We start from the raw sequence: 102,344 nt of genomic DNA on the forward strand, positions 1-102,344 counted from the left end.
GGTGAGTACCACAGGTTTTTATTATATTATTCTTTATTTTATTTATGAAAAATGTAATAAAATTTTACAATATATTTTTGTAGCAGAAAGAAGAGAAAGAAATGTCCCCACATCATTTCAAATGATTTTAGGGCAAACTTATATTTAATGTGAAATGTGGAGGCATTTTAATATGCTGTACATAATGTAAGGCAGGGCTAGCAAAAGTGCAAGGCCCTGCCTCTACCAATGGTCCTCCAGGCCCCAGACCTCTTACCTGGGAATCAGGTGCTCACTGTGGACCCTGAAGAACCCAGCAGGGATTCAGTTTCTTTATTAAGCATATATCTGTCTATGAAGTACAGATAAGTATATTTCTCCCTATGTACTAATTAGGGAGGTCAGATACATGGAGTTGTGAGAAAGCCAGAGAGTTGCAGAAAAGTAGGAATCACGTGTAGGACTGGAGGTCTGAGCAGGCCTGGTGGTCCCCCCTACAAGCAGGTCTAAAGTGGATCCATCTGTGTGTGACAAGGTGCTGGCTCAGCCAAATGGCCTGAGAGGACAGCCTCCTTCCCTTCTAGGGAGAGGGAGTGTCTGCCTGACCCCTGACAGTTATAGAGAGATGCTGATAGGCATGTAGGGTAAAGAGCAAACTGTGAGACTTCGAGGCCAGGCCTTGATGGACAGGGAGTCAGAGAGGGGAGGAATGCAGAGTGGGGAAGGGACTCAGTGTTGAAAGAGGGAGAGAAGGGGGTTGTTTATTATCTGCGGTGTAAGCTGGACTCCACAGAGGGTCACCAGGCCCCACCCGGAACCCCGCTTGTTGGAGCTCCCAGGAAAAGGAAAAGATCTTAAATAAGAATCTGGGAAAGATGCCAACTGTCCTCTGGGTCATTCCTCTGGGATGGATTTAATTTGGGGCCTTGTTTGCCTTGAGATTAGGAGCCAGGGTCCAAGGAAGAGGTTAGCCAGCACCTGATCCACTTTGGTTATCCTGGATGTGAAAAAGCAAGGTACATTGGTCTCTGTTCCAGCTCCTGACACAGGGCAACCTGAGTGTAAAACAAACAAACAAACAAAAAACACCCTTGTAAAAAAGTGATAAGAGCATTAGGAGCACCTTTTGTTCTAATATTTGGTCCTTGACCTGGTCCCTGACACAGGGCTCCTAAATCCCTTGGAATTTTCTAGGTGATAGGAATGTCTTTTGTTCTAGTGAGGTGACTCTGGGTGGGCTCTTGATGGGGGCTGGTCACCAGAGAGATCAAGCCATGATTAGAAGCTTGGAATTTTCAGCCATGCTCCGCATTCTCTAGAGAGGGGAGAGGGGCTGGAAAGGGAGTCAATAATTAATCATGCCCATGTGAGGAAGCGTCCATAGAATCCCAGTAGTGTGGGGTTTAGGGAGCTTGCAGGTTGGTAAACACATCCATGTACTGGGAGGCTGACATTCTCCAGCTCCACAGGGAGGGAAAATCCTGTGCTCCAGAGAACTCTACTTAATGCTCTGTAGTGACCTAAATGGGAAGGAAATCCAAAAAAGAGTGGATATATGTATACATATAGGTGATTCACTTTGCTATACAGCAGAAATTAACACAACATTGTAAAGCAACTATACTCCAATAAAAATTAAAACAACAACAACAACACAAAAAACCCAAAGAAAATCCTGTGCTCAGGACCCTTCCAGGCCTCGCCCTGTGTATCTCTTCATCTGGCTGTTTATCTGCATCCTTCATCATAGCCTTTAATAAACTGGGAAACGTAAGTGTTTCCCTGAGTTCTGTGAGCTGCTCTAGCAAGTAATCAGATCCAAGGGGGAGGAGGTTGTGGGAACTTTTGATTTGTAGCCAAGTTGGACAGAAGTTGTGCATAACTTGGGGACCTACTATGTGCCATTGGCATCTGAAGTGGGGGGCCAGTCTCATGGGACTGAGCCCTTAACCTATGGGATCTGACACTCTCTCCAGGTAGATAGTGTCAGAACTGAGTTAAATTGTAGGACACCCAGCTGGTGTCACAGAGAATTGCTTATTGGGGGAAAAAACCCACACAACTGGTGTCAGAAGTATTCTGAGTGTGGTAGTGGTGTGAAAGGAAAGGAGGAACACAGGAGGTGGACTGAGGTTTTCTCTATTTAAAAGGTTTCCCACGAAACTCTTGTAATCAACCAGCAATGGGAAAGAGGGCTAGTGGTGCAGGCTCAAGGCTGGACTCTGGTGCAGGCTGAAGGCTGGACTCCAGTGCAGCCTCAAATGGGGCAGGAAGCCCAGAGCCTTGGCTAATGACAGGCCACCAGTAAATTAAACCCTGTGGGAATTGTCTTGATTCATGGCACATACAGTCCCTGTCGTCAAGGGTCTAAAGGCCACTGGAGAGAGAAGGTCAGCAAATAGACAACAAAGAATGTAAATACACCGATTACCTTAATTTACTGAAAAGCTATAGGAAACATCATTCTTAGTGGGGAAAATAGGAAGCATCCTTTTTAAAATCCAGATGAGGACAAGGCCCTCTATCATCCTTTCTATTTAGCATTATTCCAGAGGTCACAGTCAGGTCATAAAACGAATGGAAGGATAAGGATTGGAGAGGAGGAAATAAAACTATCCTTGCAAGTTATGCAATTGTCTGCATGGAAAGCCAAAAGATGAATCTACAAACAAGTTGTTAGAAATAATAAGAGAATTTAGCAAGATGGCTGACTACAAGATCAATAATAAATACATTGTACATTATAATAATAATGGCTAACTTTTATTGAATTAACTATTTCCGGGTGCCACATGCTTTATATTTACTCTGTGCCAAGTGCTTTCTATGGACTGGCTTGAGTCCTTAGAACAACCCTCACTTTAAGAATGAAGAAACTGAGGGTCAGAGAGGTCAAGTGAATTTATCATAGCAACACAGCTGTTGTGGGGTGGAGGCTGGACTGACTCTTGAACTCTCCCTTAACCACGACCACTATCCTACATACTCAAGTGTGCAAATCTCTGACGTCCAGGGTGGGACTCAAGATCTAGGGCCCTTCTCCCATTCTCCATACATCATGAAAGTTTTCATGTGTGAACAGAGAGAAAGAGAGAGAGGAGGAATGCCCCAGTAAGAACTGAAATTGAATTCCCCTCCAGCCTATTGGAGTCAGACTTAAGCTGATTTAAAGAAAATAAGGAAGTGTGGTGTTTCTTGCACACCTGTGTTGTAGCTCAAAGTCTCGCATGCAATTCACCTCTTACCTTATTTAATTCTCAAAAGATCTGTGCCTCCATTTTACCAATGAGGAAAGTGAAGCTTCTAGAAATTCAGAGACTTGTTCAAATTCACAGAGCTGGGAAGTGGCACAGCCAGCATTCAATCCTGAGCATGCCCTCCTAACCTCACAGCTCTCTAGACTTTTCCAAGGAACTAGAGGGAAAGGCAGGCAGGTGCACAGCATCCCTAAAGCATGTGAGACATGAGTGTGGGGAAGACAGGCTGGGAAGGGAGCAGTTAGTTAAGGAGGGGCAGAGACAGCTTCCTGGAAAAGGTGGCCTTCAAGCTGAGTTTTCAGCAAGGAGCAGGAATGAGTCAGGGAAAAAGGATGGGGAAGAAAGGTACAAAGTCCCAGAGATGAGAGTAAAACGGCAGATTCTGTCAACAGCTAAGAGTTCAGACAAGAGAAGAACTGACTGAGGATGAGCCTTTTATAGTCACCAGTAACCACTGACACAAATGACCAGTAAGACCCCTTGGAGGGACTTCCCTGGTGGTCTAGTGGTTAAGACTCCATGCTCCCAATGCTGGGGGCATGAGTTCGATCCCTGGGCAGCAAGATCCTGCATGCTGCATGGCAAGGCCAAAAAAAAAGACCCCTTGGAGAGCAGCAGCACAGTGCGGACCTTGCCCGGCATTGCCCCTCTAGGCGGTGCAAGTGGATGGCGGGAGCTTGGCCTGGTGTCAGCTCTCAGCAGTCCCAATTCTTCAGGTTCCCCTCCCTTCCCTTCAATTCTCAGGGCTGCCTGGCCCTGGCTCTCTCCTGAAAAGAAAAAGTTTGCTAACCCCTGATTTAAACCATTTACTGTTGAAAAAATTTGTTTTGAATTATGGAAAATTTCAAACATTAAATATAAAGGAAAGAATTGTATAATAACCACCTATATTCTTGTGACCTAAATTCAATCATTTTAACATCTTGTCATACTTGTTTCATTTATATGTGTTTGTTGAACTATCTTAAAATAAATAACAGACATCATGATACTTCAATATTAAATACTTCAGCATGTATCTCTTTTTTAAAAAAGCATTCTCCTAAATAACTCAATATCATTATCACACCCACGAAAAATAACAATAATCCCTTAATCCTGGCTAATACCGAGTGCATTAAAATTTCTCCAATTGACTCTAAAATACTTTTTTTTTTTTTTTTTTTGCGGTACGCGGGCCTCTCACTGTTGTGGCCTCTCCCGTTGCGGAGCACAGGCTCCGGACGCGCAGGCCCAGCGGGCATGGCCCACGGGCCCAGCCGCTCCGCGGCATGTGGGAGCCTCCCGGACCGGGTCACGAACCCATGTCCCCTGCATCGGCAGGGGGACTCCCAACCACTGTGCCACCAGGGAAGCCCTAAAATACTTTTTATAGCTACATTTTCAAACCAGGATCCAGTCAAGGAACACACAATACATTTGGTTATTTTATCTCTTACCTTTAATCTAGGATTGTTCCTCCCCTCCCTCACCTCGCTTCTTTTTTTTTTACATTGATTTTTGATGAAACCAAAGAATGATCTTGTAGTATGTTCCACATTCTGGATTTGTCTATTTCTTCATGGTCATCCACTGAATATTTTATTTCAATTATTATACATTGATTTGGTTCTTTTTCAAATCTGCTTCATCAGTCTTTATAGTGATCTCTACGGTGGTGGAAATCCTATATAATAGTATTGTGATGTTCAGTGATGTCACACTGGTAGCCTGAAATCAGCCATGGTGGGAGTATTTACACCTGAAAATAAGCAAATGCTACAAATGAAGGCTTGGTTTAATGTTTTATTGTCTAAACTTAAGAAACTGATGGAAAATGTTAATAATTTAAACTTAAAAGTGTGTTGTGTCTGTAGCCATTACATTGAGAATAGCACAGAAAAACTGAGGAAATATTCTTCCACTATTCAAAATTATTATCTGGTTTAGCAAAGAAGTAGCTTACATTACTGACTAACAAAGGAAGTGCCAATGTATGTCTTTGTTGTTTCATTTTATCTTCCTCCTTAACATAAATAAAAGTGTTAGCCAACATTCACTTTAGAACTGCAGTGAATTGCAACCATAGGTTGGCTGTGGATACAAGAGTTTGGCAAAAATCATCAAGTGTTTTGTGTGAATCAGTTTTCTATATAGAATTTACAATAAGGAGTATTGTATATTTTATTATTATTTGTAAATTGGTTCCATACATCCTTTATGTCAGTAAAATTTATGTACATATATCTGCATGCATTTTTCCCATATCACTGGATGGAACCTGAGATTTGTCTTTGATCTCTCACCTGGGGCAGCCATCAAAGTACAAGCTCACAGTATCCAGTGTCCAGCAGAAAGCCTCAGAGTAGCAGCTGGCCTTGGGGCTCCTTTACCCCCAGTTTTGAGATCTGTGCATTACTCATTTTTGTATCAGTTCAGTGATACATTTTAAAAGATATTTTGGGGACTTCCCTGGTGGTCCAGTGGTTAAGATTCCACACTTCCACTGCAGGGGGCATGGGTTTGATGCCTGGTTGGGGAACTAAGATCCTGCATGCTGCATGGCACAGCCAAAAAATTAAAAAATAATAAATAAAAGATATTTTGTTTAATATTTTATTCAGTATTCAGTTTTTTCATTTTCTCATTGGGAGAATCATTCAGGTATCTAACCTACCACACTCATGGTTTCCAATGACTTGCAGGCACAGGGGGCTTGGCTAAACTGTAAGAGCCAGGGCTTTGTTTATTCATTTTACCTGTCCACTCTACAAGGCTGCAGACTCAGCCATCTCAGTATGTGCAGAAAATTAGTGGGTAATACCTGATTGCTGTGCCATTTCCGGTCTTCTCAAGGAAAATGTTTGGATTTAGGTTGTGATGTTTGGGGTGGTTCTATTGTTCTGAGCTTGTTTTTATGTGTTTTCATTTGTGAATGTTACAGGTGGCTTTGGCTTGGGTGTGAATTATCATCATCGTCATCATCATCATCATTATCATCATCATTTTGGTTCTACCCCAGTCCTGCTCTTTTTGGGCAGAGCAACATTCCATAGAAGGGGAGCTGTTCATTTTAATTGGCATCCTTGGCTGATCTGCGGCAGCTGGGCCCCTGTCCTAGTCTGCTTGGGCCATAACAAAATACCACAGACTGGGTGGCTTAAACAACAGAAATTTATTTCTCACAGTTCTGGAGCCTGGGAAGACCAAGATCAAGGTGCCAGCCAATTCAGTTCCTGGTGCAGGCTCTTTTCCTGATTTGCAGATGGCCACCTTCTCACTGTGCCCTCACATGGCAGAGAAAGAGAACAAGCTCTCTGATGTTTCCTCTTATGAGGACACTAATCCTATTGGATCAGGGTGCCACCCTTATGACCTCATTTAAGCTTAATTACTTCCTTACTCTAAATATAGCCACCTGGGAGTTAGGGCTTCAACATATGAATTTGGAGGGGATACACAGTTCAGTCCATAGCAGTCTTGCTGACCAGGAGGCCCAGTATGAGCTATAAAGTCAGACAGACTCAAGTTCAGAGCTCAGTTCTGCTACTTACTAACTTTGTAAAATATTTCATCTTTCTGGGAATTCACTGGTGGTGCAGTGGTTAGGACTCAGCACTCTCACTGCTGTGGCCTGGGTTCGGTCCCTGGTCAGGGAATTAAAGATCCTGCAAGCGAGGTGGTGGGGCCAAAAAAAAAAAAAAAAATCATTTTCTGACCCTCAGTTCGCTATTCTGGAAAGTAAAAACAGTAAGTTCCATTTCAGAGGAGTAAGTTCCAATTCCAATGTTGTAATTATTACATTAGAAAATGTATAGAAAGTAGCTAGCACAGTGGTGCCTGACATGGGGCTCAATGTGAAGTTTCCTAGCTGATGCCACTCAAAGTGTGGTCCTTGGACCAGCAGCACCTGAGATCATGACAGACATGCAGAATGTCAGGCCCCATCCCAGACCTGCCAGATCAGGGTCTGCACCTTAACACCATCCCCAGTGATTTGAATGCACATTGAAGTTTGAGAAGTACTGAAGTAAATGGTATGACTTGGCCCAGCTTGGCCATGAGGCATATTGGGAATGCAGTGTCATAATTCAGTGTGCACGCACACACACACACAGAGCAAAAGTGAGGGCAAGAGAGTCTAAAAAGCAGCTGGAGAGAAAGCACAGATCACCCACAAAGAAATAGCAATTAGACTACGGCCAATTTCTCGATGGCAACAAAGGGAACCAAAAGCAGGTGGAATAATAGCTTTAATTTGCTAACAGAAAATAACTGTTGACCTACAATAATTCGATACCTAGTGAAACGCTCTTTCAAGAAGAAAGGTGAGGGCTTCCCTGGTGGCGCAGTGGTTGAGAATCTGCCTGCCAATGCAGGGGACACGGGTTCGAGCCCTGGTCTGGGAAGATCCCATGTACCGCGGAGCAACTAGGCCCGTGAGCCACAACTACTGAGCCTGCGCATCTGGAGCTTGTGCTCCGCAACAAGAGAGGCCGCGACAGTAAGAGGCCCGCGCACCGCAATGAAGAGTGGCCACCGCTCGCCACAACTAGAGAAAGCCCTCGCACAGAAACGAAGACCCAACACAGCCAAAAATAAATAAATAAATATTTTTTAAAAAGGCAGATGCTTGCTTTAAAAATAAATAAATAAATGACCAAAGAGAAAAAAATTTAAAAGAAGAAAGGTGAAATAAAACCATTTCAAACAAATAAAAACAGAGTGTGCTGACAAAAAAATTCACTAAAGAAAACTTAAAGAATGTACTTCAGATATCCTGGATAGAAGAACTGAAATAAAATTTAAAAAAGGAATGGTGAGCAAAGATGTTAACAAATATGTGTATAAAAATATTAACTACTGTGAGATTTGTGTGTGTGTGACAAGGGAAACAGGCTACTGTGCTGGATGAGAATACCAAATAAATTAAGAGAGTGTGATTGGAATGAAAGAATTCTAAGATCCTTATGTACTTGGAAAGAATGCACAGATACTGATTGAACTTTAGACTTCACTATGTTAGGTATACATGTTAAAGAAAACGCCACAGGGACTTCCCTGGTGGCGCAGTGGATAAGACTCTGTGCTCCTAATGCGGAGGGCCTGGATGCGATCCCTGGTCAGGGAACTACATCCCACATGCATGCCGCAACTAAGAGTTTGCATGCCACAACTAAGGAGCCTGTGTGCTGCAACTAAGTAGCCAGCAAGCCGCAACTAAGGAGTCCTGGAGCCACAACAAAGGAGACTACTTGCTGCAACTAAGACATGGTGCAACAAAATAAATAAATATTAAAAAAAGAAAAGAAAATGCTACAAGCAGAAAATAGAATAGTGGTTTCCAGGGGCTGGGAGAGAGGAAAATGGAGATAATAATGTATCCATTATTATTTAATGGGTACAGAGTTTCACTTTGGGAAGATGAAGTCCTGAAGATAGATGGTGGTAATGGTTGCACAGCAGCTTGAGTGCACTTAACACCACTGAATTGTACACTTAAAAATGGTTAAAATGTTAAATGTAAATTTAACGTTATGTATATTTCACCACAGTGAAAAGAAGAAGGAAGAAGCTAGGGTAATCACCAAAAGAACAGACATAAAACACGTAAGTTGCAAACAAGTAGGAGGGTGGGAACAATGGAATGAAAAAATCTTTAAAAATCAGAAGAAAACAAAGAAAGGAGGTAAAGCTCAGAGGCAGGCACAACTCAATACTGTATTGTTTAAGAAACATGTATAAGTGGTTCAAATATACAGAACATCAGGGGAATGGATAAACCAGAATCAGGATAATGAGGAGGAGGAGGTGTGGAATCAAGGAGGGACACACAGTGGCTTCTAAGGCATTGGTCATATGTTATTTTTTAGCTGGGTGATGAGTATATAGATATTCATTCTATTATTTTTCTTTAAAATAGTTCAATTTTAATAATATTTTGTATGTATAAAATATTTTATCATTATAATTACAATCATAACTTTTTTCAAGAAAGAAGGAAAAGGTAGTTGTAAAGGCAGATTAAAAATGGGACTCTGCAAAGGACCGGGGGTGAGCCATACTGGGCGCCCTGCTTCAGCATCAAGTTCTGCAACTGGAGGACAATTTAAATGCAGCCTAGTTTGCTGTCCTGTCCCCTTTGGTTCTCCATAGATGGGGACAGTGTCTTCTCTACTCTCTGACCCTACAGTTCCTTCCCTGTAGTTTAGGTGGGGTCATTGCACACCCCCCCGCCACTAGTTTGTTTTGTCTCCCTCTCCCATTTTTCATTTGTCTTTTATGATTCCCAACAGCAGGCCAACATCCTGCTAGTGTTTGTTCAAGGTCAGTTCTGTCTGGTGACCTCTGCCTTCCCTTGGTCTTTAGTGGTTTCCCAGTCTCTTGTGGGATTAGGAAAGAGTTAGGCAGCTCAGACTCTCTCCATCTGTCCTGTATTCTTTGCGTGCAGTGTAACTCTGGTGTGTGGATATGGACAATAGGGAAGAAAATATATCTAATAATTACAATGAACATTCATTTAATCTGTATAAGCACTCTGCATGCATTATCTCATTTAACCCTCATAGCAACTCCATGAGCTGAGTAGTAGTATTATTCCTAATATACAGATAAGGACACTAAGACTCAAAGAGGTTATGTGAGGCTGCACATGTGGTCAGAGGAGAGCTAAGCAGTCTTACCAATACGTCAGGCTCCTCTGGCTCCTCATGTGTGCTTGTCCAGGGAACTGAACACACAGAGAGCCACTGAAAACCCTTGAGGATCATAAGAAGAGAACCCTCATGTTCACAGAAAGCCTAGAGAAATGGCCTCATCCTCCAGACATTCTCAGAGTAAAAAGCCCTCCCAGAAATTAGGGTACAATTCTACAAATGCAATTCCCACTCTGCTTCTTACCCTTATGAGTAAATAGTAGAGAGTATGTGAAGGAGGTGATATGACTTTGGGCAAGTCACTTAACCTCTCTGTGCCTCGTTTATTTATTTATTTTAATATTTAAAAAATTTATTTATTTTTATTTATTACTATTATTTTTTTTGGCTGTGCTGGGTCTTCGTTGCTGCGTGTGGGCTTTCTCTAGTTGAGGTGAGCAGGGGCTACCCTTCATTGTGGTGCACAGGCTTCTCATTGCAGTGGCTTCTCTTGTTGCGGAGCATGGGCTCTAGGCATGTGCGCTTCAGTAGTTGTGGCATGCAGGCTCAGTAGTTGTGGCACATGGGCTTAGTTGCTCAGCGGCATGTGAGGTCTTCCCAGACCAGCGCTTGAACCCATGTTCCCCGCATTGTCAGGCGGATTCTTAACCACTGCACCACCAGGGAAGCCCCTATTTATTTCTTTTAATATTTATTTATTTATTTAGACCGTGCTGGGTCTTAGTTGCGGCACGCGGGATCTTCGTTGTGGCATGCGGGATCTTTAGTTGCAGCAGGCGGGATCTTTTAGTTGTGGCATGCAGACTTCTTAGTTGCATCATGTGAACTCTTAGTTGTGGCATGCATGCGGGATCTAGTTCCCTGACCAGGGAACGGACCCAGGTCGCCTGCATTGGGAGCGCAGAGTCTTACCCACTGGACACCAGGGAAGTCCCTGTGCCTCATTTAAATGGAGATTATAATGGTGCTTACCTCACAGAGTTATGAAAATGAAATGTTAATATATATGTGGTTCTTAGGACAGTGCTTGGCACAGAGTAAGCACTAACTGTTGGCTATTATTACATTATTATTATCTGCAGCCCAAGTCATCCAGTGACTCCTCCTGAGTTTCGGTATGGCTGGGTGGTAGATTGTCTCCACGTGTGTCTTGGAGTTAAGTTCCCGCTTCCAGTCCCAGAGTAAGGCAGGAAGGTGGGCAGACCCAGGTGGTTACCGAAGAGGTTGGTCTGGGTGAGCTGAAAATGCAGTGATGTCAGCAGGTGGTGAAAATCTCCCCCTTTCACTCATTGTGTGCTATGAGGGCACGCGTGGGTGGATGGCTGGGGCCCAGGATGTGTGTGGGTTTCATTCCCACAGTGGTTTCAGGAGAGTTGAGTCAGAGAGCATTTTTTAAATATGGCTGCTATAAATGATTTGACTAATTGATCTGGATAATTCTACATACTCTTTCTCAATATTCTGAATTTATGGCTGTGGTTTTCTTTTCTTTTTCTTCTCTCTCTCTTTTCCCCCATATCCACTGAACTTGGCCTCTGGGGATTATGGGGGTCGCAGGATCATAGTGTGATCAAGGGATCAAGGTGATACTAACCATTGAGCTCTGGGATCATCCGAAAGAAGTATTCATCCTAGGAGATCCTTAAATGTCAAACTGGCCCAAGGGAAAATCTGCTAGGCTGGCTTGACAAGTTTAGTTCTCATTTCTCTGATCTGATTAGTGAGACTAACTCTTTCAAGGCAAGAAACATGAAGTTAATTGCCAAGGTAGACAGGACAATGCTCTTTTTGGAGACTTCAACAACACACAGTGACTCCCTCACTCAGCACCTCTCTTGCTGATGCCTCCCCAGCACCCTGGGGCTTCACATCTCATTGGGGGGATGACTCCCAAAATGACCCAGGGTTTGGGGAAGTGGAGGGCTTGGGTGAAAAGGGCTCTGACTTCATCCCAGGCAACGTTATCTCCTTCCGTCTTCAGTCACAGGCCTGAAAGAGAGAAAGTGGCAAATCACTCTGGATTCTTGGTTGCAAACGATAGAACCCAATCTGGCGAGCTTAAGCAGAAAAGGCTTAAGGTACTTCTAAGAGTCTCTATGAGGGCATGAAGCCAGGCTTGGCAGCTGTGACAAGGCAGAGCTGCTGTAAAGAGACACAACTGCTGCCCTGACTGAGTGTGGACCAGGTGCGACCCCTGGCAAGACTGATGCTGGGCTCACACTCCGCTACTGCTACCTCTGGCAGCTGGGCACTTCCGCCCGCCTCCACCCTCGCCAAACTGGGTGGGGCTCAATTCCCAAATCCAGGCTCTGAGGTTGCATCTGACTGGTGGACATCAGGTCACATGTCTGGGCCCTAACTGCAAAGGAAGCTGGGAAAGTGCATTTCGGGTTTCTGCTTTACCAGATGCGCAGAGTAAAACGGTTGAGGACATCCTAAAGGAGATTGGTTGGGGGCGCCAAGAGGAATGACCGATGTTAACATATAATCAACAACTTAAAAATCACATGACTAAGACCCCCTCAGAACCAACCATACTACCTTGACAGAGACCTTTGGGCCGTGACCTGCTGCGTGGGTGTAAACCCACCCTACACGCCCTCAAGTTCTTACTCTGCCCCTGGGAGTCTACAGCATAAGTGTGGACCCTCCTCCTCATCAGGGGCCTTCATTCCCTATGTATCCCAGAAGCATTGGTTTAATTGTTGCTTTTGTTTGGGCCTTTTTAGGCAAACTCAAATGACTTCAAGTGCCAGGCAGGTAAATAAGTGGGTGAAGTGAGCAGAGGGGAGGGCATACTTGGGACAGGAGAGGAACCTAAAGAACAGCCACTGCTCAGGGCCAGATGTTTCCATCTGGAAATATGGACCCTGTGGCCCAGATACTGTGAAGTTTCCAGAGAAGCCAGAAATTTGGATTTCTTTACATGAAATCTCCAGATTTTTTAAATGTTTGATTAAATACTCTTGATTATTAAAATTTTTTTATTGTGAAAAACTTCAAATATACAGAAAGAGTGATGGTATAATAATCATCCACATCCAAATTCACTCATCACTCAGATTTAATGCTTTTGACGTTTTGTCATATTTGTTTCATCTATTGTTTTTCTGCTTAAGTATTTTAAAGTAACAAAATCAAAAAAGCTAATAAAATATTTTCATCCTTAAATACTTCAATAGGTTTCTGTTTAAAACATATTTTCCTGAATAGCTGCACTAATACTTAAGAAAATGAACAAATACCTTGTCGTTACTCAAATTTCTTTTACTCCCCCAAAATGACTTCTTTAGATGGGTTGTTCAAACCAGAATCCAATAGAGGACCAAGAATTGGATTTGGTTGTTACATGTCTTAAGTATCTTTAATCTAGAAGAAACACTGGTCTGTTCTGTTATTTTTGTGTGTTTCTACTGACAGTGATATGAAGAAGCCACACCAGCGTCTTGTTGACTGTCCTGTCTAGATATGTGTTGTTTCCTTGTGATGTCACTTCAATTGTTCCTTTATTCCCTGCATTTTCTGAAAACTGGAAGTTAAAGGTTTGATTAAATTTGGCAAGAATATATCCAGGTGTTGCTGACTCTGCCTAATTCATCACGCCAGAAAGCATGGGATGATGTCCTACTAGTGGTGATGCTAGATGAAGAACTAGGTTAAGATGATCCCTCCCATTGTAACTTTATATTTTCTTCTTTAGACTGATCATTTCCCCCAAGAAAGCGTTTACCTAAGGATTTTAGCATCCATTGACGTTCCTTGCCTGAATCAATTTTTTCATTAGGGATTGCAAAAGAGTGTTTTTCTGATGCTATAATTTCTTTGACATTTATTAGCTGGCATTCTTCTGTAAATAAAAACTTTTGTAATTAGCTGGGACTATTCGCTTATCCTGAAATGGGAACTATTGGTTCCTACCGGAAGACATTGTCAGGAACCACATCACAGGCTTCCAAGAGGTTATCTCTGGGTGATTATTTCAGTTTATTCAATTTGTTTATCTAAATTTTCTATGATAAGTGAGTATCACTTTTTTTTTTAAGTTTAATTTTTTTAATTTATTTATTTATTTATTTATTTTGGGCTACATTGGGTCTTCGTTGCTGCGCGTAGGCTTTCTCTAGTTGCGGCGAGCGGGGGCTACTCTTCGTTGTGGTGCTCAGACTTCTCATTGAGGTAGCTTCTCTTGTTGCAGAGCACGGGCTCTAGGCGCATGCGCTTCAGTAGTTGTGACATGCTGGCTCAGTAGTTGTGGCTTGCAGGCTCTAGAGCACATGGCCTTAGTTGCTCCGAGGCATGTGGGATCTTCCCTGATCAGAACTCGAACCCATGTGCTCTGCATTGGCAGGCAGATTCTTAACCACTGTTCCACCAGGGAAGTCCCGAGCATCACATTTTTTTAAAATTAATTAATTAATTATATTTATTTATTTATTTTTGTCCGTGTTGAGTCTTCGTTGCTGCGTGCAGGCTTTCTCTAGTTGCGGTGAGCAGGGGCTACTCTTTGTTGCGGTGCACAGGCTTCTCATTGTGGTGGCTTCTCTTGTTGCGAAGCATGGGCTCTTGGTGCGTGGGCTTCAGTAGTTGTGGCATGCGGTCTCAGTAGTTGTGGCTCATGGACTCTAGGGCGGAGGCTCAGTAATTGTGGCGCACGGGCTTAGTTGCTCCACGGCACATGCGATCTTCCCAGACCAGAGCTTGAACCCGCGTCCCCTGCATTGGCAGGCAGATTCTTAACCACTGCGCCACCAGGGAAGTCCCTGAGTATCACTTTTTAATAAGAAATAATATTTAAGAAATGAAATCAGGATAAACACACAAGCATACTCAAAGAGTAGCCATACTAGGTAAGCAAACAAGAACTGGGCTGACCCAGGACCATGCCTTTAAGGTCAGAGATGCTTAGACAAGAGAACACCAGCCTTGTAGGTGCCTGCAGGGATGTTACACATCTACTCATCAACTCTGACTCTCACAGTATTCACTGTCATCCTCACCACTCACAGTTACCACACTAATCACAGGGTGGGGAGGGGCAGGATGGGGCGACCAGGACAGGATGCCACAGGCCCTTAGCTGAAAGAGTCAAGTCATCTTTGTCTTTGTCTTTGAGAGCACTTTGATTGTCTGGCCCTTCCCAGCCAGCCATATCCCAGTCCAACCCTGCCAATTCTGGCAAAAACAACACAGGCTGGTGCCCTTGCTGTCAGGTCAACTGAGCAGTCACCCAACCTGGTAGTCAAAGCCAGCAGGCCACGGGGCAGGATGGTGCCCCAGTGACATGTGGTTTTCAGCATGTAAGTCTGGCACATCTTTTGTTAAATTTATCCTTAAGTATTTTCTGTTTTTGTTGTTGTTTTGCTGTAAATTGGTTTGCTTTTCCAATTTCACTTTTCAGTTATCGACTGCTAAAAAAATATGAAATGCTTCACAAATTTGCACGTCATCCTTGTACAAGGACCAGGTTAATCTTTTGTGTCATTCCAGTGATGTTATATGTGTTTTAAGTAAAAATGTAATAAGATCCACTCTTGTGAATTTTTAAGTAAAAATACACTCCAGGCAGGTAAATCCCTTCTCTCCCGAGGCCTCCTGTGCTCCTAGACACTGCCACAGACCCCTACCGGGGGCGTATGGGACCTCTGCCCGGAGAGTATACCTTCTGCTGCATCGTTAGCTGGCTCTTTCAGCCTGGATGCAGTCTGCGTTCTCCACTGCAAACTTCACACACTCATAACAGCTAAGATTCTGTAAAATGGTTCAGCAGTCCTAAAGCAGGGTGCAAAAATGCCAGGGGCTGGCTTACTGGCTCGGTCCTCACATGCACCCCCAAATTTTACTGGAGAGGAGAGAGATAATCCCATCTCATGGACCTAAGGACAGCCAGAAAGGGTGAGAAGGGAGGCACATCTGACAGGCTTTTAAGAACTCATTTCTAACCCCCTCGGTGGATCATTTTGAGCCTTAAGGGGAAGACTATGCCTTCCCCAGAAGCCTGCAGGTGCTTCTGGAAGCCTCTTTTCAGCCTCAGATGAGACTGTCTGATGATGCGCTTTCTGGTCTGGTGTGCTTTCTAAGCTAACCACCATTAAATATCCTTTTTTCTTTTTTTAAACTGTAGTAAGATACACATAACATAAAATTTACCATTTTAGGACTTCCCTGGTGGTCCAGTGGTTAAGAATCTGCCTGCTAGCGCAAGGGACACAGGTTCAATCCCTGGTCCGGGAAGATCCCACATGCTGCGAAGCAACTAAGCCCATGTGCCACAACTAATGAGCCTGCACTCTAGAGCACTCGTGCCACAACTACTGAAGCCTGCGTGCCTAGAGCCCGTGCTCTGCAACAAGAGAAGCCACCGCAGTGAGAAATCTGTGCACTGCAACGAAGAGTAGCCCCCGCTCACCGCAACTAGAGAAAGCCCGCAGGCAGCAATGAAGACCCAAAGCAGCCAAAAATAAATAAGTAAATAAATAAATTTGTTAAGAAAAAAAAAAAGAATGAATTAGGGAATTCCCTGGTGGTCCAGTGGTTAAGACTTTGTGCTTCCAATGCAGGGGGCATGGGTTCCATCCCTGGTCAGGGAAGTAAGATCCCACATGCCGTGTGGGCAAAAAAAAAAAAAAAAAAGAAAAAGGAAAAGAATGAATTAAAAGCAGGTTCCCCAGTCCTCCACACCCAAACCACTTGGCTGCCCCAAGATGAATGATGTGATAGAAATCTTTCTTTCCTTGTGGCTTCTATTAGCTGGTCCAGGCCTCACTGGCTTAGCCCAGCTTGGGGCTGTGAAACTGCAGGTCTACTCGCCTAAGTGGAAGTGTGGGTAGATTCCTATGGGGAGGGGCCCTCCAGATCAGCTCCAGCCCTCCCCTCTGCTCTGGCCATGGCTCCATTAGAGAGGCTGCAGTCCTGCCCACCCCCTAAATTGTCTGGGGTCTGCATTACTTCCCAACATTCCACCCCAGACCCCATGGCTTCCCTGAGCCAGGGAAGGATGGGCAGGATGCCATCCAAGGCCCTCCAAGAGTAGGGAGGGGAATTATGAGCTCCTTCCTCAAAAGTGAAACTATCCCGCCTTGGGCAGAGCCTGAGGCTGACGGTCGGTCATCAGGGTGAGAATTGCCCCAGTCCGTGTGCAGACTCAGGATCTTTGCAGCGTAACTGGCTTCAAAGAAGGAGTTTAGTCTTAGAAGGAGTTTCAGCCTTGCTCAGTGGCTCCAGAGCCCCCCATCTGCTTTAGTCCCATCTCTTGACAGGCTTCCGTGAGGAGCCTGGGCTGCCTCCCCAGGGGACCTTCCTTTTGTCCTTGGGTTCTCACAAAAGTGAATGGACCCAGTGTTCCAGACCATTTCCATAGGACCCAAGGTGAGCTGTTCTGGGCTCTGTGCGGTCCTGATAAGGCAGGCCTGGGACATGCCTCATTGGCTTCATCCACGGCTTGGCTCTCTTTGCCAGAAAAGGGAGGGCCAGTCCCACAGGGTTCTGAGATTGTACTGGCCCTCAGTCATGGTTTGCCCAGGGACTACTGCTGGGTGGGAGTGGAGGTGGGGTTGGAGCAAGACGGTAGGGGTCCCAGGCCTCAAGCTAGCAGGGGTCAAGAGAGATGACGGGGCAGAGGTGAGGCAAGCACCACCCAGCCTTATACCTACACTTCTGCACCCCACTCCACCCTCCACCATGCTGAACCGCAACACTGCCCCTACAGTAAGTACAGGGACCACTCAATCAGCTGTGTGATGTCCAGCAACATCCTTAAGCTTTCTGAGCTGTAAAAATGGGGATTCTAGAAAATACCCAGAAGGGTTTTTGGAAGGTTAAATATGAATGTTCCTTGTGTAATGCCAGACACTCAGAAAGTGTGCAATACACATCATTTTCCTCTCTGCTTTCTTCTCTTTAACAGTTTTATGCACATTGCTTTGGTTTTATCAGGGAAGCTAGGCAGGCTGGCAGATCCCAGAAGAGGTGGGGAAGCCACCGTCTTCTCTTTGTACCCAGAAATACTGCCACCAATGGATGGCTTCCTCCAGAGGCCACCAGCTAACCCTGGAGTACTGACACCCTGGGCGGAACCGACGGCTGGGTAAATGGCTGCTGTGGAGGAGAAACAATGTCCTCAAAGACCCACCCTTTACCCAGACCCACCAAGGACACCTATTCTTCATGTCACTGCCAGTAAAAATTCCCATCTTGAGACTCAATCCAGTTCAGTTAGAATCTGTGGAGGTGGGACCAGCTTTGGGTATTGTTTAAAAGTCCCCAGGTGCTTCTAATGTGTAACCAGGGTTAAGAACTACTGGTCTAGTCCAACCTCCCCATTGTAGAGATAAAAACACACAGGGGGAAATAAAAACAATCTCAGAAAGGTTAAAAGAAATAAATATTTAAAGTGACAGGGAGAATTTAGTGCAAAATAGGTGCCCCAAAGAGGGAAGCTATTATTATTTCATTATTTCTATTATTGCTCTAGACAGGGCTGGCTTCAGGGACAGGCGACTTGCACAGCCACACAGGCCCTCAGGCTTGGTTTAATGCTCTGCTGTTGCTGTTTTGAAATTTTTAATTTTTTTTAACAAGGGGGTCCCACATTTTTCACTTTGCACTGGCCCTGGCCCAATATCGTACAGCTCTTGAAAGCAGAATGGATCATCACCCCTCTAAAGAAAGATGAGGAACACACTCAGAGCTCAGAGGCTTGCTGGGTGTGGGGCTGACCTGGGTTCATTGCCCAAGGAGGTTCCTTCTCCTGTTCATTCCATCACAGGGAGAAGGCTGCCCTTGCATCTCTTGGAAGAAGCAGTGTAAGAGCTTCAGAGCTCCCTCTCACTATCTGTGAGAGGCCCTCTGAGCCTCAGTTTCTTCATCTGTAAAATGGAGGAAATAATGCCTGTGAATTATTGTGAGGAGTGTCCAGATGCATGACTGTCCCTCTAGATGCTGGAAATATGTGACTTCCCATCCCTTTATTGGGAAGAGGGGGATCCTTGTGCTCCCAGTACAGCCTTGTCAAGTCCTTTTTTTCCCCCCTGGGAGGCCCATCATTAAGTTCCCAGACTTCAGCTTTTCTCATACAAACTAAGAGGAAGTAGTTCTGGGGAAAGGTTTCGTTCTGGAGCAGGGTGTGTATGCTTCAGAGCCCTTAGTGAAGTGTTGCTGCTACTGCCCTCTGGTGGTAATATATCTGTATCTGCCCAAATTCCTAACATCCTTCCGGGAAATATAAAAATGCTTGATAACACACTACAATTCAATTAAAAAAATAATTTATTGCTACTCTGCTAGACACTAGGGATGCAAAGATGAATAAAACACAGTTCTTGCCCTCATTGTTTAGAATGTGAAACAAACTCCTAAAGAGGTAGCTTGAATTATAGTGCAGTGTGATATTTTAATAAAAACAATGACTCCCGACTTCTGGTTCCAAACAAAATGGAGTAGACATATTTATTCCTAGCCTTCCCACTAGTAAAAGCTAAATATCCCCTGGACATTCCACATAAACAAACAGAAGAAGACTCTGAGAGGTTGAGAGAAGAGGCAGACTGGCTAGGGCTCTCTTGAGACCCAAGAAATGATATGGCAGTGAGTACCCTGGGTTTCCTTTTTGCCTTTTATATCTAACTGGATACTGGAGAAGCTGGCAACCTAATACGTCAATGGAGGCAGGCAAAAAACAACAAAATAACAACAAAGCCTGCTCTCTCTAGTCAAAAGACGAGGAAAGAGGGCTTCCCTGGTGGCGCAGTGGTTAAGAATCAGCCTGCCGATGCAGGAGATACGGGTTCGAGCCCTGGTCTGGGAAGATCCCATGTGCCATGGAGCAGCTAAGCACCACAACTACTGAGCCTGCGCTCTAGAGCCCGCGAGCCACAACTACTGAGCCCTTGAGCCACAACTACTGAGCCCTTGAGCCACAACTACTGAAGCCCGCGTGACTAGAGCCCGTGCTCCGCAACAAGAGAAGCCACCGCAATGAGAAGCCCGCGCACCGCAACAAAGAGTAGCCCCCACTCACCGCAACTAGAGAAAGCCTGCGTGCAGCAGTGAAGACCCAATGCAGCCAAAAATAAATAAATAAATAAATACATTAAAAAATAATAATAAAAAAATAAAATGAACTGCTTAAAAAAAAGAATGAAACAGAGGCTATCACTACAAACATTGCAGACATCATAAAAATAATAAGAGGATACCGCAAGCAACTCTACCCACATAAATTCGATAAGTTAGACAAAATGGACCAATTTCTTGGAAAACACAAACTACTATAAATCACCCAACATAAAATATATCATTTGAATAGCCCAGTAACTAATAGAGAAGTAGAATTTGTAATTAATAAACTTCCCAAACTCATTTTGTAATATTTAGTTGTGATAAAAATACAAAATATAAAATTTATCCTCCTAATCCTTTTTAAATGTACAGTTCAGTAGTGTTAACTTTATTCACATTGTTGTATAACAACTGCCCAACTCATTTTATGAAGCCAGTGTTCCATGATACCAAAACCAGACAAAGTTAATGTAAGAAAATAAAGCTATAGACCAGAATTCTTTGTGAATATAGATGCAAAAACCTTCACAAAATATTAACAAGGAGAATTCATCCATACATAAAGATAATTATATACTATGACCAAGTGGGATTTATTCCTGATACCCAAGGCTGGTTCGATATTAAAAAATCAGTCAAGGGACTTCCCTGGTGATCCAGTGGTTAAGGCTCTGCGCTCCCAACGCAGGGGACAGGGATTTGATCCCTGGTCAGGGAACTAGGATCTTGCATGCCGCATGGCATGGCCAAATAAAATTTAAAAAAAGAAAAATCATTCAATGTAATCTACCATGTATACATACAAAAGTCTCATGATCATATCAATAGAAGCAGCAGAAGAATTCGACAAAATTTAACACCCATTTCTGATAAAAACTCCCATAAAACTAAAAATAAAGGGGAAATTTCTCAACTTGGCAGAGAACATCTACAAAACAGCTAACAACATACTTAATGGTAAAAGGTTGAATGCTTTCCTCCTAAGATCAAAAACAAAGCCAGGGGCTTCCCTGGTGGCGCAGTGGTTGAGAGTCCGCCTGCCGAGGCAGGGGACACGGGTTCGTGCCGCAGTCCGGGAAGATCCCACATGCCGCGGAGCGGTTAGGCCTGTGAGCCATGGCCGCTGAGACTGCGCGTCCGGAGCCTGTGCTCCTCAACGGGAGAGGCCGCAACAGTGAGAGGCCCGTGTACCGAAAAAGAAAGCCAGTATGTCTGCTTTCATCACTTTTACTAAGCCAGCTCAATTAGGCTAGAAAAGGAAATAAAAGGCATATAGCTTGGAAAGGAAGTTGTAAAACTGCCCCTATTTGCAGATGGCTTTATGGGTTACCTAGAAAATCCCAAGGAATCTACAAGAAAAACAAAAAACCCCCAAAACTCTCATAGAACTAACACATGAATTTAGTGAGGTTGCAGGATACAAGATCAACATGAAAAAATGGATTGTTTTTCTATATGCTAGCAATGAATACTTGGAAACTGAAGTTAAAAATACAATACCATGTGCAATTGCTCAAAAAAAAAAAAAAGACTTTAGGTATAAACCTAGCAAAACACATATAGGACTTGTATGTTGAAAACTACAAAACAAGTTTTCTTTTTAACCAAAAAAATCAAAGATCTAAATAAATGAAGAGACATTACCATGTTCACATATGTATTGGAAGACTCATAGTAAAGATGTCAATTTTCCCCAAATTGATCTATAAGTTTAAAGCAATTCCAGCAAGATTATTTCTAGATATAGGTAGGCTTTTTCTAAAATTTATATGGAAAGGCAAAAGGAACTAGGAGAGCTAAAACACTAGGAGAGCTGCCACATTATCTTACTATAGACAGAGGTTGTCTCCTCCCACTTTAGGCCGATACTCAATGCCTGCATTAAATTCTTCATGCTTTAGGGACTTCCCTGGTGGTCCAGTGGTTAAGAATCCACCTTCTAATGTAGGGGACGCGGTTCGATCCCTGGTCGGGGAACTAATACCCCCCATGCCGAGAGGCAACTATGCCTGTGCCCTGCAACTACTGAGCCCACACGCTCTAGAGCCCGTGCGCCACAGCTAGAGAGAAGCCCGAGTGCTGCAACGGAAGATTCCCACGTGCCGCAACTAAGACGCGACACAGCCAAAAATAAATAAATAAATAAATGTTTAAAGAATAAAATAAAGTCTTCCTGCTTTAAATACCTAGAATGGTTTCTGAGTCCTGCACTGAACCCTCAGCCCTTTTTTTCCAGGCAGTTCTCATCATCTTGATTTTAACCACTTACAGCTCTGTATATCCCCTAAGCTGACCCCATCTCCCACCCTTCCTTGATCTCCCTACAGTGTCTTCTGGAATGGTAGTGTACCAGGAACAAACTCCCCTATGTCCTCAGCCCTTCACCTTCCTGCTCTACTGGAAACCTGGCTAATGCCTGCAGATATTACTTCCAGTATAGTTTCCCCAAGTAAGGGCTGTTTTCCCTTTCACACCCCTTATTCCACCTGGCCTGCAGGTGGCAGTAGCTATCCTCCTTTCCCCTTCTCCATAAAACCCCAGCCTCTGACATTAGACTATACCCTGCCTCCTTGTCACAGTCATCTGTAGATCTCTTCCTCTTCACTGAACATTTTGGCCACTGGCTCACTGTCTCTCTCCACCACTGCTCCTGTCATCATTCTTTTGTTTGTTTTGTTTTTGTTGTTGTTGTTTTCTTTTATTTTTTGCAGTGCGCGGGCCTCTCACTGTTGTGGCCTCTCCCACTGCGGAGCACAAGCTCTGGTCGCGCAGGCTCCTGGGCCCAGCCGCTCTGCGGCATGTGGGACCTTCCCAGCGGGGGCACGAACCCGTGTCCCCTGCATCGGCAGGCGGACTCTCAACCACTGTGCCACCAGGGAAGCCCTGTCATCATTCTTGGTAACTTCAGCATCTGTGAAAATGATCCATCCAACACTAGACCTCTCGGTCAATCATAACAATCTCCCCAAATTCCCCAGCCTCCCTTGCAGCTAGAGGTAGTGCTATGTGACCCATTGAGACTTAAGTCTAAATCTGACGGTGGGGTGGTTTCTGTGAAAGCTTTGCTTTCCTGCCGTGAGATCTGCTCTTTTCTTCCTAACTTGAATATGAATGGGGTGTATGCAGCCTTCTTGTGATTATGAGCATGTGGAAAAGGCAGGAGGATGGCACACTTGTTGGTCCTGACATCATTCAACCAAGGAACTCACACCAGAAGCCACTTACCTCCAATCTTCTTGTTATGTAAAGGGAAAAAAGCTGTTTTTTAAGCCATTGTGGTCAAATTTTCTGCCCTCGCAGCTGAAATAATTTATAATCAGTAAACATCTCCCTGGCGCACATCCTCAAATCCCTCACCTTCCTCTTTCACCTATTGTTCTTGTCCAGCATCACCAAATCCTGGGGTGTCTAAGGCGGCAAGTCATTCCCCAATATCCGTTCTCCCCTTTTCCCTTTAGTAATAGAACCGCAAAGTTGTCACAGAGCCCATGGTCACCCAGAAAAAGGGAGGAGCCCATCCTTCTCACCCACCCAGACATCAGGCTACTGCACTACTGCAATCCTCTCCCTCCTCAACCCTTTTCTGTATCATCAGATTTTCAGTCTTTCTTTTTTTGGCCATGCTGCGCTGCTTGCAGAATATTCCCTGACCAGGGATTGAACCCACGCCCTCAGCAGTGAAAGTGCCAAGTCCTAGCCACTGGACCACCAGGGAATTCCCCTTCACTCACTTTTTTTTTTTTTTTTTTTGCGGTACGCGGGCCTCTCACTGTTGTGGCCTCTCCCGTTGCGGAGCACAGGCTCCGGACACGCAGGCTCAGCAGCCATGGCTCATGGGCCCAGCCGCTCCGCGGCATGTGGGATCCTCCCGGACCCGGGCACGAACCCGCGTCCCCTGCATCGGCAGTCGGACTCTCAACCACTGCGCCACCAGGGAAGGGGAGGGGAGCCCCCACTCACTTCCTGATCATTCCCAACCACATACATTGTAATGTCTCCTACCTTAAAAATACACACACACACACACACACATACACACACACACACACACACACACACACACACACACACACACACACACACACACACAAGCTTTCCCTGGCTACCACCTCATTTCTCTGCTCTCCTTTATGAAAAATCTGTTGGCCGGTGAGAGCAGTGAGGTAGGTGTCATGGTCAGTGGGTGTGTGACAGAACTTGCAGAATGGGAGAGAATGGTTTGAAAGTAACTACCAGAGGCAGTAGTGGAGCATTCTTTTGAGAAATACTGCATTGCCAACACTCCTGATGGCAGACAGGATGGATGATAGTTTATGAAAAGAGATGGACCCTGGAGAATGAATTGAAAAATGATTGACTGGGATTCTGAAGAAGTTTTAGGAATACTTTAACCAATTAATTTTGCTTATATTCTTGTTTTCTTTCTTTCATATGTACAAGAGTGATAAATGATTTTTTAAAAATTATGTCTACATAAATCTAAAGGAGTTCTTTCATATATAAACCCCTCAAATTTGAAGTGATTAGAAAACATTGGGTTATTATAATTGGCTAAATTTTTCTTTTAGTGTGACATAAAATAATAAAATCTCACTACCTATATTATCCTACAGTTGATAAACAATAAAAACTCAGATAAATGTTTACCTGCTCTATGAAGCCTCTGCGAAATACTGTCTAGTACACAGTGAACACTCAATAAACTAGCTCTCACTATGACGATCTTCCAGTGGGGGTGGGAGTGTAGTTTTCTAGTGTCTAACTGGACAGACCAGTGCCTTAACCTTTTCTCTGGTAAGATTTTAAAAAAATTAAGGACATGTATATCTCTATTTTTCGTCATGATTTTGCATTTGGCTCCAATTTTGGAGCACTTTAGTCCAAATATTCCACCACTGTCCCCAGTGATGTGGAACATTTCCTCTGCTGTTTATTTCACAGTATAGATATAAGCATTTAGCAAGTTGCTGTTTTGATTGATATGTGACCTCTTTAAAATAGGAATCATTTTACTTTTGTCACTACAAGAAAGACGCTCAGCTGCTGAGTTTTCACTTAAATTAGTTAAGCAGTATGGCAAGGACGTTTTTTACTTTTATTTTAAATAAAATGTCTTTTAATTAAAGAGACTTTGAATGTGTTTGGGCCACAAGCTCACCCCCCTCTATTTCCCATTTATCACTAATGCCCACCATGTCTCATTTCCTTTACCTGTCTGGTGCCTAAAGGCAACCAAATTTTCCAGCAATGATAAAATGCTTCTCTCACACTCTCATCCTTCCCAGCCTGGTGTGAGGGTGGCATATCTGGAAACCCCAGCTCACTGTGATGGTTTCTTTTTGGATGGTTTCTTCTTTTGGAAATACTAAACATTCAGTTTAGCATTGAACTGTCTCTTAAGCATTCTGTGTATTTTTGTTTTTAATTCCTCCTAGGGAAAAATATTATTCTTCCTTTACATCCATTCCTCACTTCCACTAACAGTAGGCAGATAGGCAATAACTTTTCGTTAACTAAATAAAAGGGTAGAAGACAGGGAGCGAAAGAAAAACAAATATTAAATAAACAAACAATCTTTAAGGGAGATTGTTGAATGGAGAGGGAAGAAGAAATGTGGATTAAATAGCCAGATCCTGTCACTGTTTTCAGTGAAGACCTAACCAATCAACCTTACTCTTAAAAGTATACTAAGTCCCTCCTTATGAAGCTGGTTTTTCAATCTAGGTTGCAAGCATTGCACCCTGGGAACCTGCTTTTGGGAATCTGAATTTGATTCCATTTGTGGTTCTGCTGTGTATAAAATCATGGCAGAGATTCTTCAATTGCTCTGAGGTTCAGTTTCCTCTATTTATAAAAGCATGAGTTTAATAACTCTTTAGAAGTTTACTTTGGCGAATAGGGAGCAAAATCCTGTCCCAGGGCCTTTGCATTTGCTGTTCCCTCTTCCTGAAACCCTCTTCTCCCAAATGTCCACGGTGCCTCTCTCCCTATCCTGCATACTCCTACCTACTTCATATTCTTTTTTCCACTTAATTCTTCTCCAAAGATTTTATCACCACCTAACATATTATATCTTTTACTTATTTGTTTGGCTCCCCTTATTGGAATGTAAGCTTCCCAGAGGAAGTATAGTTAGCTCTTTTGTTCCCTGTAATGACTATTTGTTGAATGATGAACAACACAATGGGTGTGTACAGTTTTAGTAAGCACCTGACACATTAAGACTAAAAAATGTTTGTGACTCTAAAATGACAGTCGGTGGATCAGGAAAAGTCCATGAATAAAATAAATTGACAATCTACTAAGTATCATTGGTGGTCTTTCTTGAAACAACTGGTTCAGAGAATCTCAGGATTGGAAGGATATTTAAAGGTAGGCCAGTCCTAGCTAGAGAGAGTTTAAATTCTCCTCTGCTGTTAGAACCAATAATAGGGATTTCTCCCATCTAGAGTCACAACCTTCTCTACAATTGAGGATTCTTCTATTTGCAACAAAAAGATCCTTTTCATTAAGAATATTCCCCGCCTCCTCGAATGTAAAAGTAAAATAAAAATATAGAACTTTAGAAAATTAAAAGAAAAAAAAACTTTTAAAAATCACCATCTCGTTACCCAGATACAATTAAAAACAACTTTCAGTACACAGTATTATCTTAACAGTTTAAAAATATACACATAGGCAGATAGAAAATTTGGGGATCTCATTGCATGTGCGGTTTTGCAGTTTTTTCCATCTAACATTACATATAAAAACATTACTTTAAAAAGCTGCACGATGTTCCCCTTGGGGGTGCACCATGCCTTATTTAATCATTCCCAAGCTGTTTCCTTTTTTTCTCAAATTAAACTTTTATCCTGATCTTCGATTACCTTCTTCAAGAGAAACGCTTAGAAATTACTAGGGCAAAGGAAGTGAACTTTTAATTTTTAATATTTTTTTCTTAAATTACAGAAAATTTAAGTCTTCCCCATCAGATCCCGCTCCATAGAAAGTCTAGGGTGGCTTTAAACCAGTTCGATTCAAACCATCCCAAATTCTCTTCCCCTACTATTTTCAGATCTTAGTAAACCTCTCCCCGTACCATCGCACGGCCCCAGTCCTCCTTCGTAAAAGAGAAACTTAAAGCCACAGGCCCCCAGCACCGCCTCTTTAAATTTTAAAACGAAGGCCCAGGCCAATGAACGTTAAGTTTCTCTCGGAACACAGCGTCCCGCCCGCCGTCCCGCAGTCCACCAATCAAGCAGGGCTCTTCTCCATCACCCTTCCAATCAGAGCCAAGGATGAAAGTTGCTCACGTCCCTTACGTAAGGCAAGCGACCAATGGGAGCTGACCTTGGGGGTTAGCTCCGCCAATGCCAGCAGCCCTTGGAGAGCGCGGGAGGCTTTCGACCAGGGTTCCTGAGAGAAGCAGAGAATGGCGCTGGTTCTTTGAAGTGAGGGTCTAGGAGAGAGCGGCGCCGGCCCCGGCTCTAACCCTGAGGCGGCTGCGCGGCCGACATGGCCTGCTGTCACAACGTAATGCTGCTGCTGGACACCGCGGGAGGCGCCGCTGTTGAGAGCCCAGTCCGGCGGGTCGCCCTGCGCCTCCTCACCTACCTGAGTTGCAGGTTCGGCCTGGCCAGGGTCCGCTGGGCCTTCAGGTTCTTTGACTCTCAGGGTGCGCGGAGCCGGCCTTCCCGCGTGTCTGACTTCCGCGAGCTGGGGGTCCGCTCCTGGGAGGACTTTGAGGAGGAGCTGGAGGCCAGGCTCGGGGATGGCGCCCACGGCGCCCACCTGCCGGGCCCGGCGCCCAGGGCCACCCACACGCACAGTGCCCTTATGGAGACGCTGCTAGACTATCAGTGGGACCGGCCCGAGATCACATCGCCCACGAAGCCGATTCTGCGTAGCAGCGGGAGGAGACTGCTGGACGTGGAGGGCGAGGCCAAGGAGGCCCAGTCTGCGCTCGGCGGCTTTGTGAACGCCGTCTTCCTCCTAGCCCCCTGTCCGCATTCGCAGAGGGAGCTGCTGCAGTTCGTGTCCGGGTGCGAGGCCCAGGCCCAGCGCCTGCCGCCTACTCCTAAGCAGGTGATGGACAAGTTGCTGCCCAAGAGAGTCCAGGAAGTCATGATAACCCGAAAAATCACCTTGTACTGGGTGGATACCACCGAGTGGCCTAAGGTAAGATTACACAGCGAACTCAGATTTTAGTACGTGGTGCTGGTGCTGATGAACCAGAACTTGACAGCATCTGCAGAGCAGCCCGTGGACCCAGAATGAGACTAACATGACCAACAGGTGTCCCTTCAGAAGGAAAGTTCTGGGGTCACAAAGAGGGACATTCATCACAACGGGATAGGTAGGTCCTCGGTACCTGAGTAAACGCGTTTGAGGTCCTTCACAATTTGGGCCCTATCTGTCTTCCCAGACTTAATCTTTCCTACACACGACCCTTATTCCATACTGTTGAAACAGTTTACTTGGCCAACAGGCCTTGACGGCTTGTTTTGTCTTAGCAGTGAAACGCCACTGCTCTCTCTTCTGTGCCAGTTTAAATCACACTCATTCTTTAGGGCCTTTGCCCACATGGCAACTACTCAATCTCAACTTCTGAATTTCCAAACACTTTTGTGGCACTTACCCTTTCTCCATTATATGTTCCAGTCGTGCAGTCCCTCACCTTCCATCTAGCCTAGAAATAACCTAAGAGGCAGGCACACACATCTCTGTATCTCCTGCAGATGTGTTGTTGCTTGTTATAGGTGTTCAGAAAATATTTGTTGACCAAATGAACAAATTCTTATGTACTTACAGTCCTAAATGGCTAATTTGGACTTTCGTTGAGGCAGTGGAGCTCCTGCTCCAGTGATAAGTATAAATTTCTACCTCTATCATTTTCTTTCTGTCACTTCACTTTGTCAATAAATAACTTCATTTGAGGAGCCACTACATTGAGTACCGACTACATTGTTTTAGCTGCTGGGGATGCGGTGGTCAGCAAAGTGGAGTTTACCTTCTGGGGGAAGATATATTAGACAGGTATGGTTAACAGATTAAACAGATAAACAAGTGATAGGATTTCAAATAATGCTCTCAAGAAAATAAAGCTGAGTAAGGGGCTGACGGTGGGGCAGAGGAAGTAGAAGCAGGAGACAGTTGTAAATAGGGTCGTAGTCAGGGAAGGCCTTTTTGAACAGAGAACTGAATGGTGAAGGAGGAGGATAGTGAAGGTTGGGCAAGAACTTTCCAGGCAAAGAGAAGAGCCAGTGTAAAGATTTGAGCTGGAAATGAGCCTAGTTTGTTTCAGAAACAAAAAGGCAAGGAATGCTGAAAACTAGTAGGCAAGGACAAGCACAGTAGGAGAGGAAGTTAGAAGGTAGCAGAGGCATATCTGTAGGGCCAAGGTAATAAATTCGGATTTTGTTCTAATAGTTGGGAAAGTGGCTTAACCAGGTGAAAGATGTGATTGCATCTGTTGGAAACATATGTCACTAAAGTAGGAGTGGGTTAAATTGCAAGGTTGCAAATGGGAAATGAGCAGATACTTAACACAAGTAGTGATATAGTGGGTTAAAATTTCCAAATTGCTTTCACATGCAAAGCCCAAGGAAGACTTAGCAAATGCAATGTAAGGCAGCAGTGGCTGGTCAAAAGAAAAGGAAAAGGCAAAAGTGTTTAAGGGAATGGTAAACATTGACGGAGAAAATGGAATCCTAAAACTTAGTTTGTTTAAGGCAGCAAATCAGGTGTTGGACACAACACATAAGGGCTCGATTTGGGATAGTTGATATTAAATCACATCAAAGACTTAATGCTGGAATTGTATTTTATCAGATATTGGCTAGAAATAAGTCTTAGCAGATTGGGCTTGGAGATTCTTTTTTTCTTTTCTGAATGGCATTAAAATAAGTAGGTTGACAGGATCTTTTTAAAGATTCTTCCAGTTCACACATCCCATCATCTGTGGAGATGGGTCTTCTCTGAGGCTTCTTACATCTATTATGTTGTTTCCCATAAGAAAAAGCCCATCAGATAATCTTAAGCTTTTCTGGAATTTTTTTTCTGGTGTAGATCTGTCTTTTCCTGTTCAAAAGCCTCTGCCTAGCCGCACTGTGGAGGCAAAAGGGAGACTTAGGTTCTGTCCTTGGGGAGCTCTCACTATGAGGTAGAGAGAAGAGAAGAGAAATTCCAGGGTCTGCCATGTGGAGCTTACAGTCTGGGAAGTAAAACTGGGAGAAACAGACTCAGGGAGGAGGGAATCCAAGCACACATAACTCTTGCAAAGATATAGGATAGAAGGGAGCATAAGAGACCTCTCTCACATTTTCCACTTTATGCTAACCCTGATTTACTCAACAGATACCTGTTGTTGAACAAACTGCGAGGTATGCTGAGTACTGGGTGCACCATTAGTGAGCCAGATGGATGTGGTCCCTGCTGTCTTGGAGCTTATAGTCTTGTGGACGTTTATAAATCCCTAAATTTGAAACTACCACTAGGACTTGTCTGTTACTTAGCCCATAATGTACATAAAAAAGAAAAATGTAGCCATAATCTATATACTGGTTGTGGGTTTTTTTTTTTATCATGTTCATATATTTTTAATCAAAGCTTATGTCCTTTTCAACTCCTTTTAAAGTTTTACTTTTCATTTGCCAAGCAGTTTTTTTTTCCTGGCTGGTCCTCTGACTGAAATAATTTCAACAATTTTTTTGTTTCCCTTTGGCAGAAAATCCTAATCAGGATCTATGATAGTTGAACTGACTTAACCATTCTCCCCCTTGGCAGTGAGCACAGGTGTGGATATATGGGTGGTAACATCAAATACTAATTGATTAATCTATCACAGCATTTTCCAAACTGATAGGCATAACCAAAACAAAAGTTTGGCAGTACATTACTTATCTTCACTACATGTGATAGTTTCTGTTGTGCTCTGATATTTTCTTTCCTGGTTTTTTTCTTTAACACTGATCTTAAACGATTCAGTTGATTCATCATAGGGTCCATCCAAGTTCATCAGGATCACCATCCTCATTTTAAAAGCACTACCCAAGAGAGTCGTGGGTTCTTAGACTGGACTATCATTGCCTTGCTGTGAACTTGGGCACCCTTTGAACTTCAATATAATAGAAAGTTTGGAGAGGACCTAGAAGACCCTTCTAGTTCTAATTTTTCACATTCACATAGCAATTTGTGGTTCACAGTTGTCAACTCACCTGTGGAGTAGGCAAAGCAGCACGATCAATGTATTCTAGGGTAGGTGCGCCTTTATGTTCCCATAGTACCTGCATATTGTCATGGTACATTGTGATTCTGAGCCAAATATTTCGTGCTATTGCTTTTTTACTCACCCCACCCTTGACTTTAAGATCATAGAAGACAGGGACTATGTCTTGCTAGTTCATGGTATTATCATCCTGAGTCCTTGGACTCTTTAATCAATAGAAATTGATAAGAGGCCAGATGAGAAATTCAGGCAAGGCTTTACTGGGACTCGTGCTGCACAAGGGAGTAAGAACAAGAAACAGGGGCCCTTCCTACTCCCCAGAGAAGGGCAGGGGCCTGATTCCTTAAATGGGGGTGTAGTAGGAGCAGATTGGTGGGCTGGGCAGGAGGCGTAGCTTAGGTGATCTGTGCACCCCCTTGGTGCTGTGTGCAGGGATCATGCTCAGTACCCTGCTTTTGCTCTCAGCACCTCAGAAATGGCAGTTGATTTGTGGCCTTTTTGTATCCTATTGTTCATAATTGCCCTGACTGCATGCAGTTATTTTTAGTCCCTTATAGTTTCTTTGTATTCGTTTGTTCAGGTGCAAGCACTCCAATAAAGGGTCCCATGTCCCAGCCTATCTCAATGGCACATAAAGGTTGCTCAATAAAAGTTTGCTGAAAGAAGGTTGGATGAAGAGTCAGCTATGTGTGAAGGAGTGAGGAATGGCTTTTACAGAGACAGCAGGGTTTGAGCTAGGTAATGAAGTATAATAAGCATCCAGTTGGTGAAGATGGAAAGGGAATACACAGCAAACAGAACTAGCAAAAACATGGAAGCATTGTAAAATGTGGCATGTTCAGGAAACAGCAAATGGTTCGGTGTGCCTGGAAGGTAGGGGTGGGTGAGGGAAGGATAATGTGTTTGGAAATATTGTTTAGAGCTGGGTTGTAAAGGGCTTTATGGCTATACTGTAGGGCAGTGGGAAGCCCTTCAGAGTTTTTACAGAAGTAGCATGATTGGATATGTAGTTTCGAAGAATACTTCTTAAAACAAAGGAAAGATTGGAGGCAGAGCACAGACTGTAAGCTTCAGTAAGAGTCCAGGGTTTAGTGAAAACACTGAAGATAGAACTGAGAAGACCTGTTTGGTCTCCACACAGACCCGTGGGTGTGGGCAGGGTGGGTGAGTCTCTGGTGATCACCTTCTAAGGGAGGTGCTCCTGCCTCTCTCCTGTGACACTTGGCCGCTGTTGTGTTGTGGAGGACGATTTTTTTTTATTAATGTGTAATGACTTTGCATTCCTTCTAACGTTTTATGATTTATCCCTCGTGAGTTGCATCACTTCTGTTCCTTGACAGAATATAGAATTGAAGTGCTATTTTCACTAAATAGGTGCTTTCTTGAAGGCATATTATATAGCAGTTATTCAAGGCATATTATATAGCAGTTATGCAAGTAATGGGATGCTGGCCATTATTTGTGTTTGGTTCAACAAATACATTAATTGTGTAATTTGATCCTTTAATGTACATATCAACTTTACTTTCTCCTGATTTCCCTTAGCTTTATGAATGCCTAACTTACAATAACCCAAGATTCTTTGTAATTTTTATTTTAGTTGTGGGAATCTCCGGACCACCTTGGGTACTGGACAGTATGTGAACTGCTCCACCATGTAGGAGGCACTGTCTTGCCATTTGAAACTTTCAGCCAGGATTTTACTAAAGCTGGGGAAACACTGCTTGGTAGTGAAAGAAAGCTATCAAGGGAACCTCACCTCTCTTCATGGATTTCAACTCTGCCAACTGATTCCACTTTAAACTGTTTGCTCTATAATTCTCCTGAGTATGAAGCCTCATTTCCACAGGTGGAAGGAACATTATTTTTCCCTGTTGAAGGTAAGCAAATAATACTTGGGGCCGGGGGCGGGGGAGGAGTGGTGATGGGGTGGTTGGTCTGGGTTTCATTCATTTCTGCAAGTCAGGCCCATGAATTCTTTAGAATTTAGAATTTCCAGCAGCCTAAGCATTCCATTAACGCTTGTCATTGAAAGATATCTAAGCAAAATCAGAGATACCACAGGAAAGGACTAAAGTTTGGTACAACTGTAAGCCCATGTAAAAAGGACAAGTGAATGTTTTTAAAGAGTTTCCCAACTTTTTGCAAAGAAGGATAATATTGTTCAGGTGCCCAAGCAAATGGGTAGTAAGGTTTCACTGCTTCATAAAAGAGATTGATAAATTGAAGATCATAGAAAATCAGTGATTGACTCAGAGAAGAAATAACAAATTAGTCAATTGAAGCAGAAAATGGTGCCTGGTACCAGGAAGAGCCAGCATGTCGGAATCTTCATAAATTTGCTTTATCATATGATTTGCTATATAGTGAATCTAATTTCTGAATCATTATGTAGTCACATAAATAATACCATATAGAGATATGTACATAAAACTATATTATACACTATGGACAATTTAAGGAAATTTCAAGAGTAGTTTTGAAACTTTCAGCCAGGATTTTACTAAAGCTGGGGAAACACTGCTTGGTAGTGAAAGAAAGATGTTAAGGGAACCTCATCTCTCTTCATGGAAAGCAGTTTTGTCTTACATGGTCTTTAGAATTTAAACTCGTAAGATAGGATGCACTGTATTTTATGGATTTAAGAAGCAGTGGGTTTTGTGTGTGTTTGTACTGCTTGAATACTTATTTCTAAGTCATAATTGAGAAGTTCTGATATCAAGTCACACCATTGTAATTCCAGTCAAATACAGCTTTTCCTATAAAACTGAATGAACTTAACTATGATAGCAGTAGAATGAGGGTTGAAGGGTGAACTAAGTGACAATACTAGTACCTCGGCTGGCAATCTAATTTTTTTTTCTTACTATTAAATCTCTTATTAGGAGCTACTTCTTATATTAGAATTTCAATATTCTTTATTTCTAACAGGCAAAGAGATTCAAGATCAAGAAACATGGACAGTTACTCTAGAGCCCTTGGCCATACATCAGAGACATTTTCAGAAACCAGTCAGAATTTTTCTAAAAGGCACAGTGACCCAGTGGTCCCTCCCAACAAGCTGCACTTTGGGCACTGATAGCTGGATGCTACAAAGTCCAGAGGATAACAAATCAACTCAAAGGATGTTATTTCAGCAGCTGGTAAACAGGCTGACTGCTGAAGAATTACATCTGGTAGGTATCTTCCACGTGGCAAGTTATTCTGGTCTAATAACACACTGGTAAAGTGAAATAAGTGCATTTATGAAATGCCAAGGAGTGCCCTACATAATACAGTCTCAGTGAAACAGATGATATTTTTGCAAGTCTTATAGCATCGTGACAATGCTCATTAGTGAAGAAACAGCTTATAAAAATTGCATGTACCTTGAATCCAATTAAACCAAATTATATTCACATAGGGAAGAGGCAGTGAGCCAAATGGAATGATTATATTAGGGCAGTGAAGTGATGGGTGGTTTCTCATTTTTTAAATGTTGCATTGTGTATTTATTACTTTTACGTAATAAATATATTTCATTTTTAAAAAAAACTCTACATTGTAAAATTAGATATACTAGTGTCCAGTAGTTATACAAATTTAGTAATGTCTTCTGAAAAGGAATACATACATACCCAGATTTGATATAAATTTAGTAATGTCTTCTGAAAAGGAATACATACATACCCAGATTTGATATAAAGGTGATGCTAATTTTTTAACTACCAGTAATTCCTTACCTTACTTTGCCTTTTGCTTTTGTAAGCTCAGAAAGCTTTTATCTTCTGGATTCCACTGTAAAACATTCCAGAGAAAAACTGGGTAGTCATTTGGACAGTTGTTATTCTAAGAGTTTTGTGCTCTGACAGAGCACTGGAGTCAGGGCGTCAGGTGACCTGGATTAGATCACAGCTCTGCTGCCCACCATGTGATCTGAATAAATCCCCTTAAGTGGTAGAATTGATTCTTGGTTAAGAGCATGGGTTTCAAATTCATACACTCTTGGCTTCTGCCTCTTATTAACTGGGTGACAAACAGGTTGCTTATTCCTCAACCTCAATTCCTCCTCTATAAAATGGGGATAATAATCTTTTTTTTTTTGCTGTGCCTCATGGCATGCAGGATCTTAGTTCCTCAACTAGGGATCGAACCCGTGCTCCCTGCAGTGGAAGCACAGAGTCTTAACCACTGAACCGTCAGGGAAGTTCTGATAATAATCATTTTTACTTCAGAGTGGTTATGAGAATCCATTGAGTTATAATAAGTACATAATAAGTGCTTAGTAAATATTCCTAATAACCTTAGGCTTTTCTTATCTGTAAATTGAGGGATTAGGATTAGATGATCAGTAAATTCAATGCTAGCACTAATATCCGTGAAGTCTGTCTTTTCCAGTTTTCTCTTTTATATTAATCATTGGGTGAAACTATCATTCTGTTTTTTACTAAACTACATGCCTTTTTAGACATATGTCAACAATATTCCCAACTAATTAGATCTTTTTATGTAGGTTACCAGTGTGGACCCTGGTGAAGGCTGGCCCCCCATCACTGGAGTTATTTCCCCCTTCTCTGCCAGTGCTACAATTCTCACTGTGTTCCACACCAAGGAGACTGAATTTCAAAGACATTTTCTCCAAACAGTTGTGGCAGAGAGCCCCCAGGATTCAGCTTCCCTTTTTTCTGAGGTTGTGGATGGTGTATTGAATCAGATTCACAATTCACTTGAAGATCCTGCTACCTCAGGTAAGCTTCTGAAGCAATAACTACCATACTCTAGGTTAGTGGTTTACCATCTTTTCTAGCAACATAACTTTTTTTCAATGTGCTCTTAGTAGAGCCCAATATCTGTTATAAAACAGATAAAAGTAGGCTACAATATTTCTGGCACTTTAAATCATTATTTATAGAAATCCTGAAGCAATTCTGAGGAGGCCAAAGGCTCTGTGAAACCATTTTGAAATCGAAGGTATTTTTTAATATGTTTAATAAAGACTACATGTAAAACTGTTATGATTCTGTCTTCCACTTTTTGCACTGTTACTGATATGATACAAACCTTATTTATGCTAGATAGATATAATCAATTTGATAGTTCTTCCATTCACATTTACTCAATAGATTTATTGAGTGCCTGCTGTATGTCAGGCTCTGTTCCAGGGGCTGGGAGTACATTAGAGAAGAAAATAGACAAAGGTCTCTGTTGTTAAGAAACTTATCTAGTCAGGGGAGACAAGAAAATAAATTAAATAAGGAAATTATATAGTATGTTTGAAAGAGTTAAGTGCTATAGTTATAAAGCAGAGAAAAAAGAATAGGAGGGTTGTAATTTTAAACAGGCCTTGTTAAAAAAGTGATATCTGAGCAAAGGCTTTGAAGGAAGTGATAGGGAGAGAACATTGTAGAAGCAACAGTAAGTGCCAAGGTTTGTGTGTCTGGTGTGTTTGAGGAACATTCAGGAAGCCTGTGTTTGCGCATTTTTCATAGACAACATAGGCCTGTTGGGATTGGGGGTGCAGCTGAAGGAACATTGTTAATGATGTCCTTTAGAAGAATGCAGTCAGTCCAAGGGAGGAGCAAGTGCTTGGAATTCTCTGCTTTGCTTCTAATGCCTCTTTTCCTCTTCCATCTCTGCTTCTTTGTTTCTGTAGCTCCGCCTACTCCAGAATGGGCCCAGCAGGAGCTTGGCCGCACAGCTCCCTGGAATTCCTCTGTTGTGGAGAAGTGGTTTCCTTGCTCTAACTTTAGTGGTGCCAGTTCAAATTTGATGGAGTCATTTTGGTAAAACTTATTTTTTTCTCTGGGTATTGATTATTGAAGTCAGCTCTCAGTTATCTGCATGTGAGTTTGTTGTTGTTTTTAACAGACCACCCTTTCTGAGTACAGTCCAATAATATTAAAAACTACAAATGGAGAATATTGTTTAATGGGTATAGAGTTTCAGGGTTTTTTTTTTTTTTTTATTTTTGCGGTACGCGGACCTCTCACTGTTGGGGCCTCTCCTGTCGCGAGCACAGGCTCCAGATGCGCAGGCTCAGTGGCCATGGCTCATGGGCCTAGCCACTCCGTGGCATGTGGGATCTTCCTGGACCGGGGCACGAACCCGTGTCCCCTGCATTGGCAGGCGGACTCTCAACCACTGTGCCACCAGGGAGGCCCCTAGAGTTTCAGTTTTACAAGATGAATCCTGGAGATGGATGGAGATGATGGTATTATGAATATACTTAATATCACTGAACTATGTACTTAAGAGTGATTAAGATGATAAATTTATGTTGTGTATTTTATCAGAACTAAAAATTTAGAAAAAGTTAATTACGAAAACAAAATACACTCATAGATGTCAGAAAATATTTAGTATTAAATCTCAATAAAAAAGGAAAATAGCAAACTTGAATAATGCAGTTAAATTTATACTTAAAGGAAAATTTAAAGTATCTTTTGAAGAGAAAAATTAAAAACCAATTAGCTGAGACTGACACACTTAATACAAGAGAGTAAACCCAAAAATTAAAAAAAGAAGGCAATATTAAAAATAATAAATAGAAGTCAAGAGAAACAAAAGATGATTCTTTGAGAAGCCAAATAAAATAATCTATAGCAAGATTGAGCTACTTATATGAGCAGTCATAAATAATATTGGAAATGTAAAAGATATGGCAGAAATTCAAAATATTAAGAAGTTGAGGTTTATTTTTTCCATAAAGATACCCAGTTGTTCCAACTCCATTTGTTAAGACAATCTTTTTCTCAATCACTGTGGCACCTTTGTCAAAATCAGTTGACCACCAACGTGCAGGTCTATTTCTGGAAAGAGTCTAGTCCAGAAATTATGTTAATAACACATTATCTTGAGTACTGAAATCAGGTAGTCTGTGTCCTCTCAACTTTGTTCTTTTTTTTTCTCAGAATTGCTTTGGCTATTTTGGACCCTTTGCATTTCCATGTAAATTTTAGAATCAGCCTGTTTCCACACACCCAAAAAAAGCCCGCTAGGATTTTTGATTGAGTGTGTATTGAGCTTATAGGTCCATTTGGGAAGAATTGACATCTTATAATAATGAGTCTTCTGATTCATGGACATGGTACAGCTCCAAAGGACTAAGAGCATAACAGGTACACCTTCCCATATGAGATAGCAAAATTTACCATAAAGCTGTAGTAAATAACATAGTGTGGTATCGGTGCAAGGATCAACAGATAGACCAGTGGAGTAGAAGCAGCAGGGAAAGAATAGACTATTCAGTAAATGGTGGTGTTGATGATTGGCTATCCAGAACAAAAAAGATAAAAAATTAGATTTCTACTTCACAGCATACATAATGATAAATTCCAAATAAACTGAAAAACCAAACATGAAAAGTAAACACTTTAAAATTGTAAGAAGGAGAAACACTAGAGAAGAAGATTAGGCTAAGGGTGGATTTCTCAAATAAGACCTAAAAAATTCAAAGCATGAAGGAACATATATGACTATAATGAATTTTAAAATGTTTATATGATGAAGACTAGTCATAGACTCGGGTAGCTGTAATCCATATAACCAGCAAAGCATTAGTATCCAAATTAGTACAGATCTCCTAAATATAAGAAATATAATAGAAACTTGGGCAAAGAATGTGAACAAGCAGGGTTTCCCTGGTGGCACAGTGGTTAAGAATCCACCTGCCAATGCAGGGGACACGGGTTCGATCCCTACATGCTGCAGAGCACCTAAGCCCATGTGCCATAACTGCTGAGCCTGCGCTCTAGAGCCCACAAGCCACAACTACTGAGCCCACACGCCACAACTACTGAAGCCCGTGCACGTAGAGCCCATGCTCTGCAACAAGAGAAGCCACCGCAATGAGAAGCCTGCACACCGCAATGAAGAGTAGCCCCCGCTTGCCGCAACTAGAGGAAGTCCATGCTCAGCAACAAAGACTCAATGCAGCCAAAAATAAATAAATAAAATAAATTTAAAAAAAATTGTGAACAAGCAATTCATATGAAGAAATCCAACAGAGCAGTAATTTGGAAAGATACTCAGCATAGGCAAATGGAAATTAAAACCACAACATGGAAAAACCCACCAGATTCTATTTTATAACTATTAGATTGTGAAAAATTAGCATGTGGGGAAATGAGCACATTTTAGATGGTAGAAGTGTAAAATGGTTACAACCATTTTAGAGAACAATGTTCCTAGTAAAACAGAAACTTCACATACTCTGACACTCAGCAATTCTACTTCTAGGTGTCTGCACTGAAGAAATTTTTGCACAAACACAAGGAGAGCTGTGCTAGAATATTCATTTCCAGTGGAAAGGACTAGCAGACTCTCAGCAGGGAAATGGATAAATAAATTACAGTATAGTTATACAATAGAATATTATACGTAGATTAGTAAAACTGAATAAACCAGAGCAACACGTGAAAAATAGGTTGAGTGCAAACAAAATTGCCAAAGGATGGTGTTGTATGATACCATTTTCATAAGATTTACAACATGTGAAACAGCAGTTTGTTCGTTTTGTTACATATATATGTCTCTGTAAATAAGGTACACAGGAATCTAGGAATACCTCTGGGAGGAAGGGATGGGAAGAAATTGGTTGAGGCTTTCTCTGTGTCCATGAATGCTTAATTTTATTTAAAAAAAAATCTGAAGCAGATACAGTAAATTAACGGGGGGGAAAAAGCAACCCTCACTGCTCAAGGAAATACCAGCACACTTAGGAGAATTAGGCTGCTTCAGACCTGCTGCTGGTATGAACTAATTCAACTAATGGCACCATAACTTTCTCCTACTTTTAAGTCAGATGATATCAGATAATGGAAGATAATGAAATAGAAATAATACATTTTGAAAGTTGTGCTATTTTCATTATTTCCTTAGTGACTGATATTTAGCTGTAGGCGGGAAAGCAGTTAATAACTAATCATCTCCCCTGCCCTATTTCTTTCCCTGCTCATCAATCCCAAATTAGTTTACTAGAGTGTGAAATAATTATTCAAAAGTTATTCTGATACTCACTACACTGTATTACATCATCTTGTACTTTAATATATGGAAACTGGGTAAAAATTGTGGAAGCCCAGAAGTGAGTGAAATAGTTAGCATAATTAGACATGTACCCTAGGACATGAAGAATCTTATTAATAAAAGTCAATACTGTATGTAATAATACATTAATGGTTTTGTGAACAGGTAGCTTCTGCCCATGAATTTGTACAAATCATAAATGAGAAGAGGGACATTTTCCCTCCTGAGAAAAAATACTTGTGAAGGCATCTTGTGGAAACATCTTTTGATTAGCTTTTAAAAGGATAATGAATATTGTTGTTGCTGTTTTTAAAGCATTTTGGAAAATCAGAATTTCAACTTTGTACTAGACATCTTGACTTATTCACAGGTTACTACAGGCTGCGTCATCTAATAAGGAAGAGCCTTCCAAAACTGAAAGTGAATTGACACGTTGCCTCTCTGAGCTCTACCAGAGAAAGTCTCGTGAAGAATATACTGTGTCCAATCAAGAAGACAGCAAAAAGAAGCGTAAGCACATAGAAAGGCTGTTTCTTACAGACTTTTTTGATAGTGTGTTTTAAAAGATTGATATTCCTTAAAATGAAGTTGAAATGGTAACTGAATAAAGAAGGACACGTTCTTATATTTCATATTTTAAAGTAATTATATTAGTACAGTAGTGATTTTAAAAATCTCCCACAATCCTACCTTCTTTTTTTTCTACCTTCTTAATGAGTTAAACCATTTTTGTTTTTAGTTGTAACAGAAATTTAAATACAACTTTGTGTGCTGCTTATAATTACTTGTTTATCTACTACTTTGCTTTTTTAGTTACCTCATTGCTTAACAAAATTTGCAAATTTCTTATGTTGTTGAACATGTAGATTGTTTTCAGTTTTTACCATTATAAATAATACTATAGTGTACATCATGCATATGATTTACCTTTGAGTGATTTCCTTAGTATAAGTTTCCATGAACAAGTTATTCATGGAAAAGGGAGCTCTGGATGCAGACTGCTTAATTGCCTTTCAAAAGAGTTTCATCACAACTCTGTGACTACTGGGTAACACCAAAATGAGTCAGTTCGGCATTTGTCTGTTGTCTGTTTGGCATTAGATGTAAAAATCATCTAACCACCTTGAGATATTTAGTTCCTAAACTTCAGTTTAAAAAAGAGCTCTTTTCTACCCCGTGTTGTAGGTAGAAAGAGATGCAAGAACTACCTAATTCAGATCATTCTGAATGGATATACTTCATTTCAATACTCCTTCACAGAATATTTCATCTGAATTAAAGTAGTTCTTGATTCCACAGACGTAAAAGTTATTTTACTTTCCTTCCCACGATGTCGTTTTGGTAGGAGGTGTCCCTCGTACTCCAGTGAGGCAGAAGATGAATACCATGTGCCGTTCCTTAAAGATGCTGAATGTTGCAAGACTGAATGTAAAGGCTCAGAAGTTACATCCAGATGGCAGTCCAGACACAGCTGGGGAGAAAGGGATCCAAAAGATAGCCAATGGAAGAACAGCAGATAACTTGGGAAACAAAGGAAGAACACTAAGAAGTTCTAAACCTAAAGGTATTCCTCAGTTCCATTGCATTTTGGTATCTAAATTCATGTTTACTCTTCGGTACTCTCATATTTTTAAGTTTTAATCATATCCCTCGCTTAATGAACATTTATTGGCTATCTACTGTATGTCCACAAGTGTGTTATGGGGAGTACAGTAAATAAGATAGCCTTAGATTTATGATCCAGCTACAAAGAATAATAATGAACATATATATATATATACACATACATATACACAACGAATTGGTAAAATGAATACGTAAGAGAGCCAAGAGACTGTAACAGAAAATACTTGTTCATTTTGGAAGTAAAGACATACTAGGAGTCAAGAAAGGGAAAGTCCAGTCTTGAGCAGAACAGGCTGAGAAGGCTTTTACGGAGCCAGTGGAGCCCAGGTTAGACTTTGAAGAATGAGCAGAGTTTAGAAGGCAGAAAGGTAAAAGAAGTGTGTGCTAGATGGAAGATTAGCATAAGCAAAGTCACAAAGAAGGGCTGTGTCTTGGCCCTTTAAGTGGTTAAAGAAGTTTTATACATTTGTGAATGAAGAGAAGGGAAAAGGTTCGTGAATAATCTAGGGTTAGATTATTGAGGTCTTTCAAAGTCAGGCAGAAGAATTTAGTCCAGTAGCTTTTATTTTCCTATTTGTTCTTTTTTCTTATTTAAAAATGGATTGAACTACAGTATGTTTCTCATTCTCAGGGTACATTCTTAGCTCACACTGACAGTGCCAGTACTGTGGGGTGATTGTGACAATAGCTTATGAACTTTGGGCGATAATTACCTGATGTCACCTTTGAGTCCTTTTGAAAATTCTGGAATGAAAGTTTTCTGCTTCTTTAAACATTTTTTTTTTCTTGTGGAATACTGGATCATAGATGATAATCAGTTTGAGTGAGATAGCACATCTTCGATGAGCTAGTATGGTATACCAGAATGCAGATGGGAGAGCAAAATTAACAGTAATGCAAGACAGTGTGGCATTAGCATAATTTCTGGACTAGATCCTTTCCAGAAATAGACCTGCACAACAGTGGTAAATTGATATTTGACAGTAGTGCCCCCAACAATTCAACAGGACAAGGATAATCTTCAACAGATGGTGCAGGAATAACTGGATATGTTTATGGAAAAATTGAACTTAAACCTTATCTCTTAATAGTATTTTGAATTTGTTTTATTTTCTTGAATCATCTTTGTTTTTGTTGCTCTCTCATTTCTTTTTTTCCTACTTAATTCATTTCTGTTTTTATCTTTATTGTTGCCTTCTTTATTATTTGGATTTACTCTTTTGTGTTATTTCTTGTGTTGGACCCTTAGCTAATTCGGTTTTTGAATTTTTCTTTAAAAAGATAATTTGTCTATAAATTTTCCTTTAGGTATAAATTTAGCTGCATTATATAAGTTCGCTATATTCTGTTTTCATTGATACATCTAAATATTTTCTGACATCTGTAATAGAAAGGAGTGTTTTATTTTTGTAATTAGCTTTTAATTTTTTTGGACTGTGCACAATGTGTTCTGTAAGATATTGAATCTTTAATATTTGTGGAAACTCTATGGCCTAATATGTGATTGTTTTGTTAATATTCCATGTGTACTTGAAAATAATGTGTATTCTCTAATTTTGGGGTACTTGGTTCCATACATATTCATCTTAATATTTGAATATTCAAAATCCTTATTAATTTTTTTCTACTTAAAAGAATCTATAACTGAGATGATTGTATTATAGTCTTCCACCATGTAGATGTCTAAATTTCCTTGCAGTTCTGCCAATTTTTGCATCATATATTTTGAGGCTTTCTTTTTAGGTCCATACAAAATCATTTATGTTTTCCTTGTGATTATACCTCTATTCCTTTATTTCCAATGTTTCTTTGTCATGTGTTTTGGGTATGTCTTTTGTAAATAGCATAATTTTTTTTTTAAACCCAACCTGACAGTTTCTATCTTTTATTTAACCAGCAAGTGTATTCGTAAAATAAATATTTATAATTATTATGATTACTGATAAGCTAGGGTGTATTTTAGTGTCTTATTTTGTGCTTTCAATTGTTTTTTTCCTTTCTAGCAGGCTATGGGATTAATCAAGTTTTCTTTATGCATCTTTTTCCTTTCTGCTAGGTTTGTATAGTTTATTTCTTCTCCATTACTGGTTATCCTTAAATTTATAACATGTACACGTGATTTGCAAACCCTTAAAATTAATCACTATCTCTGAACTTTTCAACCTCAGCATTTTTGACATTTTGGACCAGGTAATCCTCTGTGAACTATAAGATGTTTAGCAGCATCCCTGGCCTCCACCCCATTAGATGCCAGTAGTACCCTCCCTCTCCCCACCAGTCACTGCCACCCAGACATAGCCAGATGTCCCCCTGGGCAGCAAAACTTCCCAGTTTATAACCACTGGCTTAAGCAGTACAGTGACTTCAGCTGGGTCTGATGATCAATGTGACTTTTTTTCCCCACAGATTTTAAAACTGAGGAGGAGCTACTATCTTACATACATGAAAATTACCAAAAGACTGTGGCCACAGGAGAAATCGTGTTGTGTTCATGTGCTCGGAACATGATCTCAAACATTAAAGCATTCCTAAAGTCCAAAGGCACCAAGGAATTAGAAGTAAGGGAATCCGGATATTGTTGTTTGTCATAACAATGTTAGTTGCTTGTTGGTGGGTCTGGCTCATATGTCTTGGAAAATATCTGTTATGCAGTGCACATTTCAAAAATGATGAGTGAGGGGGTGAGCACAATTCTAGGTCTTGGAAGATGGACGTAGTCCACTGAGAAGGCAGAAATCAAGGAAATGGGCCAAGTGGGAGTAATTACATGTACTTCCCTTCCAGTGAAAGCTCTATCCTCATCTGAGTTGCATGTTAGCTGCATGAATTAAGCCAGTGGTTCTTAACCCTGGCTGCACTTTAGAGTCACCTGGAACATTTCTTTAAAATGTTGATTCATTTTGCTTAGACTTCTCAATCACTACTTTATGGAATCTTCCTTTTATGAAAGTTCAAATCGGCAGGCTTGCTGTATCCATGCCCACTTGCTCTCAAATACTTTTCTACATGTTCTTTTAAAAAATATAAAAGAATATTACACTATTTTTCATTCAAATGAAAGAAAGAGGATGTACTTCCCTTCTTAGGGCATTAGTCAGCTGTGAAGAAATTAGAAATAATGATAAGCATTAATATTAATATTCTCCTATGTAATTTTGTATTTTCAGATGAACTGCCTACATCAAGTAAGAAACAACCTCTTGAAAACTAGCAAAAGTCTTCGACAGAATGTAGGAAAACTGGATAAAGACGATAAAGTCAGAGAGTAATTAACTACCTTTTTAATTTTTCTTAAAGATTTATTTATTATGATTTTTAAAATTTTTGGCTGCATCGGGTCTTAGTTGCAGCATGCGGACTCTTCCTTGCGGTGTGTGGGCTTCCTTCTAGTTGTGGCACACGGATTCCAGAGTACGTGGGCTCTCTAGTTGAGGTGCACGAGCTCAGTAGCTGTGGCGTGTGAGCTTAGTTGCCCTGCGGCATGTGGGATCTTAGTTTCCTGACCAGGGATTGAACCCACGTCTCTTGCATTGTAAGGCGGATTCTTTTCCACTGGACCAACAGGGAAGTCCCCCTTTTTTTTTTTTAAACCATTACTCCAAAACAGAACTTCCAAGATTTACTTGTATCAATTTAATTTTTCATTTTTAAAAAATTCTTTTCCATTATGGTTTATTATAGGATCTTGAATATAATTCCCTGTGCTGCACACTAGGACCTTATTTATCTTTTTTAAAAAATTTTTGAGTATAGTTGCTTTACAATGTCGTTGTTTATCTATTTTATATATAATATAGTTTGTATCTGCTAGTCCCAAACTGCTAATTTATCCCTCCCCCACGCCCTTTGCCCTTTGCCCTTTGGTAACCATAAGTTTGTTTTCTGTGTCTGAGTCTGTTTCTGTTTCATAGGTAGTTCATTTGTGTCATATTTCAGATTCCACACATATAAGTGATGTATGTTTTTCTTTCTGACGTACTTCACTTAGTATGATAATCTCTAGGTCCATTCCTATTGCTGCAGATTGAATTATTTCATTTTTCTTTTCAATGGCTGAGTATATATCAGTTTAAAATAGATTGCCAGTTGCTTGAAGAGGCTTTTGTAGCTGATTCTCTATAACGTTCTAATGTTCAGTTTGCAACACCTGTTTACCTAATAACCATATTGCTATTTAGAAAGCAATGGCTCTTCTTTTTGGTTGTTGTTTCTTATGTAAACAGATCTCTGCATAAGGAAGGAACTTTCATTTCAGTTAAGTGACACTCAAAGCAGATATAACCAAGCTTTTTTTTTTTCTCTCAAGGTGCCAGCTCCAGGTATTTCTTCATTTGGAGATGTGTCGGCAGTGCCCTTCAGTATATGAACATATAGGTGAAATGGAGCAAGTAGTGGAGGAGGCAAGTATGCTGCTTAGTGCCACTGGGGATGTGCTGTAGATGCATTCAGCTTCCTGCAGAGGCCATGTGGTAATTTTCTAAAATCTTCAGGTGACAGATTTGCTGCGCATGGTGTGTTTAACTGAAGATTCGGCATACCTAGCAAAGTTTCTGGAAGAAATTTTGGAATTGTAAGTTTGATGACTACTAATTTAAATTTAAAATAATTTTACCAAGAACTTATATAGGTATTGTCTCAGAATTGTAGCATTGTAAGGACTATTTCTCATGCTGGGTGAGGAAGGGAGTAGAGAGGGTGGAATGGTGACTGACTGTTCCATATTTAATCAATCTATTCCACAGGTATATTGATTCAATCCCAAAGATACTTGGACATCTTTACCACAGCCTAGGATTTGTGATTCCTCAGAAGCTGGCTGGTGTCCTTCCTACAGATTTTATCAGTGATGACTCCATGACACAGGAGAGCAAATCACCCCTTTCTGTGCCTCTTACGTCAAATGCTCATAGGTCAGTGTCGGGTGGCACTGAATCTGACCAACTGGAGGACCTTCGTTCCAGATCAGCTAAGAAGAGAAGGTAGGAGCTCAAGGAATTAAAGGAATTACTTGCACTGTTACAGTTCTGGTATAGGGTATGTTTAAGCCATAGTCCAGTTGTCTTTGTCTATAATTTATTGAATTAGTAGTTGCCCTTATGTCTGAATCACAGAAGCCAATTATTAGAGTTCTTAACAAGGAGCATCTGACACTCTTTATGTTATCTGGGGAATATATAGTCTTGTATTGTGTAGTCACAGTCCCCTCTTGACTCTCCACATGGGGTCTCCAAGAACTAGGAGCCTTCCATGAGATAAGCTTAGGGTTTCAGCTTACTTTGTATATTTTCCATGATGCTCTACATTGTTCATAACTAGTTAAATTTATAGTTGTTACTTTTAGAAATTCTGGGATTGACTTGTTTTACTGTAAGTTCAGGGCAACCTCAAGATAACCGACTTTTATTTAAGTGTTTTATTTTAAACTCTAGTTCCATTCTGATATAACTAGCTGTAACCTGTATTCAGTGTATATTGACTGTTTCTTTCTATTTTTAAAAGGAAAAATGCAATAAGACATAAAAGCATTGCAGAGGTTTCACAAAATCTGCGACAAATTGAAATTTCCAAAGTATCCAAGAGAGCTACGAAAAATGTAAGTCATTTCCAGGAGATAGAAAGTGGTATCACTTTGGGCCTGAGTTCATACAATAAATAAGAATGAAACACAGTGTCTTTACTTTTAAGAAATGAGCATTGGAGGATACAGAAATAAAATTAGGTATTTTTATGAATGTGTCTACAAACTGTAATCTAAGGAATAAAGAAATATAAATTTAAATATTAATCATTTTTCCCAAAAGTGTGACAGAGGTAATATTAAGGGGAAAAAAATAGTAAAAGTTAGGAATGAATAAGTTAATTCAAAATCTTTAATGTAGTTAAGAAAACTCATGAAATAATAACATAAGCAAAAGAAGCCATTGAAAAATAATGTACAATCATAATAGGACTTTGTGTATCAGAAAGTACTTTTCAGTAAGTATGTTTTACGTCAATAACAAGTTACAAAAGCAAACAAAAAAAGTCGTGGGGCTTCCCTGGTGGCGCAGTGGTTGAGAGTCCGCCTGCCGATGCGGGGGACGCGGGTTCGTGCCCCGGTCCGGGAGGATCCCACGTGCCGCGGAGCGGCTGGGCCCGTGGGCCATGGCCGCTGAGCCTGCGCGTCCGGAGCCTGCGCGTCCGGAGCCTGTGCTCCGCGGCGGGAGAGGCCACAGCATTGAGAGGCCCGCGTACCGCCAAAAAAAAAAAAAAAAAAAAGTCGTGAAGCCAGGTGGTAATTATTTTTCTGTGGCAGTAGATGTTAGGACTTGTTAGTTGCAAAAACAGAAATCCAGCTGGAGTCTATTTACTAAGTAGAATTAATGTCTTACTAAGAGAAGGAGAGAGACAAAAAAATGCATTGAAACTTTTAAACTGCATGAATTATGAGAAGAGTTAAAATTCTAGGAGAACTAGCTTTAGAAGCATTAATCATTACAATAGTGGTTTGTTTCTAGAGATTTATAGCTGTGCTTTAGTACTGGAGGTGGGGTTTCTTTGGAAGAGTTAGTGGTGTTCACTTTCTTATATGAGTGAATAAGATGCAAATCTTAGATATCTTGGAGATTTTGTTCAGAGAGTATGAAGTCCAAAAGGTATCAGACCACCTCTCTCACTAGATTTTACACGATTAGCAGTCCTTTCTAGCACTCCTTTTGGAAAACTTTTGTTTCAGATTGGCCTAGAAAGTTAACTTCTTTAAGACCAGATTTACTGAGATCAGGATTTGATTTCGGTTAAAAAAGAATATCATTTGTTAAGTTTCTGCTCCTGTTTGGCTGTTTATTCTTTAATGATTGCAGTGGCATAATTGAAAAAAACAGCAACAAAATCTTTAAAAACAATTCTCTGTTTAGATGCCATTTGAGTTTAGGCACTTGAATCCTCTACTATAATAGCAAATAAATAGCAGGTGGGTATTTCTTTTTCTGCCCGCCACACGGCATGTGGGATCTTAGTTCCCCAACCAGGGATCGAACCAGCACTCCCTGCAGTGGAAGCACGGAGTCTTAACCACTGGACCACCAGGGAAGTCCCCAAATAGCAGTTTTATACAGAGACGTTCCTAAGAGTATATAGCCATCCTCTAATATTATGGGGTTTCCCTGATGTTTTAGTTATAAAAGGTGTACAGAAACATCGTTTAAAAGTTGAAATTATATAAAGTTAAATGTTAGTGCCTCTTCACCATCCATTCTTCAGAAGTAATCGCTGATGACAGTTTGTTGTGTATATTTCCAGGCCCTGTTTTTGTGCATTTTACAACTATTTCTGTTACAGATTCCTACAAGTGGAATTGCAAGGATCAAAGGGTTTCTTGTGGAATTTTTATTCTTTTAAATGAATTCCTATTTAAATTTTCTTATTGGATTTTCTCATCTTTCAGGAGAATTCTCACCCTACTCTTCAGCAGCCTCCACCCCCAGTGAAAGAAACGGTACAAGGTATACTTTGTTTCCTTGTTGTACTCAGTGACAGTTTTATTTTGATTACATATATTTAAGCAGTTGCATATAGTTAAAAATTATAGTTTTTTATAATTGTTGGTTTATGAAATATGTCCATATACTGTGTGCTAGAGGAGTAGGATGTTCACATGGTCTCAAAATACTGCATTTTGTAAAATAACTGGTCTCAAGTTTTTTAATTAATTTATTTTTTGTTTATTTTTGGCTGCATTGGGTCTTCATTGCTGTGTGTGGGCTTTCTCTAGTTGTGGCAAGCGGGGGGCTACTCTTCGTTGCAATGCGCGGGCTTCTCGTGGTGGCTTCTCCTGTGGAGCATGGGCTCTAGGCACGTGGGCTGGGTAGTTGTGGCGCACGGGCTTAGTTACTCCGTGGCATGTGAGATCTTCCCGGACCAGGGCTCGAACTCGTGTCCCCTGCATTGGCAGGTGGATTCTTAACCACTGTGCCACCAGGGAAGCCCTAAAATATTTTTTTAATGCCATTAACATGAAAGCTGAAAAAGAAAAGAGGCAGTGGAGCTGGTTTAGATAAAAGGAATTTAACTGTGACATAAGTGCACTACATGATCCCTGCTTGGGTCTTAAATATAGGGTAAAAAGCTATAACGGATATTACTGAGACGATGAGAGGAAATTCGAAGATGGTTTAGATATACGCCCTTGTTCTTTGGAGATACATGCTGAAATACAGGAAACTGAAGAGTTGTGATGTCTGCAACTCACTCTCCAGCGTTCTGGGGTGGGCAGTTGTACAAACGTAGAGAGAGATGGAGGGAGAAAACAAATGTTGACAGTTGGTGAATTTTAGTGACAATTCTATGTGTGTTTTTTTGGTTTTGGTTTTTTTTAATATTTATTTATTTGGTTGTGCTGGGTCTTAGTTGCAGCTCGCCAGCTCCTTAGTTGCGGCACACAGGCTCCTTAGTTGTGGCATGCAAACTCTTAGTCGCAACATGCATGTGGGATCTAGTTCCCTGACTAGAGATCAAACCCGGGCCCCCTGCATTGGGAGCGTGGAGTCTTATCCACTGAGCCACCACCAAAGTCACCATGATTCTACGTTGAAATTTTCTATAGATATTAAACTTCTCCAAAATTTGGGAAAAATGGAAAACAGATCAAATTTGGCTGTCAGGCTGTAAATCAGTTTCATAGACAGCCTAAGGCAGGTAACAGAGGCTTTTATAATGGAGATAGAGAAACATTTTTTTGAAACTTTGGTGTGCATTGTTGGCGTCCTTAATGTTTATGTCATTGATGGGTAAAAAAGGCTCCTCCCAGTTTGTGGATCCTGGTTTATTTGGTTTTTATTTAAGTGACTTGCAATTAGAATTTTTTTACTCTTGGTGAATTTTTGAGTAGCCTCCACCAGGCCATCTTGCTTAAGATTAAGATTAAAATGCTAGCCTGCTGGCTTTGTCAAGTATTTCCTGACTCTTCAGCTATTTTTCCTAACTTTGAGTCTAGATGGTTACAACTCTCATGCTCTGAAGTTAGGAAGAGGATTTAAAATATAGTAGTTCCCCCCTTATCCACAGGGGTTACGTTCCAATACCCTCAGATACCTGAAACTTCAGATAGTACTAAACCCTATACTATGTTTTTTCCTATACATACATACCTATGATAAAGTTTAATTTATAAATTAGGCACGGTAAGAATTAACAATACCATAATAAAATAGAACAATTATAACAATATGCTATAATAAAAGTTACATGAATGTGGTCTTTCTCAAAATATCTTGTACAAATTTAATGCCTTTTCCATCTTAACTAAGCACTTTCGTGCGTTTTAGCCATAATTTTTGCAGTTTGAGTTGTGACAGCAAAACTAGCGTGAATTTTTCCTTCACAGTTTCACAGATAGACAATTCACTCTTACCATAGATCGTAGCAACCTTAACATACAATTTTTTTTTCCCTTAAGTTGAGAAACTTTTTATTTATAGGAAGCACTTTATGACTTCTTTTCAGCATATCCAAGTTGCCAGCATCACTACTTTTGTGCTTTGGGACACAAGAAGTATTTAAGTAAAATAAGGGTTACTTGAATATAGCACTGCTATACTGCTACAGTTGATCTGATAACCCAGCTGGCTACTAAGTGCCTAACGGGTGGGATGTGCTGGACAAAGGAATGATTCATGTTTTGGGTGGGACAGAGCAGGATGGCATGAGATTTTATCACACTACTCAGAAAGACACACAACTTTAAAACTTATGACTTATGTATTTCTGGGATTTTTCATTTGATATTTTCAGACTGCAGTTGACTGCGGGTAACTGAAAATGTGGAAAGTGAAACTTTCCACAGATAGGGAGGGACTACTGTATCCCAGCAAATTAGTACTATACTCAAAAGAAGAAAAATGAAATCTCTGGGATTGAAAAGAACAGTTTCTCTGCTTGACGCTGAAATACAAAGCAGCAAAAAGTTCCAATGTGAGAAAAATATCGTAACACTGGGATATATTAAAAGGACTATGATTTACATTATCCAACCTCTCACTTAAGGATTATGTCCATTTTACAGTGAATAAAACTTCTAATTTAAGTGATGTGGGCCTTCCTTGTATTCCTGAAAGGTTGGGTTTAAATTAAATTTACAAATGTAAGTAGTTTCTAAAAACTTTTTTTTAAGTTTTTTTTTTAATATTTATTTATTTATTTGGTTGCACCAGGTCTTATTTGCAGCACGTGGGCTCCTTTAGTTGTGGCAGGCAGGCTCCTTAGTTGCGGCATGCACGTGGGATCTAGTTCCCTGGCCGGGGATCGAACCCAGGCCCCCCGCGTTGCGAGCGTGAAGTCTTAAGCACTGCGCCATCAGGGAAGTAAATAGTTTTGATATACCATGTGAGTGTACTATTTAAGGAAATCCTATTAGTAAATGTGAATATAGCAGTCAGCCTGTAAAATAGCTTCCTCAAGCAGATTCTCTGTTTTGGATATCTTTCTTTTCCCACATGTGGCTTTTATTAATGATAATATTTGACTTTCTTTTTTTCTTAATGCTTTCAGAAGTGACCAAAGTTCGAAGAAATCTCTTCAACCAGGAAATGATTTCTCCTTCAAAGAGATCTGTAAAGCGGGGGTTGCCTAGAAGCCATTCTGTGTCAGCTGTGGAAGGTCTAGAGTATAAACTTGACAACTTCAAGAGGACCAAAGGTACTACATTTTAGGGTAACCACGAGAAGGGGATTCTTGGACCCAAACCGGTCTCCAGACTCTTGTTGCAGAAGCTCATTAATCTCATGTTTTCCTCTCCTCTTTGGTTACCATCAGTTAATTTTCCACTTGGGGTCTCTCCCTCCAAGTTTAGATGAAGAATTAATCCTGGTCTTTCTCATTCCTCCCTTTCTGGTTACCCCTACAGACAACAGACAAACATCTATTTTATAAAACCAATTAAACCAAAATGAAAGATAGTGACTAGCAATTTTCTAGTCTTTCGGTGTGTTGGGGTTTTTTTTGCTTTTTTATAATTGAGACCATTCATGTATCATAAAATCAACTTTTAGTGGTTTTCAGTATATTCACAAAGTTGTGCAACCATCATGACACATTCCAGAACATTTTCATCATTCCAGAAAGAAGCCCTGTACCTACCCATTAGTATCACTCTCCATTTCTCCCAGTCTTCCCAGCTGTAGGCAACCACCAGTCTACTTTCTGTTTTTATAGATTTCTTATGGATATTTCTTTTAAGAGGAATCATATTATGTGGTCTTTGTAACTGGCTTTTTTTACTTTACCATAATGTTTTCAAGGTTTATACGTGGTGTAGTACGTCTCAGTACTTCATTTCTTTTTATTGACAAAAATATACCATTGTATGGATAAACTACATTTTACTTATCCATTCATCAATTGGTGGACATTTAAGTTGTTTCTACTTTTGGCTATTGTGAGTGATGCTGCTGTAAACATTCATATATAAGATTGTGTGTAGACACATTTTTAATTCTCAGGCATATGCCTAGAAATGAAATTGCTGGATCATATGGTAACTCTATGTTTAACTTTTTAAGCAATTACCAGACTGTTTTCCAAAGTGGCTATACCATTTTATATTCCCACTAACAGTGTATGAGGGTTCTAATTTCTCCACATCCTTGCCTCCACCTTCCATTGTCCCTCTTTGATTCTGCTCATCCTAGTGGGTGTAAAGTGGTGTGTCATTGTGGTTATGAGTTGCATTTCCTTGATAACTAATGTTGCTGAGTTGCTTTTCATGTGCTCGCTGGCCATTTGTATATCTTCTTTGGAGAACTCTTTGCCCATTTTTATATTAGGTTGTTTGTCTTTTCACTGTTGAGCTGTAAGAGTTCTTTATATAGTCTAGATACCAGCCCCTTATCAGATACACAATTTGCAAATATTTTTTCCCCAATCTGTTGGGTTTTCTTTTCACTTTCTTGATAGTGTTCTTTGATACATAAAATACTTTTAATTTTGATGATATCCATTTTTTAAAATTTATTTTTGGCTGCATTGGGTCTTCATTGTGGTACGTGGGATCTTTAGTTGTGGCATGCAGACACTTAGTTGCAGCATCTGGGATCTAGTTCCCTGACCAGGGTTCATACCCGGGCCCCCTGCATTGGGAGCATGGAGTCTTAGCCACTGGACCACCAGCAAAGTCCCAATTTTTTTTTTTTTAAATAAATTTATTTATTTATTTATTTATGGCTGCATTGGGTCTTCATTGCTACACACAGGCTTTCTCTAGTTGTGGCGAACGGGGGCCACTCTTCATTGCGGTGCATGGGCTTCTCATTGTGGTGGCTTCTCTTGTTGTGGAACATGGGCTCTAGGCACACAGGTTTCAGTAGTTGTGGCATGTGGGCTCAGTAGTTGTGGCTTGCAGGCTCTAGAGCGCAGGCTCAGCAGTTGTGGGACACGGGCTTAGTTGCACCGCAGCATGTGGGATCTTCCCAGACCAGGGCTTGAACCTGTGTCCCCTGCACTGGCAGGCAGATTCTTAACCACTGCAACACCAGGGAAGTCCCCCTAATTCTTTTTATATTTTATTTTTTTTTAACATCTTTATTGGGGTATAATTGCTTTACAATGGTGTGTTAGTTTCTGCTTTATAACAAAGTGAATCAGTTATACATATACATATGTTCCCATATCTCTTCCCTCTTGCGTCTCCCTCCCTCCCACCCTCCCTATCCCACCCCTCCAGGCGGTCACAAAGCACCGGGCCGATATCCCTGTGCCATGCGGCTGCTTCCCACTAGCTATCTACCTTACGTTTGTTAGTGTATATATGTCCATGCCTCTCTCTCGCCCTGTCACAGCTCACCCTTCCCCCTCCCCATATCCTCAAGTCCATTCTCCAGTAGGTCTGTGTCTTTATTCCTGTCTTACCCCTAGGTTCTTCATGACATTTTTTTTTTCTTAAATTCCATATATATGTGTTAGCATACGGTATTTGACTTTCTCTTTCTGACTTACTTCACTCTGTATGACAGACTCTAGGTCTATCCACCTCATTACAAATAGCTCAATTTCATTTCTTTTTATGGCTGAGTAATATTCCATTGTATATATGTGCCACATCTTCTTTATCCATTCATCCGATGATGGGCACTTCGGTTGTTTCCATCTCTGGGCTATTGTAAATAGAGCTGCAATGAACGTTTTGGTACATGACTCTTTGAATTTTGTTTTTCTCAGGGTATATGCCCAGTAGTGGGATTGCTGGGTCATATGGTAGTTCTATTTGTAGTTTTTTAAGGAACCTCCATACTGTTCTCCATAGTGGCTGAACCAGTTTCACATTCCCACCAGCAGTGCAAGAGTGTTCCCTTTTCTCCACACCCTCTCCAGCATTTATTGTTTCTAGATTTTTTGATGATGGACATTCTGACTGGTGTGAGATGATATCTCATTGTAGTTTTGATTTGCATTTCTCTAATGATTAATGATGTTGAGCGTTCTTTCATGTGTTTGTTGGCAGTCTATATATCTTCTTTGGAGAAATGTCTGTTTAGGTCTTCTGCCCATTTTTGGATTGGGTTGTTTGTTTTTTGTTATTGAGCTGCATGAGCTGCTTGTAAATTTTGGAAATTAATCCTTTGTCAGTTGCTTCATTTACAAATATTTTCTCCCATTCTGAGGGTTGTCTTTTGGTCTTGTTTATGGTTTCCTTTGCTGTCCAAAAGCTTTAAAGTTTCATTAGGTCCCATTTGTTTATTTTTGTTTTTATTTCCATTTCTCTAGGAGGTGGGTCAAAAAGGATCTTGCTGTGATTTATGTCATAGAGTGTTCTGCCTATGTTTTCCTCTAATAGTTTGATAGTTTCTGGCCTTACATTTAGGTCTTTAATCCATTTTGAGCTTATTTTTGTGTATGGTGTTAGGGAGTGATCTAATCTCATACTTTTACATGTAGCTGTCCAGTTTTCCCAGCACCACTTATTGAAGAGGCTGTCATTTCTCCACTGTACATTCTAGCCTCCTTTATCAAAGATAAGGTGACCATATGTGCGTGGGTTTATCTCTGGGCTTTCTATCCTGTTCCATTGATCTATCTTTCTGTTTTTGTGCCAGTACCATACTGCCTTGATTACTGTAGCTTTGTAGTATAGTCTGAAGTCAGGGAGCCTGATTCCTCCAGCTCCGTTTTTCTTTCTCAAGATTGCTTTGGCTATTCGGGGTCTTTTGTGTTTCCATACAAATTGTGAAATTTTTTGTTCTAGTTCTCTGAAAAATGCCATCGGTAGTTTGATAGGGATTGCATTGAATCTATAGATTGCTTTGGGTAGTAGAGTCATTTTCACAATGTTGATTCTTCCAGTCCAAGAACATGGTATATTTCTCCATCTATTTGTATCATCTTTAATTTCTTTCATTAGTGTCTTATAATTTTCTGCATACAGGTCTTTTGTCTCCTTAGGTAGGTTTATACCTAGATATTTTATTCTTTTTGTTGCAATGGTAAATGGGAGTGTTTTCTTGATTTCACTTTCAGATTTTTCATCCTTAGTGTATAGGAATGCCAGAGATTTCTGTGCATTAATTTTGTACCCTGCAACCTTACTGAATTCATTGATTAGCTCTAGTCGTTTTCTGGTAGCACCTTTAGGATACTCTATGTATAGTATCATGTCATCTGCAAACAGTGACAGCTTTACTTCTTTTCTGATTTGGATTCCTTTTATTTCCTTTTCTTCTCTGATTGCTGTGGCTAAAACTTCCAAAGCTATGTTGAGTAAGAGTGGTGAGAGTGGGCAACCTTGTCTTGTTCCTGATCTTAGTGGAAATGCTTTCAGTTTTTCACCATTGAGGATGATGTTGGCTGTGGGTTTGTCATATATGGCCTTTATTATGTTGAGGAAAGTTCCCTCTATGCCTACTTTCTGCAGGGTTTTTATCATAAATGGGTGCTGAATTTTGTCAGAAGCTTTCTCTGCATCTATTGAGATGATCATATGGTTTTTCTCCTTCAAATTGTTAATATGGTTTATCACATTGATTGATTTGCGTATATTGAAGAATCCTTCCATTCCTGGAATAAACCCCACTTGATCAACGTGTATGATCCTTTTAATGTGCTGTTGGATTCTGTTTGCTAGTATTTTGTTGAGGATTTTTGAATCTATGTTCATCAGTGATATTGGCCTGTAGTTTTCTTTCTTTGTGACATCCTTGTCTGGTTTTGGTATCAAGGTGATGGTGGCCTCGTAGAATGAATTTGGGAGTGTTCCTCTCTCTGCTATGTTTTGGAAGAGTTTGAGAAGGATAGGTGTTAGCTCTTCTCTAAATGTTTGATAGAATTCGCCTGTGAAGACATCTGGTCCTGGACTTTTGTTTGTTGGAAGATTTTTAATCACAGTTTCAATTTCAGTGCTTGTGATTGGTCTGTTTATATTTTCTATTTCTTCCTGATTCAGTCTTGGCAGGTTGTGCATTTCTAAGAATTTGTCCATTTCTTCCAGGTTGTCCATTATATTGGCATAGAGTTGCTTGTAGTAATCCCTCATGATCTTTTGTATTTCTGCAGTGTCAGTTGTTACTTCTCCTTTTTCATTTCTAATTCTATTGATTTGAGTCTTCTCCCTTTTTTTCTTGATGAGTCTGGCTAATGGTTTATCTATTTTGTTTATCTTCTCAAAGAACCAGCTTTTAGTTTTATTGATCTTTGCTATCGTTTCCTTCATTTCTTTTTCATTTATTTCTGATCTGATTTTTATGATTTCTTTCCTTCTGGTAACTTTGGGGTTTTTTTGTTCTTCTTTCTCTAATTGCTTTAGGTGCAAGATAGGTTGTTTATTCAAGATGTTTTCTGTTTCTTAAGGTGGGCTTGTATTGCTATAAACTTCCCTCTTAGAACTGCTTTTGCTGCATCCCATAGGTTTTGGGTCGTCGTGTCTCCATTGTCATTTGTTTCTAGGTATTTTTTGATTTCATCTTTGATTTCTTCAGTGATCACTTCGTTATTAAGTAGTGTATTGTTTAGCCTCCATGTGTTTGTAGTTTTTACAGATCTTTTCCTGTAATTGATATCTAACCTCATAGCATTGTGGTTGGAAAAGATACTTGATACAATTTCAATTTTCTTAAATTTACCAAGGCTTGATTTGTGACCCAAGATATGATCTATCCTGGAGAATGTTCCATGAGCACTTGAGAAAAATGTGTATTCTGTTGTTTTTGGATGGAATGTCCTATAAATATCAATTAAGTCCATCTTGTTTAATGTATCATTTAAAGCTTGTGTTTCCTTATTTACTTTCGTTTTGGATGATCTGTCCATTGGTGAAATTGGGGTGTTAAAGTTCCCTACTATGAATGTGCTACTGTCGATTTCCCCTTTTGTGGCTGTTAGTATTTGCCTTATGTATTGAGGTGCTCCTATGTTGGGTGCATAAATATTTACAATTGTTATATCTTCTTTTTGGATCAATCCCTTGATCATTATGTAGTGCCCTTTGTCTCTTCTAATAGTCTTTATTTTAGAGTCTGTTTTGTCTGATATGAGAATTGCTCTTCCAGTTTTCTTTTGGTTTCCATTTGCATGGAATATCTTTTTCCATCTCCTTACTTTCAGTCTGTATGTGTCTCTAGGTTTGAAGTGGGTCTCTTGTAGATAGCATATATATGGGTCTTGTTTTTGTATCCATTCAGCCAATCTGTGTCTTTTGGTGGGAGCATTTAGTCCATTTACATTTAAGGTAATTATCGATATGTATGTTCCTATTCCCATTTTCTAAATTGTTTTGGGTTCATTATTGTAGGTCTTTTCCTTCTCTTGTGTTTCTTGCCTAGAGAAGTTCCTTTAGCATTTGTTGTAGAGCTGGTTTGGTGGTGCTGAACTCTCTCAGCTTTTGCTTGTCTGTAAAGGTTTTAATTTCTCCGTCAAATCTGAATGAGATCCTTGCTAGGTAGAGTAATCTTGGTTGCAGGTTTTTCTCCTTCATCACTTTAAATATGTCCTGCCACTCTCTTCTGGCTTGTAGAGTTTCTGCTGAAAGATCAGCTGTTAACCTTATGGGGATTCCCTGTGTGTTATTTGTTGTTTTCCCTTGCTGCTTTTAATATGCTTTCCTTGTATTTAATTTTTGACAGTTTGATTAATATGTGTCTTGGCGTATTTCTCCTTGGATTTATCCTGTATGGGACTCTCTGTGCTTCCTGGACTTGATTAACTATTTCCTTTCCCATATTAGGGAAGTTTTTAACTATTATCTCTTCAAATATTTCCTCATTCCCTTTCTTTTTCTCTTCTTCTGGAACCCCTATAATTCGAATGTTGGTGCGTTTAATGTTGTCCCAGAGGTCTCTGAAACTGTCCTCAGTTCTTTTCATTCTTTTTTCTTTATTCTGCTCTGCAGTAGTAATTTCCACTATTTTATCTTTCAGGTCACTTATCCGTTCTTCTGCCTCAGTTATTCTGCTACTGATCCCATCTAGAGTATCTTTAATTTCATTTATTGTGTTGTTCATCGTTGTTTGTTTCATCTTTAGTACTTCTAGGTCCTTGTTAAATGTTTTCTTGCATTTTGTCTATTCTATTTCCAAGATTTTGGATCATCTTTACTATCATTATTCTGAATTCTTTTTCAGGTAGACTGCCTGTTTCCTCTTCATTTGTTAGGTCTGGTGGGTTTTTATCTTGCTCCTTCATCTGCAGTGTGTTTTTCTGTCTTCTCATTTTGCTTATCTTACTGTGTTTGGGGTCTCCTTTTTGCAGGCTGCAGGTTCGTAGTTCCCGTTGTTTTTGGTGTCTGTCCCCAGTGGCTAAGGTTGGTTCAGTGGGTTATGTAGGCTTCCTGGTGGAGGGGACTAGTGCCTGTGTTCTGGTGGAAGAGGCTGGATCTTTTCTCTCTGGTGGGCAGGTCCACGTCTGGTGGTGTGTTTTGTGGTGTCTGTGGACTTATTATGATTTTAGGCAGCCTCTCTGCTAATGGGTGGGGTTGTGTTACTGTTTTGCTAGTTGATTGGCATAGGGTGCCCAGCACTGTAGCTTGCTGGTCGTTGAGTGAAGCTGGGTGCTGGCATTGAGATGGAGATCTCTGGGAGATTTTTGCCGTTTGATATTATGTGGAGCTGGGAGGTCTCTTGTTGACCAGTGTCCTGAAGTTGGCTCTCCCACCTCAGAGGCACAGCACTGACTCCTGCCTGCAGCACCAAGAGCCTTTCATCCACACGGTTCAGAATAAGAGGGAGAAAAAGTAGAGAGAAAGAATTAGTAGAAGGAGGAAGAAAGGAAGGAAGAAGGAAAGAAAGAAAGGAGAGAGGGAGGGAGGGACGGACGGACGGACGGTGGGAGGAAGGAGGGAAGGAAGGAAAAAAGAAAGAAAGAAGATAAAATAAAGTAAAATATAATAAAGTTATTAAATTAAAAATAATAATTAAGAAAAAAATTTAAAAAAAAACCGGATGGATAGAACCTTAGGACAAATGGTGGAAGCAAAGCTATACAGACAAAATCTCATACAGAAGCATACACATACACACTCACAAAAAGAGGAAAAGGGGAAAAAAATAATAAATCTTGCTCTCAAAGTCCACCTCCTCAATTTGGGATGATTCATTGTCTAAAGGAGGGAAGGAAGGAAAGAAAAAAAGAAGATATAGTAATATAAAATAAAGCTATTAAAATTAAAATTATTAAGAAAAAAATTTAAGAAAAGAAAAAAAAAACGGACGGATAGAATCCTAGGACAAATGGTGGAAGCAAAGCTATACAGACAAAATCGCACACAGAAGCATACACATACACACTCACAAAAAGAGGACAAGGGGAAAAAAATCATAAATCTTGCTCTCAAAGTCCACCTCCTCAATTTGGGATGATTCGTTGTCTATTCATGTATACCACAGATGCAGGGTACATCAAGTTGATTGTGGAGCTTCAATCCGCTGCTTCTGAGGCTGCTGGGAGAGATTTCCCTTTCTCTTCTTTGTTCTCACAGCTCCCAGGGGCTCAGCTTTGGATTTGGCCCCGCCTCTGTATGTAGGTTGCCGGAGGGCGTCTGTTTTTCCGCTCAGACAGGACGGGGTTAAAGGAGCCGCTGATTCGGGGGCTCTGGCTCACTTAGGCTGGGGGGGAGGGAGGGGCACGGAGTGCGGGGCGGGCCTGCGGCGGCAGAGGCCAACGTGATGTTGCACCAGCCTGAGGCTCGCCGTGCGTTCTTCCGGGGAAGTTGTCCCTGGATCCCAGGAACCTGGCAGTGGCGGGCTGCACAGGCTCCCCGGAAGAGGGGTGTGGATAGTGACCTGTGCTCGCACACAGCCTTCAACAAAAGCCTTAGCGTCTAATGCCCGTCTCTGGGGACCGCGTTGATAGCCGCGGCTCGTGCCTGTCTCTGGAGCTCCTTTAAGCAGCGCTCTTAATCCCCTCTCCTTGCGCACCAGGAAACAAAGAGGGAAGAAAAAGTCTCTTGCCTCTTCGGCAGCTCCAGACCTTTTCCCGGACTCCGTCCCGGCTAGCCGTGGCGCACTAACCCCTTCAGGCTGTGTTCACACCGCTAACCCCAGTCCTCTCCCTGCACTCCGACAGAAGCCCGAGCCTCAGCTCGCAGCCCCGGCGGGTGAGCAGACAATCCTCTGGGGCTGGTGAGTGCCGGTCGGCACCGATCCTCTGTGTGGGAATCTCCCTGCTTTGCCCTCCACACCCCTGTTGCTGCGCTCTCCTCAGCGGCTCCGAAGCTCCCCCCCTCCGCCACCCGCAGTCTCCGCCCGTGAAGGGGCTTCCTAGTGTGTGGAAACCTTTCCTCCTTCACAGCTCCCTCCCACTGGTGCAGGTCCCACCCCTATTCTTTTGTCTCTGTTTTTTCTTTTGCCCTAACCGGGTACGTGGGGAGTTTCTTGCCTTTTGGGATGTCTGAGGTCTTCTGCCAGCGTTCAGTAGGTGTTCTGTAGGAGTTGTTCCACGTGTAGATGTATTTCTGGTGTATCTGGCTCCTAACTGCTGGTGGTTTATGCTATCCTTGAAGTTCCTTGTCTTATAGATGTATCACTTCAATCTTCACTTCTGTCTTCACATGACTTTCCACTTTGTGTCTGTGTGTTTCAAATATCTCTCTTCTTTCTCTTACTAGGATCCCCCCAGTTCTTTTTAAATGTTAGGTAGAATTCAGCAGTGAAGCCATCTAGTCCTGGGTATTTTTTGGAAGTTTTTTGATAACAGTTTCATTTTTTTTTTACTTGTTATAGGTTTATTCAGATTTTCTATTGTTTAGTCTGTTTTCAGTTGTTTGTCTTTCTAGGAATTTGTCCATTTCATCTAGGTTTTCTAATTTGCTGCTATGCAATTGTTTGTAGTATTACCTCATAGTCCTTTTTTATTTCTGTAAGTTTGGTAGTTTTATTCTCTCTTTCATAGTTGTTTGAGTGTTCTGTATTTTTTCTTTGTCAATCTAGCTAAAGGTTTGTTAACTTAAAGATCTTTTCAAAGAGCCAACTGTTGGTTTCATTGATGTTTCTATTATTTTTCTACTCTTGATTTCGTTTACTTCCTGTGTAATCTTTATTTTTTCCTTCCCTCTACTTGCTTTGATGTTAGTTTGATCTTTTTCAGTTTTTTTAAGATTAAGGTTTTGTTATTGATTTTTTAAAATACATGCTTTTTTTTTATTTACATCACTCATTGAACAGTTTATCACCACTGTCCTTTTTTTTAAAATTTTTATTTTATATTGGAGTATAGTTGATTTACAATGTTGTGTTAGTTTCAGGTGTACAGCAAAGTGATTTAGTTACACATTATCATATATCCATTCTTTTTCAGACTCTTTTTCCCATATAGGTTATTACAGAATATGGAATAGAGTTCTTTGTGCTCTACAGTAGAAGCTTGTTGATTATCTGTTTTATATATTAGTAGTGTATATATGTTAATTCCCAATTCCTAATTACCCCCACCTTTCCCCTTTGGTAACCAAAAGTTTGTTTTCAAAGTCTGAGTCTGTTTTGTAAATGAGTTCATTTGATCATTTTTTTAGATTCCACATATAAGTTACATCATATTTGTCTTTCTCTGACTTACTTCACTTAGTATGATAATCTCTAGGTCCATCCATGTTGCTGCAAATTGCATTATTTCATTCTTTTTTATGGCTAATATTCCATTGTATATATGTACCATGTCTTCTTTATCCTTTCCTCTGCCGATGAACATTTAGGTTGCTTCCATGTCTTGGCTGTTGTAAATAGTGCTGCAGTGAACATTGGGGTGCATGTATATTTTCGAATTATGGCTTCTTCCAGATATATATGCCCAGGAGTGGGATTGCTGGATCATATGGTAGTTCTATTTTTAGTTTTTAAAAGAACCTCCATACTGTTCCCCATAGTGGTTTAGGTACCAATGTAAAGGTACCAGTTTACTTTCCCAACAACAGTGTAGGAGGGTTCCAGGCTTCTTTTTTGTTTTTGTTTTTGACCACGCTGCATGGCTTGTGGGATCTTAGTTTCCTGACTAGGGATTGAACCCGTGGCCCCTGCAATGGAAGCGCAGAGTCCTTACCACTGGACTGCCAGGGAATTCCCCAGACTTCTTTTTTAATACAGCTTTTTACAGGTACAAATTCCCCTCTAAGCGCTGCTTTAGCTTCATCCTGTAACTTTTGGTATGTTGTGTTTTCAATTTCATCATCTCAAAATATTTTCTAATTTCCCTTGTGATTTTTTTTCTTTGGTCCTTTGGCTATTTAGGAGGGTGTAAATTTTCACATATTTGTTAATTTCACAAATTTCTGTTATTAGTTTCTAATTTCATACCATTGTAGTTGAAGAAAATACTTTGTATGATTTTGGTCTTTTTAAATTTTTTGAGACTTGTTTTATGGCCTAACATTTGGCCTGTTCTGGTTAATGTTCTATGTGTACTTGAGAAGAATGTGTGTTCTGCACTTGGGTAGAATGCCTATAGATGTCTGTTATGCCTAGTCGGTTTATGGTGTTCAAGTCTTCTGTTTTCTTTTTGATCTTCTGTATAGACGTTCTATCATTGAAATCAGGGTATTAAAGTCTCCAAGTATTATTGTTGACTTATCTATTTTTTTCTTCCTTCAATTCTGTCAGTTTCATGCTTCATAGAGTTTGGGGCCCTGTTGTTAGTTGCGTGTGTATGTTTATAATTGTATCACTTAATGGATTGAATTTTTTAAATCAACATGATGAACTTTGTCTTTTGAACCTTTTTTGACTTAAAATCTATTTTGACAATAATATAGCCATACGAGCTCTCTTTTGCATACAATATCTTTTTCTGTCCTTTTACTTTCAACCTCTTTGTATCTAAAGTGAGCTTATAGACAGAATATAGTTGGATCATATTTTTAAAAATCCATTCTGCCAATTTCTGCCTTTTTTTTTTTAACATTTATTTATTTTTTTTATTTGGTTGTGCTGGGTCTTAGTTGCAGCTCAGCAGCTCCTTAGTTGTGGCACATGGGCTCCTTAGTTATGGCATGCATGTGGGATCTAGTTCCCTGACTAAGGATCAAACCTGGGCTCCCTGCATTGGGAGCACAGTCTTAACCACTGTACCACCAGGGAAGTCCCCAATTTCTGCCTTTTAATTGAAACACTTAATCCATTTACATTTAATGTAGTTACTGATAAGGAAGGACTTCTGCCATTTTCTACTTATTTTTTTATATATCTTATACCTCTTTTGTTCTTTCATTTTTCTGTTACTGCCATTTTTGTAGCTGATTTGTTTTGTTTTTTTGTAGTATACTGTTTCAATTCCCTTCATCTTTTTTTCTGTATATTTTCTAATTATTTTCTTAGTGTTTACCTTGGAGATTACAATTAACACCTTAAATTTAAACCTGTTGAATAATATGACTTAGTTTCAATAGTATACACTCTGTTGCTATATATTTCCATCATATTTAGCAAATTTACAACCATTATTTCTCCCGACTTTTTTCTGCCTTTTTCTCTCTTCTCCTTTTTCTTCTAGGACTCCCAGTGTCTGTATATTGTTATGCTTGATGGTGTCTCACAGGTCCCTTAAGCAGGCTTTGTTCATTTTTCTTTATCCTCTTTTCTTTCTGCTCAGATTGGATAGTTTTGATTGTCTTATCTTCAAGTTTATTGATTTTTCTGCCTGCTCAAATCTGAGGTTGAACCCCTCTAGTGAACTTTTCATTTCAGTTATTGTACTTTTCAGCTCAAAAATTTCTGTTTGGTTCCTTTATATAATTTCTGTCCCTTTATTGGTATTCTCATTTTATTTATCATTTTCCTTATTTCTTTTAATTCTTTGTTCTTTTTTTTCCTTGAGCTTGTTGAGCATGTTTAGAATATTTGATTTAACATATTTGACCAGTGATTCCAATGTCTGGGATTTCTCAAGGGTGGTTTCTGTCAAATTCCTTTTTCCTGGACACACTTTCCTGTTTCTTTGTATGCTTTGTAATTCTTTTTTGAGAATTAGATATTCTGAATATTACAGTTGGTTAACTCTGGAGATCAAATTCTCCCACTTCTGAGGAATTGCTGATCTTTGCTTATTGAGGGTCTGTCCATTTGTGCGTTTTCCAAACTGTTTTTTACAAAGCGTGTATTCCTTCTTGTGTGGTCACTGAAGTTTCTGTTCTGTTATCTCTGTGGTTAGCCAGTGGCCTGACAAAGATTTCCTTAAGTGTCTGGCTCCAAAAAGGTGTTCCTGTCCCTCTAAATCTTCTGTTAGATGCAGTGGGGGAAAGCTGCTGCAGCCTGAGAGAGCAGAAATCAAGGCAAATGTCTGCACCAGCCCCACAGGACTCCACTCTCCAAAGCACACTGACTGAACCGTATAACCCCAAATTTGGAAGACAGGGTCCCCACTGTCTGCCCTACCACCAGCCAGCTGCTCCTAGAATGTGGGCCACTGTCCCCACAGCTACAGCAGGGCTGAGCAAAGGAGGCTGGTAGCTGGTTCGTGCACGTCATTTACTTACTAAATATCAGCCTCTCCCTTCATCAGGCACTTCCCTGGTTGTCATAAGTGCCAGTCAGGTTCCAGAGTTCCAAAAGAGTTTACTCTGATAATTTTTTTCCCTAGTTTACTAGTTGTTTGGGGGGAGGGACCAAACCCTAGAGCTTCCTACTTCCCTGTTTCATGTGATGTCACTTTTTCTGGGGGTTACAATTAAGTATCTTAATTTATCTAGTTGAGGTTAATACCAACTTAACTTCAGGAGTATACAAAAACTTTGCTTCTGTATAACTCTGTTTTCTATCCCCTTCGTTGGGCTATATTGTCATACAGATTACATGTTTATGCATTGTATGCCCATCAGTACATTTGTAATCATTGCTTTATCTTTTAACTCAAAGGAGAAAAGAATTACAAACAAAAATACTTTTTTTTTTTTTTTTTGCGGTACGCGGGCTTCTCACTGTTGTGGCCTCTCCCGTTGTGGAGCACAGTCTCCCGACGCACAGGCTCAGCGGCCATGGCTCACGGGCCCAGCCGCTCCGCGGCATGTGGGATCTTCCCGGACCGGGGCACAAACCCGTGTCCCCTGCATCGGCAGGCGGACTCTCAACCACTGCGTCACCAGGGAAGCCCCAAAAATACTTCTATTCTGTTCTTTGCATTTACTTGTATAGTTGCCTTTACCAGTGCTCTTTAATTCTTCACGTGGACTCATGTTACTCTATAGTGCCCTTTCCTTTCATCCTGTAGAACTGATATTACTTTTAGGGCTGGTCTGCTAGTGTCAGATTCTCTCAGTGTTGTTTTTTGGGTGTTTCTTTGGAGGTGGAGAGGATGTGCTGATTTCTCCTTCATGTTTGAGTAACAGTTTTAGAGGATATAGAATCCTTGAGTCTTTTTCTTTCAGCACTTTGCCTTTCATCTCAGTGCCTTTTTGTTATCCTATGTTTCTGATGAGAAATCAGCTGTTAGTCTTATTGAGGGTTCCTGGTACATGATGGATCACTGCTTTCTTGTTTCTTTCAAGATTCTCTCTTCCCCTTTGGCTTCTAACAGTTTGATTATGATTTGTCTGGTGTGGATCTCTTTGACTTTATCATACTTAGGTTTGTTGAGCTTCTTGGCTACGTAATGTCTGTCATCAAACATCGGAAGTTTTCAGCCAGTATTTCTTCAAATATTTTTTCTGCCTCTTTCTCTCCTCTTCCTCCAGGACTCCCACTGTGCCTATGTTATTATGCTTGATTGTGTCGTATGGGTGTCTGAGACTGTTCATTTTTCTTCTTTTTTCTTTTTGTCCCTCAGACTGGATAATCTCAATTACTTGTCTTCAATTTGTTGATTCTTTCTTCTGCCACCTCATATCAACTGCTGGGCCCCTCTAATGAGTTTTTCATTTTAGATAGTGTACTTTTCAACTTCAGAATTTCTATTTGGTTCTGTTTTTTAATGATATTTCTCTTTATTGACATTCTCTGTTTGGCAAGTCATCAGGCTCATTCATACATTCCTTTAGTTCTTTAGATATGATTTTTTTTTCCTTTGGACATATTTCAGATAGCTAATTTAAGGTCTTGGGCTAATAAATTCAGTGTCTGGACTTCCTCAGGGATGCTTTCTGTTGAATGATTTTTTTTTCCCACTGTGTGTGGGCCATTCTTTCTTGTTTCTTGTCTCATATTTTTTGTTGACAACTGGACATTTTAAATAATGAGTCAACTCTGATGATCAGATTGCCACTGCTCCAGGGCAGGGTTTGTTGTTACCATTACTGCTTTTGTTTGTTTACTTTCCTGAACTAAGTCTTTTAAGTCTGTATTCTGTCATGTGTAGCCACTGAAGTCTCTGCTTGGTTAGCTTAGTGGTCAGCTAAGGGTTGGACAGAGATTTTCTTACATGCCCAGAACCAGTAAGTTTCCCAGCCTTTGCTGAGGGGCCCTATGTGTGCATTGGCTCATGTCTTCAATACTCAGCCAGATATTTTACAACTCTTTCTGTTTTCCAGAGCCTCAAGGTCAGCCAGAGGTGACAGCTAAGGGCCTTCTTGGGTCCATCCTGGGCATGCACACAGCCCTACCACACATGTACTTTTAGGGTCCCAGGAGTGTGTCAGAAGTCAGCAGAGTCCCTTAGGGACATCTCACTCCCCAGTTTTCCCATCTAAACTTTTGGTCAGCTTGTGGTTTGCCCCAAGTGTTATCACCACCTCAGGCAGCTGTGATGTTTACAGTTGCTGCTGATTGTTTTCAGTAAATGCTCCCTGGAAAAAAGTTGTTTGCATTGGATGAGTTCTGAGTCAGGTCAAATAAAGACAGGCCTTGTGAGTGGGATTTTCCAGGGAACCGCCAGACAGGCCAAATTGTTATCTGGAAATGGGGCTTTGGAGGAGCTTGGATCCCATTCTGTTCCATCCAGAGGCTCCTGGGCTGTTGGTTTTCACTGTAATTATGGGCTTTTGGTTCTCAAGGTTACCACAGGCCTAGGGAGAGGAGGTTGGGATTGGGGCAAGTTAAAGTTCCACAAAGCTTGCTATTCTTAATGAGATGCAGCTGCTTTTGTTGAATAAATACTCCCTGGATTGTTCCAAACTGGTTAATTGCCAGAGTTCTGGAAAAATTGATTTTGAACTTTTGCCAGTGTTCTCGTTCCTTTAATGGAGGAGAGTTTTTTTAAGAGGTCCTTACTCCACATTCCTGCTGACATCACTCTTCTTTCTAGTCATTTTTATCTCCCTTAAAACCAGTCCTCCCATGAGTAGCTTGCATACCTACTCTATTGAGAAAACTTATGCCAGAGCATAAGTTAGATTTATCGTTATATTAAATATCTTATTGTATGACACATCAGCATTTTCACATGCTTTATTTCATTTAATCATAAATACAAGAACCACCAAGTAGGTGCACAGATGTGTTAGCCCAAATAAATGAGAACTTTTCACTTTTTCAGGAATATTATCTGAAAATTTTATAATATTTTACATTGGCTTATTTATTATTAAACTCCAATAGTGTTGATAAATTGTTATATCATGTTAAATTGAGTCTTATGGTTAGACCTTGGTCCAAAAGACCATTAAGAGCCACTCCGGCTAAACATTAGACCATATTTAAGTTCAAACTGTTCCCTTTGCCTTGCTCTTCCTTCTTGATAAGATTATGTGAAATTTATCCTTTTTACATTTTAGGTTATCGCAAGCTGCTAACCAAGAGTGTGGCCGAGACTCCAGTACATAAGCAAATCTCCAGAAGGCTGCTTCATAGACAGATCAAGGGCAGGTAAATGACATCCTTGTCTATCTTCTTCATACACCTGCACAGCCCTCCTAATCTTATGGGCCATGTTTACCTTCTCATGACCTTTGTGATTCTAGTCTCAACTGTGTTGCTTATAACCAAAGAGCATTCTGTAGATTTTATGGGGGCTGGAGATCCATACAGAATGCACTCTTTGTGTCTCGCCTCTTTCACTTGGCATAATTATTGAGATTTATCCATGTTGCATATATCAGTAGTTCCATTTTATTGCTGAGTAGTATTCCATTTGAATGCATACTGCCTGATTTAAAAATCTATTCATGTGTTGACCTGGGGAAGGAGGGAGTCTCACTGCCAGGCAAGGCTGGAAGTCTGGGATCCCAACTTGGCCTGTGGTGGGACCACAGCTTGCCATGGCACTTGGAGTAGGGCAGTTCTGGTCTGAAAGTTTCTGTCTTGCTTGGCTGCCTCTTTCCTGGTTCTTTGGCTAGGAGAGCTAGCTATCCTTAGGGCAGTTTTCATCTGCACCTCTTGGTGTATCGGGGTTGTCAGGTTGTCGGGCGCCCAATCCAGGAGCTCCGGGGGCTCGCTGCCCTGTCTCTTCTCAGGTCCTAAAGTCCCAAGCCTCTTCTCTCCACCTTTGAGAGTCTTATGCTTCCTTTATATGTAATATCCAGGGTTCTTAGCTGTACATAACAGGGAGAATGGGGAGAAGTGCATCTACTCCTCCTTGTCAAGGCTCCATTTGGACATTATTTGTGTGTGGATTTTACACACTTGTGCATGTTTATCTACAGGGTAAATTGTAAGAAGTGAAATTTGTGGGTCAGAAGGTATACATATTTTTAACTTTATGTTGTCAAACTGCTTTCCAAAAAAAAATATTCTTACCATTTCATTCTTGACAGTAATGTGTGAGAGTGCTTGCCAAAGACCACTTGTGGTCTTTGTTACCTTGTGAGGTGTGAACCTGTAGCTCTTTGACATGCGTCATTTATGAGTGGTGTTGAATAATCCTTGTACTTGCTGTTCCTCAAGGTCCTCTGATCCTGGTCCTGAAATTGACGTTGTTGAAGAGTCCCCGGAAAAAGGAGATGATGGTATTACCTCCTTTTGTTTTTTTTTTAGGGTTCTCAGTTTTTGTGTTTCCTCTACTTTCTGTGAAAGCTATTCTATACTGGTATTATCGCTCGGCATAGCCTAAGATACTTTACAGACATTATGACAGCTCTGGGCCCACAACGTATATCAGTACATATTTACTGGTGAATGGTCTTTTACATAGAATGTACTGAGAGTTTCTGGAGAAGAAATATTGTTACACAAGAGAAATGGGATTCAGGGTGAAAGCTAAACTACTACGTTAATATAAAGTGCTGTGGCTTTTTTAAAATATATATATATATATTTATTTGTTTGTTTATTTTGGCTGCACTGGGTCTTAGTTGCAGCATGCAGGATCTTTTACTTGTGGCATGCGGACCCTTAGTTGCAGCATGCGTGCGGGGTCTAGTTCCCCGACCAGGGATTGAACTTGAGTCCCCCTGCATTAGGAGCGTGGAGTCTTACCTACTGGACTACCAGGGAAGTCCCCTGTGGCTTATTTTTAAAGTATACATGATGATGGGGCTTCCCTGGTGGTGCAGTGGTTGAGAGTCCGCCTGCCGATGCAGGGAACACGGGTTCGTGCCCCGGTCTGGGAAGATCCCATGTGCCACAGAGCGGCTAGGCCTGTGAGCCATGGTCGCTGAGCCTGTGCGTCCAGAGCCTGTGCTCGCAACGGGAGAGGCCACAACAGTGAGAGGCCTGCGTACCACAAAAAAAAAAAGTATACATGATGAAGGAGGGGTTTCCAAAAACTAAGTTCTTTAAATCAAGTAGTTTATGTTTATTGTAGAAAAATTAGAAAACACAGAGAAGCCAAGAATTTAGTTATCACTTGGTAATCCCACAAATTAGAAATAAGTCTGTTGAGGGAGGAGATATGGGGATATATGTACACATATAGCTGATTCACTTTGTTATACAGCAGAAACTAACACAGCATAGTAAAGCAATTATACTCCAATAAATATGTTTTAAAAAAGAGAAAGAAAAGAAATAACTATTAACATTTAGCTTTAATAATACTCTTACAGGTGTTGTTTCTATACAAATATGTGTAACATAAATATGAAAACTCATTTTTAAACTTTTTAACAACTCACACTATACAAACCTTTTTTCACTCTACATCATTCTTAAAGGTGGCAGGTTATGAAATTTCTGCAGATTATAGTGGGGGGGGTCAGGGTTTTTTTGGTTTTTGGTTTTTGTGGGGGTTTTTTGGGTTTTTTTGGTACTTTGTTGGGGCCACGTATCATATCCCTCTTAGCTTTGTCTCACTTCAGAGATCTCAAAGTCAACAGCTTGTCAATTTTCCATCTTGTACGTGGTGTTACATAAATCTTACCCATTTAATATGTGGGGAAGCGTCAAGCTTGCATTTCTTCTTGTCAGAACTAACTGTGATTAGTTCTTGTAGAAGTAAGTTTGAGACGAAGTCCTCGAATCAAGCAGTTGGCATTCAGCAGGAAAAATTCTGGTTCCTTCTACTCTGTGTCTCAACCAAAGTCTCGAAGTATACAACGAGTTCACTCATTCCAGCAAGTCAAGTCAGGTAACAGTGCTTGCCTACCTGTCTTCAGAGGTCCATGCAGATTTGGTGGGAAGTGTTGTTGGGAAAAGAATGAAGTTTGACGTTGGAGAAATAGAATAGGTATAAATATTTGAGGTTCAGAGTGATGACCAGATGAACAATCCATGGCCACCGTTATCAGAGTCATCCGTTTAGATTCCTATGGCTGGCTGTCCACATTATCCTCGTGGGTAATTCATTCATTCAAGAGGAAATTACCTGTAATTTCTACCATATGTTCAGATCCTACAGAAAGGCATCTCCAGGTGGCAGGTGCTGTTTGTCCTTCATTCTTTTATCATTATTAGCTTGGATTATCAGATATGTCTTTTTATATTTGTCTTTGCAAATTAAATTATTTCAGTTGCCTACATCTCCTAACACAGGGACTGGGCTTGATATGCAGTGTTAAAATTCAAAAAGGCAGCAATTATTGGACTGCTGTCATAATTAGGTGGGATCTGCCCCTATTTGCTCTAAAAGAATTATCATCTTTCTCGTATGGACTGGCTGTTTTATGGGTATTTGGTGCGGGAGGCGGGTGGGGGGTGCAGGAGTTGAGAAAGGATGAAATATTGTAACTGTTTTTGACTTGCAGACCAAAGAGAAAATTCTCCAATCCAAAGTATTCGGTCTCCCAAGAGGCTTCTTTTCGGGGCAGTGTCTGAGATGATCAGTCCCTCTGAGAAGGGTTCAGCTCGAATTAAAAGGCCTTCAGGAAACACATTGGATTCTGAAATACCTATAGCTTATCAGGTATAAAATTACGATGATGTTTCAGATAGTATAGTTTGGGGAGCATGTAGTCGTGGACAAGGAAAACCACTGAGTCCAGTAGGGAAGAGAAGATAATAACAGAGATTTGAGGTGGTTGGGGTTGACTTGAATGAACGATTATTGGGTGTATGGGGACTTAGGTAGCAGTTGGGCTGAGGCCAAGGTGGCAGGGAGGAGATAGAAAGATCTCGCCCTACTCTCTTGGCTTCATCTTCCATTTATATTGGACACTACGTATATATCCTTCTGAAATGTGCAGTAGCATTCATCTGTTTCTGTTAGATTGCCCACTCGATCCAGTCACCCATGTTAGAAACCTGGAAGTCATCCTGGACTTCCCCCTCTCCTCAGGCCTGGCTACTCAATTAGTCCTGCCCATTTTACTGACAAACTATCTCATACTCATTCCCTCTTCTCCATCCCTGCAGTTCCTGCCCTAGTTCAGTTCTGCCTGGAACACTTCAGTAGCCTCTTCTCTCTCAAATTCATCCTGTCCCCAGAGGTCAGAGGGACCTTTGTGACCCCAGTGGACGCTCCTCTGACCACATCACTTTGCTTGAAGCTCTATAGACTCTTCATCTGTTAAAGCAGGGTTTTCTAAGTTTTCCTAAAATGGAACCCTGTGTTCAAAGATAATAATCTTTGTTTGGAAACCCAAAAACTGCTTAGGATGGAGGAGGATATGGAGGGAACTATGGGGAAGGGTTTGAAAACCACAGATCTATAGGACCATGTTCATTCTCCTCCGTGGACAGGCAAGGACCTCCATGATCTGATCCCTGCTCAGCCATCTCTGCTTCACACTCCACCTTTCCAGCAGCCTCAGATGCACACAACTGCTGTTTTTTGCTTTTGTGCCTTTGCTTACACTGTTTTCTATGCCTGAAGTTCCCTCTCCCCCACTTTCCCACCTTTTGTCTTCACTTGCTCACACCCATTCTTTTAAGACCTGACTCGCTATTCCTGTTCCCTCTTTCTCCCCTTTGCTGGGTTAGATAGCCAACCGTCCCGGTGCTCCCACATTGTTCCATGCGTGCCCCTGTCATTGCATTGGCCATACTATATATCTGTCTGTATCCCACATGAAATGCCAACTAGACCAGGACTCCCTTGAGATGATCAGGTAAGATTAAACAATAGGTGTTGGACCTCCTTACCTGTTGGAGTATTTAACTGCATTTTTGCAAGAAAGAAGGGAAGTTTTTTGCTGGAGAGTTTCCTTTCTGAGATGTTATCTTTGAGGCTGTGCCTTATATATCCATATATTCCATGTTCCACCTCATCCCCCCGGGCCTCCTCCCGCACACACATTGCCTAGCACATAGCAGGTACTTAAAAGCACATGTTGAATGCAGATCAACAGCAGGTGATGTGGCTCCGAAAGGTTACTTTAGGCAAAGATCAGAAATAGTTGTCTCATTGAAGAAGATAGCTGTGAGTAGTGGAGTGACAGAGTTAGAGTTAGAGGCAAAGCATGTTTTGGCTGTAGTATGCAAATTATTAAAACTATTTGTCTTAGGAGAAGAAACTAAGATTGGATACAGCGCTTGGTGCTAGAAAAAGTGGACATGTAAAATCTGGGTCATGTTTTGGAAGTGGAAACGTGTCACTATACGAAATCCAACTTAAGATCATTCCTTTGGCTGACTATATAAATCTTCCAAATTTGACTTTTTAATCATCTTAGACATTATTAAAACACTCTTCAGAGAATATGGGTTATGATGTTCAAGCACTGAAATAAGCATTTTTCTTTACAGACTCCTGAGAAGAATTGCTGGAAATCTCCAGTCTTTTCTAAAGCTACACCAAGAAAGTTCCCTCATACACCACGAACTCCGTTGCGCACTCCTGAAAGGCTGCAAAAATCCCCTGCAGAAATGACCCCTGCCAAACAGGTCATTTTTAAGGAGTTCTTAAAAGACTCCTCACACGGCTGGCATTCGCCATCTCGACGAAAAGCCACTCCTCAGAAAGGACACTCCCTGGCAGAAGGTCACTCTCCTCTTGAAAAAATACTGAGAACTCCCCAAAGACAAGGTGGCCAGCCACCTAGATTTTTGCAGAATTCTGCTTGGCCAAGTTTGGTGAATTCCAGTCCAGAAAGCACCTCCTGTCCGGCAGCCCTGGTTTCGTCAACTGCCCAGACCAGAAGTGAGTGTCTGACTCCCAGCAAGTACTCTCCTCGAATCTCTCTGAGGGCAGCAGCCTCGGGGGTCCGAAGACGAGCTGCCTTCGTGGGCACACCTCCAAGTCAGAAACGCCAACTCCTCCGTGGCTCCGGAGCATCTCAGGCAGAGAAGCTGGTGCAGCCATGGAATGATGCTGTCGGAACCCCAGAGAAACCAGGGAACACAGCTCTGACTTCTCCAAAGAAACCTGTTCCCTCTCCTTCATGTGGTATTTCCGAGAAGACTCCATTTGGGAATTTTTCTATAGAATCTCCTCCCTCTGGAGAACTGGATTGGCAGGAGGCCCAGAAATCACCCAGTGTAGCCACATCTCCCTCCTGTCCTGCTCCCTCGACTTCCCACAAAGCCTCACAGATAGCTAGATCTGACCTCCTACCGCCTCCACCCCCTTCTAAAATTGGGAAAAGGCATAAAAAGACTTCTAAAACAGAAAGAAACTTCCAGGAGGGCCAGCCTAACAGCTCTGCTGTTCTGAGAGTTGCCACAACTGATAACCCAGCTGCCATCACAGATGCTAGAAAGAACCAGAAGGAAGAGACCCTCTCTCCTCCATCTCCTCCTGAAAGACATAGTTACCCTGGGACTAGCTTTGGGAGTCACTGGCATACATCCTCTCCTTTGCTTATTGCAAGAGACTCGGAGTATCTCACTCTCCTGGATGAAGCTGCTGAGCACCATAGCAGTGATAACTTAAAAAGCAACGTTTCACCAGTGGAAGAAGGTGAGGGGTCAAGGATGGGTACTTATGAGAAGCCGTCTCTGTGTAACCCCGGGATTCCTCCCTCTTCTCCTTCCTCTGGGCCCAGCTCTCCCCTGACACCCTGCTACGACCTGCGCTGCACCGCAGACAGGAAGCAGCGCCAGGCTGCCGCCCAACTAGAGAATCTGCAGGCATCAGCCTGGCCCTCCAGAGCCTCTGCCAGCCCACAGACCTATGAGGTTGAGCTGGAGATGCAAGCTTCTGGCCTTCCCAAGCTTCGAATTAAAAAGATAGACCCCAGCTGTCTGTCAGAAGCCGAGCCCCTGCGAAGGGAGGAGAGCTCTCTGGGAGAGGAGAGCTGCCTCCCTGGTCTCAGCGTGCCCAGGGCCAGCAAGTCCTCAGGCAAACCCGAAGCCCCCTACCTGTCGCCCCCCTGCCTTCGCCCCTCGCACGGCACCCCCGGCAAGAGCGGGGGACAGACCTATATCTGCCAGTCCTGTACCCCCACCCGCTGCCCCTCTAGTACCCCCTCTCCCTTTCAGACAGAAATCGGGGTTCCTTGGACACCATCCCCCAAGCACAGCGGGAAGACAACTCCTGACACAATTAAAGACTGGCCCCGCCGGAAGAGGGCAGTGGACTGCAGCCTCAGCTCCTCTGCTGGGAGGAGCGAGGTCGGTACAGACCTTCCTGGGGGCGTGTCGCTGCTGGAGCCGGAGGGGAAGGAGCGAGGGCTTGAACTCAGCATCACCAAGACCCCCATCTTGGGGGATTTTGAGCTCGAGGGGGTGTGTCAGCTGCCAGACCAGTCACCTCCCAGGGACAGTGAGCCTAAGGCTGAGGAAGCCTTCTCCTGGGGACAGTTTGGGTTGGGATCTCGGAAGAGACTCCTTTCTGCCAAGGAGGAGGCTGAGTGTCAAACCAAAAGAGTCTGTGACAAGCAGAGAGGAGACTCCCAAGTCAGTAAGAGTGAAGACAGGTCTCCAGGCACGGGTGTGCGACAGCTCCCCTCCATGGCAGGCGACGAGGTGTTTGTTTCAGGTGAGTTGGCTGCCGTGCAGCTCTGTCGGGTGTGTTGGCCAGGAGGCACTGTAGAGACGCCTACTGGGATGGCTGGGGCCTCCTTGTGAGGGCTGCGGGCTGTGCTGACCGTGCCGTTGCTGCAGGTGCCACCCCGCCTCCTGGCTGTGCCGTGCGGAGCTGCCTCTCTGCCAGCGGTCTGCAGGCGCTGACCCACTCTCCGCTGCTGTTCCACGGGAAGGCACCCTCCTCTCAGTGTAAAGACACCAGAGGTAATTTGTTGAAGGTCCTAAAGATGTTACCAGGATCAATCGTCTATCCTTTGGTTAGCTCTATCCCAAGCTAGCTTGGGGTTTTCAGGCACTTGCATCTTGCAGGAGTCGTAGGGACTGCCACAGTTTGGGATGGTTTTATCCCTGCAGTGTCATGTGCCCTTCCCAGAGAAATACCACTTTAGAACTTATGTGTATTTGAACCAAAAAACCCCTCAACATCCTACCAAATTACTTCAGCTTCTTGAAGACAGTGACAGAAGCTGGCACACAATCACGTCCTGCTCGTCTGTGGTCGCTGGGATCTGAGGGGAAAGCAGCACGAGTGGTAGGTGGTGTGTGCAGAGCCAGTCATTTCCCCTCGGGGGTTACCCGTGTTTCCATACATTCAGTCTGAGAACGGACTGGCTATTATAATCAGCCTTCAGACCCTAGGATTCCCCTCGACCCCACCTGGAAAGAACGGGATTCACCCTGTTAGCTGCACTGGTTAGAGAGGTTTCCTCCTTCTGCTAGAACTGCAGCGGGGTGCAGGAGGTGGGGCTCTTCAGTGGCTCTCTTTCCTCAAGACCATGATAGAAATCATGCAAAACCGCCACAGATCTGAGACAAAAAGAACTGCCTGGTATCAAACTGAAGTGCCACAGGTATTCTGCGTTTTCACAATTACTTGTTGCTGTCAGCTCCGTGCTGACGGTAAGGGCAGAGGGCCTTGAAATAGTATAGGTAGCGTGTCTGTGGGATGAGAGAACCTACAAGCAATGCTGGCTTTAAGTCCATCTTAACGTGTAACCCTCTGCAGTTGAAGCCCATTTTCTTTTGTTCTGTTCTCAGTTACTTCCTGTATGCTAAGTCTTTCTGCCTTTTTCTAGATGAGGATGTGGATGTATTCTCCCCCACGGCAGAAGACTCTCCTTTCAGCCGAGCATTCTCCAGGAGACGTCCCATCAGCAGAACTTACACACGGAAGAAGCTGATTAGCTAGTCAGGATGGAACTGGTTGGGGGACTTATAACTACAAACACTACTGAGCCTGCCCAGAGCTACCGCACTTCTTAACAGAAGTGCTCTGACAGCAGTTTTCTCTGGACGTACAAGGAATTCCAGACATGTATTTTAAAAGAATTCTTAGTAATGTACCCAGAAACTCGGTTCATTTGAGCCAGGGCCCTACTGGTCTGCTCATCATATGTAACCCTCAGTTTGCTGCACAGAAACAGGAATAACCAAGGCTTAATGGAACTTACTTAGGAAATTTAAAACATGAAGGTGAGGTCAGCCAGGTCCCCATGGGCATAAAGAAACTGGGGCCTGGTCCCAAGCCTCCTTTACCATGATCAGCTTTCAGATTCCCACGTGAATGCCTTCAACTTTTCAAATCCCCCTTGTGGAGTCTGTCCACCTCCAAGCCCAGCCCTAACCCACAATGCCTGCCCTACCTTAGTAAGGTGGTATAGCTGGTGGTGTAACTCAGAGGCAGCCTGGGAGTCAGGAACCAGACAAGGAACTGTTAAGATCAGGATCCCATTCCACCCCACCCCAGCTGTGACCATGGCAAGTTCAGACCACTCTGCTTCACTTACGAAATGGGAGAAGGACCCCTACACATCAGTCCCTCACAGCTGCTATAGGCCAGGAGCCCAAGACAGAGGCAGTGCCTGGAGGTGGAAGCAGCATCCACCAAATGGAAGACTGGCATGGGGGCAGAATAAATCTTTTGCATTCCCTGTGTAACAATAAAATCATCTCTAGCTACTTGGCATGCAGTGCATTTCTGTATAACATTCCAGCCTGAGGTTAAATGTGACCAGGGTCCAGCTCTAGTGGTTTCTGGAGCAGCCACATCTCAAGGTCTGCCCCGAGAGTCAGCTAGTCCCTGGCACAGTTCCCACCATTCACAGGGAGACTCACCTGAGTCGTGGATATGCCCAGAGCACCCCGTGGACCAGTTTGCTGTCAAGTCTTGGCCAGGAGCTTCGCTAACAGAGCTGATTCAACAGTCTCATGGTCTCTGAAAAACTTTCAAGCCTGTTGTGTTCCCAAACCTGAGTCTTACTATGATCTTGTAAATCAAACTCTAAGTGAAAACTCCCATTTCTCCCTCCAGAGGTTACTGTCATTTATTTTAAAATGGTTTTCGAAACTTGATACTACTAAGCTTTTCAGTCCCCTCCCCCCTGCAATATACATAAGACCATTTAAACCACAACCCTGTTGCCATTGACTGTTCTGTGACAAGCCTTGGCTGAACTTCAGAACCAACAGCACACACATGAGCGTGAGACCAGAATCATCCTTCTGAAACTCAAGCCAAAAGGTGGCAGAAGGAGAGAGACAAGATGGCCGAGTAGGACTTGAGCTCACCTCCTCTCACGAAAACACCAAAATCACAACTGACTGCTGAACAACCATCAACAAAAAAGACTTGAACCTACCAAACAAGATATTCTACACCCAAAGACCAAGAAGAAGCCACAACAAGACAGGAGGAGGGGCACATTAGTGATATAATCAAATCCCATACCTGTGGAGTTTCTCCCACATGAGTGAAAGTTCTGAGCCCCACGTCAGGCTCCCCAGCCTGGGGTTCTGGCATTGGGAGGAGGAGCCCCCAGAGCATTTGGCTTTGATGGCCAGCTAGACTTGAGTACAGGAGCTCCACAGGACTGGGGGAAACAGGGACTCCATTCTTAGCACACAAAATGTTCACAAGCACTGGGGCCCAGGACAAAGCAGTAACTCCATTACAGCTTGGACCAGACCTACCTGTGGATCTTAGAGGATCTCCTGGGGAGGTGGGGGTCAGCTGTGGCCCATTGTGGGGACAACGACACTAGTGGTGGATGCCCCAGGCAACACTCATTGGTGTGAGCTCTCCCAGAGGTTGCCATTTGGCCATCAAGACCTGGCCCTGCCCTGCCCAACAGCTTGCAGGCTCCAGTGCTGGGATGCCTCAGGCCAAACAACCAATAGGGTGGGAACACAGCCCCACTCATCAGCAAACAGGCTGCCTAAAGTCATCCAGAGCCAATAGCCTATAAACACCCTTTGACATGGCTCTGCCCACCTGAGGGACAAGACCCAGCTCCACTCACCAGTGGGCAGGCACCAGTCCCTCCCACCAGGAAGCCTGCACAAGACTCTTAGACCAACCTCACCCACCAGCAGGTAGGTACCAGTACCAAGTATTAAAATCCTGCAGCCTGAGAAATGGAGACCACAGACAAAGTTAGACAAAATGAGACGGCACAGAAATATGTTCCAGACAAAGGAACAAGATGAAACCACAGAAGAACAACTAAGTGAAGTGGAGATAGGCAATCACCCTGAAAAAGAATTCCAAGTAATGATAGTAAAGGTAACAAGATCTCAGGAAAAGAATGGAGGCACAATAGTGAAAGGATACAAGAAATGTTTAATAAAGAGCTAGAAACTTTAAAAAACAGAGATGAACAATAACTGAAACGAAAAATACACTAGAAGGAATCAATAACAGAATGAGACAGAAGAACGAATAAGTGAGCTGGAAGACAGATTAGTGGAAATTACTGCTGTGAAAGAGAATAAAGAAAGAAGAATGAAAAGAAATGAGGACAGTCTCAGAGCCTGGGACAACATTAAATGCACCAACATTTGCATTATAGTGGTCCCAGAAGAAGAGAAAAGGGGTCTGAGAAAATATTTGCAGAGATAATAGCCGAAAACTTCCCTAACTTGGGAAAGGAAACACTCAAGTCCAGGAAGCACAGACAGTCCCATACAGGATAAACCCAAGCAGGAACACGCTGAGACACATATTAATCAAACTGACATAAATGAAAAACAGAAAATATTAAAAGCAACAAGAGAAAAGCAACAAATAACATGCAAGGGAGTTTCAGCTGATTTTTCAGCAGAAACTCTGCAGGCCACAAGGAAGTGGCATAATTTATTTAAAGTGATGAAAGGGAAAAACCTACAACCAAGAATACTCTAACTCTACCCAGCAAGGCTCTCGTTCAGATTTGACGGAGAAATGAAAAGCTTTACAGACAAGCAAAAGCTAACAGAATTCAGCACCACCAAACCAGCTTTACAACAAATGCTAAAGGAACTTACTGAGGCAGAAAAGAAGGCCACAACTAGAAACAAGAAAATTACAAATGGGAAAGCTCACCAGTAAAGACAAATATACTGAAAAGGTAGAAAATCATCCACACACAAATATGATATCAAAACCATCATTGTGAGGAGAATATAAATGCAGGATATTGGAAAAGCATTTGAAATTAAGAGACCAGCAACTAAAAACAATCTTGTATATATATAGACCGCTATATCAAAACCTCACAGTAACCGCAAACCAAAAATCTACAATAGATACACAGACAAAAAGAAAAAGCAATCCAAACACAACACTAAAGATAGTCATCAAATCACAAGAGAACAAAAGAGGAAGGGAAGAAAAAAGACCTACAAAAACAAATCCAAAACATGATGGCAATAAGAACATACATATTGATAATTTCCTTAAATGTAAATGGATTAAATGAGCCAACCAAAAGGCATAGACTGGCTGAATGGATACAAAAACAAGACCCATATATATGCTGTCTACAAGAGACCCACTTCAGATCTAGGGACAGATAAAGACTGAAAGTGAGGGGATGGAAAAAGGTATTCCATACAAATGGAAATCAAAAGAAAACTGGAGTAGCAATACTCAGACAAAATAGACTTTAAAATAAATACTGTTACAAGAGACAAAGAAGGACACTACATAATGATCAAGGGATCAATCCAAGAAGATATAACAATTATAAATATATATGCCTACAAAATAGAAGCACCTCAACATATAAGGCAAATGCTAACAGCCATAAAAGGAGGAATTGACATTAACTCAACAGTAGTGGGGGACTTTAACACACCATTTACATCAATGGACATTATCACCCAAACAGAAAATTAGTAAGGAAACAGGCCTTAAAGGACACGTTAGACCTGATGGGCTTAATTGATATTTACAGAACATTCCATCTGGAAGCAGCAGAATACACATTCTTCTCAAGTATGCATGGAACATTCTCCAGGATAGATCATATGCTGGGCCACAAAGCAAGCCTCCATAAATTTAAGAAAATTGAAATCGTATCAAGCATCTTCTCCAACCACAACACTGAGATTAGAAATCAATTACAGGAAAAAAAAAAACCTGTAAAAAAGTGCAAACATATGGAGCTAAACAATATGTTACTAAACGACCAATGGATCACTGAAGAAATCAAAGAGGAAATCAAAAAATACTTAGAGACAAATGACAACAAAAACACGATGATCAAAAACCTATGGGACACAGCAAAAACAGTTCTAAGAGAGAAGTTTATAGCAATGCTATCTTACCTCAGGAAACAAAAAATTCTCAAACAACCCAACCTTATACCTAAAGCAACTAGAGAAAGAAGAACAAGTAAAACCCAAAGTTAGTAAAAGGAAAGAAATCATAACAATCAGAGCAGAAATAAATGAAATAGAAACAAAGAAAACAATAGAAAAGATCAATAAAACTAAAAGTTCATTCTTTGAAAAGACAGGCAAAATTGATAAAACTTTAGCCAGACTCATCAGAAAAAAAAGGGAGAGGGTTCAAATCAATAAAATTAGAAACGAAAAAGAAGTTACAACTGACACCAATGAAATACAAAGGACCATAAGAGACTACTACAAGCAACTATATGCCAATTAAATGGACACTCTAGAAGAAATGGACAACTTCTTAGAAAGGTACAACCTTCTAAGACTGAACCAGGAATAAACAGAAAATATAAACAGACCAGTCACAAGTACTGAAATTGAAACTGTGATTTAAAAACTTCCAACAAACAAAAGTCCAGGACCAGATGGTTTCACAGGTGAATTCTATCAAACATTTAAAGAAGAGTTAACACCTATCCTTCTGAAACTATTCCAAAAAACTGCAGAGGAAGGAACACTCCCAAACTCATTCTATATGGCCACCATCACCCTGATACCAAAACCAGACAAAGATACCACAAAAAAAGAAAATTACAGGCCAATATCACTGATGATAAAAAAAAAATCCTCAACAAAATACTAGCAAACAGAATCCAACAATACATTAAAAGGATGATACACCATTATCAAGTAAGATATATCCCAGGGATGCAAGGACTTTTCCATATCTGCAAATCACTCAGTGTGATACACCACATGAACAAACTGAAGAATAAAACCCATATGATCATCTCAGTAGACGTAGAAAAAGCTTTTGACAAAATTCAACACCCATTTATGATAAAAAAAACTCTCCAGAAAGTGGGCCTAGAGGGAACTTATCCCAACATAATAAAGAATTAAAATATGACATATGACAGACACACAGCTAACATCATTCTCAATGGTGAAAAGCTGAAAGCATTTCCACTAAGATCAGGAACAAGACAAGGATGTCCACTCTTGCCACTTTTATTCAACATAGCTTTGGAAGTCCTAGCCTCAGCAATCAGAGAAAAAAAAGAAATAAAAGGAACCCAAATTGGAAAAGAACTAAAACTGTCACTGTTTGCAGATGACATGATACTATACATAGAAAATCCTAAAGATACTGCCAGAAAACTACTAGAGCTCATCAATGAATTCAGTAAGGTTGCAGGATACAAAACTAATGCACAGAAATCTCTTGCATTCCTATATATTAACAATGAAAGATCAGAAAGAGAAATTAAGGAAACAATTCCATTCACCATTGCAACAAAAAGAATAAAATACCCAGGAATAAACCTACCTAAGGAGGCAAAAGACCTGTACTCTGAAAACTATAAGATGCTGATGAAAGAAATTGAAGATGACACAAACAGTTGGAAAGATATACCATGTTCTTGGATTGGAAGAATCAACACTGTCAAAATGACTATACTACCCAAGGCAATCTACAGATTCAGTGCAATCCCTATCAAATTACCTAGGGCATTTTTCAAAGAACTAGAACAAAAATTTTTTTAATTTGTATGGAAACACAAAAGACCCCAAATAGCCATAGCAATCCTGAAAAACAGAGATGGAGGAATCAGGCACTTTGACTTCAGACTATACTACAAAGCTACAGTAATCAAAACAGTATGGTCCTAGCACAAAAACAGACACATACATCAATGGAACAGGATAGAAAACCCCAAAATAAACCCATGCACCTATGGTCAATTAATCTACAACAAATGAGGAAAGGACATACAATGTAGAAAAGACAGTCTCTTCAATAAGTGGTGCTGGGAAAACTGGACAGATACACACATTAATAAAAGAATGAAACTAGAACATTCTCTAACACCATACACAAAAATAAACTCAAAATGGATTAAAGACCTAAATGTAAGATTGGATACTATAAAACTCTTAGAGGAAAACATAGGCAGAACACTTTGACATAAGTCACAGCAATATCTTTTTGGATCCACCTCCCAGAGTAATGAAAATAAAAATAAACAAATGGGACCTAATTAAACTTAAAAGCTTTTGCACAGCAAAGGAAACCATAAACAAAATGAAAAGACAGCCCACAGAATGGGAGAAAATATTTGCAAACAAAGTGACCACCAACGGATTAATCTCTAAAATATACTAACAGCTCATGCAGCTCTATATAAAAAAAAAAAAAATCCAATCAAAGAATGGGCAGAACAGCTAAATAGACATTTCTTCAAAGAAGACATACAGATGGCCAAAACGCACATGAAAAGATGTTCAGAGAAATAAAAATCAAAACTACAATGAGGTATCACCTCACACCAGTCAGAATGGCCATCATCAAAAAGTCTACAAACAATAAATGCTGGAGAGGGTGTGGAGAAAAGGGAACCCTCCTACAGTGTTGGTGAGAATATAAATTGACACAACCATTATGGAGGTTCCTTAAACAACTAAAAATAGAGCTACCATATGATCCAGCAATCCCACTCCTAGGCATATATCCGGAGAAAACCATAATTTGAAAAGATACATGCACCACAATGTTCATTGCAGCACTGTTTACAATAGCCAAGACATGGAAGCAACCTAAATGTCCATCGATAGAGGAATGGATAAAGACATGGTACATATATATGATGGAATATTACTCAGCCATAAAAAAATGAAATAATGCCACTTGCGGCAACATGGATGGGCCTAGAGATTATCATACTAAGTGAAGTAAGTCAGACAAAGACAAATATCATATGATATCACTTATATGTGGAATCTAAAAAAATGATACAAATGAACTTATTTACAAAACAGAAACAGACTCACAGACTTTGAAAACAAATTTACAGTTACCAAAGGGAAAAGGTAAGGGGAGGGATAAATTAGGAGTTTGGGATTAACATATACACACTACTATATATAACACAGATAATCAACAAGGACCTACTATATAGCACAGGAAACTCTACTCAATAATCGGTAATAACCTATATGGGAAAAGAATCTGAAGAAGAATGGATATATGTATATGTATAACTGAATCACTTTGCTGGACACCTGAAATTAACACAACACTGTAAATCACCTATACTCTAATATGAAATAAAAATTTTTTAAAAAGCCAGAAGGTAGCAATTGGGTATTGCAGCTTAAAGGAAATGAATGGTAGGAATCTGCATCTTTTTTAAACAGTTCTGGGCTGTGGCCCAAATTTGTTGACTCCAATTAGAAAAATCAGGACCTGATTTAGAGTTTGAGGTAAAGACTCCTTCACAGAAGGGAGCATTGACATCATAACTTTCAGCAGGCTCCAAATCTCCCTCCAAGCCCAGCTCTGCCCCAAGAGCCTACAGGGGGTTTTTTCTGACATCAATCATCCCTGGGCTGGTCCTTCGCAGTTCCCGCCGGGGCTTGGGCAAGGGCCCGAGGTTCCGGGGCAGACCCATCTCACCCACAGGTAGCATCCGCCCCACCAAGGGTTCAGCGGCCTCCCGCTGCCGTAGCTCCTCAGGGGAACCCTGCTCCTCGCTGCACAGGCTCGAGCGTTTCCATGTCAATGGTAACGGGGCATGTACCAAGTCCCGCATCTCCTCACGGGGGCGGGGCACACCCTCAGTGACGGGGGGCTGCCACAGAGGCTCAGGTGCCGGGTGGGGCTCATCTTCACTTCCAGGGGCTTGTCTGTTCTCCGGGCACAGGGTCCTCTTCTCCCCACCTGTCACTGGGAATAACAACATCCTTGTCAGAAATGGAGTAGCAGCACCTTCCTGAAGTCCTAGCTTTCCAATGCCCCAGTGCAATAAGCAACATGTGAAATGACCCAAGAGCTGAAGTTAGAGTGGTTTCTAAGCTTTCTCCAAAACAAAGAAAACCTGACGTCAGGGCAAGGCATTGGCCAGCTTGGTGACAGCACATAACAATTACCCCTGCTCTGGCCCGCAGCATTCAGACTACTGAGCTTCTGTTTCAGTTCCTGGTTGATCCACATGTGGCGGCCCAGCTCCTTTTCCAGAGCCTGAATTCTGGTCTCATACTGCCTCTTGCTGTCTGCTAACCCTTCACCAAGGTGGTCTGGAGGGAAAAGGCAGAAACAGGTGGCAAGGGGCTATGGGCAGGCGGCAGTCACCACGGCCTTTGGGGCAGGCCTGGGCCTCACCTCGACTCTGCTGGAGGAGGAGCTGGATGTTCTGCTCATGCTCCTTCTGCTGCAGGGTCAGCTGGCGGTCCATCTCCAGGCGCTGCCGCTCTAGAGCCACCTCCAGCCAATAGACCAGCCTCTGCTGCTCCTCCAGCTGCATCTCCAGCTCCGAGAAGGCAATCTGCTGCTGGTGCTGCTCCTCTCGGAGCGTCACCACCTGTCCCAAGGCCCAGCCAGGCTCAGCCCCAGTGCCGGCTCCCTTCACCCAGGGGATCCTCAACCAGGGGCAGCAGGTATTTGGCCAACTGCCACCAACATCATCAACCTTCTCCCACTGAGTTCCAGGAGGAGGAGTCAGGGGCTCGTGGGCCAGTGACCCACCTTGTCAAAGTACTTGCAGAGTAGGGCTCTGGTCTCCGAGGATGAGAGGTAGCTGAGCTTGGCCATGAGGTTCATCTCACACTGGGACAGCAAGGAGGCCGAGGCCCGCAGCACCCGCTGGCGGCACGTGATGGCCTCGTTCTTGTACTCGATGGCAGCGTCTAGGGCCTCGATGGCCTCGTCCAGCTGGAACAGCGTCCGCTCCTCCTGCGGGGACATGGGACGTGTGGAGGTGGAGCGCTGGCTTCCTGCTCCACGGAACGCCCGCTCCCTGAACAGGTCCCGGGCAGGCTTGCAACAGTCACACGCAGCCATGACTCAGCCCGTACATGTCCCCTCGTCCTAGCGCAGAGTCAGCACATGGAGAGAGGGGCCCCTGGCCACTACGGCAGGAACAGGGACACTTCCATCTCAGCCTCAGCCCGGGGGGGTACAGGAGGCTGGGGCTCGCCAAGAGGCTGCCCTCTGGAGCACATGGCCTCTGGCGTGACCTGCACTCGGGAGACCCTGCACTGAAGGGAAGGCGTGCTGGGACCACAGAGGCACCCAGGATCTGCTGAAGTCCACTGCTCTTAACATGGGCTTTCTCTGCTGTCAGGAGGGCAAACCTGTGTGGCTGAGGTGTGCTGACATGGTCCCAACTCTCATCCCACGTTAGGGAGTTGAGAGGTGTGAGCTCGTGATACATACACGAGGTCAACGTGCCGCAGGACGCGGAACGAGTCCAGAGTCCAGCTGGGCGGGACCGAGGGCAGCCAGGCCCCAGCCGTGTGTCCCAGACATGGGGGCTGGAGCGGTGGGGGGGAGGGCCAGTTCTGTGCGTTCTTGGTGGGCTAACACCCGGGAGGAACGCGTGCGTGTCCAAAAGCAGCAAGGCCCGCAACCCAGCGTGGAGCAGGCAGCCAGGGCCAGCCCGCAGGGCGCACCTCAGGCGACAGCAGGCTGCCCTGCCTCAGCTTGCCGTCAATCTCCAGCCGCTGCTTCAGCAGCGCGTCCTTCTCCTGGCGCAGGGCGTCGATCTCCCCACGGATCTGCTGCTGGCTCTGGGCGCTGCCCTGCCGCAGCTGCCCGCTCTTCTCGGAGAGCTCCTTCTCCAGGTGCTCCAGCCGGCTGGACACACGCACAATGTCCTCGTTGAGGGCCTGTGGGCGGCACAGCTAGTGATTAGGGAAGAAGCAGGTCCCATCCTCCCCAGGGCGACAGGGATGGCCCAGCCCCACCACAGGATGCTGAGGAGTGCTGCTCCGCGGGAGGCCTGACTCTCAGCTCTGCATAAGCCGGGGAGTGGGCACCTATGGGACCCGAGCCTCTGAAGAGGGGCCCCCAGAGACGGCCTGGAAGGAGGATACAGACAAGCTGAGGAAAGGGCAGTCCTGACAAGGAGGGAACAACCCGGGCAGAAACAGAGCGGGATGGTGGTGGCCTGTTACGGCGATGATGTGACTCCAGCTTGCGATGGGAATTATGGGAAATCAGTGGCCAAATCCCAAAGGCCCTTCTGGGAACCTGATGTGGGAGGAAGTAAGGGCTCTAGTGGCCGAGGGAAGTTCCAGATAATCCAGCTGAATCCTCTTGGACTCCATGAGGGCAGAAGTGAGTCTGGAACCCTGTGGGCATCTAGCCTGAGCACCCGCTCCTGGAACAGGCTCTGGGCTTTGTGTGTGACATACGCCTTCTCTGATCCTCATGACCACACTGTGATTCCATCTGACAGAGGAGGAAGGTATGGCTCAGAAGCTTCCTGCTCAAGAGGAGGCAATGAAGCCTAGCAGAGCTGGGTGGGGCCAGGTTCATCTGCCTCCAGTGCCAGTGAAGGCTCTTCCACTCTGGCCATACCACCTCTCCATACCTGTGGTTCCCTGTTCTGCCTGCACAGTCCAGAGCAGGTGGTTAATGAGGTAAAATGAATTGTGGGATAGATACTTGGAGAGGTTCTTCTATCCACACAGCAGCACCTGCATCACAGACACCCTAAAGCCCTAGAATTCTTGAGAGATCCATAGGATATAGCCTGACCTGGCTGGAACTTACCTGGCAGGGACATCACCTAGAAGAACCGCACCTGTCTAGAACTCACCTGGCAGTGTTATCAAATGGAGAGATCTCACTTGGAAGGACCTCACCTGATGGAATCTCACCTGGCAGGACCTCACCCGGCAGAAACTCAACTGGCAGGCTCTCGCCTTGCTGGACTTCACCTGGCAGGGCCTCCCATGGCAGGGCCTCATCGGGTAGGGCCTCACCTGGCAGGACCTCACCTGGCTGGACCGCAGGCGCTTGCTCTCCAGCCCCGTCTTCTCCTGCATCAGGGCCTCCTTCTTGGCCAGGATGGCCTCCCGCTTGTGGAGCTCCTCCCCTAGCTCCTCCAGCGCCCGCCGCTGCTGTAGGACCTTCTCCATCTCCTGGTCCAGCCACTTCTTCTGCTCTTCAATCTTCTGAGGGACAGTGGAGGCGGGGAGGGAACTCAGCTTTCACCTCTGGCTGCGTGGGTGGTGCAGGTGGCCACCCAGGTCAGGTGGGGAGAATGGTGTACCCACCATCTGACCCCCCAGGGACTCTAGCAACTGGCCAGGCTGCCCAGCCAGGCTGTGGGTGCCCCTGGGGGTGCAGGCTCAGCCCAGGCCCCACCTGCTGCTGCTCCAGGCTGACAACAGAGCCGTTGCTGCCGCTGCGCCGCTTCCTCTGAAATGCCGCAATCTCTTCTGTCTTGATCTTCAGGATCTTTTGCTGCTGCTCGTGCTTCAGCTCCAGCTCCTGGGGATGTGCAGGGTGAGAAGCTCAGTGGGCAGGGCCGTGAGTGGTACCCGCATCCTCCCAGAGCCAGTGATCCCCCAAGCCCAAAGGAGTGCCTACCCTGCTCCCAAGACAGCCCTGTGCAGCAACCCCCAGCCTCGCCACCCCCAAGTCTCGCTGGGGACCCGCAAACAGAAGCAAACATTTGCAAGATGCCAGTCCCCTTATATAATTCATCCTACTGAATTCTCACCCTAGCCCTGAGTTTCCCATAACTCTCCTCATTTTCAAGTAAAAAATCAAACTCAGGGAAGCCAAGTGAGCCGCTTTATAAGGTCACGTGGCTGTAAGTGCTCCCCTGGCTGTGTGCCCCGCCTGGCCTCCTGGCTGGGACACAGGCACCCCACCGCCCAAGCGCCTGACCTTGACACGGTGCTGCCGCTTGTTCATCTCTGTCTCCAGGCGCCGCTTCTGCTCTGTCTCCTCACGAAGCCGCCTTTGCAGCTGCCCCTGCTGCTGCCGCATGAGCTGCACATTCCTCTCCAGCTCCTGCAGCCGCTTCTCGCTCTGGGCCGACAGCGACACCAGCCGCTCTGTCGCCTGTTTCTTCTCCTTCAGCACCTGGGACCAACACAGCCTCTGCTGGGCCACGCGTGGGGGCTGCCGAGAGCCTGGCATGGTGCCGGGCACTCAACAAGGGCAGGCAGGACAGAAGAACGGCACATAGAAGAACAGACAGAAGGGAAAACAGGCAGATGGATGACGGACTAATTAAAATATCAAAATTATAAGAATGTCAAGCTACTACGATGCTTATTATGTACTAAGCGCTACATCAAGTGCTCTCAGTATACTAAATGATCCTAACAATCTGATGAAAAGGTTTTAAAGGTTTCCTACTTAACAGATTAGGAAACTGAGGCACAGAGAGGCTAGGAAACTTGACCAAAGACACATAGCTAGTAAATGGCAGAGCTGGGATTCAAACCCAAACAAAGAGCACAGGCTCCAGAACCTGTGCTCTTAATCACTCTACTGTATGGTCTCTTGGACACCTGAACTGAGAAAAGAAGGAATGAATAATGGATGGACAGCTGCAAAGAATGGATGGCAGGGTGGGTGGACAGACAGATGATGGGATCATATAAAGGTAAAAAACAGGATGGACAGATAATGCAAGGGTCCATCAAGGGGAATAGAAAGACAAATGAATAGACACATAAACGGACAGTTAGTCATACCAACTGATAAAAGGACAATCGGATGGATGGATTAGATAGACACATGGACTGATGGGTGGATGGACAGAGGGATGATGGTTTGGAGAGGCGGGTAAATGGAGAACTGGAAGGGTAGACAGATGGAGGGAGGCGGGAGGAGCTGCAGGAGAGAAGGCTGGTTTCTCCCGATGCCCACCCCTCACCCTCACTGGTCTCCTAGATGGTCTTCGGGCAGGCCCCACCTCCCTGCCTCTGCTGTGTTTAAACCTGAGCCGACTCCCAGCACCGCCAGCTTCTACCTAATGCCAGCCTCACCCTGAGAGACCAGGAGGGCGTTAGTGCCACCAGCCGGGGCTGGGGCACGAGGGCCTGAGCACCCACAGGTTCCACAGTGAGCTTGGGCTCCAGGGCTCACATGTCTTAATCCCAGAACCCCAGCCTGGGAGGCAGCAACCACTACCCCCAGGGTCCGGACAGGTCAGTACCTGCACTTGGCTCTGAGCGGCAGCAACCCTCTTGCGGAACTCCTGGAGCTGCGAACACTCGCTGGCGTCCTGGGGCTCCTTGCCCTCAAGCTCCCGCAGCTGCCTCTGGCCTTCACTCAGCTCAGTCCGCACCCGCTCTGCCTCCTGCTCCAGCTCCCGGATGCGCTGGCTGTGCTGGCGGTTCAGGGCCTGGGCCGCCTTCCCTGGAAGAAAAGGCGAGGGTCGTGTCAGCACAGCCCCTCTGCCTGAAGAGCATTGTAGTTCATTCCCCCGGGAGCTTTTCCAGACCTCTGTCAGCCCTGGACACCTACATGGATTTTGCCACAACTCTGTACCCCTAGAACTGTGATTTACTTAATATTTTTCTTTAAATTGACACATTTTTTAAATTAGCCTTATCCATAGCAGTGACCCAGGGAAAATACGGGTTTACTTGTTTTACTTTTAACTAACACATGCTAAAGTAAATATGTAACTTGAGCCTGCATACAACTAAGCCTCTAGAACTAACTTCCATTTGTAGGAAATATGGAGGACAGAGGGACAAGCTAAATGACACCACAGGAAGCTAATAGACAAAACCCAGAACATTTGGAGTTTGGAACATTCTATAGGATGACTGTGTAAAGGTGAGAGAAGGGAGATTTCAGAGAACTAACGTGCAAATATAATGTGTGGACAAGCCCGGAGCTGCACACAGACACTGCTGTAGAGCTGCTTCTGCTCTGGGCATTGAAAGGGCATGAGTTCTGTTAGATGTGCTAATGGCATTTTGGTTAAAATGTTGAAAAAGAGGCATACTGAGAGGTGTAGGGATGAAATGACATGCTGTCCTGGATTTGCTTCAAAATATTTCAGCAAAGAAAAAAGGGAGAGATAAAACAAATGCGAGCAAAGCTTGGAAATGCTAAATCTGGTGATAGGGACTCTCATATGTCTATTTGAAATTGTTCCCAGTGCATTTTGGAATAAATAAAATTATAACTATTAAAATTAAAAAGCTCAACTAGTCACCACCAAAAATCATCCCCTGCTCGTTCACCAGTATCACCAGTAGTAGACGTAGATGATCTGGGGACGCTGTTTGCTCCCAAGGACCAGGAGATTCTGTGCCCAGTGTGGTACCTGACACACAGCAATTGATAATAATATTGGGTTGGCCAAAAAGTTCGTTTGAAAACCCGAACGAACTTTTCAGCCAACCCAATAATAAGAACTAATGCTTCCTGAAAGCCAGCCTAAGCACTTCACTTGAATTAGCTCATTTCAACAACCTATAAAGCAGGTTCAGTTACTATCTCCATTTCAGAGAGGAGAAAACTGAAGCACAGAGGCATTATCCTACCTGCTCAAGGTCACATATCTGGAAGAAACTGAGCTGGTTTACCAAACCTATGCCACCTGGACCCCGCTCCTAACCACCCTCAGGTGGGAGGCCAGCCCAAAAACCCTCCCCCTCACCTGTGCGGACCAGCTCGCCTATGAGCTCCTCCTTCATGCGGATGTTGATGGCCAGCTCACGGATCTTCTGCTGGGCTTGGGCCAGCCGCCACTCAGAGGCCATGGCAGTGGGGGCCTGGTGGGGCCGAACCAGGGCCTGGCTCCCACCAACCACTGTAATAGGCTGACTGTCAGGGCCGCTGTCCCAGCTAACAGTGGGGGGGAGGGGGAGGGGAGGGGGAGGGGAGGGGGAGGGGAGGGGGAGGGGAGGGGAGGGGAGGGGAGGGGGAGGGGAGGGGAGGGGGAGGGCATGCCCTGGCCAGCAACAGCCAGGGGTTGTGTGTGGACTGTCCAGGATGGCCAGTCCAGGACCATGAAGGGGAAAAGGGGTCAGGACCCTCTCTGTGCCCTACCCAGTTCACCTCTGGGCCCCGGGATGGTTGCACCCAGCTCCTCCAGGCGAAGCTCTGGGCCCTTCCTGTTGAGTGGACTCCCTGGGCGGGCCCCCATCCTCTGGCTCCCCTTACTGATCCTATTCCTGGAGGGCAGAAGTGGGAGCCTGTATCCCTCCCCAGCCCAGCTACCTCCTGGGCCCAGGAGGGGAAGAGAGGCCACCACGGTCACTGTTACCCCAGGATGTCAGTCTGGCAGAATTCTGAGGCCAGCAGCTGAGCTTAGAGGGTGCAGGGCAGCTGGGGGAACCGAGGGCCACCTTGGAGGTTGAGAACCAGGAAGTCTGGGCCCATCCCCTCAGCACACTCACCCCAGCGAGAACTCTTGATTCAGAGCCCATAGTCCCTGCCTGCTCTCCCCCAAGGGCCGGCCAGGGCGATGCAGGCGAGGGAACCCTGAGATCCCAGTGGGATCCTCCTCCTGCCCAGCCGGGGCCCTGAGCCAGTCCTTGTCAGGTGGGCCGTGGGTCCCACTCACCTGCGTGGGTGCAGGATCCGTCGGGGTGGCTCCTCCTCCCCCCCCGCCTCCTCTTCCTCTGATGCAGCTGAAGAGCCACTTCCCAGCCTCTCTCCCTCTGCCAGCAACTTGGCTCCAGCCTCCCCGCCATTTGTCACTTGCTAGGGGAATGCCAGGTTTCAGGATAGGAAGCTTCTAGGGCATTCTTCATCAGCCATCTCCCACCACCAAGTCTTTGCTCCCACCTACACCCACCTTGCATGCTCCTCACATCTCTACCTCTTCCAGCCCTACTTTACCTTCAGGATCTAGCTCAAATGACACCTCTGGGAAGCCTTTCCACTCTCAAGTCGGAGCAGGAGCTTCCTCCCTCTTCCCTCGCTCCTCCCTCTTCTCCCCCTCTTCACCCCTGCTCCGGCTCCCATAGCAAACCTGGCACTCCTCGGGGGACAACTGGTCCTTTCTGTCTCGTATACAGGTCATCTGCACCAAGTTTTATCTCACCAACAACGCCCTGCTAGAGTAGGGGGGCTGCATAACAGGCTTCTGCCAAACCCACGTCCTCCCTCTCCTCAGTCCCTCAGGCCTTTAGAGCTGAGATGACCCAGAGCTCTCAGGCAGATGCAGGAGCAGCCTTTGTCCAAAAGGCCCCAAGTGACAGAACTAGAAACAAGAGACCAGGCTTGAGGAGCAGATTAGAGCTCAGGAAAGAGTGAACTTGCAAAGAAACGCGTCCAAAGATGGAGAGGGTGTGGGCTCGGAGGTGATGAGCTCCCCACCCCTGGAAGTATGTGAGCTTTCCACTCCATACTGGAAGCCAGAAGCCCCTCTATAACCTCCTCACTCTGAGCGATCCCAGGTACTCCAGGGATGCTCAACGGCACCAGATCCTTCTGAGAAGCCCTACGCAAATTTTGGCCATTCCTCTAGGAACCACCAGAAAGGGGCATCTCATAGCTGGTCCCATGAAAGCATGGGGTGAGGGACACATTCCCCAGCATCACCTTCCCCTGCCAGAGCCTGCCCAGGTCAACAGGCCCAGCAGACACGCCACCTCCTCACCTCTCCCCAATTCTCAGGGCCAACTTCATCTCCAGGAAGGCAGGCAGGGGGCACCATGCCCAGCACATGGGTGTGGGCACCCCCCAGGGGGGCCGTGTGAGGCCGGGGCATAAAGGACTCAGGAGGCAAGCCCTGCAAGAGCCCTGGGGCCCCCCAGCCAGGCCGCACCAGCTCCAGCCGCAGCCGCAGCTCTGCCATCTCCTCCTGCTGCTCACGAAGACGGTCGCTCTGCAAGACACGGTCCAAGTGCGGATGGGGCAACGCGGAAGTGCGAAAGGTAGGGTGCAGGGATGCTGAGAGGCAGAAGTGCAGGAAACTGAAGAGCACGTCTGAGGCCACCCTGCCCTCTCTGTGCTAAAATGGAGGAGGGCCAAATACCTCTGACCACCTCTTGGTGTCCCTCCCACGCGCACACACACTGCATCAGTTCCGGTTCAAACTCACCCACCCTGCCACATCCTATCACTCCCTCCATATCCATGCCATTCACTGCCACCAGAGGGCGCCAGGAGCAATGCTGACCCAGTTACCCTGGGACAAAAGGAAAAGCCCAGCTCTGGAGTCTCATTCTGCTACCCCTCCAGTCCCACTTCCTATCCATCCTCATGACCATCCTGCACACCCACCTGCACCAATGTGTTCCTCACCTCCACACTTTTGCTCATACTGCGCACCCCGTATCTCTACCCATCCTGCCAGAACCCGCCCCCCCACCCACACAGCTAACTTCCTCTCATCCTGACAGGCTCAGCTCAGTTTCACCTCCCAGCAGAAGTGCCCCCCCACCACTGTGGAAGGGGGTGCCCCACCTGCAGCTTGTACTGCTCCATGGCGTCCTCCAGCGCAGCCAGAAAGTCTCGGTTCTCCTCCTCCAGCCGGGCCACCTGGCTCTGCAGGGCCAGCAGCTGCAGTGCCCCCTCATCTTCCTATGGGGCCAGGAGAGAAGTTTCAGGGCCAGGAGCTGTCAAGACAAGCCTGCCTGTCCCTGAGACACCTCAGCCCTCTCCCTGCCCTGCCAGAGGTTCCCCTAGCCGGGCTTGCTACTCTGCTCCAAGCCCCACCTGCAACAGGGGCTCGAGACCCCACCTGGCCTGCAGTCCCCTCCACAAGCCATTGGGCCAGCTCTTGTAATTATTAATCATATTTTCATTAACAATAACATCACTATTATTAGGAACAACTAGCCTTCACCTGCACTTGTGACACCTTCAGTCCTTACATCACCAGGAGGTAGATACTAATGCTATCCCTATTTTACAGATAGAGACGCTGAGGATTGGAAAGTCATCAAGGTCACCAGCAGAAGTGCCTCTGAATCCCGAATGTGCTCTGCTAATGAGCAAGGGACAGGGACACAGCTAGCTGTATGAAGACTTTCTTCCTTCCCCATCCCCTCCCCACCCCTAGGCCACACCTGACCCCTGGCCACCTTTCGTCCGCCGGGTCCCTGCATGGCCTGCTCCTCGGCGGAGGCACTCTCGATGCCGCTGTCGGGACCGGAGGCAGAGCTTAGGGCGCTGCGCTCACCCTCGACGGCGCACAGCCAGTCGCGCACCTTGCGGGCGGCGGCGCCAGGCAGCCCGGGCTCGGCCTGTAGCTCGCGCAGGAGGCTGTAAGCGGCGTCAGTGCGGGCCCGGTAGCGAGCGCACTCGGCGCCAAGGCGGGCGGCGGCCGCGGCGGAGGCGGCGGTGGGGCCCAGGACGCGCCGGCCCCGGTGGATGATGCGCGTCTCCGAGCGGTGTCTAGGCGGCCCCCGCGGGCCAGCAGCTGCCTCCTCAGGTGCCCGCTCGGCCTCAGGCCGCCAGTTGACAGTGGCGCGGTTGCGGATGTTCTGGGCGCGGCTGGCGTAGTTCAGGGTGTTGAGAGTCTCGTCGAAGTCCGAGGAGGAAGGGCTGACGCAAGCGATCATCACTGTCTTGGCATTCCCGCCCAGGGAGTCCTTGAGGATCCTGAGGGCGCCAGGCAAGACGCGTTAGGGGCCCCAACGTCCCAGGTACAGACCCCAAACAGGGTCCGATCCTCGGCGTGCTTCCCCATGGGCCGGATACCTCGAACCGCCTGATGGGGACCCATCTCCTAGTCACCTCCCCCCAACCCCAGAGGCCAGACAGCAGCTAGAACAGACTAGCGTGGCTCTTGGGGCCCCTTCTCTGTGGGCCTGCGGCCATCGGCGGCTCACCGGGTGATCTTGGAGTCCCGGTAGGGGATGTGGCTGCCACGGCGCTGGGGGTCACCCAGGGCGCTGATGACGTTGCCCAGCGCCAAGAGGCTGCTGTTGATCTGGATGCTCTCCTTGAGCCGCTCGCCTGTGCTGCCCGTCTTGAGCACCCTCTCTGAGCCCGCCAAGTCCACGAAGTGGAACTTGGAGATGAGCAGCTGGCCCGCAGCAGGTCGGGGGAGGCGGCTGGGGGCGCGCCCCCGCTGCTCCAGGGTCACGGTGAACACAGTGTGTGAGCGGCTGGAGAGGCGGTTGAGGTGTGTGGCCCCCGTGTGCCGTGCTGCATTGCCCATCTCCAAGAGGCTCAGCACCTCATCCAGGCCCTCCACGTCGACCTCCTTCACTCCACACAGCACTGCGGGCACAGAAGGCCATGAGCCCAGGGCAGGGGCAGCCTGAGACTGACAGCCAGGAGAGCAGGCAGAGCACGGCTGGTCCCCTAAAGCTCTTCCTGACTCAGGGCTCCCTTCCCCATGCCCAGGGGGTCCTGCCCATACTGGCTGGGGCTTGAGGGGGCTCCAGCTTCCCCACGCTTACCTCAATGCCTATCACTCTGGGCACACCAATGTATACTGAACTCAGTAGAGACGGGAAGCAAAAGCAAAACTTTCCAGAGCTTGGTTTCCCAGTTAGGAGGTACCCCCACCAGACAGGTAAGCCACCCTAAGCAGGTAAAGCCTCCCCAAGCCAGGTATCCCGCTCCCAGCCAGTGGTAGACCCAGGAGTTCCTCACCAACATTCCCACGATCATCTTCCCGAAGCTGGATGTCACGGCTGGCGGTGCCCACCTCCAGCAGATCTCGGAACTCCTCCTTGTACACTTCCAGGTAGGACACGTGCACCAGACAGTCAAGCAGGTCATTCTCATCAATCAGCTTAAAGGCCTCAGCCATGGCCCGTGGGATGATGCCCTGCTCGTCCTCGTGAAGAGAGGCTGAGGAGACACCGCAGGGCCTCCTGCCACCATGCTTTCAGCTGGATGTGGCACCCACAAGGCCCAGAAGCCCCTAGCAGCAGCTGGAGGATGGGGCTCCAGTGTGGAGAAGGCAGCAGCAGAGGCCAGGATGGGCTGGGCAGCCTGAGCTAGGCCATGCCCCAGGGTGGTCAGGCAGAATTTCAGAGTTGGAAGTAACCTCTCAAGGTTCAACCAATCCCTTTCATGATGTAAGCATCCCCTCCACTACATCTCTGCCAGGCGGTCAGATACCCTTTGCTTGATTACTCCTGGAGACTCATTACCATAGTCTATGCTCAGTTACCTAAAGGACCTCCTAAATTTATCCCAAGGAAGTAATAAGAGGATATTCAGAACATATTCTTCCTCATAACTCAATAAAAATGTAAACATCCTAAGTGTCCATCCTAACATCCAAACAGGGGACCTGGTTAAATAAGTTACCTTATACTCACAATGGCATGCCAGGCAGCCATTAAAATTTTTGATTGAAGAATATTTAATGATACAGAGAAATGTTCATGATATACTGTTAAAAAAATAAAACAGGATACAAAAGAGTGGGTACACTATTATACCATTTTTTAACGTATACTAATTTTCACCCAGAAAGACTGAAATGCTAACAGGGTGAGTGATTTCTGAAAGGCAATTATCAAGTAAGTTTTATTTTGTGTATGTGTTTTCTGTATTTTCCTAATTTTCCACAACAAACATGTACACTTTTAAAACCTAGGATAAAGCAGTTCATGCTCTTTAAAAGGGGGCAGTTCCTTCAGCTGGCCTAAAGCATCTCTCCCAAAACTCTGCTCCAGAGCCTCATGGAACCAGCCTACTTCCCTGCTATGCAGCAGCCAAAGCATATCTCTTCCAGGACAGTTCCCCTTCCAACCACTCTGACCAGAACATGGATTCCTGACCCCCAGCAGCCATCCTAACAACCTCCAGAGACAAGCCAACTTCCCGTGCCCTTCCTCCCCGTGAGGTCCCCACAGCCAGACAGCATGGTCCCATCTCTATGGAGTTGAGAAGGTCACTCACCTCCGAGGACTCTTCCTGCCTGCCCGACCCGCCCACTGACACAGCTGATCCCACTCCGGGCTGCAGATCTGTTTAGGAAACCTGCCCCTCCCCCCTCCCCCAGCATCCTCATCTTCAACAGAGAATGGCAGCAAGAGGGCAGGGGCAGAAATTCAGGAGACATTGAGGACCCTCAACAAGGGCAGGGGGCCTCAAGCAGGGTCACTCACCCACACTGGCCTCCCCCATGGTGTACGTCTTCCCGGAGCCTGTCTGACCGTAGGCAAAGACGGTGGCATTGAAGCCCTCAAAAAAAGCCTCGAGGAGGGGTTGCACGCAGGCCTGGTACACAGCCTCCTGCCCGGCGTCCTCGTCCAGCACTACGTGGAAGCCAAAGTGGCGGTCCCGGCCCAAAGTGACCCGGCCGTGCCCCGGCTCCACCCTCAGGCAGCTCTGGTGCCCGTGCAGCAGCTCCTTGGGCAGCAATGGGCGGACTCGAAGGGCCACCCTCACTGGGGCCTCCTCAGCCCCTGGCAGCCTCTGGGCCTCCAGCCCCATGTTGAGGGAAGGCTGTTCCCTGCCCTGCGAAGAGAGGAAGAGGCCCCTGCCATCAGCACCTGGACTCACTTTGCAGGTGACCTGGAGCCAGATCCTGCAGCTCCTGACCTTGCAAGGATTAAAAGGGAGGGTGGTCAAAACTCAGAACATTCTCCGTGCCCCAACCTAATGCCCAGATGCTGCAAGGGCCACGATAAAAATCCTACACAGTAACATTTCATGGCTCCCATCACTGGCAAAATAAGGCCCTAACTCCTCCACCTGACATCCAAGGGTTTCTGTGTTCCAGCTGCATCCTTCCCCTGGGACCCTATCTCCTAGAAGGAAGACACACAGACACACACACAAGCAGCACCACATCAGGGATCTCTTCCCTAACACCTATTGGGTTTTCCATAGTCTCTGCCTTTGTCATCTCACATCCCCTGCTCCACCTTCTTAAAAAGAGTCAGCACAGGACAGGAATAAAGATACAGATGTAGAGAATGGACTTGAGGACACAGGGAGGCGGAAGGAGAAGCTGGGATGAAGTGAGAGAGTGGCATGGACATATATACATTACCAAATCTAAAATAGCTAGTGGGAAGCAGCCGCATAACACAGGGAGATCAGCTCAGTGCTTTGTGGCCACCTAGAGGGGTGGGATAGGGAGGGTGGGAGGAGATATGGGGATATATGTACACATACAATGATTCACTTTGTTATACAGCAGAAACTAACACACCATTGTAAAGCAATTATACTCCAATAAAGATGCTAAAAAAAAAAAAAAAGCAGGGCTTCCCTGGTGGCGCAGTGGTTGAGAGTCCGCCTGCCGATGCAGGGGACATGCGTTCATGCCCTGGTCCGGGAAGATCCCGCATGCCACGGAGTGGCTGGGCCCGTGAGCCATGGCCGCTGGGCCTGCGCGTCCGGAGCCTGTGCTCCTCAACGGGAGAGGCCACAACAGTGAGAGGCCCACGTACCGCTTGAGACCAAGCCCCCACCATCAAATACTGCCAATCCCATCTTCTAAATATCAAGTACACCTGCTTCTTTCCATCCTATTACCAAAGCTCTGATCCTGCCCACCGACATCTTGACGGAATGACATTTACCAGCCTCCTCACTGGCCTCAGCCTCCCTGCACCTTCCTATGCAGCAACACGGGCATTTTTCAGAAATGCAAATGCGCTCACATCACTCTCCTATTTAAACTCCCCCCAGAAGAGACTCCCTAATGCTTTTGAGATTCAAAACCTTAACAGGAAAAAAAAAACTTTTAATGGGCCCTGCCTACCCCCTATACCCCACCTTTCCTCACCTTTCTCCTCCTGCAGCACACTCAGTGTTGCTCAAGACTCCTCATCCCTCCAGGCTTAGGCTGGTCCCACCTTCAGGGAGCCAGGGAGGGGCCCCTGCTCTGTGCCCCCACCACTACACATACACATACACATACACACACACACACACACACAATGCCCTGTGGTTCTCCCATCAGCCACTGACCACTCCCTTCCCTTGCAAAAGACAGATTACCCGTCGTCCCCCCCCCCACGTCCCAATCTGGGAGCTGGGAGGCAGGGACCCTCCTGTCCCCTTCGTGCTGCATCTTCAGCACCCAGCACAAGGTCCGACGCTTAGTAGCTGCCCAATAGTGATGAATAATCTTCATCCAAGGAAACTTCCCCATCTCCTTCCTCCTTTCTCTTATCGCAGTCCTCACCACTCCCTACCCCCACCCCCAGGTCACAGCATTTTATTTTTCACTACTTAACGTCTCTCAGCAGCTGTAACGGTTCTTTCGTTAATTCAATCATCAGCGCCTGCTGGGTGCCCGGCCCTGGGGCCACAGCGGTAACTGCCACGCGATACTGTGGGCGCCTTCGCGCAACCCTCACCCAAAGCTTTTCCAGACCCGTGCAGTCGCGGCTTCTCCGCACCCCGGCTCGGGGCACAGTGCTCCGCGCACCGAAGGCGCCTGGACAACACCGGGGCGGTCGGGCGCCCGGGGTAGGGCAACCGGAGTCAGAAGCGCCAGGCAAGGGATAGGAGCTCGCGGAAAGTTCGGAGAAGTGATTTCAAATGCGAATCCAACTCTCGCAGCGTGGGCGCTAGCTCCTCCTGGCCAGGCCCATAAGGCCGTCCTCAGGCCCCCGACTTAGGAAAGGGGAGACTCCCACCCGCCCAGACACGGACTTCCAGGAGACTGGTAAGCAAGGATGGGGGAGGTCCCCGTGCTCGGTCAGGGCTCCCCAGGCGTGCCGACACCGTGCCACCCGGTCCAGGCGCGCGCCTCCTCCCTCCTACCCCGGTCCTCGACCGCCACCCCTCCCCGGCCCACACCCACCCGCTCCGGTGTGAGCGTAGTCCCGCCGCGGGACGGTCAGGCTCTGAGCCCCAGCGCGGCGCGCGCGGATGCCGTCACCGGGACCCCCGCCCACCAAAACATCCCGCCCCTCATCCGCAACTCCGCCCACCTGGGGGCTCGGGGGCGGCGGCGCTGGCTGCGCGGCGCCGCGGAGTCTGTCGGCAGACGGGGTGGGGCGGGGACAGGAGGGGCGGGGGATTGGGCGTGGCCTGGGCTGAAGTGCGGGGGCTCCTTATCCCTGGGCCCCCAGCACCGTGTGGGGGCACCCAGCAGCGGCCGGAGTCGCGAGCACTATTCGCCGAATTCTGGGGACACAGCGACCAACAAGGCCGCCCGGATTCTCCGAGCTGGAGAAGCCCACCAGCTCCTGGAGCGGGGAGCCTAAGTTTTATAATGCAAGTTGTAACAAGTGAGAGAATGAAAACTAACTAGGAGACATTTTCGTTCCGGGAGGGGAGGGTGGATTTTCTAACCCTGAGACTCCGGTTAAAGTGGCCTAAAAATCAACTACTCTTGGTTCGTTAGTTCGTTTGTTCATTCAAGTGCAGACCTTCCCTCCTTTCCGCCATTGCTACCCTTCTATCGCAGAACTCCCCACGCCCCGTCAAAGGTCAGCAAAGCCTCCACCCCTTTTTTTATCTGATTTCACTACCCCTTCTAAAGCTGAGAAGGATTCATCCCCCCTGAGATATTCGGGGTTGGGATGGGGGCCCACTCCCGGCGGTGTGGCCGAGGCCCTGGCTGCACCCTGGGCACTAACACCAAGCGGTGGGTGGATGGATGAAACCACGAGGGAGCTCCTATTCAGGCCTTCCAGCATTCTAGGCAGAGAGCAGGATGGCTGCTGCCCCCTG

At 44.0% G+C, this 102,344-nt stretch overlaps 2 protein-coding genes across 3 annotated transcripts; one reads left to right on the plus strand and one right to left on the minus strand.

Annotated features, from left to right (window-relative positions):
* Nucleotides 1–27,424: 27,424 nt before the first annotated feature.
* TICRR (TOPBP1 interacting checkpoint and replication regulator) lies at nt 27,425–77,546 on the plus strand (the record flags this gene model as incomplete). Its single annotated transcript, XM_082648099.1, has 22 exons — nt 27,425–28,087; nt 32,737–33,016; nt 34,068–34,312; nt 35,629–35,863; nt 36,769–36,898; nt 40,513–40,652; nt 41,488–41,706; nt 44,175–44,326; nt 44,936–45,033; nt 46,075–46,168; nt 46,259–46,338; nt 46,511–46,747; nt 47,268–47,361; nt 49,195–49,252; nt 52,296–52,442; nt 68,854–68,944; nt 69,962–70,023; nt 71,451–71,582; nt 72,199–72,356; nt 74,138–76,310; nt 76,436–76,561; nt 77,434–77,546. The coding sequence occupies 22 exons, from the start codon at nt 27,425–27,427 to the stop codon at nt 77,544–77,546; spliced, it is 5,727 nt and encodes a 1,908-aa protein (XP_082504225.1).
* Nucleotides 77,547–84,848: 7,302 nt separating this feature from the next.
* Nucleotides 84,849–101,503, minus strand: KIF7 (kinesin family member 7). 2 transcript variants are annotated; one of them, XM_082647996.1, is made up of 19 exons: nt 101,470–101,503; nt 98,813–99,164; nt 97,341–97,541; nt 96,569–96,962; nt 95,819–96,338; nt 95,199–95,315; nt 94,390–94,617; nt 93,349–93,485; nt 92,841–92,956; nt 92,440–92,592; nt 90,979–91,181; nt 89,697–89,894; nt 89,169–89,294; nt 88,799–88,975; nt 87,467–87,682; nt 86,541–86,747; nt 86,178–86,376; nt 85,946–86,092; nt 84,849–85,736 (listed from the first exon to the last, which is right to left on the minus strand). In XM_082647996.1, the coding sequence occupies exons 2-19, from the start codon at nt 99,138–99,140 to the stop codon at nt 85,369–85,371; spliced, it is 4,035 nt and encodes a 1,344-aa protein (XP_082504122.1). In that variant the 5' UTR covers nt 99,141–99,164; nt 101,470–101,503; the 3' UTR covers nt 84,849–85,368. The 2 variants fall into 2 exon arrangements, with proteins under 2 accessions (XP_082504122.1, XP_082504123.1); XM_082647997.1 differs by having other exon boundaries at nt 84,849–85,742; nt 93,349–93,488; nt 101,470–101,478.
* Nucleotides 101,504–102,344: the final 841 nt, after the last annotated feature.

This window comes from Grampus griseus, assembly GCF_964374135.1.
Source record: "Grampus griseus genome assembly, chromosome: 2".
Classification (NCBI taxonomy): domain Eukaryota; kingdom Metazoa; phylum Chordata; class Mammalia; order Artiodactyla; family Delphinidae; genus Grampus; species Grampus griseus.

Bases quoted from the DNA above. Each gene is read 5' to 3' on its own strand.
- KIF7 (XM_082647997.1), bottom strand. From the start codon at position 99,140: ATGGGGCTGGAGGCCCAGAGGCTGCCAGGGGCTGAGGAGGCCCCAGTG. The intron at 92,957-93,348 runs GTGAGTGGGACC...TCTGCCCTCCAG, and splicing joins CGGATCCTGCACCCACGCAG to GAATAGGATCAGTAAGGGGA. The intron at 86,377-86,540 runs GTGGGTCACTGG...GCCTTGGGACAG, and splicing joins TCTGCAAGTACTTTGACAAG to GTGGTGACGCTCCGAGAGGA.